This window comes from Copidosoma floridanum, unplaced genomic scaffold (assembly GCF_036245765.1).
Source record: "Copidosoma floridanum isolate Cflo_tuat_1 unplaced genomic scaffold, Cflo_Japanese_pri ptg000025l, whole genome shotgun sequence".
Classification (NCBI taxonomy): domain Eukaryota; kingdom Metazoa; phylum Arthropoda; class Insecta; order Hymenoptera; family Encyrtidae; genus Copidosoma; species Copidosoma floridanum.
The window spans coordinates 594,337-738,515 of NW_028321902.1; the positions used below are offsets into that span (position 1 = coordinate 594,337).

General features: G+C 36.5%; 6 protein-coding genes and 2 pseudogenes across 7 annotated transcripts; 4 read left to right on the forward strand and 4 right to left on the reverse strand.

Moving 5' to 3' along the window:
• The first annotated feature begins 8,773 nt into the window (after positions 1–8,773).
• On the forward strand, positions 8,774–13,262 carry LOC149373877 (uncharacterized; annotated as a pseudogene).
• Positions 13,263–14,358: 1,096 nt separating this feature from the next.
• LOC149373878 (uncharacterized) lies at positions 14,359–18,764 on the reverse strand. Its single transcript, XM_089595407.1, has 7 exons — positions 18,590–18,764; positions 18,318–18,490; positions 18,077–18,218; positions 16,193–16,244; positions 16,068–16,132; positions 14,709–15,992; positions 14,359–14,623 (listed from the first exon to the last, which is right to left on the reverse strand). Exons 1-7 carry the CDS (start codon positions 18,666–18,668, stop codon positions 14,568–14,570), a joined length of 1,851 nt encoding a protein of 616 aa, XP_089451533.1. The 5' UTR covers positions 18,669–18,764; the 3' UTR covers positions 14,359–14,567.
• LOC149373879 (protein ELYS-like) lies at positions 18,671–31,430 on the reverse strand. Its single transcript, XM_089595435.1, has 7 exons — positions 31,080–31,430; positions 22,069–22,446; positions 21,637–21,979; positions 21,300–21,565; positions 19,539–21,225; positions 18,731–19,456; positions 18,671–18,684 (listed from the first exon to the last, which is right to left on the reverse strand). The coding sequence occupies exons 1-7, from the start codon at positions 31,107–31,109 to the stop codon at positions 18,671–18,673; spliced, it is 3,444 nt and encodes a 1,147-aa protein (XP_089451561.1). The 5' UTR covers positions 31,110–31,430.
• Positions 31,431–34,864: 3,434 nt separating this feature from the next.
• LOC106641625 (tyrosine-protein kinase Wsck) lies at positions 34,865–39,215 on the forward strand. The gene is made up of 9 exons (XM_089595166.1): positions 34,865–34,928; positions 35,015–35,509; positions 35,631–35,785; positions 35,841–36,466; positions 36,549–36,761; positions 36,828–37,120; positions 37,187–37,494; positions 37,573–37,880; positions 37,961–39,215. Exons 2-9 carry the CDS (start codon positions 35,334–35,336, stop codon positions 38,033–38,035), a joined length of 2,154 nt encoding a protein of 717 aa, XP_089451292.1. The 5' UTR covers positions 34,865–34,928; positions 35,015–35,333; the 3' UTR covers positions 38,036–39,215.
• Tre1 (Trapped in endoderm 1) lies at positions 38,901–49,432 on the reverse strand. 2 transcript variants are annotated; one of them, XM_089595167.1, is made up of 5 exons: positions 49,164–49,432; positions 45,852–46,031; positions 40,982–41,228; positions 39,965–40,696; positions 38,901–39,863 (listed from the first exon to the last, which is right to left on the reverse strand). In XM_089595167.1, the coding sequence occupies exons 2-4, from the start codon at positions 45,937–45,939 to the stop codon at positions 40,036–40,038; spliced, it is 996 nt and encodes a 331-aa protein (XP_089451293.1). In that variant the 5' UTR covers positions 45,940–46,031; positions 49,164–49,432; the 3' UTR covers positions 38,901–39,863; positions 39,965–40,035. The 2 variants fall into 2 exon arrangements, with proteins under 2 accessions (XP_089451293.1, XP_089451294.1); XM_089595168.1 differs by having other exon boundaries at positions 39,961–40,696.
• A 10,482-nt stretch (positions 49,433–59,914) lies between these two features.
• On the reverse strand, positions 59,915–70,049 carry LanB1 (laminin subunit beta-1). The gene is made up of 16 exons (XM_089595436.1): positions 69,945–70,049; positions 69,384–69,753; positions 68,926–68,982; positions 67,379–67,604; positions 67,010–67,318; positions 66,236–66,798; positions 65,980–66,159; positions 65,595–65,920; positions 65,105–65,515; positions 64,804–65,014; positions 64,281–64,727; positions 63,690–64,197; positions 63,212–63,614; positions 62,454–63,134; positions 61,817–62,378; positions 59,915–61,751 (listed from the first exon to the last, which is right to left on the reverse strand). The coding sequence occupies exons 1-16, from the start codon at positions 70,047–70,049 to the stop codon at positions 61,345–61,347; spliced, it is 5,766 nt and encodes a 1,921-aa protein (XP_089451562.1). The 3' UTR covers positions 59,915–61,344.
• Positions 70,050–102,976: 32,927 nt separating this feature from the next.
• On the forward strand, positions 102,977–111,395 carry Sf3b3 (splicing factor 3B subunit 3). The gene is made up of 14 exons (XM_014356115.2): positions 102,977–103,163; positions 103,848–104,321; positions 104,513–104,805; positions 104,880–105,256; positions 105,339–105,504; positions 105,749–105,917; positions 106,573–106,724; positions 106,983–107,138; positions 107,392–107,686; positions 107,891–108,176; positions 108,253–108,633; positions 108,845–108,961; positions 109,145–109,523; positions 109,758–111,395. Exons 2-14 carry the CDS (start codon positions 103,925–103,927, stop codon positions 110,244–110,246), a joined length of 3,657 nt encoding a protein of 1,218 aa, XP_014211601.2. The 5' UTR covers positions 102,977–103,163; positions 103,848–103,924; the 3' UTR covers positions 110,247–111,395.
• Positions 111,396–123,063: 11,668 nt separating this feature from the next.
• On the forward strand, positions 123,064–123,244 carry LOC111643486 (U2 spliceosomal RNA; annotated as a pseudogene).
• Positions 123,245–144,179: the final 20,935 nt, after the last annotated feature.

The following is a 144,179-nucleotide window of genomic DNA, read 5'->3' on the forward strand; positions in this document are numbered from 1 at the left end:
ATGACTCAATGCGCAAGAGAAAAATGTTTCGGTGCCGATTGACGTAAAAGGCTGTGAGTTAATCACATTTTAATTACTGTATAGTTTCTGAGGGCTGTACATGCACACTTGAAAACTTTCTCGTTGGCAATTGTAAAAGATAACAATGATGAGTCGATCAAGTTTCTCTACTATACAAGAAATTTCAGAAACGAAAATGGAAAATACCTTTTACGTTTAAATAACTTTAATTTCAAAAACAAAAGTATTGTATATTCAATGTTGGGCGCGTACTTGCAGATTATGCAAAAAATTTTTAAAAATTGACTAGCGTAACAGATTGTCAGAGATTTAAAAAAATCGTAAATCAACGCAATCTCTAAGTGCACCCATATTTCTCAGTTGCCGTGATGTAGGTTAGCACTGTTAATTTAAACTCGTAAGAAGAATCAGTTATCAAAAGTAGACAGGAAATTACTAAAGTTGTAAAAATAACTCTATTTGGGAGAATAGGCAGGGATTCCAACTGCAAAAGAAAAATATTGACCAATAAAATAATTAAAGAAATGCAAAGGTACATTTTATGTTCTATATTATCAATCTGTTGTTCACGATTTTTGTTTCCTTTTCGTGTATACGTAATTGAATATGACGTAAAAACAAATTATTTTGGAATTGTGTATAGATGAAAGAAAGATTAATATTATATGTTCTAAAATGACGCTAATTATGCGACTTTCCTTTTAAAATAACTAAAAAATTATACATGTTTACATAGTAAAAAAATGGAGGTTGGCGCGCAAAGCAAGTAGAGGAAAAAACCTTCTAAGTATAGTAATCATAAACAAAACATGGTTGATCTGAATAAAAACTGTTTGTAGTTTATGCGTTTCTAACATCTGATCTCTATTTGAAAATGTTTTGCTACCGGTAAGTACAATTTTAAGGACAAAATAATTAGTAATAAAATGCAGGAAAACTTGACATTTTTTGGGTCCGCAGTTTGATGTAAAAAACCTCTTATGGTTAAATAATTTGATCATCTCATAAATGACATATTTCCTTTTCCTAAAACTCAACAAAAATCACAAGTCTTGAAGTCTTTGAATGTTGTAAGCAAAGATTTTTCAGCATTTCATTTCAAAAACCGACCAAGCCAAAGTGAACCTAATCAACAGAGATCTCGAAAACGCACACAGATTACACATAATTCATCTGGAATAGCTTACCTGTTTCTTTAACTTTTAAGATGTACAAAGTTTTTTTTTTCTCCCAAATAAAAACCAGTACTTAACGGTGCTGAAAAAGAAATGAAAAAAATGATTTTAAAAACTAATTTGGTCCATAAATATTTCAAAAAATAATGGAAAGTTCAGGTAACGCGGTTATATTTATCATTTAGATATACATAATAATTTAAACAATGTTAACCCATGCATACATCATTTTCTTAAATTTATCAAGCTGGAGTTGTGCAATAAAAAATTATTGCTTATTTAATACTTGTCAACAAAAACTTTGTCCAAATTTTATAATGTTTTACAATCAGCCGCACATATTTGTAGACTAGGAAACAGAAGCTTTAAATGTATTTTTTTATTTTTTTTTATTTTACTGTTAGATGACAAAAAACAGACTTCACTTATACATTGTAATATGTGCTTTCACATCTTGGAAATTTCCCACCGGATGGTAAATCTGCATCTCAAGAGTATGTAATACTGCCCGAAAATAAAATAGTTTTATTCAGTTTCTTCGTATTACCCTTGTATACAAGGCAGTAAGAAACTTGATGGAATTTTCTCATTAATTATTAATAAAACATTTTCTTTGGCGAGCAAGCGGATGCTAAATAAATTGAAAAATCTATTTGAAAATTAAATGTTATATTGTAGTATTACAATTCTTAATGAAAATTAATACTCATCTTTAATTTAGATTTTAAATGTATATGTTATTTTTTTTTAAGTTTTGATTTTTAAGATTGTTTCTCATTTTTTATAGTAAATGCTTTTAAATTAGTCATAAGTAGACGTATTAAAAATACTTGCATAAAAATTTTAAGTCAAATTCAAAATATGTTTAAATTTTCAAAAATATTTTGAATTTCAAGTAACATTTCGGATATTCAAACATGTTTACATTAATTGTGTATTAAATGTAGATATTAAAAAAATCAACACATATTATTAATTTTAATTCAAAATACATCTTAAATGTGCTTGAAATTTACAAACTTTTTTAACAGTGATAATTATCAAATAAACACTTTTGTATATGACTTCATGAGCACAGATACTCTTCCAAATACTTTGCATTAAAATTATATTTCATTTTTGGGCTGGAAGTTTTTTTTATTACCATTCGCAAATAAAATTTCATCCAGCACAAATAATGCACGCATTTTATATTGCACACATTAAATACCTTACAATAATATTTTCATTCTTCAAAAATATAACCATTCCAAACAAAAATAATTGTATTAAAATAATTATTTTTTATTATTCATCAAAAAAGGTAACTCGTAAGAACTAGTATTGTCTATTAATGAAATCCGGGTTTGAGATTACGGTAATGCACATCATTAATCTATTAAATTAGTAAATCTTTCCAATAGTTGTAATCAGTTATTCATTTGTTTAAATACGAAACTTGAATTGGATAATGAAAATAATTTTTTATAAAAAGTTATTTAAAATTTACAAAAATTCGCATTTGTTGCTTAAAAAGAAAATTATAGTAGTTAATAAATAAAAATATTTACAATTTTCATACAACTCGTAGCAGTTACTTTCAGTTTTTATTGATTTGTTTTTTTTTTTTTTTTTCTAAAATCTCACTCGGGACGTAAATAAAAAAAAAAAATTAAAAACTGTTACATAAACTAATAACAACAGTTATCAAATTATATTCTCAGTTTTAAGTCACTCAGTCCGCAGCTAGACCAAGATGACTTTCACTTCCCACGATGTTTTTTTTTTCTTTCATAAAATTACTTAGCATCAACAAAGAGTCATCAGAAAAAAATCCGAGTTACATTTTTCTTCCTACCCCACCTTTCGCTGCATTCGTTCATTGTTTATCTTACATTGGATGGTACCTACTTATTAAAAAAATGTGCAACGAGTCATTCAGGCTTTGCAGTGCAGCAGCAACAGAAAAATCAGTTTGAAAGAGAGTACGGTAAAAGGGTGGAGTGGGAACGGGGGGGGGCACAATACACATTCTGTCACCACTGCAGCAGGCACAGTGCTCTCAAATGTGACTGGCAAACTTGCGGGAAATTCAAATTGGCTATATGGAGCAAGACGCAAAACCCCAGATAACTCGACAACATTTCCTACACCATAACTTGATAAATTAATCCTAAGCTATTTAACCCAATAACCCAACGCGCCTAAAAGCAGTATCACAAGCTTTATTAATTAATAAAATACATTAAACAATAACGCAAGCGCCAATCCCCGCACAACCCGGGGCGCTTACTAGCCGCTTTGTTTATTAATTGAATAAATAAAATAACACAACCGCCAATCCCCACACAACCCGGAGCACTTACTGGCCGCTTTGATAATTAAAATGATAAATAAAATAACACAAGCGCTAATCCCCACACAACTCGGAGCACTTACTGGCCGCTTTGTATTTAATTGAATAAATAAAATAACACAAGCGCCAATCCCCACACAACCCGGGGCGCTTACTGGCCGCTTTGTTTATTAATTGAATAAATAAAATAACACAAGCGCCAATCACCACATAACCCGGGGCGCTTACTGGCCGCTTTGTTTATTGATTGAATAAATAAAATAACACAAGCGCCAATCCCCACACAACCCGGAGCACTTACTGGCCGCTTTGATAATTAAAATGATAAATAAAATAACACAAGCGCTAATCCCCACACAACCCGGGGCGCTTACTGGCCGCTTTGTTTATTAATTGAATAAATAAAATAACACAAGCGCCAATCACCACATAACCCGGGGCGCTTACTGGCCGCTTTGTTTATTAATTGAATAAATAAAATAACACAAGCGCCAATCCCCACACAACCCGGAGCACTTACTGGCCGCTTTGATAATTAAAATGATAAATAAAATAACACAAGCGCTAATCCCCACACAACTCGGAGCACTTACTGGCCGCTTTGTTTTTTAATTGAATAAATAAAATAACACAAGCGCTAATCACCACACAACCCGGGGCGCTTACTGGCCGCTTTGTTTATTAATTGAATAAATAAAATAACACAAGCGCCAATCACCACACAACCCGCAGCACTTACTGGCCGCTTTGATAATTAAAATGATAAATAAAATAACACAAGCGCTAATCCCCACACAACTCGGAGCACTTACTGGCCGCTTTGTTTTTTAATTGAATAAATAAAATAACACAAGCGCTAATCACCACACAACCCGGGGCGCTTACTGGCCGCTTTGTTTATTAATTGAATAAATAAAATAACACAAGCGCCAATCCCCACACAACCCGGGGCGCTTACTGGCCGCTTTGTTTATTAATTGAATAAATAAAATAACACAACCGCCAATCCCCACACAACCCGGAGCACTTACTGGCCGCTTTGATAATTAAAATGATAAATAAAATAACACAAGCGCTAATCCCCACACAACTCGGAGCACTTACTGGCCGCTTTGTATTTAATTGAATAAATAAAATAACACAAGCGCCAATCCCCACACAACCCGGGGCGCTTACTGGCCGCTTTGTTTATTAATTGAATAAATAAAATAACACAAGCGCCAATCACCACATAACCCGGGGCGCTTACTGGCCGCTTTGTTTATTAATTGAATAAATAAAATAACACAAGCGCCAATCCCCACACAACCCGGAGCACTTACTGGCCGCTTTGATAATTAAAATGATAAATAAAATAACACAAGCGCTAATCCCCACACAACCCGGGGCGCTTACTGGCCGCTTTGTTTATTAATTGAATAAATAAAATAACACAAGCGCCAATCACCACATAACCCGGGGCGCTTACTGGCCGCTTTGTTTATTAATTGAATAAATAAAATAACACAAGCGCCAATTCCCACACAACCCGGAGCACTTACTGGCCGCTTTGATAATTAAAATGATAAATAAAATAACACAAGCGCTAATCCCCACACAACCCGGGGCGCTTACTGGCCGCTTTGTTTATTAATTGAATAAATAAAATAACACAAGCGCTAATCACCACACAACCCGGGGCGCTTACTGGCCGCTTTGTTTATTAATTGAATAAATAAAATAACACAAGCGCCAATCACCACACAACCCGCAGCACTTACTGGCCGCTTTGATAATTAAAATGATAAATAAAATAACACAAGCGCTAATCCCCACACAACTCGGAGCACTTACTGGCCGCTTTGTTTTTTAATTGAATAAATAAAATAACACAAGCGCTAATCACCACACAACCCGGGGCGCTTACTGGCCGCTTTGTTTATTAATTGAATAAATAAAATAACACAAGCGCCAATCCCCACACAACCCGGGGCGCTTACTGGCCGCTTTGTTTATTAATTGAATAAATAAAATAACACAACCGCCAATCCCCACACAACCCGGAGCACTTACTGGCCGCTTTGATAATTAAAATGATAAATAAAATAACACAAGCGCTAATCCCCACACAACTCGGAGCACTTACTGGCCGCTTTGTATTTAATTGAATAAATAAAATAACACAAGCGCCAATCCCCACACAACCCGGGGCGCTTACTGGCCGCTTTGTTTATTAATTGAATAAATAAAATAACACAAGCGCCAATCACCACATAACCCGGGGCGCTTACTGGCCGCTTTGTTTATTAATTGAATAAATAAAATAACACAAGCGCCAATCCCCACACAACCCGGAGCACTTACTGGCCGCTTTGATAATTAAAATGATAAATAAAATAACACAAGCGCTAATCCCCACACAACCCGGGGCGCTTACTGGCCGCTTTGTTTATTAATTGAATAAATAAAATAACACAAGCGCCAATCACCACATAACCCGGGGCGCTTACTGGCCGCTTTGTTTATTAATTGAATAAATAAAATAACACAAGCGCCAATCCCCACACAACCCGGAGCACTTACTGGCCGCTTTGATAATTAAAATGATAAATAAAATAACACAAGCGCTAATCCCCACACAACCCGGGGCGCTTACTGGCCGCTTTGTTTATTAATTGAATAAATAAAATAACACAAGCGCCAATCCCCACACAACCCGGGGCGCTTACTGGCCGCTTTGTTTATTAATTGAATAAATAAAATAACACAAGCGCTAATCACCACACAACCCGGGGCGCTTACTGGCCGCTTTGTTTATTAATTGAATAAATAAAATAACACAACCGCCAATCCCCACACAACCCGGAGCACTTACTGGCCGCTTTGATAATTAAAATGATAAATAAAATAACACAAGCGCTAATCCCCACACAACTCGGAGCACTTACTGGCCGCTTTGTATTTAATTGAATAAATAAAATAACACAAGCGCCAATCCCCACACAACCCGGGGCGCTTACTGGCCGCTTTGTTTATTAATTGAATAAATAAAATAACACAAGCGCCAATCACCACATAACCCGGGGCGCTTACTGGCCGCTTTGTTTATTGATTGAATAAATAAAATAACACAAGCGCCAATCCCCACACAACCCGGAGCACTTACTGGCCGCTTTGATAATTAAAATGATAAATAAAATAACACAAGCGCTAATCCCCACACAACCCGGGGCGCTTACTGGCCGCTTTGTTTATTAATTGAATAAATAAAATAACACAAGCGCCAATCACCACATAACCCGGGGCGCTTACTGGCCGCTTTGTTTATTAATTGAATAAATAAAATAACACAAGCGCCAATCCCCACACAACCCGGAGCACTTACTGGCCGCTTTGATAATTAAAATGATAAATAAAATAACACAAGCGCTAATCCCCACACAACTCGGAGCACTTACTGGCCGCTTTGTTTTTTAATTGAATAAATAAAATAACACAAGCGCTAATCACCACACAACCCGGGGCGCTTACTGGCCGCTTTGTTTATTAATTGAATAAATAAAATAACACAAGCGCCAATCACCACACAACCCGCAGCACTTACTGGCCGCTTTGATAATTAAAATGATAAATAAAATAACACAAGCGCTAATCCCCACACAACTCGGAGCACTTACTGGCCGCTTTGTTTTTTAATTGAATAAATAAAATAACACAAGCGCTAATCACCACACAACCCGGGGCGCTTACTGGCCGCTTTGTTTATTAATTGAATAAATAAAATAACACAAGCGCCAATCCCCACACAACCCGGGGCGCTTACTGGCCGCTTTGTTTATTAATTGAATAAATAAAATAACACAACCGCCAATCCCCACACAACCCGGAGCACTTACTGGCCGCTTTGATAATTAAAATGATAAATAAAATAACACAAGCGCTAATCCCCACACAACTCGGAGCACTTACTGGCCGCTTTGTATTTAATTGAATAAATAAAATAACACAAGCGCCAATCCCCACACAACCCGGGGCGCTTACTGGCCGCTTTGTTTATTAATTGAATAAATAAAATAACACAAGCGCCAATCACCACATAACCCGGGGCGCTTACTGGCCGCTTTGTTTATTAATTGAATAAATAAAATAACACAAGCGCCAATCCCCACACAACCCGGAGCACTTACTGGCCGCTTTGATAATTAAAATGATAAATAAAATAACACAAGCGCTAATCCCCACACAACCCGGGGCGCTTACTGGCCGCTTTGTTTATTAATTGAATAAATAAAATAACACAAGCGCCAATCACCACATAACCCGGGGCGCTTACTGGCCGCTTTGTTTATTAATTGAATAAATAAAATAACACAAGCGCCAATCCCCACACAACCCGGAGCACTTACTGGCCGCTTTGATAATTAAAATGATAAATAAAATAACACAAGCGCTAATCCCCACACAACCCGGGGCGCTTACTGGCCGCTTTGTTTATTAATTGAATAAATAAAATAACACAAGCGCCAATCCCCACACAACCCGGGGCGCTTACTGGCCGCTTTGTTTATTAATTGAATAAATAAAATAACACAAGCGCTAATCACCACACAACCCGGGGCGCTTACTGGCCGCTTTGTTTATTAATTGAATAAATAAAATAACACAAGCGCCAATCCCCACACAACCCGGGGCGCTTACTGGCCGCTTTGTTTATTAATTAAATAAATAAAATAACACAAGCGCCAATCCCCGCAAAACCCGGGGCGCTTACTGGCCATGGATTCCATCGGTGTACTCACATGTGCATATATATATATATATATATATATACACACATCGCTTTTAACTTAAACGTTGTAGCCATGGGATTATATAGTGACTTGCTTTTGACGATTTCAGAGTCAGTTCGCCTCGCGGTCCAGCCAAGCGCGGATCGTTTAACCGTCGCGTATAAGTACTCTTTTATACGTACTCTCCGCTCTTCGATCGTTACATCTGTGTATACACTTACCTTGCCGATTTTTCATTCAAATCAGTCGTCGGCTTCAAGTGAGCTTCCGAACCTTTTTTTTCCTGGGTACATACTTGATCAATCTTGTTTGCCTCGCGGAAAACGATAATTCGCTTTTTCCATTGCGAGCCTTCAAAATATAAATTATTGATCTCTCAATTTTCAAAACCGATATTTTAAACCGATATTTCAAACCGATAAACGATACAACTTTCTTTTCTCCGCTTTTTGAAAAGGTCTACAGCTAGCAAAATGAAGCTAATGCAGACTACAGTTCTGCTGGTCGCGCTGTGTGCCACTTCGGCGGTGGCGATGCTGCCCATGGGCAAGCAACGTATTTTACGGCTCGAAGGTACTCAGTGGAGGTAAGTGCCCTTGTTGTTGTTTTTATTTTCCCCAACACTATACATTCAACTATTGAGTAAATAAGGAAATTAATTTTTTTTCACGAAAATTCAGCTATTGAAACTCGTGCGATTGAAATCTTCGCTCAAACGATAATTGATATAGATCGGTTAAATAATTACTTATTTTTCGCGGTTATTATTTTTGATGTTCTGTTGATGCGCAAAAGACCCAACCAATCGGGTGCTCAAGGTAATTGTCCATCATTTTAATTATTACGCAATAATAGGTGTGCACTGTATATATAAGCAAGTGGAGCGAAGAATTTTTATGATACCCCTTATTCAATCGCGTATGTTGACGATGGAACGAGCCGGAAGCAGGAATCACCAGGAGAAAAAATTAAAAACACACAAATTGATTTACAAAGGAAATATATTCATTTGTTTAGTACAAAGCCTTGCAGGCGCCATACGCACCTTATTCGCTCGCAGCCCGAGAACATCTGCCGCTCGCCACAGCGAGCGAGCGTCGCGCCCCTTGCGCCGCCGCGCTCGTTCCTCCCCTCCGTTCTACCGCAGTTCCATACCCCGCATTTCGCCTGTTTCACGCGAGCTTCGACGTTAGGGCACTGTACGTCGATAGTGAAGGAGCAAACCGCCAAATTCAAAAACTGTACCAATTGATATCAAAGGAAACATCACGGCTTAATTCTTCGTGTCATCGAGACTACTTTTCAGCCTGAACGGCCCCAGACCTGCATCTGTGCACGCTAGTTTCGACCTTCAGTACAACCGGAACTTCTCGCTCCTATCGAGGTCTGTGATAACAAACGGTGGCTTGACGGCCGCGAGCTTCTCGCGCCTAAACAAGTCGCCTCGATGACTCCACAAAGAAGGCAAATCGACACCCCCGTCGTATATTCACTGTTTGCTCCTCCCCACCCGACCGCATTCAATCATTGCATCATACGTTAGCCAAATTACATGTGTTTTATCTCTGAGGTACACAGTAACGTTGCCCCTTCAAACTCGCAACCTTTAAATGCCTATTTTCGTCTGTTACAGCGTACTTTGCAGAGTAAGTCTCAAAGTTACAGGAAACGATTATTCGCCGCGTATGCGAACAAAGACTGGAGGTTTTTCTTACACGTAGCAATTCAGAAATACTAGTGGGATAAGCTTTAAATCGATTTTATCATTATACCTTGTGTTTTTCCGGCAACTCTGAATTTTATTTTATTTTATTTTTTACATCTGTTCATTGGAACAGTCGTTAAAAAATTTTCTTTGATGTATACTATAGCATTAACTGATAAAATAAAAACAATCTTACGAGTAAAGTGTATCCCTATACGCGTAGAAGAGCGAAGATAATATTTAAAGATCGAAAATAAAATAAAAAAACCCGCAAGCCGATTCGTTTTTGAGATATTTCAACGACGAAGTAATATTATTTGTATAAATATATGGGCCTCTGACGTATTATCATTCTATGGCGAAGGTCAACTGGTTTCAAACTATACTTGTGTACACCCATACAAGGTTCATTTTTTGCACGTGGAGGTATACATTTGATACAGGTTTTTACTCGATGACTTAAATTTATTTATGAAGTGCACCTTTGTTATACCTCCGATTTATTTATCAACCTTGAATCAATGAGAAACAATTTTCCAAGACTTGGGACACACTAAGTATTTCGTTGCGCTAATCCCGGAAAAAGGGGAATTTTTTTTCGAGGATCATAGAAATGGTTTGAAATCTCTTGGCCGGTTATAAGGAAAAAATATTTTTCTCTTAAAATAAATTTAAAAAATTGTTGCTATTTTAAAATTAGAAAATGCGGTAATTACGCAGAAGTGGTGCTCCACCCCAATTTGAATCTTTAAATTTTTTTATGGTTTCGAGCCATTTTCTAATAATTATAAGGTGGGGAAAGACGTTTTTTACCATTTTTACGAAAGTGAAATTTTTTTCTGTAATTGAAGCGAAATATGTCGTGGGTTGGGAACAAAAATTGCAAAGAAAAAAAAATGAACATACATGGTTTTCAACAAACACACAGCAACCAGTTGTGATAGCCACACATGCGGCCAGCACGCCAGGTGTACGATGAGCGAGGGCCGGCCGGTTTGTTCGTGTTTGAATCTGTACGATGGCGATCCTCTTACGAGGTGCGAGCGTGTCGAATGCATCAGTAAGTATTTATTATTATTATAATCATCATCATCATCATCAGCCACAATGTCAGTTTTTACGTTTCGTATACCTGCAACATACTTAATTGGCAATGCCTAATCTATCATCGAGCACTTACGTCACCATAAAAAGGTGTGCGCGTGTATATATATTTACGGAAATATAGTACATACAAGTGGAGTATCAAGCTCACTTGTATATACCATAATTGCATGGCAAACGATTATATTATTACGCACGGCGAACGCGCAAGGTCACGTAGCCCCTTTTTTTGGTTCCTCATCGAGCCTTATTTCGTAATCTTTTCATCACACATTTCTGGATCGCGTTATTGACTAGTTCTCACAATTTATTTTATTTTTTTTATCTTCTTCTATTACGATTCGAACAACTACTATACCGATTAACTCGTTTCTTTTCTGAAAATAAAATAAATGCGAGTTAAAAAGAAAAATAGTGCAATTCAATAAAGGGTGTGCATGGTCACTTTGATCAACAATCATTAACCGAGCGCGTATATGTTTTTTAAATTACCAATACTAAAATATAATTTAAAAATTTTTAACGGGAATCAATGGGGATTAAAAATCCTGCAAATAAAAGAAATAATATATCTGTTTTGTCCCCGAATTGCAGTAAACGAGGATTGCATTGGAAGCCGCACCTGCAGTGGGAACCGATGCATCGATCCGTGTACCTACGCCTGCGGCACAAACGCGCTCTGCCAGACGGTCAACCACATACCGGTGTGCAACTGTCCTCCAGGTCACACGGGCAATCCTCTGCACAATTGCGTCTACGACCCTGGCAAGTACATTTTTTCTTTTTTTTTTCTTTTTTTCTCAATGTTATGAACAACTACATACATTTACTCCCTGGCGTAAAAGTAAATTTCATGATGATATCCCAAACAGAGGCGCCGTGCAAGAGCCCAAATCCTTGTGGGGCCAACACCAAGTGCGAAGTCAAGAACGGCGTGGCGGTGTGCTCTTGTTTGTCGGGATACCAAGGGCGTCCTCTCGAAGGCTGCCGTCACGAGTGCGAGTCCGACTTTGACTGTCCCCAGCACCAGCACTGCTCGAAGGACTTTCGCTGCGAGAGCCCGTGCGCCTCCGTATGCGCCGAGAGCGCCGAGTGCAACGTCATCAACCACCGAGCCAACTGCGCCTGTCCCAAGGTCATCATCATCATACACATCTTTTAAACCACATATACATTACATACGTAAAATACATAACCATTGAAATTTTTTTTCTCATTCTTGCAGAATTGGCTGGGTAACCCGCTCATATCCTGCCAGCCCGAGTGCACCCAGCACTCCGACTGTCCTGCCGGCAAGCCTGCCTGCCTCTATCAGAAATGCGTCGATCCTTGCGAGGGCACCTGCGGCACCAACGCCAATTGCGAGCTCCGCGACGTAACGCCCGTCTGCAGTTGTCCCAAGGACAAAACTGGCGACCCCTTCGTTTTCTGTCGGCCCTTCACCGATTGTATAATATATACATACATACGTGTATTAAATTAATATTAGCGCGTACATTATGCAAAATTCCCCCGATAACAACAATAACTCTTTGGGGCTACAATGTTCATTGACTTGCAGAGGACCTGTGCAGCGGGAATCCGTGCGGTGCCAACGCCGAGTGCCGACCGGGCCATGACAACACGGGTAAGAAGCGCCCGGTGTGCAGGTGTCCCCACGGCTATGTTGGAAACGCGCTAATCAGGTACACGTGTGTATATATATTGCATTGTATGCAATTTGATCTGATTTAAGTGATGTATGACATATTATGTTATCAGTTGTAAGAGGGGCGAGTGCTTGTCCAACAACGAGTGCCCGGACAATCAGGCGTGCATCAACTTTGCCTGTCAGAACCCGTGCACGGGCCATGAGTGCGGTTTAAATGCCAATTGTACACCTAGAAGACACATTGCAGTGTGCCAGTAAGTATTATTAATCATACTAAAAGAAATACACGCCAAGTATCAAGGAGGTATAAAAAAAATACATTAAGAGTGATAAAATTTATGTAAATTATTCAATACGTGGGTATCGATGAATTGATAAAACAAAAAATTATCACTTACTTTTCAGGTGCGCCGAGGGTTACCGAGGGGACGCACTCTTCTCCTGCAATCCCATCGAGGGTGGCCGTGCAGCCAACTACTACGGTCGCTACGCGCGCTACTGATTCTTATTTCCGACTGATATTTATTGACTGATACTGATATTTATTCCGAGCAACTGTTTTTTTTTTTTTTTTTTTTTTTTTTTTTTTTTTTTTTTTTTTTTTTTTTTTTTTTTTTTTTTTTTTTTTTTTAATTTGGATATTAGGGTAGTTCCCACTATCTACTTATGTTGTACATAAATAACGTGTTCGATCCCTCCCTGTTTTCCACCTGTTGCAGTATTTTTAAGTTATTTCTCTCAGCTTATGGAGGTAATTGACCTTGTTTTTGTATACAACCGCTTTTATAACTATTCTCATTGTTTGATATATACATATACACACGTATATATTGAGCGTTTTACATTTGTGCCATTCTAGTCAAAATGTCGAATCGACGATTAAACGTTATTTATTTTGCACGCCAACTGATATGTATAACGAATTTGCCTAATTTATCACATGAATTGTAGATGAAAAATAAAACGATAAGTACGAGAAATTTTAATACAATAGCTATTGTTTTATTTTCTTGTGACTGTCTATTTATATTACATGGGATGACTATTTCGGATTTCATAGACTTCATGTTCAAAAAAACAACGAAAGAGACAAAAGAATCTGTAGCATATGCCTTTTTTGATAAAATTGTATGGTAAATTTCTACATGAACTAATTGATAAGATCTGAAATGCTGACGTTATTTTTATTTTCTTATACCGAATTTGAAAAGTAGCGTTCAAGGGATGCTTAATTCCAATAATACTAAATATCGTATTTTGTGGCCTGAAAAAAGTAAAGTACTGGTATTATCAGTGGCTTTGAATGTTGAGTGTCAAAAAAATTTATTTAACATGTGACGACAATTGATTGATATGTATTAAATTCCATGATCTTAACATGTTTTTTTTGCTTGATATGATCTATGAGGTATGTATGAAAGGGAATTTAGGACTTGCTTAAAAATTACTAGACTCAAACCTTTATAAAACTATGATGATGTATTAATCAATTATTTACAAAAGTATATTACAATCTGCTTTCTCGTTTGGAAAAAAATAAAAAAAAACGAAAAACGACAAAAAATCAACAGATTAAATGAAAAACATTTAATTGACACATCATTGTTCTTTGTTTTTCGCTTTTTTAGGCATTATAAAACAGCTTCGCGGTTGAATTTTGGCCCAAAGTTTTTTTACATTGCCAGTATCAACTACCTCCAAGATACTCGTTGTTTCAACCCCATCGATGCGAATGGGCGTTAGAAATCTGTAAAATTCATATGAATTTTACACATCGAACATTCTTTTTTTTTTTACTTGAAGGAACTTAATTCTGTAATCCAGTCGGATGTGCAAATTTGAAAGTGGTCGTTTGACAAACATCTGAAAATAAAAGTTTCATTTTCTCAAAATTTGATTCTTATTCACTTTGAATGTTGCGGTAAATATATCTTTTTTGATCACAAACCTTCAGAGATAACCGGAACATCTTCAACTGTTTCGGGTAACGAAAATCCATAGTCTTTACTTTCAGTATGCTCGAGTTGATCACGTACTTTCTTAGCTTCATTACCAGTAACAGAAAAAGCATATTTTCTCTTTCTTGTTTGTTTCATGGATATTGGCTCTTCGGGGATGACTTCCTTGATGATCGTTTTAGTGAGTAAACTGCGTATTACACGCCTACCTTCAGGCACACTCACGATTGAATCGACGCTAGTCGCTCTGCGACCTCGACCTGTCGTATTCCTTTTTTCCGCTTTACTCTTTGACTTTACAGTTCTTGTGTCAATTAAAATTTTTTCGATGTCTCCCGGTTCTGACTGGACAGAGCACTTACGCCTGCGAATTGTGGGCTCTGAACTGGAAGGTCTCGTAGTCTGGATTGCTCGTATAATTTCTGCCCTGGCTGGTGGGTTACTCAAGTTGATGATATTGTTACTGGTTTCCTTTGCCAGTGACGAGGCTCGCGTCTTCCTCAAACATCGTTTATTATCTTCTTTCGCTGTGGGTGTAGCCTGATCATTTTTCTGGACTACCGCACCTGCTCTTTTTTTTCTAGTGGTGGTTGATTGTTGTTCATTTTTCGATACGGTCCTGGCTCTGGTTGGTCTTATTTTTGACAATCCTTTTTTATCATTGTCTACGGACTCAGCTATTCTACTTTGAGTGTGAGACATTGGCAGATCATCGTTGGCAGGTACCGATTCAGTAGATGTGATTTGTTCGTCATCCTTGGATATCCATCCGGCCTTTGAGCGTTTGTCAGCAACTATCGAAGTATTTTTTTTAAATTTAGATGCTCTCGACGACCGCACTGTAAATACTTGTTGTTCTTCAGCCATTTCGTCAGTTTTCAAATCAACATTTTCTTTAGCAACAGATGCAGCTCTAGTTTTCCTAGTGGGTTTCACTGTAGGGGCTACATCCTTGGTAGAAGATCCAGCTCTCCTCGTGCGTATTGTTGTAGTTGATTTTGATGACTCTGATAATTCAATTACTTTTTTGGGTCGTCCTCGAGTTCGTTTTGTAAGAGTGGATTTGCTAAAATACTCTTCCTTACAATCATCCGTCGGCTCCATAAGTGGGTTGTTTGGTAAAGTCAACATGTTGCTATCTTCCTCAGGTTCTTCAACATCAGACGATGATGAGACTTTTTCGATGAATATGTTTGGAACATCGGATGTTTTTTTTACATGTTCCGATATTTTTTCCATTTCCTCTGGCAATGACGTACTTTGGTTTATTCGGTCTGTAAATATTGAAGGCATTATAAAATAGGTTTGAGGTTGCCGTGAAGTTGTTCCCACGGGGTTTTCTACATTACCAGTATGATCTAGTTCCAAGACACTCATTATCTCATCCCCATCGAAGCGAATTGGCGTTAGAAATCTGAAAAATTCATACAAATTTAATACATTGAAATTTTTTTTTTTACTTGAAGGAACTTACTTCTGTAATCCAGTTGGATGTGCAAATTTGAAAGTGGTCGTTTGACAAACATCTGAAAATAAAATTTGCGTTCATTCTCTCAAAATTCGATTTTTAGTTACTTAAGCTAGTTGTTTCCTAAATCAAAAGTATTTAAAAAGGTACGAAATTTTCAGCAAAACTAATCTAAGCGTCGAGAAATATGTTTAAAAAATTTGAGACCGATTAACCACGTCGTTATTATAATATCCTCGTCAAAAAATCACTCTTTTAATATTAGAGCAATGGTACAAACACTACATAGTCTCATTATTTAAAAAATTGTAACTTACCGCCTATTTATAAATAATTGAAAAACTACTGAAAACTATCTTAGGCAGTAAAGAAACACATACATTTTTTTGAGATTTTTTTACAACATAGTTTTAAAGTAATAGTAATCAAAATAGTGCTCTTCGTTTGATTTTGGAAGATACACTGTAAAAAAAGTCTTGTGTATATGTACCACATTGTTCATAAAATTACAGTCGTAATAGTCAAAATACCAACTAAAGAGTAGTAGATACCAACCATTGCAATTGTACTACGTTGTACGTAGGTCTTTTTATTCCCAACGCCCGTCATAGTAACTTTACTAAGTTCATCATAATAAATTTACTACTTGTATTGTTCAGTTTTATAAATCTCGTAGTAACATTACCATGTTGACTGTAAAGTTTATGTAGGATTTTATATTTACGAAACGATTATTTACAACTTCAATACAGAAAATAAACATGCATAAATTGTTTCTTTATATTCGTCTTAAACTTCATTAATAGAAATAACAGTCGTGTTCACACTATTTGTTGTTTGAGTATTAAGTATCTTGCAAAAGTAAAATACTCCATCATGGCAGGCATTATAATTACTGTAGTAAATTTACTATTCTTATTGTAAATATATCAAGTCCAGAGTAGGTCTTTTTATTTTCAATGTCCGTCGCAGTATTTATAATATTGATAGTTTTTACAGTAAAACCAAGAGTATCACGTAAGGAGCAACACCACATTGTCACATGAGCACAAGTTACAAATAGGTAGATGCATATGTTTATGTACCTACGTACGGAGAGGTATTCACATTTCTCTCTGATATTTTAAATTCGTCATGTTAACCCATAAGTGCCGCATTTAGCATATCTTAGTAAAACTAAAACCTGACACTATTTTGAAGTTTAGAATTAAGTGGTGCCAGGGAAATCGTAATCACAATCGTGCCAAGCAGACGACATGCAGAAAATAAACAATCAGTAAATTTACACCGAAGAAGCAATATTTTTATTGCAGTGTACCGAATACCGAATTGCTCGTATACATGTTTCACATTATGTTTAGCTTTTTCCCCCCATTTTGGTGCTATGTCAGTGGAAATTGCATTATCAATCGATAACTTCTCGTGCCTATATTGGTAAAGATGTCATAAGAAATTTTTCTTATTGTTTGCTTTCATTTTAATAACCTCTAAATGTACTTTGTTGAATATACAAGTTCACCTATTACATATACTTACACTTGCTAAGCCTTACAACTACATGTACAATCCAATCGTTTATCATTTTTCCTCTGAGTTATGGCGATATCAAGTTCATAGGGGGTAACGAACAAGCCTCCCATATCAATAAAACCAATTAAATAAGTCATGTGTATTATTTTACCGAGCTACATTTAAACTGATACCTGTCATGTTTTAGATCTACCAAAAATGCGCTAGATGCGTCATTTGTGGGTTAACATAACGCAAACAAATACGGGATGATAGTTGAACATAACCTTATTATTGTATATTTATACATACGATTAACCTATACATTGGGAAACAACTACCTTAAATGTTACGGTAAATATGTCTTTTTTGATCACAAACCTTCAGAGATAACCGGAACATCTTCAACTGTTTCGGGTAACGAAAACTTATAGTCTTCACTTTCAGTATGCTCGAGTTGATCATGTACTTTCTTAGCTACCAAATGTTTTTTTGGGGTATCTGCTTCATCGTTCACATTATCCTTTAATTAATTTATAAGTTAATTTATTAAATCATTTTATATACATATGCGGCCTTATAAATCCTATTACATATTTTTGACCTTATACATTTAGCTCACCTCAGTAAAATCGTAACTAGGCGCACGAGACTTGCACTGAATTCTGAGGATTGATTGCGGCGTTTGAGTATCCAAGTTGTTTATTTTTTCATTCTCTTTCCGTTGCACAAGTGGTGTGCTACATATTTTAGTCATGCTAAGCCTACAGTCAGATGATCCCGATTGATCCAAATCTAAAACAAGCAATTGAACGAATACATTAAAATTATAATAAAACGAGGTTCACAAATATATATATATATATATATATATATGTAGATAAAGTATACAACCATTCCATGTTGAGTCCCTGGATTGGTTGTTAAGTTTTCGCCGTTTTTTGACTATTTCATCATCAGGCTCAATTACCATTTTTAAAGCCGTCTTTCTCGTGAAAATCTTCCGTTTTGGGTATACAACATAATGTGTATCACTCTTGTTATTTATTTGAGTAAAAAATTTTGGTTGAGCATTTATTGTTGCGCATGGCGCAGTTAGAAAAGGCGTATAATTTAATGGTCCAAGCCCATCTCGATCGGGCTTGCGACACGTCTCAAGTGTCTTTTCTACTGCCAAGTTGTAAACATCACCATCAATGTCCCAAGATTGAGACATTGGTTTATGGTGAAATCTACGTGACTCATTGTTGTTACTTATAATGGGATATGGTGAAAATCGTCGTCCCTTGGCCGATTTCGAGGTATTTTTTCTCCAGCTGTTTGCAAAACGTTTTGAGATTTCGGGTACGTTTTTGTGAACCAAATTTAGTAAATTCCAAGCGGTTGAGTTAAAGTTTATTTCCTCATCAATTGATTGATGTGGGTTAAAGTTTTTTTTTACAGAAAAAATGTGGCTGGCTTCTACGTGGCGGTTCGTCAGCAAGTAGTGGATCAATCTAGTTTTGTCATTATAATTTTCTTTGAGATAATTGTCAAAGGCTTTCTCTTCTTCCGGGTTTAAGGAAAGTTGCAAAATTTTTCTGAGCTTTCCATGTTTTTCACATGAGCGGAAGAAACTCGTGAGTAACGGTCCGCAATCCGATGGCGGTCGTGCATGGAATGCTAACAGTAGATGACCCTGTTCCACCGCCAGATCGATCATTATGCGCCGATGATCGGACGATATCACTGGTGGTTTAATAATGAGCAGATAATTTAGAGCTGTTAAAAAAGAAATGATGAAAAAAAATTAATTGACAGCTTGCGAATGTATGTTACATATTTTTAAAATTTGAAAACGTACCTAATTTGTGTTGATTGTTTTTTAAAAGTGAATTTATAGCGAGTTCATGCTGCCAGTCTTCGATGTCATTGCTGGAAACAATTTGGCTTGTCATGATGTTGAAAAAGCCATCGTAATCCTCGTGATCGAGAAGCCAAAAAGCTCGGATGAGTTTAATAATACTAGGACTCAACTTAAAAGCTGCGGGATACTTCATAAGTTGATCGACTGCTGAATTTGAGTCTTTGAGAATCATGCACAGGTCCATGAGCAAGTAGAAGATGATGCAGTGTTTAGTGTACGTTTCAGGTAATTGACCATCTTTATCCTCCTCTTCGTCACTTTTTTCTTCGCAATAGCAGTCAGTTAAAAAACTCCTAAGCAAAGATTGCAGCGATGGAGGAGGATAAAGACCATCTTGACTAGGACACTCACTGTCTGACTCTTCTTTCCATTGCACTTTGAGTGGTGAACAATTTCTGGCAATCAATTGATCAATGAATAAAACATCATTTTCCTTATTGTCCTTCGTACAAGCGTCTCGTCTTTTTTTCTTGTAAGACTCTACAAGCTTATTTCTTGGATACTGAATTTTCGTAAGCGCTGAAATTTGCACGTCATCGCTTTCGTCGATGTTTTGCATTTCCGGCAACAGACCGACATCATAAAACCACAACACAACTTGAAAATAGGCTGCTATTTTTTTAAGGGCCCTTTTATGTTTAGTTAAATCGATTTCAGTATTGGGTAATTTTGATATAACGGTCTTTAAACATTCGAGTTGCTGAACACAGTTATGTAACGTTTTCAACTCAGACTCGTCCATATTGACACCCGACTGATCAAACAACGGCTTGCACAAACGATCGGCCATCAACTTGATTTCAGATCCACGTTGGATACTCCACCTCAGAAACTTTAAGTATAGATACTCTGTACTGCCATCTGACCACTCTATGGCACAGCGCAGTAAGAAATTGGCACACCGTTGATCTAGGCATAACGACAGCAGCATTTCTCGAGCTACTTTTTGTTCTACTTTTACACTATAATCTGGGATGACATAATCAAAAGGTATAAGGCCTGCAAGGAGACACCTGCGGTAGATTTCATTAGGCATGATTAGTACAATGGGTCCAGCTGTGGTGATCTCTCGTAGTAGCTCTGACTGCACCCCTCGGGTGAGCCAGAATACTAAATTTTTCTCCGATAAATCGATCCACTCCAAACTCAAAGAATTGGGGCAAAAAAGTTCCTCTGGGGAGTGTGGAACTTTTTTTGCAAACTCTTGCAACGTCTTTGGCTTGAACGAACAACAAAGTATTTCGTCTCGTGAATGGTTCTCTAGTCGTGCTTTGTAACAAGCCAAAATATTGTTAGGGTTTCGGCATCCAGCAACTGTAGATGGCATTTGTTCTTCGAACCATCGATCCAAATCAAAAAGTAGGGATCTCTTTCGAGTCCCGATGAGTAATAGAGACTCCTCGCCTCGGCGGGACCGTAAATCCGACGCGTCGCGATTGACTCGTTCAATTATAACGAGACTGTGGACTTTTTCATTTTTTTCTAATTCGATCTCAAATCTAAGACTTGGGTCTGGCTTCAAATTAAAATATAAAGTCGGGTTTTCACCAAATTCATCGTTTCTCTTGTTTTTAAACATTAACATATACATGCGTAGCACTGTTACTGAATCTGGTGTACTACCCTAAAAACAAGTATTTTAAAATTGATTTGTGAATATCGAGTTACATAATTGAAGGAGAAAAAAAAGATGTTTACCTGATAAGCGGCCCATAAGAAACAACAGGGCTTGGGGTCGTCGGTGGGTTCAAGAAGTACTGCATGAGTGATAAATGCGTACTTATCCAAAATTGGACTCACCCATGTGAGAAATCCATTAAACTCCCAGATCATAATACGACCTAAGCAACAACTGATCAAACAGCCAATTTTGGAAGAGCACTGCAAGACAGTGCATAGTTTTTCGTTGGACAGTGCAGTAGCCTCAAATTCTTTTCTATTGAACTTCATATAATGTTCAGTTTCTAAAATCACAACATTTCATTTTGTCAATCACCAATACAGTTATGTGCGAGAAAAATAGTTACAAATTTACCTTTATTTATCAAATTGTATGCTGAAAAGAATAATTCTACTTCATTACTTGTTGAAGGTTCTAGCTCATTACTTTCTGAAGGTTCTACTTCATTACTTTTTGGAGGTTGTACTGCAGGTGAAGAATTAACAAATTCTAAACAGGCTACAATAGGCTTATCACCGTAAGATGACTTAGACCATGAATCTCTATTAAGATCAACTATCAAGTGCTGAAAGTTTCTGAGTGATACAAAGATTAATCCACTATTTTCTGGTAAAACTAAGTCTCGATTTTCTTCATTAAAATTTTCCCAGTCGGCCCCACCGTACATCACACACGCCTGTTCAACACCAGCTGGTACCTTTAAAAATAATTAGTATCTCATTAAAGCTAAAACCATCTACTATGAGATAAAACTAGTACATGGCACTAAAAACAAATTATACTCACTAGAATAGTACATAAAATTTTGGAAATGCAACAATCAAAAACACACAATTGCCCAACGGAATCTTGAATTCTAATAGCATTGCTATCAAGCCCCACCAGAAGTAAGGGCAAACTTCCTGGACGAGCAGGAAAGGCTGACACAGTGGTTATCTTATATGTGAAGGTCCATGATGTTACGTACTCACCAGACGTGACATTCACTACAAATAAACTTTTGTCGCAGCTTATCCAGGCATAGCTGCAGTCGCTGTTTAAAAAGCCACCTGATCTTTGTTGGGAGCGTGGCTCATTCCAGGAGTTGTTTTGTACAGTCTCATCCGGAACTTGAAAATCCGACGACTCCCATAAAGGTAGCTTAAGGCTTATAGTTTTGCGAATCTACGAGAAAGGTTGAATGATATTAAGGACCTACTCGGGCTCAGGTTTACTATCTGGCCGTACGATTTTTAACTTTATAAAGGTTTCAAGTAAAAGAGAGAAGTTGTGTTGTATCAGCATTCCCTATAAGGCTTGAAGTGAGGAAATATTTACATAATTGCAAAATAAATAAATTAGTTAATCAATTTTCGGATGCAACGTTGTGTATTTGTAACTCCACCTATAAACACACTTATAATACATTTGGAATTCCACTTGGAATTGCTTATGGGGTTTTGGTTTGATGCGTATGGTAACAACAAAACAATAGAGAAAGTTTAAAAGAAGTCGAGGACCCTTACAGAGAAATCCATAAAAATTAATATTTAGTTAGAAAGAAAACTTCAGAAAAAAAGAAATTTTACAGTACATATAAAATATGCGAAAAATTAAATAAAGGCACTCGATTTCACTCTCGAATCAAATTGTTGGTTTAAATCAAAAGAAATTTCAGCTGACGATGAAAAAGAGGAAAAGAATAAAATTAATTTAATAAACAACTCTCAGTTAGAAGTCGAATTAAATGATGCGCAGTTCAAAAAAAACTTGTAGTTCCACCATTGATTCACATCAAATTACTTATAAACAATTTAGTAGAAGTAATCGGGATTTATGATTAAGAATCAAATGTATCCTTAATAAATTATAAATTGATAAAATTAAAAAACGAAAATGATAAACTTAAAACAGAAAAAGCTAATTTGATGGCGATTAATGGTGCAACGAAAGCGAATGGAATGATAAATATAAGAGTAAAAATTTATTATATAGAAAAGTCAATTTGATATGTTCGTAGTAGAAAGTGAGGAAATCAAGTTTGATTTCTTAATCGGATTAAATATGATGAAAGAATTTAAATTAATCCAAAATGAAAATTTACAAATATTATGAAAGAAGGAAAAAGAAAAAAATTCTGAATGTATTTATACTAAAAAAATAAATTTTAATAAAAACATAGACACAAATAAGTTTGAAATCTTACTACATGCTCTAAACTTCCATCAAAAAACTAAAATTTATGAATTCACAAGATAAATATAAATCAATTTTTGCAAAAGATAAATATGATGTTGGCTCAGTTAAAGAACACGAAGCTCGCATAGAGTTATTACTGTAGATAAATATTGCAGTAAAAGTCCTTATATAGGTGCACGATTGAAGATAAAAAGGAAATAAAAAAACAAATCTCAATGTTATTCAAATACTAGTTAATAGGAGAATCTTAATCCTTTTGCTGCCTCAGTAACTTTAGCATTTAAACAGACGATGGAAAAAAATCTAGATTATGTATGGACTTTCGAGAACTAAATAAAATAGTTATACCTCAATCGCAAGCATTCCCATTGATTCAAGATCTAATAATAAAAACAAGAGACTGCAAATGTTTCTCCATGTTAGATTCCCTCTAGAGTTTTCCCTGGCTTGCTGTTGTAGCAAAATCTTCTCTGGTAACCCCAGGGCGGTTGGAAGAGTGGCCATGAAACCCCAAATGCTAGAAGCAGATTGTGCTCTAGCTAAACACGTCTCCTGGTATGTCACCAGAGACGTTAGCATTTATTAGATCGGGATAGAGTTCAACGTAAGTCACTTGTCCATTAGAGAACAGCGTTTTCGGATAGCCGGGATATCTAGCTGCACGACCCCCAGCTCGGAAAAGTTCCTATGTAACCCCGGCTGTTTTTGGGGCGGGATTTTCTATGGAATTTTCCTTCAGAGCAGTTCCAGAGTTTTTTCCTTGCCCCACAGGTTTTCGGGCCTAAGTGAATGCAAAACAGTGATAGGAGGTAGGGATTAGCGGATCCGATGCACCAGGCAGGGATCGCCGGCCTAACCGACGAGGAGTGGTCCCTGAAACATGAGACTTCTCCGGAGATGCTAAATAACCTGGATCCGATGCTTCGGCAGAGGTCGCCGGCTTCACCGGTGAGGAGTGAACGTCCTGAAATATGGAGTCCTCCCCGGGGAAAGGCTACACAGTGGCGAGTAGACCCGATGCAACGTTGGTGCAAAGAGTGTCAGATTAACTGGCAAGGTGTCTCACCGAAGATACTCACACTGTGCCCATGGATTAGGTGTAACATCAGTAAAAGGGTTGGAAAATGGGTGCGGCAATACATCCCTACACATAGGTGGTGAGCGGGTAGCCCTGGCGACTTGGCCTAAGAACTATCGAGGTAAACTGGGTAAAAAAAAAATAAAATAAGGTGTAAGATAAATGAAAAACAAGGAAAGCAGCCATGGACAACCATAGCACATGAATGCGTAAAGAAATGCAATTAAACAGAACATACAGTTACCGGTTTTGCACCAGTGTTACTTTTCGAAGGTAAAACTATCACGATCCTACCGAAAAAACTAAGAGAAGAAAAAACACTAACAGAATTACAAGCAAGGCATACTATTAACATACGTAGTTAAAAAATCTGTTACAGTCGAAGAAGCCTGACATGATTACAATGACCTAAATAGCAGAAACAAGAGATCAAGATTCTCCGATTTCCCTGGACTAGAGGAGGGGGAGACAATATGCAAGATCTTATCAAAGCAACTGATGAACTTCACAGCAAAAGTGCTCCAACGCTTCGAATACTCCTAAAAAGATATTAACACGCCCAAAGAAAAGCAGCTCACCCACCAGGCCTCCTTTTACAACTTCTCGAAAGCTAACCCAATTAAAACAACAGCATAAAGACGCCCTTATTTGCCCAAATGGACAATCAAAATTCACGTCCACAACATTTCCCACCTAAAACCTCACTCCTAATACACAGCATCACTGCTCGACTTTAGCTCACAAAAACTCCTCTACAAATGGCAAACTTCTGCGGTATCACTGCCAATGACGTCTTACTACCCATAGAGAATAACGTCGACTTTTTATCTCCAAACACAAACCTTATCCAAGTATCCATTATCGAGGGGCACTTAAAATAAATTTAAAATAATTAAAATGAAAATAAATAAATTGTTTGTAATAACATTCTTATTATTATAAATTAAAATAATGATAAAAGTATATAGAAGAGGTTAGGGGTAATGGGCACTGCATGCATACCACCTTGCATGAGCGTATGCAACAGCCCTGGTATACACACAATCCATGCAGTCTGATAGCATGACATGCACTTTCCACACCATGCTTGCAGTGTGCGCTCAGAAATTACGACAGGTGGACATCACGGTGCTTTCACGTGTGCTCCAGGCCGTGCTCCACAGTCGCGGTCGTGCTATCACAATGCTATCGGGGTGAGTATATATACTTTATAGAATAAGTATTGGGTCATGGACAAAATTTTCACAGACAGAATTTCCGCCAATATTTCCAAGTACAAAATACCGTTATCAGTCGATAAATGTATCAAGCTAACTATACTCGAGAAGTCATAAATTTTAATGCTGAACTTTTTAGATGTTTACAAAACAAAATGAAAGCTTTTTTAATTTTTTCTTTTTAGTTCCTTAGCTAGATCGTTTGGTATAAGAATTATAAAGAAAATGGAGGTATGCATTTATTTTGTAAATCATGGTATTAAAATAAGAGCAGCAAATGAGATATCATGGTATTTGCAATACTGTATCATATCATATGATGTTTGAAAAAAACTGTCATTATCTAAAGTATTTAATTTAAATAATATTTAGTTTATTGAACATTAAAACTATATAGCATATGATATTTTACGCAAAAAGTCCCATGTACATTAGTGTACACACATGTTTATCCGTTGTTATGACAAACAACTTGAAAAAAATAATTTAAAATTCTTAATGTTTAAGTTAAAAAATCTCAACTAGGGCGTGAAAGTATCGCATCTATCAATTCGTATTTATCAATTTTTGTTTAATGACCCATATACATTTGCATAGACAGACACACAGACACATATTGATTTATTTGTTTAATTATTTATAAATCTAATACTTCATAGGCTCGATGGATTAGACAAATACTTTGCTTATGAAAATGTTCATATAACTATGCAGCGAGCCCAACATAAAGTGAAACATACATCTATTTGCAAGCGCTACGATTCAATTAAAGAATTCGGCAAGCAGATGCAGGAAAATCCATCGCTCTTAAAGTTTATTGATAAAAAAGGCAATAAAACTTCCCTCTCTGCAGAGTTGTTACACTCTTCATCTCATGGATACCACGTTATTCTCTATGACAAGGATTTTTTGAATAAGTTTAATGAAGAAAATAGTATATTTGTAGACGCTACATTTAAGACGAGTCCAAATATTAATGGAGTGCACCAAATTTTAACCATTATGAGCAAGAAATATAATTCGGTAAAGAAGCTATTTTTTATCACCATATTTTATAATGTTAATTCTTGAGGTGAATTATTACCTTTATGAAAGTTGAGCAGCTATTGCACCTAAATTAAAATTTATGGTAAAGTATTACTCAACGGATCTACTATTTGAATTTCAAAGCATGTTGCCGACCAAAGTCGAAAAAATGCATTCAAATTTTAAATTCTAGAGTTAGTCTTATAAGGCATTTTTATTATTTCACCCAAATTTTTAGCTTTTTTTGGCTAAAAGTCGAGCCATATGTTACAAAAAAACTAGGAGCAGGTTGTTTGATTAATCTTTTTTCTAAGAAAGTCCGAAACTCGGGGCTAACCTCAGTACGTAAACAAGCGGATTCGTATCTATGTAGGTATATATATTGAGCCTGCTACTCAATATTTTCAAGTGTGATAGTCTATAATGTCACACAAATGGATAGGACAAGCATGATGAGCCACCTTAAATCTATATAATTATCTATGGACGCGTTCGCAAATCGTATGTATATATTTGTATTGAAAGATTTACGTTGAAAAAAAAATTCTGTTAGAAAAGATTTATTGCTCTCACAGGGCAGAGCAATCTTCCAATCATATTTTATTTTAAAATTTCTGTTACCTCACCCAAAAATGGCTCTTCTCTCTTTACTACCGAAAATGCATTATTGTTCAATTATTCAACATAAGAATCTGTTGAAAAAATTACCGAATGGGTTTAAAGTTGTCTAGTTTCACATTATAAATAAATATTATTAATACTCTTTTTTTCATAATGTTGAATATTAAGTTAACATAGTAATTTATAATAAAAAAAAATTAAATCTTCAGCTCCAATAGAACCGGAATTATGAATTTTTGAAAATTAGTCTTCAAGTTAAAAACTCGCTTTCATCGAATTTTCGACCGCTTATATTATCTAAAATACGTAAAAAAAAAAAACCTCGAACTTTTATGTTTTTTGCTAAAAGTAGAGTCTGGAAAAAAAAAAATTCAGCCAATTCTGAGATGTGTTGGTCAAAAAGTGCTCGGTTTTTAAAAGAATGACCCATTTACGTACATCAGCGTTGGTATTCTGATACCGTCTGTCATTTATAACCATGAAGCCAATTTTTACGTCTTTCTCGGCAAATATCTTTGGAAAGTGCCCCATTACAGGCTTGCTAACATAGAGAAAGAAACTTAGTAGGTTAAAAAATATGACCATACATTTATAAAGCGCAAAAATGTAGTATATATATCGTTCGATTTTTGGAAAAATCACGCATTCTGACTAACGACATCATGAGCCTTGTGAAAAATAATTAGATTTATAATATCAAAAAACATTGAAAAATGCCAAGTTAAAAAAGAAATTAAAAAATAATTACACAATGCCTAATAGCATCCGTGTAACAACGATATCCTCACACATAAAAAAAAAAAAAAAAAAAAAAAAAATTCTAATCATCAATCATAATTAAATAATTTATATACATTATTTATGTTTTGAATGTATACCATTTCTCTTGCACTCACGCATTAACAAATGTTATAATTGGTTGGAAAAAAGCTCTAAGCCATTCGAAACTTGTTGATGCTGTTTTTAACCATTCATAACTAGATCGGTAGTAGAAGTTGTAAGCAAATAAAAAATTGACAAAACTCATAACTTATCATTTTTACAGTTTTAAGTGTTAAATTGCATAGATACATTAAATTCCTAAATCTTTTTAATATTCGTAATTTATTTTTAATTATTAATAAGTTTTTAACTCTTTAATGTTTAAACTGCCAAGTAATATATTATTATAAATAAGTTTTAACCTACCAATCATGTCCAGTGTAATAAATATTGTAAAAAAAAATCGATTACGTCTTATATAATTTTAAAATTTTTTAATTCCTGATCACTATTTTTCATGAATTTTACATATATGCAAGTTAAACTATTGAAATTTAGCATATTTTTATTTTAGGCTGTAATACGAAAAGCTAAGTCAAAAAAATATAGGATATATTTGAGACAAAATAATAAGGAGAACAATAATATTGGCTATGAAATTATGAAGAAAATTTTGTTAATACCACTTTTTCCAGCTGATAAAGCTGAAAAAGCATTTAAAATAATAAGAAAACTTATAAAAAAAAGTTTTAAAAATGATCAGAAGAAATTAGCCAAACGGAAAAGATTTTGGGATGTTTACTTTCGAAATGAATGGATGGTTAAAGTTACTCCGGAAGTATTTAGCATATTTAATATGGTAGATAGAACCAATAATAAACTTGAATCCTATCACAAGATTTTGAATTCGAAGTTGAGAACCAAACCAAGTACAGATATATTCATAGGTGAGTATGTGTCTACAAGATAGTTCTATTGATATAATTATCGTTCAGATATAAATAAAACAAACAAACAAGTAAATTTTAACTGGAAAATAATTTAGTGTATACAAGTGTTTAAGGACAGTCCGGAAAAAATTTAAGTTCTTTCCTTGTCGACTGTCTGTCAATCCTTTCGTTCCTAAAAAAATTAGTAGGATAAATTATTTATTGTAAGTGCAATAAGTTATCCATAGAACGGTATGGTTAAACGAGTAAAACTATTGTGAACTAATCGGAAATATTAAAGCGATATGTGGTGATATTTGTATAATCAACTTTTATCAATGCAATTAATTGACGAAAGAAGAAGTATCATGCATTTTTTTTTAAAAATAAATATGAGGCCTGACTTAAGTGAGATTAATCATGACTTCGAAATAAAAGACAACTATTCGTCGTTCGTTTAACATCTGATTATAAACCTTTCTCATCTAACTTTAAATCAATCTTAACAAGTCTGAGTCAGAATTAACCTCCGAGTTGCGTCGGAAACCCACCACTGTCCAGTGCAGCAGTGCTTTATACCAAATGGATCCAATATGTATCCAAAACTGAGAACACAATCATCCATTTCCTTTAACATCTTTCTATTCGATGTTACTATAAACACATATATAGATGTAACGGGTATATGCGTTTCACGTATTCATGTGATGTCATCATCCAGTACTTTATACCAAATGGACCCATTATGGATCCAAAATTGCGAACACAATCATCCATTTCCTTTAACATCTTTCTATTCGATGTCAGTGTAAGCACATGTATATATATATAAAAACACATGGTATTAGCCACGATGTAAAAATACAAGGTGCGGCCCGCGCGGCGTTGCGCATCCATTTTGATTGATCAATGCTTCCACCATGATGTAAGAATATAAGGTGTGGCGTTCCAAAGTCTCATTTTCGTGCCGTTCTGCGCCTTTCAACACGACGCCATATTGGAGGGAGATGTGACTACTACAGCGGCGAAGAGCCTGTACAATGAAACGAAGCCGCTAAAGTTGAAACTAAAACTTATCCCATGCACGCATCTCACCTCGAATTGAGATATATATATATTTATATATTTGTGTATATATACGTAAACTGATCATCGTTTACCTGTTTAATTAGTTTTTTCTGTGCAAATATTGCCAAATTGGGTGTTTGGTCACTGAAACAACTGGATTGAAAATATTGAAATAAAAAATATATATTGTTTCAGGAGTTTCTTGATGTTAATACGCTTTATATTTTAAAAGCTATTGAAATTCGCAGACAGACATGGCGGTGCGAATCAAAATGGATGTGCAACGCCACACATTATATTTCTTACATCATGGCTTCCACCGCGCCGCCATGTCTGTCTGCGGATTTCAAAAGTTTTTAAAATATAAAACATATATTAGCATCAAGAAACTCGTGAAACAATGTATATTTTTTGCTTCAATACTTTCATTCCAGTTGTTTTAGTGACCAAACACCCAATTCGGCAATATTTGCACATAAAAAACTGAACAAACAGGTAAACGATGATCAGTTTACGTATATATGTACAAATATATAAATATATATATCTCAATTCGAGGTGAGATGCATGGGATAAGTTTTAGTTTCAACTTAAGCGGCTTCGTTTCATTGTACAGGCTCTTCGCCGCTGTAGTATATAGCCACGTCTCCCTCAAATATGGCGTCGCAATGGAAGGCGCAAAACGGCACGAAAATGAGACGTCGGTACGCCGCACCGCGTATTTTTACATCATGGTATTAGCTAGTAGCTACAGCTACATAAAGTTGCGTTCGAAAATTAATCTATTTTGCAATATGTAAATATTTCTTTACCTCAAAACTGATAGAAAATGCTTCTTTCTTTTACTTCTCAAATTAAAAATCATGCGGCCGGTTTTTTCCGGAATATGCTCGAACATTTGAATGGAAGTCGACTTACCTCGCAGCTGGTTTCTATAAGTTGATTCATTTCTATACCACAAAAAAACCTTATAACTTGTCAATGTCAATATTTTTAAACAAGTTTCGAGGGTACAAACGTTGCTTCCCGCGAAAATGAAATAGGGCTAATTTGAAATAAGCGACGGAAATACAGTTACACAAACGTGTTTTGCAAATGTTATTGAAAAATTTTACGAGTGTTAATAAAAAAAAAGGCAAATTTACTAGTTGATAAAAAAACAGTTCTAAACTTTGATCACGACTCAACAATTACGATTTACTGCCACGTAGAATCACACTGCTAACGAACGTTATACTTAAGCTGATGAAAACTGAATGCTATAACTTTCTTCACAACTTCACGCGATATACTATTATATTATGTGTGCTTGTGCTTACTCTGACAATGTGTGATAATGACTTGACAACAAATAGATGGACGACAAGTGTGCAAGTTGTCGTTCATCTATTTGCTGTCACATCATTAAAGCTTATCCTGATAATGTGTTGATAATGATGTGACAACAAATAGCTGGATTTGTTACACAACGCTCGACTACCATATTAGTGGCGGTAAAGACGAAAAGTACATGTATCCAATACCTTTAGTATTTTAGTATACAACGTGATATTTGCGCACACTACTGAATAATATTTTTTTAGTAAAAAAAAATAAAATGCATTCAATCATAGCTTTTCTTCAACATTTTTCCAGTTAGGTATTTCCAATGCATTACTTTATTAAATATGTTTTATTGTTTTTAAATACTTCACCAGCGAGGGCGGCGAGAGCGGCGAGCGTTATACCAAGTGCAAAAGAGATAGCGGTATGTTGAGCTGTCCGTCTATCTATTTGTTGTCAAATCATTATCACACAGGGGAAGACAATCACACGTGGTATAATATACTACGTGCATCATGCGTGTGATGAGGTGTTTTCCGCAATCGTTACCAGAGCAAGTAATTTTCGGTAAGTTGCGCTCTACATTACCGTCAGATCGGAAAGTCAACTATATATACCTTTAATTTACTGGCGCTCTGTAGCTCTGTTGTACGAGTAGTCCGGTAGCTGAAGCAATCAATAAGGAACAAATCGGAGATAGCGTCCAAACTTTGCAGATCGCTTTGTATTATGGTCTGTAAACATGGAAAAATAGTTTTGTCCAACCAAACCACGGGCTTCAATTGTTATTAAACAATTCGTAAAAATTTACCATTTTTTTTCTTAGTTTTTCTCATATAACTTTTTTTGTGGCTGTCGGATTGCAAAAATAGCTAAAGATATTTTGTTCGTTATTTAAATATCTACCAATCTGTGTAAATTAGATCATTGGAAGACTTTTTTTCGCGAAGTTATATTGCAAAAAAGTGCAAAAATCGTCGTTATAAATTGTCATTTTGAAACATCCATAACTTTTATAATGTTTGATGAAAATGCTTCAAAATTTGGTATTCGATAGCTCTTATAGAGATCTTAAGCCATGCTCAAGGCTTTTCTTGTATTATGAAAAATAACGTAAATAAACTATAATTAATTAAAAAATTCATTTGATTGTCCTGATCGTTAAAATTGAGCTAGACTGAAACTTTAAAATGGATTTTATTCAGAATACAAAGGACTTCAATATTGTAAAGAAAAAAACTTTTTTTTTTAATTTTTACCCCGATTTTTTACAAAATTTAATTTTGCAATATTAACAAATTAACATTACTCGATCATTTTCTATTGTGGAGAAGTAGAACTAGTTCCATCTAATAGTGTATATTTTTACACAAATTTACAAAAAAAAATTTTTACGATATGATGTTTTTAACTATAGTTATTAACAGTTTAGTGTTTTTTGCAATTGTTTAATTTCTATCGGTTTTTTCAATTAAAAAAAAATATTTTAGTATCTACATAGCATCCGTTGTTGTTATATATGACTTACAGATTTTTTAACAAATAATTGACAGTTAGAAAAAATTACTTATTTATACAGTTTTACGTGCGATAACGGCCTGTGTACGGCGGATTGCATATTTCAGGCGTTTCCATACCAGTTCGAAAAATCATATTATTTGATCTTTTACTTTTATTATTGTTTTGTAATAACTAAAAATACATAAACATACATTTTTATACAAAATTTATTATGTGAATGCAAGAAAATACGATGTACATGATATTTGTTGCATAAATTTTTTATAAAATACTATTTCTTATATTTTACGTTTTTTTGTTACTGGTGTGTGATCACTATCACTCTCGGTGTCATCTTCTATTTCGGCGAACAAGATGTCATCAGAATCGTCTTCTAATACTATATAATTAGGAAAAGCATTTTACTGTGAAGGTAAAAATTGTGCTAACATGGAAGACAGAATAGTGTCTCTTAGTGAAGATGAAGATGATAACGACATATACAGTACTCAGAACGTAGAGCATGAGCAAATTCAAATTCAGATGAGTGAATTAGTATTAGAAGACGATTCTGATGACATCTTGTTCGCCGAAATAGAAGATGACACCGAGAGTGATAGTGATCACACACCAGTAACAAAAAAACGTAAAATATAAGAAATAGTATTTTATAAAAAATTTATGCAACAAATATCATGTACATCGTATTTTCTTGCATTCACATAATAAATTTTGTATAAAAATGTATGTTTATGTATTTTTAGTTATTACAAAACAATAATAAAAGTAAAAGATCAAATAATATGATTTTTCGAACTGGTATGGAAACGCCTGAAATATGCAATCCGTCGTACACAGGCCGTTATCGCACGTAAAACTGTATAAATAAAAAATTTTTTCTAACTGTCAATTATTTGTTAAAAAATCTGTAAGTCATATATAACAACAACGGATGCTATGTAGATACTAAAATATTTTTTTTTAATTGAAAAAACCGATAGAAATTAAACAATTGCAAGAAACACTAAACTGTTAATAACTATAATTAAAAACATCATATCGTAAAAATTTTTTTTTGTAAATTTGTGTAAAAATATACACTATTAGATGGAACTAGTTCTACTTCTCCACAATAGAAAATGATCGAGTAATGTTAATTTGTTAATATTGCAAAATTAAATTTTGTAAAAAATCGGGGTAAAAATTGAAAAAAAAAATTTTTTTTTTTACAATATTGAAGTCCTTTGTATTCTGAATAAAATCCATTTTAAAGTTTCAGTCTAGCTCAATTTTAACGATCAGGACAATCAAATGAATTTTTTAATTAATTATAGTTTATTTACGTTATTTTTCATAATACAAGAAAAGCCTTGAGCATGGCTTAAGATCTCTATAAGAGCTATCGAATACCAAATTTTGAAGCATTTTCATCAAACATTATAAAAGTTATGGATGTTTCAAAATGACAATTTATAACGACGATTTTTGCACTTTTTTGCAATATAACTTCGCGAAAAAAAGTCTTCCAATGATCTAATTTACACAGATTGGTAGATATTTAAATAACGAACAAAATATCTTTAGCTATTTTTGCAATCCGACAGCCACAAAAAAAGTTATATGAGAAAAACTAAGAAAAAAAATGGTAAATTTTTACGAATTGTTTAATAACAATTGAAGCCCGTGGTTTGGTTGGACAAAACTATTTTTCCATGTTTACAGACCATAATACAAAGCGATCTGCAAAGTTTGGACGCTATCTCCGATTTGTTCCTTATTGATTGCTTCAGCTACCGGAAACCGGACTATACTACCAGCGGTGTCGCAGGCACATCTATATATTCTATATGTATACAAGTAGGAGTACACACACAACACAACCGCACCTTTGCGGTCGTCGGAGCAATTGTTGTGCATATAGGATCAAGCTCAAGCCTTTTTCCCGTAAGTTTTATACAATTTTTTGTTTACTTAGGTATAAGTTCCGTTCATTCGTCGGTCCTTTGGCTAATATCATTGGTAATTTACAGTGCAAACATGAGCAGGAAAGGCAAACGGCCCCCAATGTAACCTCACCCATGGCATCAGGGGTTTGTTGTCGCAACACTCTGCAGAAAAGCTGCTTTTGCTCCGAAACTCCGAATGAAAAGTTCCCATCGCCCATTAAGTACCAGGAAACTGATTCATTGCAGCTGTATTGTAAGCTTTTAGCGTGGATACACACTGCAGTGCTGATTCATGAAAATTGCAGGCGTGCAGTGTGAACCGTTATGATGCTGCCACAGCGAGTTTCAGCTTTAAATCGTCGCTGTGACCGATGCCTTCGAGTTTAATTTACATTGTACCAGGATGACCGGCTCGATAGTACTCTGGTTGGTCGTGGGCTTGGCTGGGCCGTCCTGGGCCCAGTTGAGCATGGGTTGTTTCAAGAACTCGGCACCGGAGCCGATACTCCCTGTTCTAGTTGCCAAGAAGATCGTTTCACCTGCCGAGTGCATACAGGAGTGCAGGGCTCGTTATTACATGTGAGTCTGTTTGGGACTTTCTTTGAGTGGTGCAGTGCGTTGGACGTTACTTTTTTTTTTTTAAGCTCAAATTTTGTTGGTTGCCCATATTCAAAGAGTTGATTGCACGTTTGACTTGTAGGTTTTCGGGATTGATAAATGGTGTTCAATGTTCCTGTGGTAGTCACTACGGTAAGACTGAACCATCCAACGATTGCAAAGACGTGTGCCTGGGTGATACCAATCAATTTTGTGGATCCGACGAAGCCATCAACATATACTCGACTGGACAGAAAGGTAGGCTGTTTTGATCTTACTGAGTGACATTTTTCAAAACAATCATCATTTGTAGGTCCTAGTCCGCCAAGGAGTGTAGCCGTTACGAATTTTGGGCAGGACACGTTGGAAGTCAACTGGTTGTCGCCAGATATTCCCAATGGAAAAATAGTTTCTTACACAGTGAAGGCTGAAGCCATTGAAACCTTTTCGTCAGTTCCACTACAAGCAGTTCAGAACGAGGTGCAAGGAGAATTTTCCAACGTAACGACTCTCTATGGTTTGCACCCAGGCACCAAGTATAACATCACCATTTTTGCTACCAATACGCAAGGCTCCAGCGACGTGTCGTACACTATTGATTGGACTCGTTTGGGTCCACCTAGCAAGCCTAGCATGCCAAAAATCGTTTCGATGAGCGAAAAAACAATCACAATCGAAGTTCCAGAAGGACATAGCGAAAATGGCCCTCTGTCATTTTACCATGTCGTTGTGGTGCAAGCAGGAACGATACCTCCGATGGGACACGATGTTATGTATGAAAATTACATCAAATCGAGCAGAGAAGGCTACGGGTATTACATTACGGGAAGGTTCGACGATTCTGATTTCGGCCTGTACAAAAATTTCGTCGTTGGCGACGAGAGAATCATCGGAGGATACTATAACGCTCCATTGAACAATAAGAATGGACTGCCAGGGGTAAAAATAATTTTCATAAAAATATCCGTGCTTCATTGATACTTAAAATTCAGTTGGATATCATTTTTTTTTTTTTTTTCAGATTGGAATCGCTGTTGAGTCGCGAGATCGGGGAGAGGTACAGTACAGCTATTCCGATTTGACCATGGGCTGGCGAAAAATTGAATTCCTCGCCAATGAAAGTCCGGGTCCCAGCACAATCAGAATCGTACTCTGGGTTCTAATTGTGATATTGAGCATTTTACTCGTGGCATCGGTGCTCTTCTTTTTGATGTTGCGTCAAAGATTTCAACAGGTAGGAACAAAAAAAATCTAATGCAATTTCCATGTGGCGTAAAACACGTGTGTTTTGCACTCACAGGTGCGAATGCAAAGGCTACCCGAATCTCAGGAACTGACACTGCAAGGACCTTTGTATGAAGTAGACAACATGGCTTACATTCCCGAGGATGTGCCAGAAAGGACGAATCACTACCAGGAGCTGAAGACCAAAGTCTGGAGTATACCTCGAAATAATTTAAACTTTGATCCAAATCCAATGAAGAGGGGAATGTTTGGTACCATACATTTGGGTACGGTTCAGAGGGACGCGAGCATGGTACCGGTGTCGGTTCACAAAATTTCCGACACGGCTCTGAGAAACTCGGAAAAAAGGTAGGTACCAACAATCTACCTTCATCCGTGGTGTTGCAAAAAACATTTACATAACTTTGTTTACAGAAAAATGCTGCGCGAGCTCGACATTTGCATAAAAGCAGGTAGCTCCAAGTACCTCGCCAGCCTCGTAGGCAATTGCGAGACTCAGGACGTTGTGTTCGTGGTGATCGAAATGCCACCGCAGAATCTCAAAGCTCGATTACTGGCAGCTCGTTCGGGCGACCATTTTCCACACGAGCAAATATTGCGGATAGGCGCTTGTATAGCCAATGCTCTCAGGCACTTGGACAGTCTCAAGATCATTCACACTCGCGTGTGTGCCAGGAGCGTGGGTTTAAATGCCGATTGGTCGCCCAAACTTATGGGTCACGGTGAATATTCTTTGCTGTCGATATTAACCACTTTCTACAAAATTTTAAAATGTCTTTAATAAACATCCTTTCTGGTAGGCATATCGAAGTATGCATTGGAGGACGTCAAGTTTGCCAGATGGACGGCGCTTGAGTGTTTCAGCAACCAAGTGAAACACCAGCCGGGTGTGGTGTGGGCCTATGGCGTGTTACTTTGGGAGATGTTCAGCATGGGAGGTACACCCTACTCCAATCTTGAAATGGATAGTGACGTCGAGAATGCGGTCAACGATGGCTTGAGACTCCAGCAGCTCATGGATATGCCCGATCCGATTTATGAAGTCATGAGCTCCTGCTGGCTTACCGATCCCGAGGAGAGGCCAACTTTTGATGAGCTTGTTCGATTGGTGAGTAAGATTTGCCATATTCGTTTTAGCTGTAATTTGTTATTGTAGTTTTATAATTTTTCTATTGTTATTTCTTTTAGAACACGCTATCAATATGTCCAATAACATCAATAACAGAGGCATACAGGCCAGAGTTGGAATTGAACATGAACTGAATCGGTATGTTCAGCGTTGCAGTTTAAAAATATGCACGGTGAGCTGATTGAGTCAGGTGATAAACAATTCTTCGATTGCAATAGCATTTTTACCGCGAGGTATTTATTTTTTAAGCCTGGCAAAACAATTTTAGTTACCAAGTCACGATTGATTACGAGTGACCAAAAATAAGATTGTTTTGTCTCGTTTGTTTTTATAAATTTTGTTTATACATGTTTTATATCGTTTTTTATACTTTTTGTGGCACAAATATCTCGATTACTGAGGTACTTAGAGTTACGTCATATACAGCTATTAAATAGCAAATTTCTAGCGTAGAATCTCAGCAACGAACAAGACAAAAAACTTTTTCCGTCCATTGTGTACTTTAAGTTGATTTTTATTATATATTTTAATTTTAGCATTACTTTATACACATAAAACAAACGAGTGTTTAAAAATTTGTATAGACTGATTCAATTTTTAAAAAGTCTTACTTTAAGAAAGTAAGCTTTCTAGGAGCCAAATTTTTTGCAGATTTTTTTAAACTATGTATTTTTAAGTCGTAACTTTTATTATATATTTAAGAAAGTTGACGGTGTGATTTTTTAAAGTATTTATCCTCAATCTATAAGTTTCCTACAAAATATCAATTATATTTATCTTATATCAATCTAAATTCGAGTACTTTTATCTATATAGTGTGACTTGCTAGTTATAAGATGCAAAAAGTATTTTATAGTATTTTTGCAATAATTAAAGAGATTTAGATCTGATAAGTATATCTTTACAACTCTAAAAAGTATTTTTACACTGAAATACAAATATTTAAACAGTTTAAAGGATACTAGGGCAAATAAAGAAAACCAGTGTGCATTATGAAATATAATCTCTGTATTTTATACTAAATATTGACAATGCCTTAATCTATACAAATAAACAATTACAAAATCGCCGATACTTTAACTACATAATAGTACAATCGCACAGAGCTTTGGCGTTCAAGTTTGCATGCAAAACTACACTTTTGTACGTCTTGATGTCGCCAAAATTGTAAATATTCATCAACTAATAATATCAATTGGCGAGTAAATCGAACAATGTATTTTTAATCCGAAAAATTGTATATAATTACAATATTAATACAAAACGATGCTGATATGTAATATTTACTTTTTTCTACGAAATGTATACTTTTTGTCACAGCATTAAAATTTACAAGAGCTTTTGTATAAAAGTCATTATTGGTGTTTTTCTTCACACGGAATCTTATCCTCGGTATCCTTTGGGTAATCAAAAATAATGGCCTCTTACACACGTAATACCTTTGGGATGCTGTTTAAAACTCGTGTACACAGAGTTTTTAGCTTATTAATAATCTTAACGTAGGTCAAATTTAAAAAACAAAAAAAAAAAAAAAAAACATGTAAATGGTCGCTGAACCGATTGAAACTACTCGCGGGCTTTGACGTTTGAAAGCAAAGCATTAAAAATATGCATAAAAGTCTCCTTACAAAAAAAAAAAACTGTTTATACAGTTTACACTTTACAAGTACGATGATTATTGAATGACACCACAGTGTCTACACTACCATGACTTATTCGAATTTTCAACCTCGAAAACTACTACCAAAACACACACGCACTCACAATCGTTTGGAATGTCGATGCACGAAAGCATTAAAATGCTAAATGATTCAAACCGGCATTAACCAACTTTTCATGGAAAAACGTTCTCTCTTCAGCTGCCGCCTGGTAACGCTTAAATTTTTCTCCTTCAAAGCACCAAGCCAGTCTACCTCCCCTACATCTAAATATGGCTACAGAACACGGTTCATTCTCCTTGGACTGAAACACAAATTAAATATTCAATTAACAACCATTTACGAGGTGAGGTACAGATCGCTCATCGGGTAAAAAAAAAAAGAAAAAGTAATGAATGTACTTGCATAGTAGAGAGTCCCAATGGCAATCCAGCTGTAGAATCAATCGACGATTGCCTCGGCCTGGGCTACTGGGCTCATGTCGGCTGGGACGACACCTTGCTCGAGTGAGAGTTGAGGATCTTGGGATTGGTGACGGGCGAGCCCATCTTGGCCTTATTCCTCTTGGGACAGAGCAATTGACGGTACGCCTCCCTGTACAATTTGTTGGTGCCCGTGTAGATGAACGGATTGATGACGGCCGACGCCCAAGCGAGTACCGAGGCAAGCACGTGGACGGTGGGTACCTTCATCTTGTCCTCGAGACAATTGGCCAGCATGAGGGGCATGTAGCACAGCAAGTAGCACAGGAATATGGTAAGCATGAGCCAAGTGACCCTCGAGTCCTCGCGCTTGACGAAGCCGCTCTTCCTTTGACCGGCGCCTTGGCTCATGTGGGCCTTTATGTTGCGACGGCTCTTCCTTACCCGCCAGTAGATGCACAGGTACGAGAATATGATGACCAAGCAGGGCAGGAGGAAACCCACGACGAACAGGAGCTTTTTCGGGCTGCGGTTGTTCTTCTTCAGTATCGTGCAGGAGAAGCTTGACTCGTCCAGGCCCAACTCGCCCCAGATCCCGAGCAACGGGGGAATCAGGAGGGAGAAGCTGATCGTCCACACGGCTACGAGCATCAAGCAAATGCCCCTCGGCGTGTAGATTCTCGGGTAGATGTCCGCCCTCGAGATCAAAACGTACCTATTTGGGGAAAAACAAAATCGACAAAAATCGTCATTCCCTTGATTCCCTCTGTGGGCTTCGAACAAAGTTCATCATCATCGAAAAGCTCCAAGAGCTAACACTGGTTTTTTTCAAGAGCTACGTTGGCCATCAATTGTCAATGACTCACACGCTCAAGTGCGCGCGGCAGCATCGGAGCCGCTGAAATTTACGACGATTCTCCAGAGAAAGAGAGTGTCGGTACAAGAGCTCTTCTTATCTATCCTGAAGGGGGAGGGGAAAAAAAAAAAAAAAACAACGAACCTGTTGATGGTGATGGCGACCATGCTGAGGAGGGAGACGGCCACATTGCCGTAGAAGAAGAGCGGGAACACGCGGCAGAGAGCGTCGCCCAGTATCCAAGCCTCGTAGAAGTATCTGGTGGCGGTGAGGGGCAGGTTCACGCTCGCGAATATCAAGTCCGAGACGCTGAGGCTTATCACGAAGGCCGTCGTGGCGTTTCGCCTCAGTCGGGCCGAGCGCAACAATGCCACCACTGTTATGGAGTTGCCTGGTGCGCCGAGAAGGAGCCAAAGTGTCAAGAGAAGCAAAAAAATGAATAATAGTCAATGGATTTCTTTGTGTTTCGTTAAGTACTGCAAATTTATAATTTCATACAGGAAAGTTGAATGTTACTGGGAGAAAATCATTTACTGGAACAAAGTTTCGTTACCATGATCGTTAATTGATTTTAAAATAGTTATTTTTGCATCATTAAGCCGATGTTTTTAATTGTATGTAACAAATTTAAGAATTTCAGGATGAATATATTAACTATGATAATCGTACTTATAACAATATAATTTAAGTACGTCAAATGTATAATGACTTGTGAAATTTTATTTAAATTTTAAATAGATACTTGACATTTTTTACAATTTGTTATTGTTTTGTTTTAATTTACGAAACAATTGGAGTATAAAAGTGTTCTTCAATTTTTATATTTTCTAATCATAATTTCTTAATTTTACTCGGAATCTCAATTTCATCAACTATGTCATAATGTTATTGTATCTTACAACAAAGCTCTTTTGATAATTTGATCAAAACTTTTTTTTTGTTGGATATAGATAATTGAATTTTATTGCATTGACTTTGTTACAGATTGTAAGCTAGTATTTTTAGATAAGTACTACAAAAAGATAAGAAAACGATTGAAATGAGAGCCTTAGTGTGTCACCACGTACAGTAACATATAAATTTAGTGAATAATGATTCATACGGACACTCGATAAAATTTAACAATTTCAATGTAAACTCCATATTTTTTTTTATATCTTATCCTAATTTAAATCATAAGACCAATGTAAATTGTTTTGTAAAAAATATTGAATTTCGATTATTTTTCCAAAACAGTGTACACAGCCAAGTCCCTTCCAGTCACCAGAGCGACCTAAATATCAAAAGCAATAATCCATCAATGACTCACGTAATTTCGCTCGTCAAGTAAACGCACACCACACACGGATGGTCCGAAATAGAGAGCAACATCTTTTTTTTTTTTTTTCTCACTCCCTTTTCTAATCGTCATCATCAGCATCCACCGTGACATAAACAAGTGCTCGGTACCACTTAATTTCAACCAATTAAGCGAGGAAAGCCGCTCCTAAACCGCTTTCTTTGTGTATCTCTCTCTCTTTCTCGAGTTTTTCCCGCCGCGTTTTATCATCTCTCTCTGGGTGTCTCTCGCTATACGTATGAATTTACGAAAGACCGAAGACCGGCTGCGTTTCATGTGTGCGCATATTATGTAGTGAGTCACTTTTACCCTATGGGTATAATATTGCGAAGACGCCCGTTGGAGGCAATATTATCAGAGGCGGCGATCGTCGTTGAGATTCGTTTGGCTCAATTTCTTCTTACGAGAAGATGATGACGATGGCCGCACGTGGCGCCCGAGTTTCAGATTTTACGGGCGCTTTTTTTTCGTACAACCACTCGAGTCGTTTTTTTTTTTTATGCTTATGTGGGGGATAATTTATTGTTTTTGAGACAAATTGGAAAATTTAGATTAGATTTTTTTTTTTTTTTTCATTACTTATCAAGCAAATAAATTGGTACCTTACATCTAAAAATAAATATTTATTTTTTAATTCAGCGTTAAGTAAGAAAATTTAAGTCTGGGATAGTACATTTTTTAAATAAAAATTAAGATGTTTTGAATCAATTGTATTTATATAGGTACATCAAATTAATTAAATTATATTAAACTTGGCGATTTCAGAAAAAAAGACTACTTTTTTCAAATACCAAGACTTGTAAATTTAAGGAAGAACATTTTTAGTCACTTACCCAATTGTGCATATGCCGACAATATATAATATTTTTTTACAATTAATATCAGCACAACTGTTAACTACAAAAAAAAACCACAAGAAAAAAAAAACAATTTAAATGGACAACTAAATTTAAGAGTGATTTATTGTATGTGAAATCACAATTGATTGATCAAGTCAAAGATGTCAAATAAATTAATACAGTGTAGCTACATCATCGAATTTTCTGTCTAAAATTAAATCACATCTCGTATAAAATTAATAAAAATCAGCGGTACTTGTTCCTTTTCGTAATTAGATTGAAATACTGACAGTTTAAGTCGATAGCCATTATCGCGTTATATCTTATCTCTATAGCATTACCACGCGTTATATATCATTTGTGGTAATTGATCTATTTTCCCCTGAAACGCTGAAAAAAAACTGCGCCAATGTTTACCCAACGCGGAGGTCGAAAGAGCTTCCCAACAAATCCGACACCCCGAAACTACAGTGTGTACATTGTAATGCAAATAAGAGAGACACGCACCACCGGTGACGGCTCAATGCCCCCCACACCGCGCTCATTGACTCATCCATCTTTTTTTTTTCCTCTCTCTTTTCTCTTCCACCACATCATTTAACGCGCGGAATCTCATTAAGCCCATTAACGCTGCTGTAGTAGCTGCTACTTGCTCTCTCTCCGCCACTTTAATTGTGACCTCATCTCACAGTGTATCAATTCCCTGCTATACTCTCCCATCGGCCCCTTCGTGCTTTTTTTTTTTTTTTTTTTTTTTCTTGTCGCGATCGCCCTTTTTTCCGCAATTTTTCTTCAACTCCGTTATGCTCCAGATGTGGCAACTGATGGTCGTATGTGTACATAAATACACGCGGCGTATGTGATTTTGGTATACTTACCGTACACCCCCCCAAGATACACACTTATACACGCGTGTACGTCGTTTGAGTTTATTGTCTTAATTTTTTTTATCTTGGTTTATTGACTCTAATTCGAGACCGTGAATATTTATGGAAATTTATTCATTTTGATACTCGCGTGTAAAATATTTAATCAAATTTAATAATATAATTGTGGTATTCACAAATTAGGACGTATATTATATACTTTTCATTAATTTTTTTTTTTTTTTTTATTTCTTAACAATGCATTATTTTTATGGACGATTTTTTTGTTCTTTTTGTAATACAGTACTTTAAAAAAAAAAAAAAAAAAATGTATTCTAGTGAAAAATAAAAAAAAATTTGAAAAATCTTTAAACGTTTGAGGAAAAAGTATAGAAATATTCGTTACAACAATTTATTACTAACTTTATAGATTTTTAGAAAAAAATAAAACATTTCTGTGTATTTTTAGAAAGTACCCTAATGTTTGTTGTAATAAATGTTTGAAAAAATCTACGGAATAATTTCGACCAGATCTGGATAATTATTTATTTATTGATTCTCAAAAAAAAAAAAAAAAAAGAAAAAGCAAATCTTACAACAGCACCGTGAAGTGCTTTGTATTATTTAAAATCCATTCGCATCGATAGGTATACAAGAGAGCATAGAATAAATTTAATCACGGCGTCGCTCGAACGTAATAGATACGTACCTGATGCACAGTAAAAAAAAAAAAAAAAAAAAAAATGGGAGCCAGAGCATACTTTATGTAGCTTCAAAGCTATTCGTCGTTCCAGTGGATGGTTTGTAATTTTTATACACGCGTACCCCATTCGTAGGTGTATAGAGGCGAGCGGATATTAAAATAGAAGGTCCCGAGTGCATGTGTGTGTTTAATGTAAACGAGGTAGTATGGCCCGAGTAATACATTAGAGGCCTTTATTTTTCCAAGAGTAGCGCGTGTCCCTAAATAGGGTACACTTGTGCGTATACTATCGCTTGATGTACATACGCTACCGTCGATGTATTGTAAAGCGTCCGTCACGCAGGGATGAGAAGTAGGTTGATTTGTGTCTAAAAGGGGGATCGAAAGTGTACAGGGATACTTTTATTGATCTATTTTTAAAATAATTTTTAATTTGATTTTTCGAGGATTAAAAAATGCGATTCGTTTGTCGTTGAGTTCAAAAATATACGAGACAATACGTGTGGTGACTACATTATACATTTTTTCCGAGTCCCAAGTATGGTCTTGGATTTGTAAAACATGCATGCATGCATGGGCATACGTAATCATACTGTACGCTTATATACCTATGTAGCTTTGTATTTTAATTCCGAAGTATACATTTCATTCGTCCACTCTTTTTTACATACTTGACGGACTTAATTTTATTAAAATTTTTAACAATCAAAAATACTCAACTTTGACATTTTAAACCGTGGATAAAATATATTTGTTTTTTATTTATTTATTGGTCACGTATTTTTAATTAATTTTTATTTAACTTTATGGATAGCAAATAATTTTTTTTTTTTTTTTAAGAACGTTGACAATACACTTGTAAATGCAATAAGTAGCATTAACATGAAAATGGTAAAATTGTATCTCAATTTGTTACATTTTATTTTTTCCGCAACTTTAATTTATCCATTACAAATCACTCAATTCATCCATCAATTGTTAAATCACTAATGTATTTTGATTATTTTTTTGTTCATAACATTTTTAAACCCCAAAGTAACAAAATTATTTTTATTTTAATCATGACTTTTAAATCATAGTCACATCTTGAAACAATAAACTTATCCTGAATTATTAATATTGTACTTTTTTAAATAAGAAAATGAAAAAAAAAACCTTATAAAAATATATACTGGTGTTTTATTATTTGTTAATCCTCTTTCGATTAAACGAAAATTAAAAAAAAAAAAAAAAAAAAAAACAAAAGAAAAACGGAAAATATCCTCACCTAAAATACCAACAATACTGAAGAGTACGGCGCAGCCGGCGGCGAACAGCGTCACCCAGCGCGGGTACAGCATCACATTCTCGACCATTTTTCTATATTGAAAAACAATCTTCTTTTGCGTTTTTTTTTCTCCTTCCGGTATCCGATTCAGCCGGTCACATCACCTTATCGACATTTCGCCTGTTGTAAAAACACACGCACATTGTATTAAAAAATACTAGTAATTCGCAGTAAGGAGGGTCCATTAAAATTTGCCAAATAAAAAAAAAAAAAAAAATAGTTGGGGATGTAATGAGAAAAATTTTAGTTAAAAGAGGTAATTTTTTTAAATTTAATTAATTTGTTTCCTACAACGAAATACTTAGCTATAAATTAACAGCTTCTTATTTTGGATAAAAAGTTTTCACTGCTCAGACTGTTATTTTTTTAATTGAATAATTTACTGAAAAATAAGTGGGGAAATCTCCTTAATGTTGAACGCAATTACAATTGTAAAATTACGAAAAGTAAAAAAATTATTTAACAAGTATCGAAAATTTTTCGCGAATACGAGCACACACATATCACGGGGGGCAGCGACGCGACGACACCCGATGTACCGCACCTATTTTCGTCGCTCATTCTCTCTGATGCATGCAGATTCTAAAAGGGAATCCGATGATGGTCGACGACGCCTATTTTCGATAAGATCTGGGACCGAGATCTCGTTGGATGTTTAGCGTATGTGCGCGACTTGTCTAATTTTCTTTGGCAAAATCAATTGATTCCTTAGTGGAACAAATCATTGAGGAAATAAAAAATATTAAATAAAAATTTTTTGTACAAGACAAAATTTTTTTTTTTTTTTTAATATTTGAGAATAATTTTTTTTTTTTTGTAGAACACTTTTCTTTGCATTATAACTTTTTCCTAGAAGTGCCGTTTTTTTTCATTGCTATTTATCAGATAGTACGCAGCAAAGTTATTCGAAAAATAATGCACCCTATAAAAGAGAAAAAAATATTGCTAAGAAAAAATTGTCAAAGTATTTGCAAAGTATTTGTTTGAACGCTTCAAGTTAATTTTTATAAGGAGCTATTTTTTGCTCGAAATACATTGTGTTAATAAACTGTAAATATTTTACAGCAAAAGTATTCCATTATACTGTGAAAAAAAAAAAAACCAAAGTATTTGAATATTTGTTATAGTATTTTAATTCAACATTTATTTTCTTTTATTGTACGGCACTTTTTGTACTGAAATAAAAAGTCATGTACTTAAGTACTGTATCGTAGATAGTAATTAAAAAAAAAAAAAAATTACAAGGCAAAGCGTTGGAAAATTCATAAAACAAGGCCTATTTATATGTATTGTACCATTAAATTTACAATATTGGTGTTAATGGGCCGAGATTATAACGAATTAACGACGTGCTTTCGAAGGTAGTAATAACGCTGTTGGCGACTAATTGGTCTATTTCCGAGGCGTGAAGATCGATCTCTTTTTTTTCATTCCTCTCACATTGTCTAGAAAAATTTTATTTGCATGGCATCCTTTTTCTTTTTTTTTTTTTTTAGTAAGCAATTATAAAAGCGTGGGAATGCAAATCGCGATCGTGTAATACATAAATACACATCTGGTAAGCAGATTTTTGGCCCCCACGAGCGCGGCAATGGATGGGAAAAGAGGTGCATTTAGCGGTGAATTTCCTTTGAGGAAAAAAAAAGAACCAGAAAATTTTCATGCACTGTTTAACTGTTGAAACAAAAAAAGGGGGAAAAAAAGTTGAATCAAGCGGAAGCACGCAAAATATGAGGAGAGAGCCTCTGCAGCAGCTGACGCAGAAAGGCATGACAGTGTTCTCGAGTGCCTAGCTTTTTTTTTTTTTTTTTTTTGCGACGACGACGACTAAGTACTGCGAAAGATCGCCGTATAGCTTCGTTCTGCGGTTTTTGCAGGGGATGCGAGATAAAGAGGACAGCCTGAGCATTTATCGCCACACTTACTTGCGAGCGTATTTTTTTTTTTTGTCTTCGTATGAAGTTTCTTATTGATATGTATTACGGGATGGTAAATAAAGGGACGGATGAAAGATATGAAATTTCTGTCAAGTTGACGAAAATGCCGGTGTGGTGCGTTTAACGCGGAGTAAAAGATGAAGGAAGAGCCTGATTTATCGCGCGTTTGAGTTATTTTTTAAAACTATTATGAATATTTGAATGTAATCCATGGGGTTATTTTTGTCAAAAGTCGAAGGATTTCAAATTGCCTTATGTTTCTTGACTGATGATCCCTTTTATCATTTTAAAAATTACAATTCCAAGTTAGTCATATCAATTATATAATGATTCATAATTCTTTTACTTGTTTACTGTACATTTTCACAGCAACATGGAAACAAACAATACTGTTTACGCTTGAGATGGCACATCATGCATGGCAGTGAACAAGTTATTCTTTTCTGGGATTGGAAAAATAAAAAATGATTGACCCAAAATTTAATCGATTATACCAAACTAATTATTAAACAAAACAACACATGCAAAAACATGGTATATTGTCAAATGAACAAATTGAGTGTTCCCTTCGAGATAAAAGTGAGAGCTTTCTTCATCTTGGCATTCAAAGAAGACGTAATCAAAATGATTGTTTTTCCTTCAATCAAACACACTATTAAAGTTCTCTTTTTACAAGCCATATCAAATTAGCTCTCAAACCACGACAGCAAAAAACCTAAGAATAATCTCTTTGTTCACTCATACAGGGAAGTATTCAAGAACGAAGAACCAAACTCAAGCCACCTGTGCAACAGCAACAAATACAATTCAACGAAAAACAAATAAAACAGCATTGCCCATATAGCTTGGAGAAAAGCAATTATTGCTTTGATACGTAAAACGCCAACCGGAAGAATAGAAAACCACCATAATCACAAATGACCAGAGTACATCCTTCGATGATCAGTGATTACTCAGCAGAACAGGTGCCGGAAAAGACGTAAAGGGGGACCTTGAATATCAGCTGTCACTTAACCATAACTGTGAATTTCACTTTTTTCCAATTAACGAACGGACAAATAATATACCCGCACACACAGAATAGGTGGGCACAAAAAACGTGCTCGTCATCGTGGAAAAGTCGATGTCTGCTCTGTAATTGCATACATAAATACACTGATGATGTTACGCGGTTCTCTACATCCAAATCAAGGTACGGAATCTACGGAACGGTAAGTATAGAGAACACATAGGCGTACGACACCTATACACTCTTATTTTCTTTATTGTATCGTAAACATGAGCAAGACGTGTATTGTCAATCGATGTAACTTACCCAAGTATTTATTGTAAAATGTTTGTAGCATCAGCACCTATAGGACACCGGAATCTACAGACAAATAATTCCTTATCCGGTGGAAAGCGCAGCCGGCATTGCGTCGAAGCAACCACTTCTCGGTCACAAAAGTCAGGTAAACAAACCTCTCCTATGTGATTAATTCAAAACAAATTCACTTACACAACACAACCAAGCACATAATTAATACAAGAAAGAAAATAATCTGCGCAAATGATGAATCTAACTCTTGGATGATGTGTACTCGCGCGTGGCCGCACGTCGACTGAACTCATAACACAACAACACATCACCCGTTGAGCCGGTTGAAAGGAAAGGAGAAAGAGAGAGAGAGATCATGTCTCGCGCGTTCTGCGCGTTGCGTTGCACGCGTGTGTGTCTATACATGCATATTTAGCTGCAAAAGGCCTTAATAAAACTTCTTTTCAATCTAAAACGAATGGCATACGAATTATCAGTGACGTATATGCTGGTGGAGGCTGTTGCTGTCCCCCAGGATGACCAGGAATCCGGAAGTTCTGCGGTTACAGTGCGGTTGTAATGATAACAGACACAAACATGCAGATAACTCTTTGTTGCATAAGTACACAGGTATAAAGGTTGTACACTTGGTATTTTAATATATATCATACGTTAATTTGTTTCAATATTATAGTTAATTTTACTATTTCGTCGTTTATAAGAGTCACACATCTGCAAGTATTTCCATCTGCAAGTATCTGCAAGTATATTTATCAAGTAGTTATGATTGTGCTTATTGTAGCATGCATTTTTTGTGTTATTACTTGGTTTTATGTGACCGTAGATTCTAGAAAAAAAAAAAAAGGTATCCACATCGTGTTTTGTGAACAATTGTATTTTTAGTTTACAAATGTTAATACTCGCTATCAGGGCCCGTTAAGGGCAACCTAATGACCCAAATGCAAACCGAGATGGCGCATGTGCGTCACGGGTATGGAAATATATGTGAAAACCTATATCAAGGCTGTATGAATAAATATATAAATATAAATCTCTGCTGGAAATATATTCCAGGAAGCTATTTTATGATTATTGGCTATTTTAATTGGGATTTTAATTCAAACGTCTGCTATGTGAGCTTTGATTGTTCACCACCATGACCCGATGGCGCCACTAGTCGTTTGAACATGCAGTAGTGTTTCCGTCCCAATTTGGAATCACGTAATTTCTCTCATTAATGAATTTCGGAATTTTTAAGTTGTTAATTAAGTTCCGGTTGGTGTAGATTGGGGTGTCAGTTACTTCCCAGATTTTTTTTTTTTTCATGCCCACTGACATCTCATTATTTACCAAATCTTGAAATCCAAACCAAGAAAGATAAATCAAGAAACATGCCATGTGGATAAGAATTATTATTACCCCTTTTTTTTCACCACCTCAATATAAGGAAAGATAATTTGAAAATTTTACTATTCATACAAAATTAAGTTACTTCAAATTGGTCGTTTGGAATTTTACAAACAAAATGTCATGTGTTAAGTATGCGTTGGAGAAATCCTAGCACTGCTTTAAATCATCTCCCAGAAATGATAATTACTGTACGAAATTTAAATTAATCAAGTGGCAATTGGAGATCGTTATGGAGGTTTAAAACTATACAGAGTTGGTTAATTGCATTTCAACTTCAACTAATTTGTTTTCTGTTTAGAGGATAAATTAATTACACGTATGTAACTATAAATTATTTTACGTAATTAAAAAATTAAGTGACCAATAATATAATGCTTGCTATTAGGCATACAAACTCAAGCAAAAATTATCTCACTCATTTGAATCTATTCTAAAAACGTGTAACAAATAAAAGCTAACAATAACAAATAATTTTTAGAATTGAGATTTTAATAATATTTATGTTCCTAGTCATAATTATTATCAGTTGTTATTTTTTTTTAAAGTTAAAACTAAAACTGTGGTTTTATTCTGTCATTCTATATCGGCAGTCAATCATTTTTATGAAATATTAGTAATAATTTAAAGTAATTTTTTTGTATATTGCTCAAAAATTTCAAGTATTATTGACAATAAAAAGTACACATTATAAGCTATGGGTTTGAATTAATTATAACTTATGACAGTCAATAACAGTTTTCGTTTTTTTCTTCACCTTCCAAGATTTTATTTTTTATGAAAAAAAAAAAAAGTAAATAAATAAAAAAAAAATCAACTGATTATAACTAATAACAGTTAAATTTTATCCTCAGTCTCAACCCTGGACTTTGTTAATTCTTATTAATAGTTAGTATCAATAATCTCCAGTTATTCATTAAGATAATTTCTGCTCGGGAACACAAGAAAAAAAAATCTAAGTATAACGCAAGGATGTCCATTCAGATGCAATCACGCGTTGTTTCAATACGCCGAGGAATATAAAGGTTAATAACTACGCTAGATCAAGGGGGAGATCGGTTACGACAATATTATGTGTAACGTGGGAGTTTTCGTCCGATATCGGGAACACGATCGTGCCGTGAGTATACCGTGTTGCAAGTGAACGGAAGTGAGAATATACAAGCGAAGGGACGTCGCGTTTTTTTTTTTTTTTTTCTATTGCTGTTTGGTCGATGATCATCGCCATCAGATAATTAGTAGAAACGTTCAGAAGTGACGATCAACTGATTAAGGTACACGAGTTGGTTTTTTTTTTTTAAACCTGTCGTAATTTTTCGTATTATTTAATATTATTGATACAATTTAAATACGATCTGGATTTTATTTTTGAGAGTACAAGAGTAATCGTCAAATCGTATACATATTATCCATTGGAAATATTAAACAAATTATCAAATATTACCAACCGTTTATAGTTATTTTGTACAGTATCCACGTCCCTATTACGTAATTAATCGCATAGGCATTACGAATAAATGTTATTAAAAACGTCGTGACGTATACGCGGCATACGCAAAAGCTCATAGTCATACAGATACGAAACACGCAGATCGTATAGGTACGTGAATGCAGATACTACTCATGATTCGTGGTAAAAAAAAAAAAAAAAAAAATCCCAATCAAGCGTCTCTGGTTCTTTTCTCCAACATCCAGCTCACGCGCCTACTACACCCAAACCGATCAATATTCAATGATCGGTTGGTTGGTGTACTCTACAGTTCCTGACGAAAGACTTTTTTTTTTTTTTCATCTGTTTTCATTTTACGGAAACGTTATTTTTTCGCACGTTCTCCAATCTGTAGGTATGGGCGTTGTGCGTGGGAGTTAAGCAGTGCTTTGGCAGGTGATTGGCGGTTCCTACATACGGTGTTTGCAGGAAAAAAGGGACGAATAGAACAGCTGCTCAGCAGCGGATATGCAGCGAAACGACTGTCCCCTATGTGTATTGTAAAAGCTGTTTGACCGGTTGGGTTTTTAAGATATTGTTTTACAATGGGTGCGGTTTATCCGTTCGTGGTTTCAAAAGATTTTTATTGCCCGTGTAAAATTATCTTGTTTTTCGTCAATGTAGATTTATCATGTGAAACTATGAAATATAATCCCCAAAGTTCTAAATATACAGAAACAATTGTAGATCCAATTAACACCCATACTCTTACAGGAAACTCTAAAATTTTGTATTTTTCATGACTTTCACTATTTCAGAGCAGAATATTTGTAAATGTATGTCAAGAACTACTAAAAGAGCAATTATAACAATTACATAAAATTAATGACAAAAACCTACGATAACATTACATACATTCTACATGTACACTAGAAGTTAGGTTAGGAACCCCTTCCTTAAAGTTTACGCTAATAACAAATTTTTTGTTGTTTATTGCTGTGTATAGTTAAATATTTCTTGTTTGTGTAAATAAAGTTATACATTCACAAGTTTTTCAATGTTTTGTAAAATTAACCTTTCCTTTTGAAATTACAAATATTAAAAATGACGGGTTCAATGAGGGTTACTGTTGTAACCCAGCGGTATGTAACACCGTTAGTGTTGACTTTTTAATGTCTTAAAGTTCGATACGCAATACTAATTTATGTAGTTTTTCTCATATCTTTAACTGTAACGTAGCTATGGGAAACTTTTTTCTCAACAATAACATAAGTTCGAGGTAAACCTTATTGTACGAACTTTCTTGATATTTTTGATGTATTCTTTTTTTCTTTTATTTTTCGTCATCCCTCGATGGTTTTACTATTATTATTATATTAAAAAAAAAAATTATATTTCCTTCAAATTTTTGCTAATACCCTTCCGCTGTAATACCCCAACAAAGCAGCACAAGTTGTAAAACTTAACAAGCTAGGTAGGTTCGGATGAGTATACGTTGGAGCAGCAAATGATATATATAAAACATTACCCGTCACAAATTCGCATTTCGTTGTATCAGGACAGCGCATCGAAACTGACTAATCGATAAGTACGTGAGTCACACACTATGCGTAGGGGGAATGTAGAAAGACGCAGAGTTGATTTTCGGGATTTCTGTGACGGTACGTGCGTGTCGGGCTGTTGGGAGATAATAAATGTCGTCCGGAATTCTCTTACTTTTAAATCCTGCTTTTATTGGTATTCCTACATCCGCCTACACGAAAAAAGAGATGGATTTGAAACGAGGCAAACCTATTACTGATATTATTCGTTCAAAGCGTGATTACATAATTATGATTCAAATGAAATTCAAAGGAACGTCAAAATAAAATATAATGAGCTTCTTCGTACAAAGATGCGTCGAAAGTTGTTGTGGTGTTATTGAAATTTTAGCTTAAGGTGTTCGTTTTACGTAATCCGAAGTACATGTATTTAATGTAGTGCTCTTCTTGTGTATGTATATATTGTACTTTTTAAATTTTGTGGTTTCCTATAACGCAATATTGAATTATTGTGCTGGTAAATTTGACAATAGAGGATGAAAAAATCCAAGTCTTGGCAAAATAAATATTTAAAATTACTGAAATATGAAAAGAAAAGAAAAAGAAATTGTAACCCAAAATAATAAAAGTACCGTATACCAATAAAATTCAGCAACTCCATATGTATCCGCGTCCTGAAAACGTGAACTCCGACCCCCCTATACTGCGTCCTCTCGTATACAATACGTTTTGAAAGCCTTAATTGGTCGTAAAGTTATTGTATTTCTAATACTGTGAGCTCTATGCATCTATATATCATTACACCTTCGAGAACCAGAGCATGTGTGCTCTTTATATACCTATGTAATATTCACACACGGGCACGTATTTACACAACACATAAAATGTCCCTTTTGGTGAATCAACTCGGCCCCGTGTGTCGCAGGGTTCCTCAAATGGGAGCTTCGATACATTAGTCGTGACGAGTTTGTGCCAAACATGAAGTACATTAGTTGATCTTATACCACGGCGATGTTTTGAAGAAAAATAATCCTCTCCCCCATTCGAGTGTTATCTCGCACATGAGAGACGCGCGCTAAAGGCTCAATCGACCCTTGTTGAACCCTTTTTGTGTAATCGATGTCCATCATCCTGTAAAAATACCCATAGGCAACTTAAACATTTTATTTGGCGTGTCTGCTTTTTTCCAATTCTAAATATCTGTGTGGAATCGTTCAAAAATATTTTTGGAAGGTATGTATGTGCCAGTCAGCCGTTCTCATCACGAATGATGGATCTCTAATAGCACAAAACGTTGTTTTCCTACAATGTTGCAATATAGGGTTCCAAATATGTTTTAAAAACGTTAAAAACGTCGCTACTATATTTCTATTTCGTTAATTTTCTTGTACTTTGTGACCAAACTAGTTTTACCATCTGGATAACAGCGTCTGTGTATTATAGTGAAGAGTTGAGCTAATTTACGATAATTTTTAACGATAATTGAATTTATTCTACTTATTTAAATAACATTGAGACTGTCATAAATTAACTCCACCCCACACACATATTAGGTGCTGTCATCCAGATGATATTTATCTAGACCAAGAATGACTAGCAAATTTTTGTAGTTGGTGGACATTTTTAACGTTTTTACAACGTTTTCGAACGTTATTACAACTCAATCTTGTAACGTAACAAAATTGGGAAAATAATGATTTTCCAACGTTTTTAAAACGTTGTGCGCCACTAGGAATCATTATTCAAACGAAGGAAAAAAAGAAAAAAAAAGAAAGTTTTGTCACCCAGTTATCTTCACCATGTACACAAAGCCAGGAGGAGAAAAAATTGTATTTTCACCCTGTCTGCGATGATACTTTTAATATACAATACTTATATACTTACTGAAAGAAAGGAAGAGTCGTCTGAGACTTATGATGTTGTTTCCTTTTTTTGAGGGGAGGGGGAGAGGAAAAAATTTCCATTTGAAATAAATATCGTGAGATATACTACAGAATAATGCGTGCATACGCCCATTGTATACAAATAAACTGTCAGACGAAGGCGCAGGGGGGGGGCGAGAGTTTGGGAGGAAGACAAATTCGAAATAAATTCAAGCTTTTCGAGAAATGTATATTATTAGGAGGCTAGAAAAATAAAGCACATGCACGTCCGATGCACATATTATTTTTCTCTGCACTCATAGGTCGCTCTTCGAGATGCGTTTTCGTAATGACCTCGCGTCTTTATGCTAATTCGGACATAACACAGTTGGCTGATGGATAACCGTGGAGATGTAAATGACTAGTTTTATAAGTGGTACATGAATATAAATTTAAAAAAAAGATCCTGTCTGGATTAAAATTAAAACCCCACGAGGTTTACGTTGGGGTCACGTGGTATGAGGAAGATGGGACTCTCGAACGGTCAATTAAAAATTATAAAATATACGAGAACACTGTTAGTTTGCTTGGTTCAACTTTTGTAAGTTGAAATTGTAATTTATGCGTATGTTTATTATGTGTATTTTTAACGTTTTCTTATCTTAAAAGATTGGTTGTCTCGTGACCGAAGCCTTTTTTTTCGTCATGTGATTTGTCAAGACAGATTACATGGTTTTTAGGCGGGGCTCATAATTAATCAAATGCATCAAGTTGTAGCAATTTGATATAAAAATTATATGTAAAATGGTAATACTTGATTTGTTTATTCTTTTGAAAAAAACAAGTAGACAATCTGTATTTGAATCCATACGTCATATGGATGTATTTTGTAACTTTTTAATATCCATGGAATACCAGACACACGTTTTTTACGAAAAAAAAAATGTTTTTAAGTCATTTTATAGTTATTTACATTGTTGAATTTTCATTAAATATTAACAAAAAATTAATGTATTTAACTAGTGAAATTATAAAGGTAGTACAGATATTATATAGTGGGGTACGTTTTTTAAAATTTTATTTTATTTTTTTAAATAAAGTACCACAGTATTTATAACTAAGAAAAAAACTTGGAAGCTAAAAGGATTTCAGTTGCTGTGAATCGACGTTTTTTGGCAGCCCAACACCTTTTGATTAAATTTAAAAATGAGCGATGGAAAAAATAAATGAAACAACGTATTATTCGCGCAAAAAGCACACGAAGCCCTGATGGTATCGTTAAAAACTTCCATCGCGTGAACACGACGAAAACCAACCAACTCCTCGGCAATTCCTCTCGGCTTATCGTTTCGCTTGATTCTCAAACTCATCGGAACTCGATCCCCTTTACCCTTTTGCTCTCGTTAACCGATCCCCACAAATGTATACGAGGACCCATCAGTAACAGTACAGCGTCTGGCAGTAGGGTTGAAAAAAATTATAGGGGTGGGAGAGCGTATGTGTGTGAGAACGTCTATACATAGCAGGGCCCTTTTATCTTGCACGAATGAGGACTATTGTGCGTTGAAACACTGCACGTGCATTGTATAAGTATGTGGAATTCTCGTTCTTAATGCTTTTCTTTTTTTTTTTTTTTTTTACAGCAAGACCCCTGTGCGAGTTTCGCGAGTGTGCATGTACACACCTTTTTAAAGTTTTTTTTTTCTTTTCATCATCATTCGTGGGTGCTTTTGTCTTTCAAGGGGAATGTAGTGTTGGGGGACGCTTGGTTTAGGGTGTGTTTGATTGTACATATGTGCCTGGTGGGCGACAGATGTCGGCTTTATTGGGGCACATTCTTGTTGATGCGAGTTTTGAATGATGAAATTGGAAATATTGTTATGGAAAGTTCAATGAACCACGAGGACACGCTGAGTTTATTTATTGAATTATAATTATTGAATCCATGATTTATTGTTTATCGTTTTTTAACACAGAAGAAATAAATATTTTTAACTTGTCGAAAACAACACAAAGGTATTTCAATTGTAGTTTTTGAAATATATTTCGTGCATTGGATTAAAAGTTTCGGGCGATTTGTTTAAAACATAATTTAAAATAAAAATAATACGTTAAATTAAAAAAAAATTACAATTTAAACATTGAAATCTTACTCATTCAACTGTACTCATAGAAACTGTTTTAAGTAAATCTTTAAATGCATTTGTATTTTATCAAAGTATTGAAAATACATATTAAAGCACTTTTGCATTTCATCATATAATTTAAAATATAATTTATCAAATAAAAAATTTATTAAATAATTAATTATTTTTACTGTCATTAATTCAAATATATTCAAATTACATTAGGTTAAAAAATTTGAGGGATTTGTTTAAAATATAATTTAAAATTAAAATAATATGTAAAATAAAAAAAATGAAAATTCAAACATTAACTTCTTACTCATTTAACTGTACTCATACGAATTGTTTTAAATAAATCTGGAAATGCATCTGTACTTTACCAAAGTATTGAAAATAAATATTAATTCATCAAAAAAAAAATTCATTAAATAATTAATTTCATTTGCTGTCACTCGTGTATATTTAAACATTCATTTCAATTAATTTCGTTAATCACAGATATATTTAGCAAATTTATTTTTAATGAATATGTATTTCATTATCGTGGTTGAAACACATTATAAATATTAATGATTTAAATTTACGTTTCTCAATTACGAATACACTGATAAATATATCTCACCTAAAATAGCTGAAATAATTTAATTTGTATTTGACTAAAGTACTGTAAATATTTTCGAACATACATTCAACTATTCAATAAAATAAATTATACGTTCATAGTTCTGGTATTTAGAATCGTTTGTTTGAATTATTTTATTTGTAGTAACATTTTAAAAAAATTTCATTCCAAACTAAATATTTTTAATACTGTACTTACAATTAAATTAATTCTCATTACTTTATTCAAACTAAAAATGCGTGAAATGCATGGGTTTATTTCAGTTTTTATTTCAAGTAAAATAAAAAAATTTGATTCGGATATCATATTTGAATGAAGCGATAAAACGAATACAGAATTTTAATTAAATAAAATATCTGTTGGAATACTCTGCCTGCTAGAAAAAAAAAAAAAAATCTGAAGCAACAATTTCTTATCACAGCCGTCAAAAGAGATCCCCGCAACCTTCTCGCAAACCCCAAAAACCATATTTCACGTGCTGCAGTCGAATAACCCAAACGCATTAGCGCAGCTGCCTCTTTGTCCAAACACACATCCAAGCGCAACATAAATACACAGAGAATCATCGTATAGCTGTCAAGCGGAAAATGACGAGAAAAGCATGCATGCAGGTGCCGAGCACGTGCGCTCCTTTACTTCGTGGTCTCGAAATACCGCCTAGGCTCGCTCCTTTATACTTTTTTTTTCCTCCATTAACTCTCTCTGGTTTGGTGTGGTCTGGCTCCGGCAAAAGAGTTTTCCACTTGCCTCGCGAAATATTCATTCCGACGCTATGTACACTTGAATGCATTATTTCCAACGAGCCAATGGGATGCAAATTCGCCGTGACATCTGAAAGATAGTGCGCTCGTTTTTCTCCGAACTTGGCGATACGCGGCATTGACGTAGACTTCGTATAGGGTCGCCGATAAAACAGCGATGCTCCATCGTTCGTATAAAACATATTGCCGACGATTTATCTTTCCTGTATCTCGACGTGTTTGCAATTTCATTGTCACGTCCAAGTGGCGTATGATACGAAGGGCTCTGAAGTCTTTTAGACATTTCTAAAGTTTTTTAAAGACTAAGAATGACTTATGAAGTCTTTTTTAATGAATTTAAGCTATATGCACTCTTAAAGTCCCGGTAAAAAGTCTGAAGTCTTTGAAAGACTTAAAATAATTTATAAAGTCTTTTTTATGACTTAAAGCTATATGCACTCTTAAAGTCCCGGTAAAAAGTCTGAAGTCTTTTGGAGACTTTTGAAGTCTTTGAAAGACTTAGAATAATTTATAAAGTATTTTTTAATGACTTTAAGCTATATGCACTCTTAAAGTCCCGGTAAAAAGTCTGAAGTCTTTGAAAGACTTAAAATAATTTATAAAGTCTTTTTTTATGACTTTAAGCTATGTGCACTCTTAAAGTCCCGGTAAAAAGTCTGAAGTCTTTTGGAGACTTTTGAAGTCTTTGAGAGACTTAGAATGACTTTCGAAGTCTTTTAATGACTTCAAGAGTGCGCAGCCCGTTGGTGTGATGAAAAGAAGTTTTACGGTTTCGGTCTTTTGTAAAATAAAAATCGCATGCATTGGGAGGTCAGTGGCGCACTTGGTGCCAATTTGTTGCGTGGTCGTTGAATTGCTCGATAAAAAAAGTGGGTCGGCCAAAGATTGGAGATAATCGTTATCCACGCATCCGTCAATTAATTTTGCAACAACATATAAGTACGTTGGGATTGAGGGAAAAAAAGGACAAAAAAAATGTGAACCTCGAAAATGATGACGATCGAGTCAGCGTGTGAGATTTTAGCGTTGTTTTTATTTAACTAGTTCATAGTTTCCTATACAATAGTGTTTTTTTAATTAAGCATACAATCGTATATCAAAGTATTAAATATTTATATTAAAAATTCAAGACTTTTGGTTAGAGCATTACAATAGTATTGCGTTTTTTTTGTTCTTTGAGCTTTTTAAATTCGAGGACAAAAATATATAAAACTTTATTTTGATAAAGCTTTTTTTTTGTATCATCCCCGATGTATCAAATACTTTGCTAGTAATGTTAAAAACGAGACTTTGGTCCAATTTATAGCCAATGATGATAGTTTTTTAATCGTAAATTACAACAATAATTGTTCACTACACATGTACATTTATATATTATTATGCTTCGATTTCTAACATCGATACTTGGAAAAATTCCTTTTATTAAGCTCTTGTACAAACATCATAGACTCTACTGTGATCTAAAAACTATTGCATAAACTTACCTTTGCTTATGCGTTATACAAAAAAAAAAAAATTGTTTTTACGTTCACTGTAACTTGTACTTTAATCTAATACATTAGCACTAATGTATATGTTATATATTTTTATACGAGGAAGATGTATTATAAGAAACGCGAGATTGTGTCGTTAATCGTATATTTACAGCCTCGTATGCTAAAATGATTCTGCTCTTCTTATTACATGCTTCTTGACGCTTTGAAAGCGTTTTGTCAATCAATTTATTTTTCCCTTGTCGTTTGTAAATATGGCACTTACGCAGAAGAATTGCCGTCTTCGATACATAAATATAAATATTTTTATTAATTCATATGATCTGTAAATTCAGTAGACTTGAATGTATTTTCGCAAATGTCTGCGAAAGAATGTGCTAGTTTTTTTTCATCAAAATGCAGTACTGGTAGATGTATATTGAAAATAATGCGGAGGAATGAAAAAAAAAAAAAAAAAGGAATTTATCTACAAAAAGTATCATGTGACAAGTAACTTCGTATTGTAAATCAACACCAAACAACGGATTCACAAGTGTATTTGTTTAAATGGAAGTGAAAATTTTGCACCTGAGCTACCAAGCAAACAACACCAAGCTATATTACAGCTAAGTACCAAACAAAAAAGTACGTAAGATTTATTAAGTCGCGTAAGCATGTACCGGGTTAGAACGTACTCTTGGATGATTATTCCTCGAAATGCACCATCACGAGACAACAAAACAGATTCGATGAATCAGGGGTCCGATGATGCTTTCATACACGCAATTGTGTTCGAGATTTATCGTCACAACACCAACCTAACTTTTTGATGTTGAAAGGTATATTATGACAGTAAATCTCGAAAGCTATATTGCGTGTATTGAAAAACTCAATCAGACCCCAGCCGTATCCACCGAATTCCTACTAATTCTCTAAAGTGCCTTTCCCCCTTCTGCTCTCGATTCGTTCGTTTGCCAGTTTACGAGCACTGCCTGTACACCTGAGCTTTCGAGTTGAACTCCTCCAGCTGTCTGTCCATCTCGTCGTTGAGACTGTCCACCTCGTCCATGAGGTCGCGCAGCAACCTGTCGTTGTCCTTGTAAACGCTCTCCATGCCGTCCAGGTCCTTGAGTTTGCTCTGCGTGTCGACCGTCAGTTCGGACGCCCGTTGAAGCAAACCCTTGGCCCTCGTTATGTCGTCCTTGCTCTTGTTGACCCGTTGGCTCAGGGAATCGCCGACTTGCCGGTACTCCTGGCTCAGCCTGTCCGCGTTGGCCTGCACCTTCTTTGCCTCCTCGCTTATGTTGCTCGCCTGCTGCTGGATCTCCTGCTTTACCACAAAGTCGTTTTTCACTGACTCCGTCTGCAGGTGCATCAGCCTTTCCTCTGCAATTAACAAAACCACATCGACACGATTCTCCCCAAATGGTATGGTGGGTGGTCGTACTTACCAAGATCGTTGACGGAATTTGACGTGTCGTCGGCCTTTTGTTTCGCTGCCTTGGTGATCTGCGAGATCTCGTCCAGATCGTGCTGGGACATTTCGATGTCCGTTTCAGCTTTGCCGATGGCCTCCTGAGCCGAGTCTTGGGACGCTTGAGTCTCCTGCAGCAAATTGATTACCTTGCCGGCCAGGGCTTCCTTATCTTGGGCCATGGTCTTGGTGTAGTTGGCTCGTTCCCTGAGCTCCCTAGCCAACTGAAGGTCGCCCGACGTCTCATGGAGGATGCGTTCCGGGTCACTGAGCGAGCCCACGATTTCCGCGATTTGGTCGGCTAGGCCTTTGATCTCCTCGGGCGTGAGGGTGATATTCTTTGACAACACTTCCTTGGCCAGGTCTCTCACTTCAGCCGGCGTTGGTTGCTCGGCCTTCAACAAGTCCACGATTTTTTTGTTCACGTCCGACAAGTCTTTGATCAGTTTGTCCGACTGGTTACGCGCGCTCGAGGCCAGATCGAAAGCTTCTTGGGCGTTGACTAGAGCTCCTGAGGACGTTTCTTTCAGACGGATCATCTGAAATATGGAAAATTCAAAACCTCAATCCTTCATGCGAGTGTAATGGCGTTTGTACAAAGTATGGTTACTTACGTTACGCAGCAAGGATTCAGCTTCGTCCTTGTGGTTCTTGATTTTGGTAGATTGCTGCTTGGCTACGTCCAGCGCCTGGCTGGCCTTGGTCAAGGCGCCCGAGTCGCAGGACAATCCACCGCAGAAGCTGCAACCAGCGCCACCGCAAACGTCACTGCAGTCCGACACGTTTCTGCCGCACATGTCCTGATTCAATGCTGGAATGTGGCCTTTGAGGGTTTCCAGTTTGTCATCCAGTCTCTCGAGCGATTCTTTGGTCTTTTGTTTATTCTCGGCGACACTGGCGCTGCTTTTCACCAGTAGATTTTCCGTATTCTTCTTGTAACGCTCGGCATCTTGCAAGATGCTGTTCGTTTCCGCGGCCATTTTCTCAGCCAGTCGCGATTGATCGGCCATCTGTTGGGTAACGTTCAGGGCACCCTGAACGTTAGCTTCCTGCAAACGGTTTGCGCTCTCGCGTAAGTCGCTCGCGTCTTGGTGCAACTTGTCCGTTCGATTCTTGAATCTCTTCAGCGCGGCGTCGGCTAGGGTCACTCTCTGGGTCACGTTCTCCAATTTGCCGTCCAAATCCTGCAAAACGGCCGTGCTTGCGTCGATGTCCTTGTCTAATTCGTTGGCCAAGTGGTTTAAATCCTCGAGATCTTGGCTCTTTACCGACGAATTTTCGATGACGGCATTTATCTAAACAACGTATTTCTCCCTTAAAAACTGCTCAATAATGTTGTGATTATTCACCTGTAAAATTTGTTAACAAATACCTGAGCAATGGAATTTTCGATGTTGTCAAACTCTTCGCTGTAGATACCAGTGGTACCAACTTTTTGGATGTTGGATGCTTCGTCGATGACAAATAACGTCTTGTTCTTCAAACCATTGAGGATCGTGTCCCAATTATCGAAACACTCGCCACATGGTGAACAACTTGGTGCTGTACCGATGTAGCTACGGTCGCACTGGTCACATTTATCACCGCCGATACCTTGATGGCAGATGCAAACACCCGTTTCACGATCACACTGTTGGCTCGCCGAACCGATTTCGTCGCACTCGCATGGGTAGCACTCTTTGTTTGGATTACCCCAGTAATTGGCCTGGCACTCGTTACACTGACGGCCTCCAAAGCCGGGCTTACAATCACACGTACCATCGAATGGATTGCATCTGTAACGATAAAAAGGGATTCCGTTACTAATCAGATTCTCGAAAACCTTGAATTTAAATTTTTTAGTTACTAACTTGTCGTGAATACTGCCGACCACGTCACATTCGCAAGGATCACATCCTTCGCCACTGGCAATTCGCCAGTGATTCTCTTCGCAAGTGTCACAAACTTGTCCGATGACGTGGGGCAAACAAGGGCATTTACCAGTGCGATGGTCACAAGGTCCAACCCTGGCATCGGTACCAAGGATGTTGCATTGACATGGCTGGCAATTTTGCTGCAAGGCGTCGCCGTAGTAATCGGCTTTGCAAACCTGACAGTTGAAACCGTCGGTGTCGTAAAGACATTGAAGACATTGGCCAGTTTGGGGATCACAGTTTCCTGGACGATTCAGATCCGTGTTATTGTTGCAATCGCAAGCTTGGCACTTGCCTCCCGGTGTTTCTGGATTTCCAAAGAAATTATCCGCACAAGTGTCGCAACGTGTGCCGGCGTAACCCTGGTAGCACTCACAAATAACGTCGTGAGTGAACGGGTCGAGGGAGCAGCTATCAGCATAAGAATGACCGCTTTCCAGTGTTCCTACAAGTTGAAAAGAAAAATGTCCATGCTTTAAAAACTTGTGGTCGTACCACTCGTTAGAAAAGTATGTCTTTTACACTTGCCTGGACAAGGACAAGGTCTGCAAGGGATGTCGACTCCGATTCTGGGATCACCGTAAAAAGCTTCGACACAGCGATCACAATTGTGCCCGGTGGTCGAGTCTCTACAGTCGATGCACACTCCGGTGTTGGAGTCACAAGTGTCGGCATGACCGTTGCACTCACATCTACGACAGTGTGGAAAGTTCCAGAAACCTGGCTCGCACTGGCCGCAAGTTCTTCCGTAAGTGTTGGGCCTGCATTTGCACCGTCCGGTGTCCACATCGCAGAAGTTGTCCAAAGCGCCGACACTGTCGCAATCGCAAGGAATGCAACCCTCTGGTCCAAAACCATACGTACCAGGACCGCAACGATCACATTTGCGACCTATCACGTTGGGTTTGCACGAACACGATCCTCCGTATTTTGGGCAGAGCAAACTGTGTGAACCGGTGGGATTACACTCACAGGCTGTGAAAAATCAAGCTCGGATTGAAATTTTCGCTTTCACCACGTCTCAACTCCATTTCAAACAATTTATACTTACAATGTGCTCCATCGAAAACGTATAGTCCGATGCTATTTTGGTAGGTGGTGCATATATCTCTTATATCACTTCGGTTCTCGTAAATGGTGTAGTAATCGTACATATTGTTGAAATAGTCTTGACATCTGAATCTTTCGTATTCTTGACGGCGAATCTCACCCGGTGGTCCGGTGAAAAAGGGAATAGAGTCCAACCTTGGACTTAGCACGATCTGAAATCGCGATACAATGGTGTCCATGTTACTAGTTGGATATTGATATTAACGTTCATAATTCAAAAGTTTTGTCGTAAAGTTACTTACGGAATCAATCAGTATTGAGCCAGTCGTTGAATCGGTTGGTCCAGCAAACTTTCTCAGCTCCAACAACACGGTGTAGATTTTACCTGCCTCGAGACATATCGATGGAGTTGCCATGGAGCTTCGTTGGTTTGTGGGCAGTTGCACTGAAAGATGATCGTACTCGGGTCGCCAGTCAGCACAAGGTCCTTCCGGATTCGGAGGTCCGTCGCGTTCAACGATTATCTGTGCGTCTTCCCAAGTGCCTCCATATTTGGGTTCGTAGCGCACAATTATGTCATAATACATGGATCGTAGAACGTTGTCAATTGTGAAATTGAGGACTGAACCTTCGATCACCTGCATGAAACCTATGCCCGTCCACGTACTGTTGCGACCGTCACGGTACGGTTCACGTATCACTATTTGGCAGTTCTATGAATCATACAAGTTCCAAATGTTATTTATTTGCCATGAATCCCGGGAAATTCATCAATAGGAATTCTATACTTACATCCGTGCCTTTTGCGTATTCACCCTCGTAGGTAAGATAGTCGATGGGTCCCGTGTAATAACTCTGGTCTGGTTGGTTGCAAGTGCGGCCACTAACGTGTGGTCGACAATAACACTGTCCAGTGTAAACGTCGCAGCTGTTATTGTAGGAACCACCAAGATCGCAGTCACAAGGCTTGCAGCCTTCGTGCTCCTCCGACAATCCCCAGTACTCGGGCAAGCATTCGTTACAATCACGCCCAACCACGTAGCGCTTGCAGGTACACTCGCCGGTCACCATGTTGCAACCCTGGTTGTCAATTGTACCCAAGGTATTACACGTGCAAGCTAAAACCAAAGAAAACTCGTTAAAAATCGTTTCGTACAATGGTGGGAAAAATGGGTACCTTGACATCCTTCGGGATTGTCTTCGGTAAAGTTCCAGAATCCGTTTTTGCATCGGTCGCAACGCCGTCCTTCCACGTTGGTTTTACAATGACAACGTCCCGACTCATCCCCGCTGAGCTGATCGGTACGGGAGTCGCAAATTCCATCGTCCAGTGATCCCATGGGATCGCAATCGCATGCTGCAATGACAACACGTACGATTGTACATATGGGAATTGAAAGAAAAATCATCTTTGTGGAGCTTGACGAACTCACGTTGACAAGCTTCGGGATCGGTGATGTCTTTGGAAGGATCGTGGTAGAAGAAAGGCTTGCAGAGCTCGCAGTTCTGTCCTCTCGTGCTGTGCTGGCAGTCGTCACAAACTCCACCGGAAACTCGTCCGCTCCTCTCGTAAACAGCCTCGTCAAAGTGACAGCTGGTCGCGTGATTGTTGCAATTACACCTACGACAAGCGTTGGTCTGTTTGCCCACCGCCGGCTTCCACGGTAAGTCGTTGTAAAAGTCCTCGCATTTCTCGCAATTCCGGCCCTTGGTGTTGTGGGTGCACTCGCAGCGCCCGTGAACCATCTCATCCTCGTGGGCTACGCCCTCTAGGGGAAGGCAGCGCGAGGCGTGGCCGTAGCACGAACAGGAACCACGGACTACCATGTCCCTGATCGCGTAGTAGTACTTTTCCCGGATTTCTGGCCGGTTGTCCAGCAAATCGTCGCCGAGGGTGTGCAAGCGCGTGAAATTGATGCGCATGTTCGTCATCTTCAACAGGTTCTGGACCTCCTTCGAGTACGGATTGTCGATCGGCACGTTGTTCGGCAAGACTCTAAAAGGTTACCAAACAACTCTATTATTGTTCTACAACTAAAAGCCAAATTGGTACGAAAGAACAGTAAATAACAACTACAATAAACGATGAATATAATCACTCAAAGCTTACGTATTCTCAACCTCTCGTAGGCTGCAGTGTGGCAAAGAGAGAGAAAAAAAACATTAAATAGAACTGGCGTCCTGGTTGCACGGCAAAAGCGTTTTACCTGAATATGATTTCACCGTTGGACGAGGGCTCGACGTTGGAGTACCGCGAGTCGCAAATGACGTCGGTGAGTTTGCGGGGCTGGTGCGTGGGTATTCCAGGAAACGAGCTCGCGCAGTCGTGGGCAAAGTAACGATAAACCTGCCAGGTGCGCCCAAAATCGTACGAGCGCTCGATCAGCATGGCAGCGGGCCGAAAGGTCTGGAAGTGGATGATGATGTGGGTGAAGTGGAACTCGGCCTCGAGATCGAAGGTGATGGTAACGTTTTCCACCCCGTTCTCGGACTGCCACCAGGTTCGTTCCCGGCCTCTGTGGGATAACCAAGTTGTTAAAGGTGGATAAACCCCCGTGGGGGTCGATGAGACCTACCCTCCAACCACGTTCTCGATGTTGTGTTGTTGCCTGTAGTGGGAGGCCTCGCAGAAGAAGCACTTCTTGCGCTCCTTGAGGTGGGAGACGATGCAGTATCGCTCGGGTCCATTGAGGCCGCAGGTCGAGGACGCGTGCAATTGCTTCTTACGTCCGATCAGTAGGTTGCCGGTGGCCGGGTAGCAGGAACCCCGCTCGCACGGGTGGATTCGCTTCGCCTGGGAGCCTGTTTCAGGGGGTGATAGTTCGACGTAAGTGGTGGGAAAATTTTAACTGGAAACGAGAGCCTTGAGAAGCAAGGATTTTTGGGTTTATGTGGGATACTCTACTGGAATCAACCTACGCCATTATGACCTTTCAAGTGCCACACGGGTTAGGAGAACTGATACGTATATTAGTGAACCCAATCAACTGAAAGTTAGTTGGTGCGATTGATGTTGATTGTTGATATGTCTAATTTGGTACGATAATTGGTGCAACTGTTAATCGGTTTAACTTTTTTTTAAACAATTTTGAGGTACCACCGACTACGGGAGTGTGTTGTGTTTTTACCAGAGCACAAATTATCGGTTGTTCAGTCTATGTGAAATCGATTTTGATCCTAAAATAAGTTTGGCAAGGTTTCACAAAAGTGCAGATAAAATTTATCTCCCTAAAACTAGATTCAAAAATAAATGAAACAGTTTATTTCATGTTATTTTAATAGTTGCACAAAAAAATACAAGTAGGTACTATGAACGAGACTTTCTATGTATAATTTTACTGTGAAAAAAATCATTTTAAAGTAAAATAAACCTTGTGCATTGTATAACACATTTGGTATCAAAACACGTTTGAAAACAAAATAATCAGCGTCACGTATGTGATAATTAATTCCATGCTTTTCGCTCTGGTAAAAACATCGTGCCTTAAAATATGCCAAAAATGATGTTTCGAGGATAAACTTTATGTAACCACTTTTTATTCGTGGTTATCGAGAGTTATACATTGTGCATTTCGTTTCCAACCTTTCCCAGTGCAAACATTACTCGGGTAATTGTTACGAAAAATTGAATAAACGATTAATACCTAGTACACCCTATTTCGTGAATTCATTTTTTAGTTTTCTCTATTACAACTACCTCTGGGTTGTAGAACGCTCGACCACGACCAGTTGTGGTATACGTTCGTGCCTTCGGTATTGGCCGTAATGTCGCCTCGTTGGACTGTGCCTACAACATCCCATCTCGGCGTCACTCATCGCGTTTTATCTCGTGCGGGTATTTCGTAAAAATTTTACGTTATTCGAGGGCCATTGCGTGATTCTAATCGTGCTCTTTATTTTTTTTTTAATTGAAACATGCGGGCTCGTAAATACACGTACCATCAAGGGTACAACTTCAGACTTGGGTACAAATACTTTAAACTAAATTGTTTATTGTTTTTTCTGTATCTTTTTGAAAAAATTGGCGCAACGTATCCTTAGAGACATTAAAATTAATAGTGTACTATTTGAAAAAGCGTCAATCGATAACTCTTTTGAAAAAAAAACAAGTAAAGAATCTTACCTCGCCCTCTCGTGACGTGCCTGTCGTAATCTTGAGCACGGGCGGCATAAAAAATCACTGCAAATAAATGAAAATGAGATGATTAAAAATCAATCGTTTCGATTGAAAGCTCGAAGAAAAAAAAAAAGGACCCAATCAACAGCTCAATTTTTCTCAGCGGCCGCATAACGCAACTATCAATTGCCCAATAAACATATTTATGTAACTGAATGAGCCTCAGTTGAATCTTCGCTCCAATATTGACTCTCGCGAGCGAATCGCCGCTGATCAAAGGGCCCGCAGTAACCCGCTCGTATACGCTTGGAAAAAAAAAGGAAAAAAAAATGCTGCTTCACTGGCTCTTTTTCGGAGAAGCGCGTTATCGAGAGCGGTGAGATTATCAGCAAGGGACAGTAGGCGGATGTTTACTAGAAATCGCTCTTTCTGTGCTAATGGATACGTATATGTCGCTCGGAGACTCCGTGTATAATCGAGATTCATTAATGAAACTGTATATGGAAGCTCGGTTAGATCGGTATTTTTAGAGCACCGATGGTCCATTTTTCCGTTTCCGCGTTCGAGGGAATCGTCGTTCATCAGCCACAGAATCAATGGGTGGTGCGACGGTTTTCTGTGAAATCGTATAATCACGCGTCTTGTGTACATGTTCAACAGATCTAAAACGCACGGGTACGAGTTTCGAGGGTTTATCCGGCGCCGATTAGATACCGTCTCGACTCGGCCTATGACCTCGGTGACCCCGTGCCTTTTGAAAAATCTACTAAAATCGTGAGACACGACCAACCGGGCAATTATTTTTTCGTTTTTATACAAGTGCAATAATCCATCCTGCCATCAAAAGCAAGAAAAAATAAATGTAGTAAAAAAAAGATCGGCTATGGCTTGTCCGATCGGGAATTTCGTCGGTGCTGATTTAGCAAATCCGCAATATTTTCCCAGGCCATCACCCACGTAAAACGATACTTTGCCGATTCGGCGAAAGAAAAAAAAAGCTCAACGTACAGCATATAATTTCTCACCACTAAAGTCGTGCAGTGGGTTTTATCATATATAGAAGCTCTAGGTTGAGCTGTATAAGCGTCTACTTTGCTTTCGAACGACTGTTCCCTTCGATGTGGTGTCATGTTACGCGGCGCGTTGCTGACGATATATTTTCCCTTATGTTTCTTTTTTTTTTTTTTTTTTTTTTGTTGGAAAACCGATTTTCTCATATAGATGTTGGATGAGGGGAAAAAAAAGACTTGCCTGTCAAAAAATACAGCAGCACGCCGATCCGGGCCGATTTTCCGATCATTGTGTCGAGCTCCGCCACCCGGAGGGAGGGTATCCTCCGTCCTATTCGGTGCCTGAATCGTCTGCAGGGATGCACAGGCCGCTCAGTCCCTCGGCTCCATCATCTGTCGCACACGAAAAGTTCAACTTACATTTTTTAATTTTTGTTTTAGCTAAAAAAAAAAAAAACATTGTCCCCCCGCACGTGTTGTTCTTCCACACACACACACCGCCCTTCGGAAATCAAAGCCAACTCCCTCGAGACTGGAAAGGAAGGGAAGAAAAAAAAAAAAAGTCTTCTCGAGAGAGAGAAAAAGAGAGAGAGAGAGAGCGTCCCTCACACCCGTGCTTGGTTCCTCTGACGATCGGTAAGAGCAGCAAAAACCATACGCACGTATATATATTTATTTATAGCAACGCGAGCTGCCTTGGACTCTGTACGGCTACACACTTTGGCGATGGGAATGAAAAAAAGTACCCAATGGAAAAGAGGAGTTGTCTCCATAATCACTATGCACCATCCCTCCAACAAAAAGAAAATAAAAAAAAAAATCAAAGTATAAAGTAGTCGAGGGAGCATACACAGGCACTCTCGTGTGTGGACAACAATAACATCGGCTGCGCCGTGTAGCCGTCGGCACTTAACTGTTGTAGAGCACAGTGACCCAACCAACGACCCTTGCAACACTCTCGGATGGGCCAAAAGATGAATAATTTAATTTTTTTGGTTTCTTTTTCTTTTTTTTCTTTTTCTTTTTTTTTTTTTTAGAAACAAAAACAAAATAGAATAGAGAAATTAAATCGAGGGAACGAGGAGGCAAGACGGGCGCAGCATCCGGCGGTGCGCGGGCTGATCGTAGCACTGAACTGTCTGTTGGCGCACGCACACCAGCGTCTGCACTGTGGACTCTCTTTCTCTCCTCCTCTTGGGAGAGAAAGACGTGCCCGTTCTCTTTCTCGTCCCTGTGTATGTGTGTGTGTGTCGAGGGGAAAGCCTAGAGCGGAGCGAAAGAGAGGAAGAGGGAAAAGGAGTCCGAGGATGTGTGGGTACATGGCTCGGAAATCTCAGCGGAGATGCTGCGGAAGCCCCTTGGCAGAGGGGCACGAACGACCGGTCGATTAGCGATTTTTCGCCGATCCGCGCGATTGCTCGTTTTTTTCGAGGGGACGTATCGATGGAAAAAAAAAAAAAAAAAAAAAAAAAAAAAAAAAAAAAAACGATTAGGATTTTCCATTGTTCGCGTTTCGTGGCGTATACGTACGCGAGCGTGTATAGGCGAATAAGCGGGGCTTGTTATCGCTCGGCTCCCGCGCCCGAAGATAATACAACCACACGACGGCCTCCTCCTCGTCTCCGTTTCCGTCCTCCTCCTCCCCTTGCACGTATTCTTCACCCACGTCAACGTCGTCTCCGTCTCTCTTATTTTCCTATTTCTGTCTCTGCGCCTCTATCCACACTTGTACATGGGTCTTTTTACGAAAATCGGCGCGTTTCAATGGATGAAAGACTCAAACGTCCCCGCTGTGGATGGGCTACAAAAACAGTGGTATAAAATGTGGCGTCATGGCATTTAAAAAGAAGCACCAAGTGAAAATTAAACTCCACCCTTGTGCTCGTATCTCATACGTATAAGCTAAAGTTTTACTCACCGCCATCCTAGTCGATAACTGAACACTTCGTGTAGATACACTGTACTTAAAATCGTTATGGGTTCTGGGGGCCAATGGTGATGAGAAATTTTTTTTAAATATCTGCAGTACGTACACTTATCTTCCGCAAAATTAGTCTTGGGCACGAATACTTTGGAAATTTTATTTAAATATAATTTTTTGGTGAAGGTGTAGATTTTTTTTGTTCAATACTACTTACAAGACAATGCCTAACAAAATGTTTTTCAAGAAAATTGGAGATTAATTAAACATTTTTTCAACAGTAAGAATGCGCTTTATTTGTGATAAAAAATGTGTTCCAAGGCGTTTATTGACAAAATAATTGTGCTCAAGTCTGCGTCAAATACAAAACGTTTGAATTGGAGCTTCCAAAATACAACTGTGTACCTGTGTTGTGATATTTTCCAGAGAAACATTTAACTAAACAGATTTTTTTTCATCCACAACAAAAGCATCAATTTTTGTGAAACTGTACAACAATTTCAAGAGAAAAACTCTCTTTGACGTTTAAAAAAGTTTTTAAAACCAAATCTCCATGAATGACGTTTTAATGGATCAGGATCCCAAAAATTCCGTTTTCCGTGAAACAACCCATGTACAACACTTAGCCGCAACCGAGAAACATGCTCTCGAGCTCTATGCCATACACTTCGTATGGTGTACGAGTTCCACCCGTACATACTCACACATTCATATGTCTCGGCAAGCGGTGCTTCTGTGGGGGAGGAGGGGGGGTTTCTGTGAACTATGCCTACTCACGCGGAGGTATAGGGTTCATAACGCGAATGAAGCTATTTTCGACCGAGAGCTTTTCTACTTGTGTAGCTTGTATGGAAACATGAATTTTAATGCGCCCTGCGATTGGCAGCTTTCGACCTCGCAGAGCTTTTTAACGATTTGTGTGTGCTTTCGTTGAGCTTGCCTGTAATAGATCTGCGGGGCTTTTTAATCAAAATAAATGCAAGTGATAAAATCTACCATTCGTTTAATTTTTTCCCAGATTCGTTTTTCTGTTTTTGTTGTCAAAGAAGGAAAGAAAGGAAAGATAGTCCAGTCGACGAAATGGTTTGTAAAGCACGAGTCATAGTAAATAATAGAATATGAATGCTCGATCTATGTGCAATACATGCGGAATTTCCGTGAAATCATATCATAAAATTGCGATTCTGCAAAACGAGGGCGCGAAAAATAATGTATGTCCGTAAAAGGACACGAAACATTTAGAGAAGACTCAAGTGTTATGCTTAACTATACTTATAAAATGCATTCAATTAGATGCATCGGAGCTGCTTTCATCAGATACCATAAATCTCTGCGCTATATTAGAATATTTGCACGTGTATAGTACAAAAGCAAATCAAAAATAATTGCATTGACATGTACAAAAAAAAATCAACATCATGCTTTATAGTTTTATAACACTAGAGATGATTTGAAGCAACATACACTAGTTACAGTGAAGCACTTACTATTTCAGAAAAATGATCCACGACTTACTGATTTTGCACAAGCTTTATTTATTTTATGTAGATTTTTTCACGCTACTTACATCTGAAGTCTGTAAACAAATGTCTAAATTTTGATACCATTTGTAAGATATTAGATTCATTCCTTTTTCTAAGAATCAATAACAAAACTAGAATGTATTAATCAACAGCGAATAATATTTTTATTTAACAAAATCCACTAAAGATACAATTTTTTTTTTTAGTTAAAGATAATTTTATAGTGTCAACAGTCGAACGACATATTATGTACGAATTACCGCTCTTAAGGCCATGATGTAGGAAAAAAGTCCGTAAAGAAGCTAAAAGCAAAGCCATATTTATACAACGATTCATTTTATAATGTAAGATCTGATACTTACACTACTTAAATATCTTATGTCCCATGACTCTAGGATACCAGGGATTGATACACCCAGTGGTTTTTGACTTCTTAATATTACAATGGACTTAGCTAATGCAATTTTACGACTCTGCTGGTGCCAATTTGATGAATACACTGCCAATACTATGTCATGTCCCTAAGGATATACAATTATTATTTTAAATAAAATAAATTCCTGAAAAAAAAAATAATATAAATTATTCTTACCGACTGCTTTATGTTTTCAGTACAAAGAGAAAATATGTAAAATCTCATGATAACATTAATTATAGAAAATATTGGTATTATTCGCATTGACATTGATAATTCAGCCTGTACATAATGGAAAAACATTTAATATTATGAGTAAATATTATTTAAAATCTTTAGTTAAAAAAAGTTCACATACGGTAAACGAAACCAAACCATTCATAATAACGTAAATGGATAAAATAATCATTGATTTTACAATGTAGAGACGTGCCAGGTAGTTCGTTTTATGAAGATACCTAATAATTATTTTTTTTTTTTATAATATTGTGTATTGTTTATTTTCAGCAAAAAATAGCATCTTACGCTCACCGCATTATCGATTGATGTTTGAAAATACACCGACTTAAACCCTCGTAACAGTTTGTATTTTTAAATTCTCTTTTCAGCTGTTTTAATTCAACTATTGCGAGGAAGAAAAACACTAACATAAAAGAATCAAGATAAGGGAGAGACAAAATGGCTATTAATGCAAGAATTTGATGAGCACATAGTAAACTCCAAGTGGTCGATGAATTTATGGAAAATGGATAATCATTTAGTATCGGCAGTTCTGCAGGTACACCAGAAAGTGGCTTGTATATAAATAAACTGGTCACAAGTGCTATATTACCAAACGAGAAAGTGCAAAGATTAATGTAACACGAACCGTGTTTGCGTATTAATAACTTCTTCTGATCATCTGCATTTAAAATTAAATCCTCTAAAACTATTGACAGATCCTGCCAAAAAATAATCCTCGTTTTAAAAGAATTTATTTTTTGATTGTTTGTAATTTTTAAAAATTAAAAATGTCATCTCACCCTTATCTGCGCACGTAGAATTTTGGAATACCAAAATATTAACAAAATTTCAAGATGAACAATCAATTTGAAGCTTAACGCATAAAAAGTAAATAAATCTGATCTAGCGTAAAAGAGGGACCGAAAAATCGCTGCCACAATGAGAGTTTGGTTGGAAAAAAAAAGATACCAAATACACTGGTTAGTAAGTTTTGCAAACTTAGAAGACTTATTATTATCCATCGGATAAATCGTCAACAATCTTCCTACCGATCTGTACAATTGAAAATTAAAGAACAGAGACAGTAGCGACACATAATTTTTAATCAACTCTTTTATTTTATCAAATAAACTTCCTTTATTGATTACACGCATTTTAACCCGAATTTAATTTCTTACACAATTTATGTCTTTAAGGTTAATTGAGAATTTTTTTTTACTGTTTATTACGATATCACATCATGATGTTAATATAAAGGTTTAACAAAAAAAAATAATAAGGTACGACTGAAGTTATCAAGTCCCTCGTACTTCGCATTTTCTCGTTTTCAACCGAATGAGGACTATTTATATACTCTTGTAGTAATGTCTTCATGGACTTTAATAATTAACTGATCCTCGCTTTTTCGATAATAATACATCGTAAAAATTCCAACGATGACATTAAATATAAATACGTCAATTACATACCTTAATCAAGTATATTCGCAGGATAGGAGTATACATTAGTTGATACATCGGCAATCGATGAATTTATAAAGAAACTCATTTACTAAAAGGATAATGCATCTGAAAAAAATATGTTTACGCTTCACAACAACTTAAAATATATTGGATATTTTCTAGAACTATTTACAGTTTAAGTAATTACAAGAAATGTACTAAAGCTATGCAAGTGCTGTGTCAATTTAATTTATCTCTTAAATGTGTGTGCCCCCGAACGCAAAAACCGTTTAAACATTAAATAATTTATCGTAAGTACCACTAAGCAACCCAATTCTTTAATTCAAAAAAAATTTCTTTGTCCTCATTCTGTTAAACATTTTCTTCTGAAAAAAAAACTATAGGTTAATTGAAAAAAACATTTTGTTAAATTAAATTTTTTTTTTAATCACGAATTTTTCTTCCAATTGTATTAAATGCTTTTTTTGATCGACTAAATGTTTTTTAATTAAAAGAAAATATTTAACTGAATAAGGACATAAAACTTTCTTTGAATCAAAGGAAATTTATTTACTCTCATTTCGTTAAACATTTTCTTATAAAAAAACAAAATATAATTTTATATAAAAAATATTTAGTTCAATTAAATTATTTTTTTTAATACGAATTTTTTATTTAATTGTATGAAATTTTTTTTTGATCGACTAAATGTTTTTTAATTAAAAATAATACATAACGAAGAGAGGACAAAGAAAATTTCTTTAAATCAAAGAAAACTTATTGACTTTTATTTCGTTTAATGTTTTCTTATAAATAAAAAAATGTAAGTTTCTTAAGAAAAATGTTTAATTAAATTAAATTTTTTGTTTTAATTACAAATTTTTTATTTAATTGTATGAAATGCTTTTTTCGTTCGACTATAATTTTTTCAACTAAAAAAAAAACTTAACGAAATGAGGATGAAGAAAATTTCTTTGAATCATTTCTTTTACTTCAAGTTATAGATACAAGGTCTTTTTCTGAGTTTGAGTTGAGCTTTTTAAGTTACTCAGCGTTTCTTCAACCGTCTTATCTCCCTGTTATTATTTCGCTACTAAGTAACTATCGTAAAATAAATGTATGTGATGTTATAATAGTGTATGTGCCTTAGGACAATAATGAATTGTAAAATAAAAAGAGCACATACGTGGGTAAAATTGTATGACTGACTCGTTGGTAGGTTCTCCTAATAACTCATCTGTACTTTATGTATAATATGTGCAAATCGTATAAAAACAAAGCAAAATTAACTGCATTAGAACATGCATATGAGAAAATCTACAAAGATTGATTACCATGAACGCCAAATTGTCATCCATTTCGGATTTAAAAATTTTTTTAGGCACCCCCTCGAGATGAGGCTTACTTTGCTCACAATCTCACGTACTATGTAAGAGAAAAGTTGTGAAGAAAAGTTTCAGTATAGAGACAACACCGGTTTTCAGCGATTTACATGTATTTATTTTATAAATCTATACCTACATATCATAGATGTAATTTTTGAAACATTAACCACAGAATTGATATTTTTAAACTTTAAATAAAAAAAACAAGAAACGTGACGTATTTATAAGCAGTACAGGATGTTTTTATTTTACATGATTTTTAAATAGACACAAATTGAAAAAAATTTTAGGAGCTATTTTTTTTTAAGTTTTAAAATCGAATGACACATCATAAATGGATTATCGCTCTTATGGCCATTATGTACGAAAAAAGTCGATAAACTAGCTGAAAATATAAACATAATTTCTACATTATTCTTTCATTATTTTATAGATTCGACACTTACATGACTTAGATATCTCAGATCCCATGATTCCAATACTCCAGGGATTGACACGCAAAGTGGTTTTTGACTTCTTAATATTACAATACACTTAGCTAATGCAATTTTACGACTTTGCTGGTGCCAATTTGATGAATACACTGCCAATCCTATGTCGTGACCCTGATGATGTGTTTATTATGCAAAATACACGTAATTCCCAAAAAATAAATGTTATAATTAATTATTCTTACCGACTGCTTTATAGTTTCAGTACAAAAGGAATATATGTAAAATCTCGTCATAACAACATTTATGGAAAATATTGGTACTATTTCTATCGCTGTAGATATTTCCGACTATACGTAACGAAGAAAAATGTTCAATACCTCCGAAATGGTTAAATTTTCATAAAAAGACATCATACTCACGTTAAACGAATTCAAACCATTCATAATAATGTACATAGATAAAATGATTATTGATTTTATAATATAAATACGTGCCAGGTGGTTTGTTTTATATAGATACCTAAAATAGCAATATATTTTTAATATTATAGTGTAATAACTTTTTTTTTTTTTTTTACAAATAATTGCACCGTATTCTTACCGTATTATTAATTGATGTTTTGAAATACAGATACATAAATCCCTGTAACTGTTTGCACTTCTAAATTCTCTATTAAGCTGTTTTAATTCGATTATTGCCAGAAAAAAGAATAGTGAAATAAGAGAATCAAGATAAGGAATGGACCAACAAGGTATCATTGCAAAAATTTGATGAACATATACTAAAGTCCATGTCGTTGATGAATTTATTGAAAATGGATAATTATTCACTAAAGGAAATTTTGCAGGTACACTAGAAAGTGACTTGTATATGAATAAACTGGCCAGAATTAGCATATTTCCAATTGAAGCTGCATGAAGTTTAAAGTAACATGAACTATATTTACGTATAACTGCGATTTTCTGATCATCTGCATTTAAAATAAAGTCTTCTACAACTTTTAATAAATCCTGTGAAAGTTTAATACTTTTTTTTTAGTAAGTATTCGGCTCCTAATTTTTTCTTATCTTTAAAAATATACTTAGGTCACTTTACCTTTATCCGTGATTGTTGAGTTTTAGAATACAATAATACCAATACGACTTCAAGCCAAGCAGTGAACTCATAGCTGTACATAAATAATGAAGATAGATCTGAGCTACTGCGATAAATCGACAGAGAAATAAACGCAGCAACAACAGTTTGGTTCACAAAAAAAATATACCATGGGCACTGATTAATTAGTTTTGCAAATTCAGAAGCATTTTCGTCCATGGGATAAATAGCACAAAATCTTCCTACAGATTTATACAGTTGAAAATTAAAGAACAGAGACAGTTGTGATACACACTTTTTCAGCAAGCCTTCGATTTTGTAGATTAAATTGTCCTTATTAATACCGTACATATTAACTTTAGTATAATTGAAAATACAACTTATTTCCTTTAAATATGTTTTGTATCCCTTGACGGAATATAAAGATTTTCGGTTATGGTTGATCACGAAATCACATAAATTGTGGAAGGCTTAACAAATAACCGGAACAAGTTCAAGACTAAGGTTTGAAAGGCTCTGGTAACTGGCATCTTCTTATTTTCGACTAAATTAAGGAAAATGTACCTATGTCTACATGGTTTCTAACAATTCATTGGTACTTACGTTTGGAGTTATTGGATATCGTGAAAAAAACCCAAAAATGACAATGAAAATAAATATATCAATTATATTCTTTAATCGAGTGTACGCACAGGATAACGGTATTAACTAATATATCTAGTAATGATCGATTCAATAAAAAAAAAACATTACTACATAATCGATAATGCTCCATTAAAAAAGATATTTATGCACAATAATTGTTATTATGTACTTAAACAATACATATACATGCATGTATAGCTTATGTAAAAAATGTAGGACATATTGTTGAACAGTGAATGGTATTGATATATAAATGAGTTCTCAACAAGATAAAACTTCTTTTCAACATTTATGGATAATTTGGTAGAGTTTAAGGTTGGACGACGTATAATAAATTGATTAATGGGCGTAACAACAGTAGTACAGCCATCAAAGTTAATTTTAGTTAAATAATTGTTTAAAATATTATCATTGATAAATTATATAATAAATATCACATAATTTAGAGTAAAAATGAAAAATAAATGGCTTGAAATCAAATTTATGTACAATGTTTTCTTTTGGTTTGCACAATAAGTATTGGAATTGAACTTTATAACCATAATATTTTTCTAACGGAGCAGTTAGACCCACTTAATTTTTGATAAGTCGTGTTATTTATTATTTTCAGTAGTATACTAGTTTTTTTAACAGTTGTGTCAAATATTTTAAAGTTATTTTTGAGTATCAACATTTTGCTATGTCTTCATAACAGCCTGTGTCAGCATATTGAAATTATTTATTTACCGTTTATCACGAAATTACATTTTTTTTTATGAATTATAAGGTTTGACAAAGAATTTTAATATGGCAACGACTAAAGTTATAAAGTATTTTGTTTTCAATCAAATCAGAAATAAATATACCCCGATGGTGTTTTTACATGGTTTCTAATAATCAGTTGATGCGCACTTCTTCAGTAATAAGAAATGGTAATAAAACACTGTCCAAGACATTAAAAATAAATACACCAATTTAATATCTAAGTGGAGTATGTTTGCACAGCAAGAGTTACATAAGTTTATACATCTAATATCCGAATAGATAATGGGTCCATGAACAACATGTTTATGCTAAAACGTGATAAAAAATGAATTTCAGAATCATTAGGTACTTTTCAATATTACTAATAGCATGAATGTACCTCTGAAATACTATATGAAAACTATACCTGAGCTATATGGATTCAAAGAGTCATGTGCCCACAAATATAAACTTTATTTTGACTTTTAATGGAATTGATATTTTTTAAGTTGAAGAAAATGGACGACTTGATAAACATCAAAGGGCTTTTTTATCTAAACAAGATGCATTTGTTTTTGTAAGATTTAACGACAATATTGAAGTGTTGCCAGTTGGATGATGCGTTATGAACGAATCATTGTTTTTAAGGCCATTACATAGGAAAATAGTCCGTAAAGAACCTAAAAAAAAAAAAAAAACAACAACATTTCCATTAAATTATCCATTTCACGTACAAGGTTAACTCTTACACGACTTAAATATCTCATGTCCCATGATTCCAATATACCAGGAATCGATACACCAAGTGGTTTTTGACATCTTAATATTACAATTGACTTAGCGAATGCAATTTTACGACTTTGCCGGTACCATTGGGATAAATATACAGCCAATATAATGGCATTACCCTGAAGACATGAATATTATGCGAAAATCAAGCAAATCCCGTACAAAAAAATACCATAAATTATTCTTACCGACTGCTTTATATTTTCGGTGCAGAGAGAAAAAATATAAAATCTCATGGTAACGTTAATTATAAAAAATATTGGTATTATCCGTATTTCTTTCGGTAGTTCAGACTGTGCATAGTAAAAAAATATCAAATACTGTAAATATATATAACAATAATTTTCTTTTATCAAAAAAACTTCACTTACGGTAAATGAAATCAAACCATTCATAATGACATACAGAGATAATATTGTTATTGATTTTAAAATATAGAGACGTGCCAGGTAATTCGTTTTCTCAAGGTACCTGATGACATTTTATTTTTAGTTTTATTGTGTAATGGTTATTTTTAATTAAAAAAAGCGTTGTACTCTTACTGTATTATTAATTGATGTTCAAAAATACAAAGGCTCAAATCCTTGTAACTGTTTGCTTTTTTGAATTCTTTTTTAAGTAGTTTCAACTTGACTATTGCTCGGAAAAAGAACATAAAAATTAAATTTTCAAGATAAAAATTAGAAATAATCAATATAACCGCAAAAACTTGATGAGCACATAGTAAACTCTATGTAGTTGATGAATTTATTAAAAATGGATAATTATTCACTATTGGCAGTTCTGCAGGTACACCAGAAAGAGATTTAAAGAGGAGTATACTGGCTATAAATATTGTATTTCCATACAAAACTTTATATAGTTTAGTGTAGCATGAACTGTGTTTACGTATTAATGAAATTTGCTGATCATCTCCATTTAAAATAAAGTCTTCCAAAATTGTTGTCAACTCCTATTAAAAGTGATCCCATTTTTCAGTCGTAATTCGTTCCCTAATTTTTTGTAATTTCTTAAAAGTATTCATGTCATCTTACCTTCAGTTGTGGTCGTAGAGTTTTTGAATACAACAATGTTAAAAGGATTTAAACATTAACTAATAACTTGAAGCTTGATAAAAAAAAATTTGATGAATCTAATCTAGCGTAAGAAAGGGACCTAAAAACAGTGACCATCACAACAAAAGTCTGATTTGTAAAAAAAAAATACGAAGTACAGTCATTAATTCGAGTTAAAAATTTATTAGCGTTTTCGTTCATCGGATAAATCACACAAAATATTCCTACAGATTTGAACAGTTGAAAATTAAATAACTGTGACAGTAGTGTTACATAGTTTTTAATTACACATTTTATTTTATAAACTAAAGATCCTTTATTAATAACAAGCGTTTTGATCTCGGTACAGTTGGCTTTACACTTTTAAGTCTTTAAAACGTGTATTACATCTTCTTTGGTATAAAGATATTTTATTTATTGTTTATTACAAAATAATAAGTTAATGTTAAGAAGAAAATTAAACACAAACTAGTAATACTGTAATAAATAAATTTACAAATTATCTAGTAATTTACATGTTCTGGTGTTCAACCGGAGGAGGACCAAATATACCTACTGGCATAGCATGTATGCATGGACATTGAAATTCAATTTATACTTACTTTTTTAATAAAAAAATATCGTGAAAAACCCCAGCAATAACATTGAAAGTAAATGTATCGATTAAATACCTTAACCGACAATATTGGTAGAAAAACAGTATTAGTTGATACATCTTATACCGATACATGTAATGGGAAACTCAATTACGAAATAGATAATGCGTCGGAGGAAAACATGTATGTACTTTATTTTAATTTTAAAAGCTATTTGGTATTTATACATCTATTGTAAATTATTATATAATTTTAATTTACGTTTTGAAGTTGTGAGCCCACAATTGTAAATAGTACACTAACATTTAATAATTTCGGGTAAGGTAAATTTTTATTATTGTAAAAATGGTAAAAGCTAAATCATATTTTACTTTTAGCATTTTTACTACAGTAAATAATGAAGGAAAAAGTAGAAATTAAACAAATAGCTAAATTTATGCCACAAATTAAATTAATTTTAAATACCAGAAATTTTCGAAAAATTAGTATTATCACGATTGTTTCTCACCAACTACTTTATAGTATTGGTACAAAAAGATGGTGTTTAAAATATCATTACAGCAATAATTAGCTTTACTATTAGTGCTACTTGTATCGTCATAGATAAATTAAACTTTACGTAAGAAACAGACGTTAAATAGCTAAGAAATAATAATGTTGAAAAAAAATGACATTTGGAAAATTAAGGGACATTGTTAAATCTCATGTTTTAGAACCCCTCGATATTTTTTAAACTTAAATAAAAACAACTAACGACATGTTAATAAAAAGCAAGGAATATCTTTTTCAACAAAATCCGTAAGAAGATACAATTTTTATTTCAAAGCTGAATGATAATTTTCTGTAGAGTTTAAAGTCAGATGACGTATTATAAATGTATGACAGCTCTTAAGGCCATTGTAAACGAAAAAAGTCCGTACAGAAGCTAAAAAAAACATACATATATTTATTACACGATCTATTTTACGTTTGAGATGTGCAACTTACGCGACTTAAGTAACTCATATCCCATGATTCCAATACTCCAGGGATTGACACGCAAAGTGGTTTTTGACATCTTAATATTACAATTGACTTAGCCAATGCAATTTTACGACTTTGCTGGTGCCAATTTGATGAATATACAGTCAATCCTATGTCGTATCCCTTGAAGCACGCTCATTTATATTTTAAATATCAGCAATTCCCATAAGTATATTATTACGATTTATTCTTACCGACTGCTTCAAATTTTCAGTACATAGTGATAAGATGTAAAGTCGAATTATAACACTTATTAAAAAAAGTGGTAGTACAATTCGCATTTATAGTGTCAACTAAGGCTGTGCAAAACAGTACAAATTTATTTAAAATAAATTTAAATACATCAAAATAAAAAGTTATTGTAAAAAATACGTTACTTACAGTAAAGGAGTTTAAACTTATCGTAATGAAACACAGAGATAAAATTATGATTAATTTAAAAATGTAAAATCGTGCCAGATGGTTCGCTTTATGAAGATACCTATCGATAATCTGTTTGATATTATGTCATTTATATTTTGAGTAAAAAAGTTTAGATTTAGGCTTACTGGATTATAAACTGATGCTTAAAAATGCAGATACTTAAATCCTCGTAACTATTTTCACTTCTAAATTCTCTTTTAAGCTGTTTTAATTCGATTATTGACAGGAAAAAGAAAAGTGAAATAAGGGAATCAAGATAAGGAATGGACCAACAAGGTATCATTGCAAAAATTTGATGAACATATACTAAAGTCCATGTCGTTGATGAATTTATCGAAAATGGATAATTAATCAATAAAGGCATTCCTGATCGTACGCTAGAAAGAGAATCATACATGAACAAAATCGTCATTAAAGCTATTATTCCAATCGAGGTAGCATGTAATTTCATATGGCAAGAACCATATTTTCGTATCAGTGAGATTTTTTTAACATCGGAATCTAAAACGAAGTCTTCTAAAACTATTGACAATTCCTATAAAAATTTAATGGTTTGCTAGTTACTTTTGGTTTCTAATTTTTTTATGACCTTTTAAAGAATATTGTGGTTATCTCACCTGTATCTTTGATTTTTTAGTTTTAGAATATATCAATACTAATATGATTTCGAGACAAACTATGAACTCAAAGTTGAGTATGAAAACAGTAGACATATCCGATCTGGCGCTGTATATGGACCAAGATATCGACACCGCAATAATAGTTTTGTTGAAAAAAAAAAGTACCAAATGCACTGATTAACTAATTTCGCAATTTTAGAAGCATTTTCGTCCATCGGATAAATTGCGAAAAATTTTCCTACATGTTTAAACAGTTGAAAGTTAAATGACAGAGATGGTACTGCCACACAGTTTTGAATTAGGTCTTTGATTTTATCAAACTTTTTTTTACTGATGATTCCAAGCATTTTCAACTCGGTATAATGGTCTGAACACTTTTAGTTTTTTAATTTTTATTTAGCACCATCTGATTTGATAAAAAAATTTTGTATTTATTATTTATCACGAAATTTATAGTTTGAACAAAAAAGTTGAACGAAGAATAATCATTAGGTGAAGACTCGAGTTACAAAAGTGTCTAGTAATTCACATTCTCTTGTTTTTAACCAAATAAAAAATAAATATACTTTGATAGCATGTATACATGGGATGGAATAAAAAATTCATGTGGACTTTCTTAGTAATACAAAATTTTGATTAAATTCATTAACGATATCAAATATCAGTATTTAAATTAAATACCAAATAGAGTCTATTTGCAGGTAAACATTTCCACAAGTTGATACACCTATTATCTAGTATTTAGGAAAATGTGTTTATGCATTATTGTAATTTGGTGAAACCTTCAGGTTCTTACTACACTTACTGATAGTAAAACATTACCTCTGGAAAACACATACTAAAACCATCAAAACAGCCTTTTTATTCTTACGATCAATACCGTTTTGACCGAGTTCTATCGAGTTTTTTCTGTGGTACTATTTAGCCCTGTAATCGTCTGTACATAATATGCATAGTTGAGACAACACAAGTGCATCGGTAAAGAATCCAGAGATCCGAGAAGACTCAATAAGTACTCAAAAAGGATCTTAAGAGAACTGGATAAAATTAGCTTCTTGGCAGGTGCTGTTTTCGAAAGTTACTTACCTGCACCTGCAAATAACATTCTAAAATCAAACAATCAAACAAGCGTGAAGAAGAATTCCCTGAAGTAATATGATAATAGTTAAACATCATTGATAACAAAAATAAGGACCGCCTTATTTATTAATATATTTTTTTACTCTGATAAAAATTAATTTCTTAATGCAATTCACCGATATTTATTATTTATTTACAAAACAAAGCAAGTAACTGCGAGTGATTAAGCAAGAAAGGGTATCGGAGGTTCAAAAAGTGGGCCAAAATATAAACAAAAAGTAGGTCGAACCGTTTTGATAAATTTCCACGTTCCCGTTGCATTATGCGTGTAATTTGTACTAATCGGAAAAAGGCGTATGTGGAGTAAATGATCTATTTAAATATTAAAACTTGAGAATATCTCTTAAGAAATAGTCAAGGTATAATGAATAAGTGAATAAATAAAAAATAACATTAAAAAATCTACTATATCAAAAAAGAGAGTAGTTAATGTATTTGAAAGAGATTCATTCAGGACTAAAATGTAGATTAAAATTTTAATTTAGATGAAATTTAGATTATATTATTTAGATTAAGAAAAGAGGTAGAATGGGTACAAAAAAATTAAAAACTTCAATTTTTAAAATTTTTCTGTATTATCACTACGATAAATAAATACAAAAAAGGCTCTGTTATTAAAAATCTATTTTCAGTGAAGATTTTATAGTTAATTTTTGGCATATATTTGTCGTAGTAGCAACAGTGCATGCGAAAAAAATGTCGAAAAACGCAATTTTTTATTTTTTTTGAACTTACTCCACCACTTCAAAAAATCTGAAAAATTCATGATGATAAAGAAAAAAATACATGCTTTATAAGAATATTGTTTGTTGTGCCATTATTAAAACTTTTTATAATTTTCTTTTTAACTTCGAAAATCTCTGAAAATTTGAATTGAGTGCCAATAGTTTTGAAAAAATTTCTTTTAATTTTTTTTTTTTTATTTAACTGATGCTATAATAATAAATAATAGATATAATATTTTCATCGAAAGTTATGACAAACATGTTCAACAACTTTTACGATGCAAATCGATAACATCTCACACAGTTTTTATGTTGTGCTAAATTTTACTTTCTGTTCATTAAAATATTACATCCTTTATTGAATAATTTTCTAGTATATTTCATATTTTGGATACAGTAACATCAACAAAAATCGAAAATATTGTTCTTGGTTCTCAAAATACCAAAGAAGTATTAGGACAGTTAATTGATGGTTCGCGTGACTGGCAAGAAAGCCGATTGAAGAGCATAAAAAAAAATTTACCGGACAAAATAAACCTGAAGGTTGATTCATTTTTATTTATCATTCATCATTTGTTATTCGTTCATTCTTTTTAAAGATAAACAGTTTCGTAATCATACCCGATTTCGTATTGTATACACCCAATAAATTACATGCAATTAATTATTCTTATTTTTAGCTCAGTTTAACAATATAACCATTTCTTTAAATCATAATTTTGTAATTAATTAGACATACTCCCTTTCTTGTTATCAAAATATCATTTAAGACTTTCATCAGATCAGTCAACTTTGCCTTAGATGCCTGTTTGAGGGCCTGAACTGTTCCTGTCCATGAATTTAAATAAGATTTCATTTGCTTATTCTCGAACCGACTATATTTCAGTAGATGTAAAAGCTGTGCAGGACCTCAGCTGGATATCTTGATTTATATCAGCTTCTACTCATAATACATCGGTAACCATCAAGGTTACTTATTTTCCTTAAACAGGAAAATTGTTGCAAATAAATGTAAAAAATTTTATTTTAAAATTGTTTGTGGACAATATTAAAAAACTTCAATTTATACAAATTTTAATAAACAGAATTATGTTATAAATACAAAAAAGCTACAGGTTCTATAGTCTCTTTGTTACTCCAAGAAAGACTCAAGCAATTTTGGGAATAGTTGGTAATAGACAATATCATAAAGTAGATTTTTTTACTTTTTGATAGTGATAAAAATAAATTCATAAATAATGTATTTGAGAGCTCGAATACTTGAGAGGAGTACAGCATTGCTAGGCTTTCGTAACTTAATAGTTAATTTTAATAAATATGCGATTTGATAATTTTGGAAGTCAACTTTACCTTAAATTATGTGGGGTAGGGCATTTTATTAACAAAAAATAATTATAATTATTGGAACTTTACGATTGATTTATATTTTTAAGCTTAAGTAATAAAAGGACATAGTAATAAATGGTGCAGGGAATTTTTATTTATTTAAAACTTGGATAAGATACAATATATTTTTTTAATATTAAAAGATTATTTTGTAGAATTTTACGTCGTATGGCGCATCATGAATGAATTATCGCTCTCAGGGCCATTATATATGAAAAAATTCCATAAAGAACCTGTAAACAATAACATATATTTATGATAGGATCTATGATAATTGTAAGATCCAACACTTACACGACTTAAATATCTCATGTCCCATGATTCCAATACACCAGGAATCGATACACCCAGTGGTTTTTGACTCATTAATATTACAATGGACTTGGCTAATACAATTTTACGACTTTGCTCGTACCATTTGGAAGAATACACTGCCAATCCTATGTTGTATCCCTAAGAATATTTTTATCACATAAAATGCTTTGTAATTGTAATGTACTTTGTAATGTAAATAAAATGCTTTGTACTTTGTAATGTAAATTTTCAGGTCGAAAAAGTTGCTACAAGCTTTTTGTGGTTAAAAAATGTTCTAGTGCTATATTCATTTTAGTATCAAAAGGTAAACATCCCAGATGTAAACTAAAAATTGTTTTAGTTTAACGAAATGGTGTTTGCATTACGTGAACACGTGCTCAGTCAATTAAGTAGAAGTGGAGATAGGTACCAACCTAAGAGCTGACTCATACATCGTTTTTTTTATTGAACATTTGAACTAAAAAATTTACAGTTTAAATCTGAAATGTTCGTTATTTTTTTATTCCAGAATGTACACAGTACCATTTTTAACCCAAAGTCTACATAGCACTTTCTGTAACTAAGAGACAAAATTTTTCAGTAATTCTTACCGACTGTTTTAAATTTTCTGTACAGAGAGAAAATATGTAAAATCTTATAATAACGATAATAACAGAGAATATTGGTACTATACGTATTGACATCGGTAACTTCGACTGTGGGTAATAAAAAAAATTTTTTTAATACTTTGAAAATTACAACACGTTTTTTAAAACAAAAATTTTATTTACCATAGACGAATTTAAACCATCCATAATGACACACACTGATGAAATTATTATTGATTTCGAAATGTAAAGACATGCCATGTAGTTGGTTTTATGAAGATATCTGCCAAGATATGATTAATACCGTCACATTTTTTATTTTCAAGAAAAAATTGCATGGTACACTTACTGTATTATAAATTGATGCTTTGAAATGCAATTAATTAAATTCTTATAGCTATTCGCATTTTTTAATTCTTTTTCCAGCTGTTTTAACTCAATTATCGCTAGGAAAAAAAACATTGAAATAAGAGAATCAAGATACACATGAACAGCCACAGAAAGTAACATAGCCAATAATTGATGAACATATAGTAAAGCCCATGTGGTTGATGAATTTATTGAAAATGGATAATCAACTAGTAAAGGTAGTTCTGCAGGTACACTAGAAAGTGACTTGAATATGAATAAACTGGACAGAATTGCCATACATCCAAACAAGGCAGTAAAAAGTTTAATGTAGCACGAACGATGTTTACGTATAAGGGATCTTTTCTGATTGTTTGCACCTGTGATAAAATCTTCATAAACTTTTAACAAATCCTGTAAAAAATTTAATCCATTTTTTGTTAGTATTTAATTTAGTTTATATTTTTTTTTATTAATTTTAAACAATATTTATGGTATGATACCTGTATCTGGTAGCGTTGAGTTTTAGAGTACAACAATATTAATATGATTTCGAGGCAAACAATTAACTCGAAGCTAAATATAAAAATAGAGGATAAATCCAAACCAGCATAGAAAATTGACATAGAAATAGACGCCGCAGTAACAGTTTGGTTTATAAAATAAAAATACCAAATGCACTGATTTAATAGTTTTGCAAATTTAGAAGCATTTTCATCCATTGGACAAATAGCACAAAGTCTCCCGACGAATTTATACAGTTGAAAATTAAAAAACAAAGATAGTAACGAGGTACAATTTTTTTTTAAATCTTTGATTTTGTAAACAGAGTTTTTTTCATAAGTGCCCAGCATTTTTAACACATATATTTAATGAACACTTTTTAATGAATGCAATTTTTTTTTATGAAGTTGTAGGACTTTAAATGTATTGTTTATACCAGAATTAAAAATCAGTATAAATTAACAGGTTCAACAAGCAAAACAAAAAAGATGTTTGAGTTTAGAGTGTCTAGCAACTCATACCTACTGGTCATCAACTAAACGAGGAATTAATATAACTTTATAGTGTGTGTTTGCATGAACTTTAATGATCAGTCGATGTTTACTATTTCATCAAGATGTCATGAAAAAGCCATCAATGACATAAAAAATGAACACATCAATTAAATATCTCCATCGAGTCTATTTGCAGGATAACAGTTACGTAAGTTAATACATTCAATATCGATCAATTTAATAAATACTTTACTATACGGAATCGATGAGGCTGAATAAAATATGTTCATGTTTTATTAAAACATTAAAAACCTTTGAATAGTTTCCACAAAATCACTGATAGTTTATTTGGAAAAGTAAATTATATGTACTTTTGATGTAATTTTTCTCTTCAAGTTGGGTGTCCAAAAATGCAAGTATTGTTCCAATGGAATAATTTTGTTCAAAGTAAAATTTACCGAAGTGAAAGTGATACGAGTCAAACAGTAATTATATTCAAAATAATCCTCTATGTGTGGATGTAAACTAACATACGCTTGATATTGACAAAAATTCAGTTTCAGGATATTATTTGATGATCACTTACGAATGAAAACAAGACAAAAAACTAAAGATAGTTAGATGACAGAAAATTTTAGGTTTGAACACGAAGTTAGACACCTTCATCAGAGTAGTTACTTTTTAATTCTAAACTTAACGTAATCTATTATTATTGTTATCTCAATATATTATTTTTTGTGGTCTACATATCCGCCTCTATGAAAAAGAAAAAATATTAAATTAACATGATTCATAAATTTAATAGTATTGGTCGTTACCTTATGGAGATCCACATCAGGTTAATTAAGTAAATAAATGACTTTAAGTAAATAGTCAATCTTCACTTTATTCGTTACAAATGTTACAGCTGTTTCGGTATTATAGTACCTACTTCAGAAAGTCATGTACAACAAGACGTATGCAAATTCTATGAACGTTTTTACATTCAACAATTTAACTTCAAGTAATACTTCCTGAAGTAATATAGTATTGGTTAAAGATCACTTATAATTAAAAAACGCAATTATACTTATGTAGGTATCCTGTTTATTCTAATAAAACTAAACTTTGGTACTTAATGTTACGATATTTACTTACAAAACAAAACAAGAACTGCGAATAATAAAACGAGAAAGAAATTAAGTTTTTGAGCTGTAAATTCTTCCAAAGTTAACCGATTGACGTACCCTATAATTTGGCAAGTAGGTAAATTTTAATTAAAGTGCCGTAGCGCTAATTTTCAAAATCACCCCAAAAGTATAGAGGAACACATTTTAAGTAAAAACTGTTGCACAAGATTTTTTGATGCATCAATATTCCTCAAGGTTTTTGCCACGGAAAAGTTACATTTTTTCTTGAGAAGTGTTTGTTTTTTTGCAGATAGTTCAAAAACATAGCACTTCATCAAAAAAGTTGGGACAGACAAAAACCAAACTTAAAAAATTGTTTTTTTGTTTTTTTCTAAGTCTAGTGATTGTAAATGAAGAAAACTATGATTTATTCATAAAAATTATTCTTTTTATAACACTTAGTTCGAGGTATTCAACGATACATAATTTAATAGTAGTATATTTTCGAAAAAAAATTATCAAACATTTATTTTAGTTTTTGGACAGTTCTTTAAAATCAGTACTATTTCAAGATGATAACATTAAAAGTAAAGGAGCCGGGGTACAAAAACGGTGGAAACTCAATTACATATTAAAATACATATTATCATATTTTATGCATCAATTGATTTTACAACAAAGTTTTTAAGTATAGAAATTTTTACTCCTCAAAATGTGTAACTGTTCATTTTTTGTTTTAGAATAAGGGATTATCAGAGAAAGTCAATCAGGGCAGGTCAAAGTCAAGAAATATTAATTAACCTTATATTCAAAGTTTGCAAACACAAATTTTCCATTCAAAAAACAAATCTAAATTATTGTATGATATTTTTATTTCTCAAGTGATGTTAGTACGGAAAATAATAACGCCAAAGCTAAATTACCTTTCAAAATGAGATTAATTTTTACTTTTACGATCTGCTTATACAACTATCCACAATCACAAGATGTATACGTCCATGTATTAATAAATTTTTTTGCAAACATCTTCATTCAACAAAGTCCGTAACAATACACAATTTTTATTACTTCAAAGCTGAATGATAATTTTGTGTAGAGTTTAAAGTCGAATGACGCATTATAAATGTATGACAGCTCTCAAGGCCATTGTATACGAAAAAAGTCCGTACAGAAGCTAAAAAAAACATACATATATTTATTACACGATCTATTTTACGTTTGAGATGTGCAACTTACGCGACTTAAGTATCTCATGTCCCATGATTCCAATACACCAGGAATTGATACGCCAAGTGCTTTTTGACTTCTCAATATTACAATAGACTTAGCCAATGCAATTTTACGACTTTGCTGGTACCATGGAGATGAGTATACCGCCAATCCTATGTCATACCCCTAAAAACATGATTTTCATTTAAAATGTAAGAGATTCCAGAAAAAAAAATTATCATCATGAGATTTCCTTACCGACTGCTTTATATTTTCAGTACAGAGTGAGAAGATGTAAAGTCTCATGATAGCACTAATTATATTTATCATTGACCTTATCTGTATTTTTATTGGTAACTCAGACTGCGTACATGGAAAAAAAAACATTAAATACTTTAAAAATTATTGAAAATCTTTCATAGAAATTGAACAAAAAAAAATACTTACGGTAAATGAGATCAAACTGTTCATAAGAACATACATTGATAAAACCGATATTGATTTTAAAATGTAAAAACGTGCCAGGTGGTTCGCTTTATGAAGATATCTGACGACAATATACCGTTAATCCCATCATATAATTTGTTTTATTTATAATGAATAATTGTATTGTAAGCTTACCGTATTATAAACTGATGCTTTGAAACACAATGAATTAAATTCTCATAACTGTTCGCATTTTTAAATTCTTTTTTAAGCTGTTTTAATTCAACTATTGCTAGGAAAAAAAGCAATGAAATAAGAGAATCAAGATAAAGAGTTACGAAAGGAGCAAGTAGCGCCAAAATTTGATGAACATAAAATAGATTCCATGTGGTTGATGAAGTTATCGAAAATGGGTAACTGTTCAATAATGGCAGTTCTGAAGGTACGCTGGAAAGTGACTTGTATATGTATAAACTGATCAGACTTGCCATACTTCCAAACGAGGCAGCATAAAGCTTAATATAGCATGAACTGTGTTTACGTATTAATAAGATCTTCTGATCATCTGGATTTAAGATGAAATTTTCAAAAACATTTGTCAAATCCTGTAAAGAATTTCATCGTTGTTTTAAATATCACTTGAATTCTGAATCTGTATATATCATCTAATAAAAAATATCAACATCACCTTTATCTGTGTTCTTTGATTTTTAGTGTACAGCAATGTTAATAAGATATTGCAACCAACAATTAACTTGAAGCTAGATTGAAAAAAGGTGAATAAACCTGATTCAGCAGTGTAAATGGACCAAAAAATCAACGCCATAATAAAAGTTTCATTGGCAAATACCAAGTACCAGAAACACTGATACGGTAGTTTCGCTATTTTGGAAGTATTTTTATCCAACGGATAAATGGTACATAATCTTCCCACATGTTTATAAAGTCTAAAATTAAATAGTAAAGACAGTAACGACACATACTTTTTAATTATGTATTTTATTTTCTTGATCCCACGCATTTTCAACTTAGTGTATCTATTGAAACAGTTTTAAATGTGTTAATCGTATTTTGCACCACTTGACTTAAAGTTTTTTTAGTACGTTTTTTATAAAAAAAATATCGTATTAAGAATTGCAAGGTTTAGCAAAGAATATTCTTAAGGTTACGACTGACAGTTTCAAAGTGTCGAGTAACGTACATCTTATTTTCAACTGAATGGGGGAAAAGTTTACTTTGATGGTATATGTCTGCATAATCGTTAATTATAATTTGTACTCACTTTTTCAGTAATGAAGTGTCATTAAAACACACCCTCAAATAAAATTGAAAATGAAAACATCAATTTAGTACCCAAGCCGAGTATATTCGAAGGATAATAATTTATTGATTAGTACGTCTAATATCAATGGATTTATTAAGAAACATATTTGTGAAATCCATTATGCGTCAGAGAAAAAACGTGTTTTTGTTATATGGTAAGTTTAAAAACCATTGGGTGTTTCCCTCAATTACTGACAGTATTAAACTATCTTTGGAAAAATATACCAAAACCTTATAATTTAAATTAGCCCCTATTTATGTACGTATGTATATTTTCTACACTAATAAAAATTTAACTTCACTACACAATTTTCAGGTATTTACTTAAAAATCCAACGAAAAAACTCCCAAGCCGCAGAACTTAGTGGGTTAACATGTAGGATATTTTTTATTCTTTCTTTTTCGTGAGTTTTAATCAGCTTATGATAAAGATTTTAAACATTAATTGATAAAGTTATTTTTATAATTTTGTTATTAACTTAGGACTTAGACTCTAATATATATATTAGATCTTAAGAACCAAAGGTGCATTAAACTCTAAAAACTATCAAATTAACAGTTGATTCTCGAGTTTAGTATACAGTCCCTACCCTTATATGCATAATTGGTAACCATCAAAAATTTTTAGTATTTTATAATTATTGGCCCAACAAAAGTTATATCATTGCAAAGTAATATAAAAAATTAGTTTTTGAAATTTTTGGTGCTTACAAAAACGAGTAACCTTGATTTAGATGAAAAGTAATCTACATGATTACCTTTTTTATACAGATATAAAATTAAATTATTCAGGAGGATTCTAGGAAGAAATCAAATATTGGATTATGAAATTGGTCCCTATTTCGACCCAATTGTACACGTAATTTTAGTGATGATGGATTTTAAGTTAAAATATCGTAGGTAGATTTTTCGACTTTTAATCTTGAAAATTATGGAAGAGACGAATACTCAAGAAAAGTACAGTATGCTAGACTTTAGAAACTTAAACACAATTTTTAATGACTGCTCGATTTGATAGTTTCTTAGGTTAGCTGTAACTTAAATTTTATGTGATAGTGTATTCGAATTTTATAAGCAAATGATTCAATTTAAATGCTGTCCGTAATACTTTTGATGTACTGCAAAATTTTCTTGAGATTTCAGAACCTACAAAAATTTTACGAGCTGAAGAAGAAAATTAGGATGCATTCATGAATATAGTAATGGATATTTTTACTTGACAAAACACTTAACAAGATACCATTTTTTTTTTTAATATCGAATATTGGTTTTGTAGAATTCTAAGTCGGATGATGAATCATAAATGGATTATCGCTCTTATGGCCATTATGTACGAAAAAAGTCGATAAACTAGCTGAAAATATAAACATGATTTCTACATCATTCATTCATTATTATATAGATTCGACACTTACATGACTTAAATATCTCATGTCCCATGATTCCAATACACCAGGAATCGATACACCAAGTGGTTTTTGACTTCTTAATATTACAATTGACTTAGCGAATGCAATTTTACGACTTTGCTGGTGCCAATTTGATGAATACACTGCCAATCCTATTTCGTGACCCTGATGATGTGTTTATTATGCAAAATACACGTAATTCCCAAAAAATAAATATTATAATTAATTATTCTTACCGACCGCTTTAGGTTTTCAGTACAAAGAGAAAACATGTAAAATCTCATAATAACATTAATTATAGAAAATATTGGTACCATCCGTATTTCCATCGGTAATTCAGACTGTATTATAATGATATTTACTAACTCAAAAATTATTATACATCGTATAAAAAATTTTTACTCACGCTGAACGAGTTCAAACCATTCATAATAATGTACATAGATAAAATGGTTATTGATTTTATAATAAAAATACGTGCCAGGTGGTTTGTTTTATATAGATACCTAAAATAGCAATATATTTTTAATATTATAGTGTAATAACTTTTTTTTTTTTTTTACAAATAATTGCATCGTATTCTTACCGTATTATTAATTGATGTTTTGAAATACAGATACATAAATCCCTGTAACTGTTTGCACTTCTAAATTCTCTATTAAGCTGTTTTAATTTGATTATTGCCAGGAAAAAGAATAGTGAAATAAGAGAATCAAGATAAGGAATAGACAAAGAAAGTAGGATTGAAAATATTTGATGGAGATACAGTAAAGTCCATGTGGTTGATGAATTTATAGAAAATGGATAATTAACTAGTAAAAGCAGTTCTGCGGGTACACTAGAAAGTGATTTATATATGAATAAACTGACAACCAATGCTATATTTCCAAAGGAGATAGCATGTAGTGTTGTAAAGGATGAACCATATTTATTTATTAATAAGTTCTTTTGATCATCTAAATCTGAGATGAAATTTTCAAAAACTTTTAACAAATCCTAAAAAGAAAAAAAAACTTGTGCTTTCATCAATAGTATCTGGTTTCTTCTAAAAATATTTATGCCAGCTTACCTGTATCTGGTGTCGTTGAGTTTTAGAATACAACAGTATCAACACTATTTCAAGGCAGACAATTAACTGGAAGCTTAATATGAAGATAGAAGATAAATCTAAGCCAGCATAACAAATTGACATAGAAATAGACGCAACAATAATAGTTTGGTTGATAAAGTAAAAATACCAAACACACTGATTAATTAAATTCGCCAATTTAGAAGTTTTTTTATCTATTGGATAGCACAAAATCGCACAAAATCTCCCCACGGTTTTGTACAGTTGAAAATTAAATAGCCGAGTCAGTGGGGAGACACCTTTTTTTATCAAGCCATTGATATTATGAAAAAAGTTTTCTTCATCATTAATCAACATTATATTGTAAATTAAAAGGTTTTACAAAGAAAACAAGGTAGGGAAATATCAAAGGTACTAAATGTTTCGTAACACTCACATATCCTTGTTTTCAAAAGAATTAGAAGCAAACGTACCCTAATGGTGTGTCTGCATGTACTTTCATAATTAATTTTCGTTTACTTTTTCAGTAGTAAAACATAGGGAAAAAAATCCAGTAATGTAATATGTAAAAGAAACACATCAAGTACATACTTAAATCGAGTCTAGTTGCATGATAACAGTTACATTAGTTAATACAACTAATATCGATCGATTTAATAAATAATTACTTCAGAATAAACGATGCCTACGAGAGAATAACATGTTTACGATTTATTGTAGCTTCACAAACCTTTGGATATTTTCCAAAATTACTGGTAGTATAATCGACATCTGAAAAAATATACTAAAATCATGCATGTGTTGTATGAATAAAATTTTTCTCCTTATTTAATTTGCAGTTTCTCCCGTATTATCTACGAAAAGGGCTATTTTTTAAAGTTGTAAGCATTTAAAAATTTTTGGCAATTTTTTTTTTTTTTTTTTCACAGGGGAAGTACATGTTTTTGGGGGGCCGCTATCAAGTAGTAGAAAAGTCCCAATCCTGCCACAAATGGCACTTCTATACGAAAACTTTTTTTTTTTTTCTATTTATTAGACTAGGTTGCGTGCTGCTGTAATATAGTGCTTCGCCCAGATGCACTAGTGCCGCTCTTCTCATCCCTTTGAGAGAGAGTGGGCTTCCGAAATTCTCCGTTATTTTCCTTCTTCTCTTATGCCCTTTTGTTTTCTAGGGGAGTGGTTCCCACGGATCTGTCCCATGCGGGGAGGTTAGTTTTTAGTCGGTAGGCACACTGGGTGAATCCGACACTACCACCGGATCAGCTGGGGTGTCTATAAAGATTTTCTCCTCCTCGCTCCTTAAAAAAAAAAAATTATAAATAAATAAAAAAAAATAAAAAAAATGGTTTGCACCAAACTGCTAACTGCTCGTTTAATATTATAGTATAAGTCATAGTCCAAAGTAAAGATCGTAACAATATTCCGGATGTCTAATTTTTCTAATTTTTAAATAAAAGAAATACCTTTTTGTACTTTGAGGTAATAAAAAAAATTACATATATAGACATAGCTGTAAATATACTGATGGTGAATATTTTATTTTTAATGAAAGCATCATTCTTGTACGTTCTCTTAATATTAATCATGTCTACTCTCTTTCCTCACTCCTTAGAATTTTTAAAAACTATTCTAATAGCAGCCAAAAATAATGTTCCATCATACTTCGAGCCAGAGAATGTATGTACCATATGAGTGTACAAAAAAATCTAAAAAAAGTCCGAACTCATCATTTTATAGGTACTTAAATTTGGCTTTTTTTAAACCCTATACTTTTTGCTGCTTTGTTGTTTTAATAAACGATATCTTTTAACTTTTTCACTCATTTTTAAATAACTATACATGGAATGTTTGCTTATATTTCACTTTAATATAGTATACAAATGCTAGAAGTGTCTATATATAACCACACATTATGTATATAAGTACGTATGGATATACATTGAAAATTTATATACTTTTATACAGGATAAGGCTAGGTTACTTCGGTTCTTTTCGCAGCCTACCTCGGACCTACCGTTTGCCCCCTCACGCTGCTACTGGTGGCCCACCTTCGGTTGCCTACAGTGGAGTGGGCCTTCCGAACTCATTCGGTAGCCACCTTAAATTTCTGATCGGGTAACTTCTCATAAGAGTGAGATAGGGGTTAGATGTGGTCACGTAATGAACCTCTCACTCTCATGAGACCAGAGAGCTTTGACTGGCACTTGGCAGTTGCCAATAAGCAGGTCTTCCATGTACAGGCACCTTATCAAGCGAGTGTTACTTTTTCTTTTAATTTGTGCGCGCTCAGCGCCCAGCACGCGAAGTCTCAGGCTGCGTATACATGGAGTCTTGAATATCCAGGACCAGCCCATGTGCCCTTGTGAGTTCGAGAAAGAGAGTAATATGTTCTTGCTTCTCACTCGCACTCACACGGGCATATGGGCTGGTCCTGAAAGTTCATGACTCCATGTATACGCAGCCTTAGCCATGCAGACAAGAATGTCCTACTTCCTGCCTCATGATGTACTACACTACGACGTTAGACAACAGTGATGTCGGTAGCCAGGAAACCCAGCTGCATGACTCCGAGTTCTTGGCTTCATTATACACTGTCGGTATACGACTGTGCATAGAACCCGTTTCTCGGGCTTATTATAACCACACTTATTTAATTATGTTGCAGGTAGCTTCGATTTAACTTTTGCGCCACCTAGCGGATCCCGCTGAACTACAGTGAAAAAATAGCGTATTTTTGAAAAACTTTGAGCTCATTTAATGCTATTGTTATTCATTTTTCATGATAAAAACTATACTTACTCAAACCATCTATAGGAAGTATCAAGAATCAGTATGCAAAATTTCAGCAAGATCGGTTGAGTAGTTTTCGCGGTTAGCGATTACAACAGTTTTAGCGACTTTGCTTTATATATTAGTAAGATTAGTATGATAAGATAATATAAAATAAGAAGTAAGATTAGTACGATAAGATTTGAAGGATAATTGGTTTTGTATTAAAATATTGTAAGGTAGATTTTACTTGATGATGGTAGAAGTAATTTTATAATCAAAATAGCAGAGGGGAGGGATACGTAAAGAAAATATAGCAACGCAAACATATGGTAGCTTAAACTCGAATTGTAATAAATACTACACGATTAGATAATTTTCATACAAACACCTAAAGATAAAAAGAACAAAAATTTACTTCAAAGTGTTGTTGCATAATGAAACTGTGATTTCGTACATGAAGGTGTTGCACCGTGAGTATGAAATTCGGTAATTTAAATCTTTTGCTCTACATGTGTTACTTAGTCCAGAGAAAAAAAATAGTTGTGAACATACGTACGGGTTTTCCCATGAATGTCCACGGCCAATCAAGGTATATAGACACAAATTTTTTTTTATTGTATGTGTTTTTGTCTCCTAAACCCAAAAAGTAAAGGCATTTCTTAATTCATTATTATTCACAATTTTTTACAACATAACTTAAATAACTAATTGTGTCTTGAAAAAAAATTTGTTTTTGGGTTCTCTTGCTAACTTGAAAGAAAAAAGGTATCTTGTTGAATTTTTATAAGCCCCTCAATTTTGTGAACTTTCAAAACTTTTAACTCCAAAACTAGGGGGCTTACGAAAATTAAACAAAAATTTTTTTTAATGTGTATAAGAATCTTATGAAAATTTTTTTAAAACGATAAATTAGTTTTTTGGGTTTTGTCAAACAAAACTGTTAAAAAGTATCAACAACTTTTTTTTTCAAAAAGACACTTTCTTCTCATGTCCAGAGCATAAAAATACATGAAACAAAAAAAGGTTTTTCCATTGACCTGCGATTACACTTAATTCTTTTCAATAATAACCCAAAAAAACTCTACAAATAAAAATAAATACAGTATTCGATGGTCAAATACATGGGGTAACGACAACATACACACACGAGTATGAGGTACGAATGTACATTTACAAAAATAACTTTACCGTTTTGCTGGAACAAGTGAGATCAAAGATAAGTTTTGAGTTTTGAGAGAGACACCGACGCCAAAGGGCTCTTGCCAAGTGTCGACCAACACGTGCGGTACATTTGGGCGACCGTTTTCCGACTCCTTTTGTGTTATGCATGAAGGTTCAAAGTTTTTTTTTTTAACTATCATAAAAATACAAATTTCGTGGATCTAAAGTACTTTTGGTTTTTAAATCATTGATGATTTGAATCAAAGTAGTTTTTTTTTTTTTTTTTATACGCGTTGTAGTTATTACATACTTAGTTTTTTGCAGTGAATTAACATTAATGGCTTCTAGTATGAAAACTCTATTAAATAATTGTAATTTTTTATCATTTTCCTAATATTTTATAATATTTTTATCATAATCCTTAAAATCCATTACTTTAAAATGATTATTTTTAAATTTAAATATAAATATTTTTTTTTAATACTTTATCTTCGAACTTTTTTCTTATCTTATTTAAAGCATTGAGTATTTGTGACGAAAATTTTTTGTTGTTGTTATACTTACAACACCGAACTTTTTACTAAACTTTTTTTAGCAAAAATAGTATATTATATTGTACACTCTGAAAATAAAAATTATTTAAGTAAATGAATTAACTACTGTACTTGAATCTCATTGTACGATTTTTTTTTTTTAATTGTGTGTAGTACTTGAAGTGGTAATAACAACGAATTATCTAAAAAAAAGTAATGCATTGCAATATCAAAGAAAAAGATAATTGTACATCAAAGTGTTTATGAATGTATAATTGTGACGAAGTGTCATTCTTTTCATAAAAAATTTTATCATTTCCATGCGACAAAACATTGTATTGAATCTAACAATTCTTATTCCTTTTTATTACCTATTTATTAATAGATGGAAAATCAATTTTGAATTAAAAAATGTATCCATTAAAGGTCTGTAACGATCGTATTAACGATATAGACTGAGCCTGATGAGGTTGGCGTTAAGACCAACGAAACGTTGCTCAAACTAACACCTGATTTTTTTGGAGTTTTCATTCGTACTCCCAAAATTAGCTCTTACTGATCGTGATGCTTAGGCACTGATCCTCAAGTCATCATGGAAAAAACGGAGAGCACAACGACATGTTCAACAAACAACATAATGTATCCATTAAAATTGACTTACATTTCATATAAAGAAAAATCAGATGTTCCCTTGAAAGAGCAGGTGGTAGCTGTTTTTCTGGCGACAATTTCCTGAAACTGATGATAAAAATATTTTATCCGAATGAAATAGCGATGTGACGTGGTACACTTGGGTATAAGTACAGAGACGATAGTCACTTTGTGATTCTGTCATACTTTCATACATTATCTGTTTTTTTTTTTTTTTTTTTTTTTTTTTTTTTCGATGTCTGCCTTCGTGACCTCTTAACTTATTTTAGCTGTTTTATAATAAAGCACGTTTTAGTAGACGGAAGATTCTAATTTTTTCAAAGAAAATATAATTTTTTTACGAATTACATCGTTCTAATAGCTACAGGCTCTCAAGGGAATGGTTCAAATGATTTCACAAGTATATAATTAGCTATAATTAGTATAATTTCACATGTAAATAATTGAAATAATAATAATATTAATACTAATATTAATAATAATAACAACAGTAACAACAATAATAATAATAAAAAGTGTTTATTTGATGCAATTATTTTGATTGCTTTATTAATACACCAAAAAAATTCTTAGATTTATTTATGTTTTTTACCACAGTATACAATACAAGAAAAAGCAATGATATTGCAATTTTGATCCTGAAGAGGTGTATATACATACGTAAAAAATAGAAAATAAGAATTTTTTTAAATATTTGAATATATGTATTCAAACATTTTATGTATTTTTATAAAAATGTTACTACAAATGTGTGTAGGATATGAATTGTTAAAACAAATATTGTTGTTTTTCTTCATAAGTAGGTGTAATGAGAAAAAAAAAACCTTTCAAAATAAATGTATAATTTTTTAATACACACGAGTGTAATTGCCGATTTTATTTTTTAAAGCATAATAAAAGAAAGTCAATTTTCCAACTAAAGTTCAAAAGATTTCTATTCAATGAAGGTGTAGTTAAATTTTATGTTTACAAAAGATTTCAGATTGATTTCGTTAAATAGTCCCCAAATGATTTCTTACACCAAACAGCCCCTCGTGAAATTCCTTTTTAATTTTGCTCTTGACTGCCACGGCAGGATGGACAGTCGCGTACATACAAAACATATCATTCAGTCGAGCGTTTAGAGGAAGGAAGAGGATATTTCGCGTAGGCAGTTTTATCAGCGCTGAGTCCCGGTGCCGATAACACGAGTTCGTGTTCTTTTTCCAACCGTTTCGTTGAAAGTAACGGATTTTTGCTACGTTAACGCTATTGTGTTTTTTAACTTTGCCGATTTTTCTAGATGATAAAATACGAGGAAAATAAAATAAAACAAAGATTTTTAACTTTCAGTCGAACACGAGAGGTGAGTTGGATGAAATATCAAAGTTATGCAGTAAAATAGCAGAAGGTGAAGCGATAATCGAGGTAAAGATAGTGCAATGGCAACCTCTTCAATTTATTTTACAAATGGAAAATTTGTATTTTCGCGCGCTTTTTCAAGTTCCGTTTACTTTGCTCTCTCTCCAGTCGGTAACGCAAATTCAGGACATATTTGCCTCTCTTTCTCTCTCTCACACACAATGCCGAAAAACAGCAAAACCCGGTGTAATTTCCATCAAACATGAAACGTCTCCACCATTTTGGGTTTTGAGCTTCTTCTCGAACTGCAGGCTGGCTCGTCCGCTAGCCGTGCTGTCCGCGTCTGAATGGCGACGACCAGAGCGACGACGGCAATCCTCGAGCATCGCCGCTGCCTCGGAGGCTGACTTTAGGATATGAGGTAATTTAAATAGTTCGTATTAGCAACATTTATTTCGCGCCTTTATTTATCATCTTTTCTTTTCTCCCTCAATTTTTTTTTTTTTCTTTTTTTCATAAAATATTCCCAGTAGTAAATTATATACATATGTATGCGGCGTCTAATGTGTACGTATTTTACATGCAGTTGTGTATTCTTTTTTGAATCATTAATTTCCGATTAAATCGTTATCCATTACCAATACCCATTGTAAAAAAGTGAGTGCATTGGTCTACTTGGCCCAATTATACTCTAATTAACGTTGATAAACGTTACAGTGAAAGAAAGGTTATCCCAAAAGTTTTGTAGTGCTCCGTTTTTTTTTGTACATCTAATTTCTGAAATAAACATCTCTTTTTCTCTTACCTTACGTATATATTATATAATGTTGCACTTGATTGGTACCCCGGCGTTTGGTTATGTATGTACCCTCCACGCGTTGGTTGTCTACAAGTGCAATACCAAACGAGTCTTTTCGACGAGTGGGCTTGATCGTTTTTAATTCAGTTCACTCATAAAAAAGCCATACATATAGTTTCCTATCTTTCCGGTTTGAATCTCGTTTCAGCTGTACTACCATCTAGAACCTTAAACGCTTTGTACTGAATGTACATACTCGAATGTAGAGTTCAATGTACTCATGATGTGATATTCTCTTGGTTGCAGAGCTTCGTAGCATTCCACTTAGGGCAAAGGACCATACATCGTTAAAAGTCCAAGACTGTTGTATCCCAGCAGCCAAAATGTATCTGTACAACCTGACGCTACAGCGTGCGACTGGCATCACACATGCAGTCCACGGTAATTTCTCTGGCACCAAGATGCAGGAGATCCTTGTATCGAGGGGCAAGTCTTTGGAACTCCTCAGACCAGACCCCAACACTGGCAAGGTCCACACGCTTCTGGCGGTCGAGGTCTTTGGGGTCATCAGGTCTCTGATGGCCTTCAGACTGACCGGTGGTACCAAAGACTACATTGTCGTTGGCTCGGACTCGGGACGTATCGTCATTTTGGAGTACGTACCAGCCAAAAATGTCTTCGAGAAGGTCCATCAGGAGACTTTTGGCAAGAGCGGATGCAGGCGGATTGTACCTGGACAGTACCTTGCCATCGACCCCAAAGGACGTGCCGTCATGATTGGTAATTGCCATGCAATAACAATTATCACGAAACGCTTTAATTTTTACCCATGAAATGATTATAGTATCAGTCCGTGTTTCAACTGAATGCCATTGATTATACAACCTGATAATGATATTGCCTAAAAATTAATTTTTTATGCTCAGTCCATTCAATAAGCAGTGTCATTAATTCTTTGGTTTGCGTTGCAGGGGCGATTGAAAAACAAAAGCTAGTCTACATTCTCAACAGAGACCCGGAGGCACGTCTCACGATCTCGTCTCCGCTTGAAGCGCACAAAAGCAACACATTGGTTTATCACATAGTAGGTGTGGATGTGGGTTTCGAAAATCCTATGTTCGCGTGTCTGGAAATCGACTACGAGGATGCAGACACAGATCCAACTGGTGAAGCTGCGATAAAAACTCAACAGACATTGACGTTCTATGAATTGGATCTCGGTCTGAATCACGTTGTCCGCAAATACAGCGAACCCCTTGAGGAGGTGAGTTAACGATAATCGATTAAAATACTATCAATTTTATTGTGCTTAACAAATTTGTTGCTTTGTTACGATAGCACGCCAATTTCTTAGTCTCGGTGCCGGGAGGCAACGACGGCCCCAGCGGTGTGCTCATCTGCTCCGAAAATTACTTGACTTACAAGAACTTGGGCGACCAGCCGGACATTCGTTGTCCGATCCCGCGTCGACGTAACGACCTCGATGATCCCGAACGTGGGATGATCTTTGTCTGCTCTGCCACTCACAAGACCAAGAGCATGTTCTTTTTCCTCGCCCAGACGGAACAGGGTGATATTTTCAAAATCACCTTGGAAACAGATGAGGATGTCGTTACAGAAATCAAACTCAAGTATTTCGATACAGTACCCGTAGCCACCGCCATGTGTGTACTGAAGACCGGGTTTCTATTCGTAGCTTCCGAATTTGGAAATCAGTATGTAAAAAATTTTCTTAATTTTTTTTTCTATTTAAAATTTCCCTTCTGATTTTTTTCTTATTTAAATTGTCTGTTGCAGCTACCTTTACCAAATCGCTCACTTGGGTGACGACGACGACGAGCCGGAGTTCAGCTCTGCAATGCCTTTGGAAGAAGGTGACACTTTCTTCTTTGCACCAAGGCCATTGAGAAATCTAGTCCTCGTTGACGAAATGGACAGTCTTTCGCCTATTTTGGCGTGCCAGGTAAATTGAAAACTTACTTTGGAGCACCCTGTAGTAAAACCTCGCACTCACAAGTAGGGAGAGAATGACGCCACGTGGTTCTTTCTCTGTGATGAGTGCGAAATTAAAACATCCTTTGTCGCCTTTGACTTGTTATTGCATGTCGAAGTGAATCAAAGTATGACAGCCGACTCCTAAAATCCAGAAAAACTCGTCAAGATTCAACTTTTTCTCAATACTGTCAATTTAAACTTTACTTTTGTAGGTTGCTGATTTGGCCAACGAAGATACGCCACAGTTGTACATAGCCTGCGGTAGGGGTCCACGCTCGACGCTCCGAGTACTGCGACACGGTCTCGAGGTCTCGGAGATGGCCGTGAGCGAGCTGCCCGGTAACCCCAACGCCGTATGGACCGTAAAAAGACGCATTGACGGTTAGTTGCATTAAAACATAAGCGATATTTCGCTTTCACACTTTTTTTTTTATTTATTTTTTTTTTTTTTACACTCGTTTATCTGATTAAGCTATAGATAGGGAAGTTCATTGATTCATAGTAACATTTTAAAAGACTTGAGTTAATGGGCAAAAGTAAATTAAGTCCGGAAGAACTTATTTTGTTGTATCCCAAGTAAAACGGATTCATCGAACGACCCGTTGTTTTTTTTTTTTTAAGCTTAGATAATTGAAGCCTGGTGATTTGATACACTCTTATCAAACACCAGTTCTTTCCTTTCAGGCAGTTGGCAACAGATGATCGGTCGTTCAATACCTGGCTGTTGAATGGGAAAGGTAAGGCATGCTGCGCGTGTGAGAGCCGCTATCAACCGAAAGTCACCTACAACTCGAAAAAAAAGAAATTTTTTTTTTTCTTTTGACAAATCTGCTGTAATATTGTTATTTGATTATACAAGTACACAACTTTTCGCAGTAAATGTACCACTTTGAAATTGAAATTCAATCATTTTCGACATTTTATTGGTTCGCAAATTACAGTGGATTTACCAGAGTGATTACACAACGACAATAAGGTTCCTGTGATTTTCTCCGATTGAATTAAACCAGACGAGTCGTTATGCTTTTGGTTACAGAGGAATTCGATGCTTACATCATAGTGTCCTTCGTGAATGCCACCCTGGTATTGAGTATCGGTGAAACTGTCGAGGAAGTCACAGATTCCGGTTTCCTGGGTACCACGCCCACCCTCAGCTGTTCTGCTCTCGGAGACGACGCACTGGTTCAGGTAATTAATTACTAAATGTTCATACCGTTTAAAAAGAGAAAAGAAGCATTCCGGTATCTCCGGCGTCTGGATCATCCCCACACGTCGGTCGTATGTGAGTGCAAGATCAAAATGAGGCTTCGCATCGTTGGTGCGCTTGATTCTTCTTGTAGAGCTCTCCTGGTTTACAAGCCTCGACAATTACGTTACGAATACAAACTTTTGAATCAAACAATCGAAAAGGAGTTATTAGTGTTTCAACCAACGATTTCATTGCAGGTTTATCCTGACGGTATTCGTCACATTCGAGCTGACAAGCGTGTCAACGAGTGGAAAGCTCCCGGTAAAAAAATGATCAGCAAGTGCGCCGTTAATCAGCGTCAAGTCGTCATCGCATTGACCGGCGGTGAACTCGTCTACTTCGAAATGGACCCAGTAAGTTTTAACACCAAACCTTAACCGATTAATATTCGCGCCTTGTTCTCTGCAAGTGGTTTTTTATTTTGTAAACTTGTAGATGTAAATAGCGCGTAGAGCACTAGATGCATCTAAGTCATCTTTGACGTGTAGCCGTAGCTTGTTGAAGTTATCACGATGCTAACATTACATTAAGTTAACAAAAAAAAATCTATCACTATGTCGTCAATTTGAATTGAGTAAAAAAAATTTTTTGTTCATCCTCACGTAGACCGGCCAGTTAAACGAGTACACGGAGCGCAAGAAAATGCCATCGGAAGTGATGTGCATGGCTCTGGGCAATGTGGCATCGGGCGAACAGCGATCGTGGTTCTTGGCCGTCGGCTTGCAGGACAACACCGTTCGCATCATTTCGCTCGATCCGTCAGACTGTTTGGCTCCGAGAAGTATGCAGGCGTTGCCCGCGGCTGCCGAGAGTCTTTGCATCGTCGAGATGGGTATCAAAGACAGCAACACCAACAACGAGGACGGCAATCAAAACCAATCAACTCTTCATTTAAATATCGGTAATTTAATCTTTCAACTTTTTTTTTTTTTTTTTCCAGTGTCACTTTATAGTTCATACCAGATGATTATTCTATCAATGTCCGTGTTTCAACTGAAATATCTTGATTTTAAGTTTTATTGATAATGATGGTATTGGTTCATCGAAATACTTCCTTTTGGTTTACACAAGGAAACTTGATAAATCTTTTGTCTATGAATTGCAGGTTTGCAAAACGGTGTATTATTGAGAACAGTCCTCGACCCGATATCCGGCGACTTGTCAGACACGAGAACGCGTTACCTCGGTTCTCGGCCTGTGAAGCTCTTCCGCATCAAGATGCAAGGCAATCAAGCCGTACTTGCCATGAGCAGTCGCTCGTGGCTAAGTTACTACTATCAGAATCGTTTCCATCTGACGCCACTGTCGTACGAGAGTCTCGAGTTCGCCTCGGGCTTTAGTTCAGAACAGTGTCCCGAGGGTATCGTCGCTATATCTACTAACACCTTGAGGTTCGTAAAAAAGAGTTTAATATATCAATATTGCTAAGGAAAATTGAATGGAGTATAAGATGGTATGTTTCATTAGGATTTTGGCTCTTGAAAAACTGGGAGCAGTGTTCAATCAGATGAGTTTTCCGTTCGAGTACACGCCACGTAAATTCGTCATCCACAACGAGTCGTCGCACATTTTGGTCCTCGAAACCGAGCACAACGCGTATACCGAGGAAACAAAGCAACAGCGCCGATTACAGATGGCTGAGGAAATGCAAGAGGCGGCAGGTGCCGAAGAGGCTGCCGTCGCGCGTGAACTCGCCGAGGCTTTTCTTTCGGAAGAACCGAACGAGCAGGTGTTTGGTGCACCCAGAGCTGGTCCCGGGCTCTGGGCGTCTCTCATTCGCGTCATGGCGCCTACCACAGGCACTACTTTCCAGGTGCACAGGCTCGAGCAGAATTTGGCTGCTTTGTGGTGAGTTGAGGGTCTAACTAAAGAGCTGCGTTAGTTTTCTGCAAGAGTCATATCCATAACTTGCAGAGTGTACAAACGCAGAGATAAAATTACTTCTACATCCCATCTTTAACTTGTAATGGTTACATGTTAAAGTCGTTCTGAAGCAAACAAGTTTTTTTTCGTTCAAAAGTGATTATGGCACAGGTGTAATAAACGATATTCTTTTCAGCTTGGCCATAGTGAAATTCGCCAATCAAGGAGATCAGCAATTCCTGATTGTTGGTGTTGCTAAGGAATATCAACTCAATCCAAGACAAAGTCACGGAGGATACCTTTATACTTACAAGTAAGTTATCAACATAAAAATTTGACGTAGTTGAATTAAAAAAAAATTTATTCGAATGATGAGTTTCACACTAACTGCTCACTGATGAGAACCCTGCAGTGCTGACTTTTTATCAAATGATTAAAACTGGTCTGCTCGTTGCAAACAACGTTCTAAACGAAAAATCTTTATCTATATTTTTAGAATAAACGCCGAGTGCACGAACTTGGATTTGGTGCATCGTACAACCCTCGACGAGATCCCACTTTCTATCTGTGCGTACCAAGGCCGCGTGCTCGTTGGCGTCGGCAAGATGTTGCGTCTCTACGACATGGGAAGGAAAAAACTATTGCGCAAATGCGAAAACAAGCACATACCCAACGCCGTGATCTGCATTAACGCGATTGGTCAGCGCATCTACGTGAGCGACGTCCAAGAATCGGTGTACGCTGTCAGGTACAAGAGACAAGAGAATCAACTGATTGTCTTCGCTGACGATACGCATCCGAGATGGATTACCACGACTTGCGTTCTTGATTACGATACCGTTGCTACAGCTGATAAATTTGGCAATATCGCTATTGTAAGTATCCATAGGTTGTACGTTTCACGAGACTCCGCGTTTCCCTATCTGCAAAATGTATCCAATGATTTGTGGAATCCGAAATGCGGAGATCAAGCTGCTCATCATATCCCATCTTTAGTTTTACAATCATTGTACTCTAAAGTCGTAATTGAGCAAACAAATCTCTACGTTATAAACACCCTGTCAAACGAACCGTGAGAGTGCAGTTACTGATGTCGATAAATTTTCCAGATCCGTTTAGCGAGTGGAATAAACGACGACGTGGACGAGGACCCGACAGGCAACAAAGCTCTCTGGGACCGCGGTTTACTGAACGGAGCCTCGCAAAAAGCCGACACCGTGACCTGCATCCACATCGGCGAAACGGTAATGTCGCTGCAAAAAGCCACTCTAATTCCCGGAGGCAGCGAGTCTCTGGTGTACACAACTTTGAGCGGTACGGTTGGTGTGCTCGTGCCGTTCACGAGTCACGAGGACCACGACTTCTTCCAGCACCTCGAGATGCACATGCGCGCGGAGCACCCGCCTCTGTGTGGTCGTGATCACCTCAGTTTCCGTTCCTACTATTATCCGGTGAAAAATGTAATCGATGGCGATCTGTGCGAACAGTTCAACAGCATCGAGCCTGCCAAGCAAAAAAGCATTGCCAGCGATCTCGAGCGAACTCCCGCAGAGGTGTCGAAAAAACTCGAAGATATCAGAACGAGATACGCGTTTTAAAAACGTTACTCTGCTTGTATTTACCCCCCCTTTTTTTATGTTTCGGAAGTACGAGACTTTGTCAATCGTAGACGTTTAAGGCTATTTAATTATAAATTAATTTTAGATTAGTAGATATTAACTTATATCCCTACGCAATAAGAATACTTGCATGTAAAATATACCCACGAGATGCACACAATATTTTCTTGTTTTTGCTTTTTTATTTGTCACACATACCTAAGGAATGTTTCTTTTGGATGATTGTTATTTCAAATGTGGATTTTAGTTTCCTTGGCCTCGTCCGTCTTTTCCTTGTCAATATCGTAGCCTTCAAAACGCACAAGTTCTCTGTTTCAGTCTTTTTTAACATGATCTAAGAATTATCAAAAAGTTTATAAATAAACGTTTGTAATAATTGTTTAGAAATAGTATTCACTTGAAACCTGTATGTAGTTACATTATATTTCTTAAACAAAAGGATTAAAAAAAAATGAAATCCGTGTAGCAGTTGAGCAAATGTTTCAAAAGCAGTTTATTGTTCTCAATCTTCAGTGGGTGATTTTACTGATAGTTGACTTGAATAGTGTATTATTTACTTTAAGTGCTGAATGAAATTTAGTTGCACCTTGTAATGAATAGTTAGTTACACGCCTAGAGAGTAAATGTAAACCTTTATGCAGATCTCGTATAAATTATCTATCTCTAAAGGTAAAGCTAAGGGTGACAGTCATGAAATCCGAGACTATTTCGCTTGCTCCTGTGGTGTGTAAGCTGTTTTTTTGACCAACTCGACCGGAAATAATACTTTCTTCGGTCGAGGTAGGCTCTAAGATTTTTTATAATTAGTATGGTTAAAAAATAAGCATTTCATGAAAGGCAATGTTGAGTGATAATTTTATTTTTACCAATTATCGATTCACATGTAAATGAAAAAATATCTTTCAATTTCTAAATTTTTTAGGAAATTCAATCATATCATTTTGCGTCATTGTGGTAAGAAAATAGTGTAAAAAGTAAATTTATTCTTACTTCGCATTTAAATTGTACATAGCTTAGAATAAAAAGCTAATTTAAGAAAATGAATTATTATTGTACTCGTAGAAACAAAAGCGTCATTCAATCGTATCAAAAGTAGTTGTAAAGCTTTTGCAGTGAAAATAAACAATTAAATGACTAATAAATGTAGTGTTACATGCATTGAAAATACATATTATAAAAAAAGTATAAAGCTTATGCAACTTTTCTTACACCCACAATTTTTTTTATTCAACTTTTCGGCTGCTTTTTATTTTCTGGATACACGAACTAGTGACTAGTATAGTCCATCTTTGACTTGTAATTGTAACATTCAATCTTGAAGATATCAAGTGAAACTATATATTTTTAATTGATTTTTTTCTTACATTAAGCTCAAAAAAATATACATACCCATTCTTGTATACGTTCAAAGAATTATAAACTAGAAACTTGACACTAGTACGTACTCAATCTACAATTAAATTAATTTGTCATCTGTAAGGTAAATAAGTACACAGTACGACGATCACCATTTAATTATTTATTATATATTATTGGAATGATTGAAGTTATATAACACCTGTTGTACATCACACGAATCAATCCTTGATGAACAATTGGACGATTATTGTTGCAGTTGTTTGTCCACTTATTTAACTTATGAGACACCTTCCTTTGTTTTCCTTGAAAAATTCTCCCTTAATTTGTATCAAAAAAAATTGTACAAGGTAAATGAATAAGGTATTAATCCATGATAAAAAAATTTTCATTTTAATGAAAAATCGAAGAAATAAACGCTCCAGATAATTAAGCAGTCACAGGATTCAATTTCATTGATCGATGGCATGTATACAGTAACTTTTTTACGTAATTTAGTTTTTTTTAATAAACTACCTTCAGTTACGGTAAAATTAAACAAAATCAACATTACGTACCGCACATTTGAGGAACTCCTTAGGATGTTTAATATCAAAGAAATCTTAGCATTTTTCTGCTGGTTCTTTGAGACAACTAGCGGCAGCTCCAGCGAATGTCGCGCCAAGAAGTTCCAAGGCTGGCCCAAGGAGCTATACATTGAAATCGAAAGAAAAACATATTTGTTAGTTATAAATAAAAAAAATATGTAGGTGTGAAAAAAAGTGTTGAGTAAAATCGAGATTTTTTATTTATGTGCTAGTGTAGATTGAACGATGAATGTAGTATTATACTACTAACAATAGAAAATAATTTTTTAGTAAATTTCAGTAATAATGATGTGCTTACGATAGCAGGTATGAATTGTGGTTCCACTGATTCATTTGACTTGGCACTCGAAATTACGAAAATGATGATACACGAAACAAATACGTGAGAAACATACATTTTAAAAATTTCCAAGAATGAAAATTAAGTATGTCGCTGATTTTTTTTTTTTATTTAAATCCAATTGATTTTCATAGAAAAAAATTCTTAGATTTTTCTTTGAATCAGCGTTAATGCCTCTTTTGGGCTTAAAGTGACTCACCCGCTTGCAGCAACCAATTTTTGTACCCAAAATGGGCCTTGAATAATTTTTCCGCAAATAGACCAAAATATTTTTAATTGTTTCGTACGAGCTGTTAATAGCTTAAAAAAATTAGTGTTGCTTGTTTTTCCTAGTGGTACAGAGGAAATGATTCATTTAGACTAGGAATAAAATTTTTTGAAACATCGGAAACGTGTATGAATCACAATACATCAAATAATAAAATTTTTGATATTAAGGAATGAAACTCTGTTCACACTACGAGATTTTTTTTACGTTTAAAAACAAACAACTTTTTATTTTTTTTAATTCAAAAAAATTTTCTCTTTGTTGCTGAGTTTAGATTAATTATAGAATTTTAATTGGCTCAGTCATTTCTGAGGTATGGTTTTTATGTCAATAGATAGCCATAGGAATTTTTAAAAAAACATCAATAAATTTTTTCATAAAATTGATAATTGTTTGAAAAGAAAAATATTTGTTTTTTGATAAAAATTTTACTTTTACTCAAAATATTCAGTTAAAAATTAGACTTAACATGTATTAAACTATAACATCCTTATAATACCAATAAAAATGTTTAACATTATATATAGTCTAAAATGTTATTAGTTGCATACATTTTTATACGTTTTTTGATGGCTAATCTATTGTAACTACAAAAAAAATTTTTTAAATGATGAGACACAAATTATCTAATAAAAAAAATGTTATTGATGACAATTTGTTTTAGAAACAAAATGTATAATAGTCATTAAGCGATTAAAGAAGCTTTGTGCTAACTCACCATTTACCGTCGTTTTATACTTAATGTAAACTTGTACAAAACGTTATCCTGTTAAATATAAATTTTTAAATATTTCTTAGATATATATGTTTTTTTATAGTGTTCGAAGTGAATCACATATACATTTTGGATTTCTATTTAAAAACTTTTTGGATTTTTATTTTAAAAACGTGTCGTGATATATTTTACAATAAATCAGATGAATTTTTCTAAATCGTCATAAAATGATGAAACAATTTTTAAAATAAATTTTTGAGGTCCGTCGTTTTACTATGTATATTAATATAATAGATTCAATTAGTTATTTTTAATATATATAAATTTAATTTATTTTAAAAATTTAGGCTTCGGTGTATGATCAGTTCAAAACACACGAGTAATCAATTTTTAAGAATGAAAAATACGAAAAAACTTATGTTGTACAAAGTTACAAAACTATACAAGTTTTTTGGCTAATTTATTTGTTGTACGTAATAATATAATTTAAATAAAAATAACATTAATGTCCATACCAAGGCAGGAATCGCTTGAGTTTCTTCTTGTGATTCGACATTTACAGTTGCGAAAACTATGATGCACGACACAACAATACACGCAACTTAATGAAGACACTCATTTCTGCGTGACACTTAAAAAATGTTATACAGAATGTTTTTATATTTTTTTAAATGTATCAATTTAACTAGTCATAATTAGATAAATTTAAAAGTTTCTTGAATCATGTAAAAGAGCATTTAGCTGAACCGTTAGCTATAACGAGCTTATGAAAATTATTTAATATATAAATCCATAAGCGTACGTGTGTGCGAAATGCTTGTTCTACGAACATCGCTGACTAAACATTTACATTAATTGTTGTTAATTATTGTTAAAAATAGATTATAATTGTTTAAAAAAGACTAGAATATTCCTACCAAAACAGTATTGCAGAATAGTTATCACAAATGTATCAAAAAATCGAAAAAAAATTTTTCATCAAAAAAAGATTTTTTTCGCTTCGGATTCATAAAAAACTTCAAACTTATAGTAAAGTGTTAAATAACTTGGTAAAATAGAGCAAGTAATACTTGAGTCATTTAAATATAGGCGCCAGAATTGGAGAGGACCGAGCCGCTAGCCGCCGACGTCCACCGCTACGCTTCGCCCGCAGCGATTTTGCACCGCTCGCAAGTGTTATGCGAGAACTACCTTTATAAAGTTGACAAAAAACGTTCGTTTGGCATCGCTCCTCGGCCTCTGGCTAAGGTCAAAGGGTGATCATTCTTTTAACTTCATCCCTCTCTGGTTCAGAGTGGTCAGCTGCTTTGTCCAATAATTCTCTGACTATCATTATTGCATCACACCTTGTGAATCTTACTAGGTCTAAAAACGTGTCAGCTCTCTGTCTTTAGTTCAGACTTTAATGAAAATTGATGTAATTAGTTGGAAGTATGCTGTGTGGAAATGAGCGAAATACATTCCGCAGAAGCACAGGAAGTCATGCATTCCTTAGTCTCTGATCTTATTATCATGAGGTGGTAGTGCCTTATTTCTTTGCCTACCTCCGGACTGACGCAAATGACGAGGGACGCCGAAGAACTCGAAGGGTTCCACGACCAACCGCATCCCCAACTGCAATACAAAAATGAGAGAAAACCAAACAATGAGTTATATCAAACAGGATACTTACCGCCCCGTGGGTCGGGTAGATAATGGGGGCAAACGCAGTTTGCCCCTCAACCACCACGAGCTGGGCCCCGCGGACGCGCCCGACGGACGGCACCCGTCGGCAAATATACAACACCACGGACTAAAGGAGAAAAATAAGGAAGTTACATAAGGTCACGCACAAGGTACTAATTGGTACAAAAAAAAAAAAAAAAAGATGAAAAAAAAGACACTTACATGATTACACTGGAGGCACATCAACGCCTCCTCCAATGTGGCCCCATCCAGGATGGCACACATACTCCCATCGGTAACCTTAAACCCGGGCTGGCGCAAACTATCGCGATTCAAACTCGCAAAATCCCGAAGCCGGCTCATGAAACCCGTCAAATCGGAATAAAAGGATGACATTATAGATATGTATATAGATATAATTGTACAAAAAAAAGTAATAATAACAAAAAATGACTACGTAAAGAAGGAATGAGTCGAACGAAATAAGCAAAAATTGAAACCAGCGGACGACGAGGACTTTTCGGGCGAAAGATCCAGAGAGCACTGAGGAAAAGTCCGGAGGACTCAATGCAATAAGGGCGTCTTTCTGTTATAAACAACACACAGAGTCATAGAATACGACTGAGCGAACAGGGCACAATAATCGGCTCGCGTCAACTATAAATGCCAATACATACTTTCTCTCGCTCCGAACACGTGTGCAGTAATGTTGTACAGTTCTCTTTCTTTAGAAAAGGACGTCTAGGCTTGTATTTTATGAGTTTACTAAGAATCGCAGCTATTTAAAATTAAGAAAGAAGTGTTCAAAACATTTCAACGAACCAAAAAAAACAAAGCTTTTTTCCCCTTTTTTTAGCAAAAGTATTGTAAAAATGTTGGGACAAACAGCCTCGTATAACTCGAATTAACGAATACTTGTTTACCGTTCCCAACCGTATAACAATGTAATAATTACTTCGCTATGTATACATATTATAATATGTATTTTTTTTTTATTTTTTAAGCTGCGCAAACACACCACGATGTGTAAAGGTAAAGCTATACTCCCAACTTGACCCGCAATATACAACTCGTTCACGTAATAAGATTACAGCTTAGGCTTTTGTCATTGCCTGTACAAAACGTTAGGCTTCACAAGGGAAATTAGGAACCACATACGGGTGCCACTCATAACTAAACTCTTTTTAGTAATCCAAAAAAAAAGGGGGAATCACAAGAACCAAAAAAAAGAAGTACCCACCCTTTTTTGTTTTAGGGCGGAAGCCGCACAAGGGAAAAAACAAATAGGAGAAGTAGAACTAATAAAAAAAATCCAGGAATAATAGTGGAAAATCTGGGTCCAGTCCAGTCGGCCACAGCAACGTGCAAAGTTATATGGTACGTGGATTGGAGCCAGCTGATCGAGGAGGCGAGACAATTTTTACGAGCGCAGAGGCAGGCCAGCTGGAAATGCACAGTAACATTAAGAAAGAAGGACAAATGTACGGAGCAAATAAATCGGGCCACTGAGGAAGTTCTGCAAACAAGGGAAAAAGTGCAAGAAGCCTACAGAGCAGTAGTGGGCCAAGGAATATATAGTCACACCACAGATGTGCAAATAATTCAAGGACAACTAACAGGTGCGGAAAAGGAGAAAATACAAGAATTAATAATTTCAAAACCTCTTACTACAATAGACACAAACAAATATTTAACGGAACATATAACGATCTCAACGTTTGGGGATCACGAAGAAGAAATACAGAAAATGAGAAAATTCGAAGAAGAAGCAGGGAAAATAAAGGAAGAAGGACTAACAATAGTCGCAGATTTGATAACAGGAATGGACAAAGTATCAAACATGGTAAAAGAATTTGAAAAAATAGCCAAAGAACTCGCAACAAAATTTAGAAAGGCAGCTGATATAGTATATTTAGCGAGCCGTGGCGTAATACACCTACTGGAGGAAATATTAATAGCTATATCGGAGGCAAAAATTTTGGCAGGACAGTTAAGATCGGACCTCAAGTTTCCGGGGGAGGAAAGCGCTACAACAGAGGAAGAAATCGGGGAAACTGTGAAGGCAGCAACCATAGCATTTAACGGACAAATTATGTATTATATAGAGATACCCTTGGTGACAAAAGAGGATTTCGATCTCCTCAGAATATCTCCGTTACCGGTGGAACAGGAGTGGTTTAATGCAACAGACATTGTGGCATACTTACAGCCAACATACGAATATGTGGCAATCAGCACAAGCGCAAAGAGTTTCGCACCAGTGTCGACAGAAACTGTTCAAAAATGCAAAATAATAGGACGAAAACGCATTTGCACACTGTTGGAACCGGCACATGAGATAGAAGAAGACCACCCGTGCGAAATAAAATTAATCCTGGATTATCCAATAAAATATCCAGAGGAATGCCCAATAATATTGGCCAAATTAAGAGGCACTTATTGGACACGCCTACATGCGAAGAACCAGAATGCTTTTAGCACTACGGGAGAGGAGAAAATACATGTGCAATGCAAGCATACGGAGCATAAAACGTTAAAAGTTACAGACGCAGGAGCGATAAATTTATCAGAGGATTGCACGGCTCAAGCATCAGAAACAAGACTGAGTCCGGGATCAGAAGAGGGCAAGAGCCAAATAATGAAGTTTAATGACTCGAACTTAAATATAGGGAAAATAATACAGGGTACAAAAGGGATAAAAGGGGGCAAGTTACGGGAGCTAATGAGTATAATAATAAAAAGGGATGGGTTACAGGACCTTGGCAATCAAGAGCACGGGGCTGAGGAAAACTTAAAAACTGGCACAAAATTAATGGACATAGTCCAACGCGTGCGCGAACTCTTGCAGACACAAAGCGAATTATCCGATTGGAAGGAATACGCGTGGGCGGCAGCAGAAATAACTTTAGGCTTAACGGCAGGGTCATTTGGATTCCTAAAATGGGGGGGCCCCTTGATATTAAATCTGGCTAGAATGTTCGCAGGTAGACAACGCAGAGACAACGCAGAAAGGGAAGGGACTGCAGCGACGAGTCCCTCAGCGCCTCAGCCGACATCCCTCGAAATACAGAAGAGGACACCGAGACACCTAGCTAACATCCCGGTAACCATCACGGGAGCATCCTCCACGGGTCTTGGGCCCACATAAAACATACGACGTAACAAGTGATCCCTACTACCACAAAAAAAAAAAAGAGAAAATAATAAAATTAAGGGATACGGAATAACAAGTAAAATATAAAGAAAAAGCATTGTAATAATAATAATAAAAATAATAATTAAAATTATGTAATAATAATACTGTATAGTTATATAGACACTAAGGTAATAGTAATATTATAAAAAAAAAATAATAATAACAACAAATACCATTTTAACAATGAAAAAATGAGAATGAGCGCCGGGAGTCGCTCGGCTATACCGAGGGGCGCAGTCCGTAGGACAATAAATTTTTTTTTCTTTTGATGATAAGGTTGTACGGAATTTTTTTTTCTCTTCTCTCTCTTTTTTGATAAATAAGCGCAAGTGAAAGTATAAAAAAAAAAAAAAAAAAAAAAAAAAAAAACCACATTGTAAAACCACACTTAATGTAAAGTAGTCGTAAACAGAAGCCCGCTTCGCGGCAATTTCATATATAACTGTAATTAAAAATTGGACTTAATATGCATTAAACTATAACATCTTTATAATACCAATAAAAATGTTTAACATTATATATAGTCTAAAATGTTATTAGTTGCATACATTTTTATACGTTTTTTGATGGCTAATCTATTGTAACTACAAAAAAATTTTTTTAAATCATGAGACACAAATTATCTAATAAAAAAAATGTTATTGATGACAATTTGTTTTAGAAACAAAATGTATAATAGTCATTAAGCGATTAAAGAAGCTTTGTGCTAACTCACCATTTATCGCCGTTTTATACTTAATGTAAACTTGTACAAAACGTTGTCCTCGTACAATTAGTATTAAAAAACTTCAGTCATAGTAATGTATGAAAAAAAAAATTTACGACTCTTTTTTCAATCATGTCAGGTATTTTTTCCTCAAAGTTTCGTTATCAAAACACGCTTATTCTTCGAGGCATGTCGTATATATGATGCATTCATTGTTTTTCGTCAATATCTTGATTTACAAGTAAAAATGGAACCTTAAGTGATGTTTAAATTTGATGTTATGACAAAAAATAAATTTGATTCATACATCGCTAAATTACATATTTGACGAGTCATTGGCCATTCTCGAGGTAGAGCAAAAAATTAGCCAAGTTACGATACGTTCAAACGGATTTCAAAAACAAAAAGATTGCGATGAACTCAACATTTTTAGCCGATTATAAATTGATAGATTTTGTTTTAATTTTATAAATTAAAAAAAAAAGGAGTATCGAGTATTAACTATTAAAAAAAGAACAATAGATGTGATTTAGTTGCTTGTATTGTATATTTTTGATAATCGATCATTACATGAATAGTTTGCTCTCTGTATCTACTACAGCAGTTATGGTATGTGCCCTTGTTGGACTTAAATCAGGCATCTTCCTTTGTTCGCTTTCAAAAATCCACCCTAAGTAGAAAAAAAAAAAAATTAAATTTTAGACCTCAATTTTATGACAATTATTATACAGTAGATATAAATGAGATGTATCTCACCGCACATTTGATGAGCTCTTTCGGGTTTTTAATCACACCGTGGCAGTTTTCAGCTGCTTCTTTGACGCAACTAGCGGCAGCTCCAGCGAATTGTTTGCCAATGATGGAAACAGCTCCTTTGAGTAACTGTATTGAATAACAATGAAAAAATATTTTCGTTTTAGAAAATAGGGATTCCGAAGCGTCTTGTAGATATTGAAATTTTTTTTATTTACGTTTTATTTGTTTATTTTTTTGAGAAAAGCTCATGGCCAAACAATATATAATGCATACGGTTATTAAGTGCAAGAACGTACATTCTCAAAAGTTCATTTGAAAACCCATAATTTTATAATCAATTGAAATAAATATATGATTAAAATTTTTTGAAGATTACATGCTTTTTTAAATATTTCTTAGATAAGTTTTTTAGTAGTGTTCGAAGTGAATCACATATACATTTTGGATTTCTATTTAAAAACTTTTTGGATTTTTATTTTAAAAACGTGTCGTGATATATTTTACAATAAATCAGATGAATTTTTCTAAATCGTCATAAAATGATAAAACAATTTTTAAAATAAATTTTTGAGGTCCGTCGTTTTACTATGTATATTAATATAATAGATTCAATTAGTTATTTTTAATGTATTTTAAAAATTTAGGCTTCGGTGTATGATCAGCTCAAAACACACGAGTAATCAATTTTTAAGAATGAAAAATACGAAAAAACTTATGTTGTACAAAGTTACAAAACTATACAAGTTTTTTGGGTAATTTATTTGTTGTACGTAATAATATAATTTAAATAAAAATAACATTAATGTCCATACCAAGGCAGGAATCGCTTGAGTTTCTTCTTGTGATTCGATATTTACAGTTGCGAAAACTATGATGTACGACACAACAATACACGCAACTTAATAAAGACACTCATTTCTGCGTGACACTTAAAAAATGTTATACAGAATGTTTTTATATTTTTTTAAATGTATCAATTTAACTAGTCATAATTAGATAAATTTAAAAGTTTCTTGAATCATGTAAAAGAGCATTTAGCTGAACCGTTAGCTATAACGAGCTTATGAAAATTATTTAATACATAAATCCATAAGCGTACGTGTGTGCGAAATGCTTATTCTACGAACATCGCTGACTAAACATTTACATTAATTATTGTTAATTATTGTTAAAAATAGATTATAATTGTTTAAAAAAGACTAGAATATTCCTACCAAAACAGTATTGCAGAATAGTTATCACAAATGTATCAAAAAATCGAAAAAAAAATTTTTCATCAAAAAAAGATTTTTTTCGCTTCGGATTCATAAAAAACTTCAAACTTATAGTAAAGTGTTAAATAACTTGGTAAAATAGAGCAAGTAATACTTGAGTCATTTAAATATAGGCGCCAGAATTGGAGAGGATCGAGCCGCTAGCCGCCGACGTCCACCGCTACGCTTCGCCCGCAGCGATTTTGCACCGCTCGCAAGTGTTATGCGAGAACTAGCTCTATAAACTCGACAAAAAACGTTCGTTTAGCATCGCTCCTCGGCCTCTTGCTTAGGTCAAAGGGTGATCATTCTCTTAACTTCATCCCTCTCTGGTTCAGTGTGGGCAGCTGCTGAAGCTGCTCTGTCCAAGAATTATTGGACTATCACTTTTGCATCACACCCTGTGAATCTCACTAGGTCTAGAAACTTGTTAGCTTTCTGTCTCTCATCAGCGGTCAAGTTAACACTTAACATTTCTCGGATTCTGGCTAAAATCAAAGTGTAGCCCTGGCATCCAAGTTTCCTTGGACTGCCAACCCTTGAACGACGGCACGCAAGTTGAGTGCATGCACTCTGTATGCGGTGGCGTCCGCTAACCTTCTGTTGGTTAGCGCCGATGGCAGGTACGTCTGAAACGTGCTCTGCTCGTGTTCGAACCAGCCAATGCCAGATGCCAAGGATGCAATCGGCGACAAACTACGTGGATTTGCTTCCACAATAGCCGCCACGTCTGGAGCAAGGAAGACATCCTCTCGGTCGGGTATACCAAAGCAAGAACAAGTGTCATGTGACTTCTTGAGAAGCGGCAGCTTTACGCGCTTCGCAGAATGGCAATTCGTACACAGAGCCCGGCTAAATGTGCTGCCGCTCAATGCTGCAAAGAGGTGGTTGGCTGCGGCTGATAAGCGCTGCAGGAGGTGTGGGGCGGGGCTGGAGACGCTCCCCCACGTCATCCAGCACTGCGGGCCAAACTCGGCGGCAATTGCGAGGCGACATAACAACATCCTTGATCGCCTCGCAAAGGCGACGCGCGCGCCTGGGGAGGTGTCGATAAATCGCCGGGTTAGGGGTGTCGACCGGGAGCGCCAGCAGTTGAGGCCTGACCTGGTGGTCAGGGACGAGACGCAGCGCAGGATCACCATCATCGACGTTGCTGTGCCCTTTGAAAACCGTTTGGGGGCCTTCCGCGAAGCTAGAGAAGAAAAAGTGCAAAAATATCACGAGCTTGCGGAGGACCTTAGGCGACAAGGGTACGCGGTCGAGGTGGGGGCCTCTCTGGTCGGCGCCCTGGGCACGTGATGCGGGTAGAACGAGAGGGTCTTGCGCCTGTTGAAGATAAGTGGGCGATACGCCGGACTAATGCGTAAGCTGATGGTCAGCGAGACGATCAGATGGTCCCGCGACATATATGTGGAGCACGTCTCGGGTGTGCGCCAATACAGCGACCAGAGGACGGGCACCGACGAGCCCGGGCCTAGCCAGGCGAACTAGGGGTACGGGATGTACTTGTACTGCCCCTGTTTATTCTCTGTGTTTTTGTTCTGGTTTTCTAGTCGTCTTTTAAATTTTATTCTACTCTGAATAACTGTGATTCGACAACGCCAAAATTAGGCAAGAAATAATGTATTTTTAAAGAATTTTAATTACAACGTTGTAAGCATATTTCGACCTTGTACCCTAGACTATAAGTAACATATATATATACATATATACAAATAGTTACAAAAGAACGATTTAAATATAATACTGTTACACGACTAGATAAATGACTAGCATGTAATATATATGATAAAAGCAACGGGAGCGCAGAGTAAGCGGCTCTATCAAAGATATAAACAAATGTAGCAACGTGACTTGATACAATGTAATGAATGTACAAACGGCGATATTATTTATATGAGAATGTTTTTACACACTGACACAATAAACACATGTACCTGCCGCAAGGCAGGAAGTCACTTTATTTAATAAACGAGATTGATCTGTTCTTATCAGCTTGATATCTGATACGTCCCCCATTGGGGGACCAGAATATCGAACAGATTTTTGAAAACAAGCGGGACGTCTGGGGCTTGCTCCGGTCCTGCCACGGGTCGGCCATGCATTGCAGTACCGCAAGGATCGGCCCACACAATGTAATTAAACAAAAACACCTCTTTCCTTGAGTACAATGTACTCATAAACACCCTTAACAAGCAGTTGAAACTCTAACATGGAGTGCCACAAGCATACACATACAAGCGTAACCTACGAAACTCGTCAAAATACCTCAAAGGCCTACTACAGTCGGCTCGTAATTATTTGCCTACTACTGCACCATCAGAATTATCATTGTTTTGAATTGTTAGTAAATTTATCCAAAAACTCCAAGAGATAAGGTATGTAAAGTATTATTTGATTGTTCACGTTAGATGTCAATCCCACTTAGTTCTAGTACGTATAAGTACATTTTTTTTTTTTTGTTTTTTTAAGTTTGATATGATAAGGTTGAGTAATCGACAATCAAGCAGAATAAGAAATAACAGAAACCTGGAGATGTAGGGCAGAGTCCCTATCTAAATTCAAACGCCCCTTTGCTCTCACCACACGATTAATTTTCAAATTGCTGCAATGACGAATGAGTTGACGGGGAGAAAAAAAACCGAACCCCGTGTCTCAATGTAAATAAACAAATGACACTTCCGTGTACCCATCCCCTGTTACGCATCTGTCACCACCTCCTTCTTTTGAACTGGCTGGCTTTTGAGTCAGCAGACCGCACGGTGATTTTTCTTGGCTTGACTCCCGAAACGGGAACGCCTGCTAAAGACCGGGGCGTAGTGCACGAATTTCACGGGGACTCGTATGCACGCGCGCTTCCCTCGGTAAAAAATTCTAAAAAAGATCAAATTGCGATGCTAAGACTTTTCGGTCGATAAAATCACTTGGACACTCGAAAAAAAAAACAGTTTGGGATAATGAGTGAATGATTGGCATACATTTATATCTAATAAATCACTCTAAAATTAAAATTCAAGTATAAACTGGCAGTGAATAAATGATTAAGACTGTGTGAATTTTGTTTTTAAGTTCTGAAAAGTATATGTACCAACCGAATTGACAATTGTAATTTGAAAAAATCGTGCATTGTATTCAGAAGGTTTATTGTGTATTTTCTTTTTTTAATAAAACCATGCCAATTAATCACTAGAAACATTGAAATCGATAATTTTTGTCTTTTTCACGCTTATTACACAAATTTTATTAACATTTCGTAAATAGTACCTAAAATGAGCAAAATATATATATATATATATTTTTTTTAAAAATCATTTCTCTCTAAGGGAGCTAACAGAACAATGATGAAATCATTTAGAATCATTAAAAAAATCCTTGTAAAGTTTGAAATCATATGAGCTCCCCAGATGTAAGAGTGAATAGTTCCTCGAAAAAGGGCATAATGTATAAAACGCGAGGGTGCATCAGCGCTGATGGGGAAGTCGCAAGCGTTTGTTCAAGGATTACGCGGTAATGAGCACAACTTGCCATCAGGGTAGGTGGGGGGGGGGCTGACTTGATAATAAAGTAGTTCGAACTTCGAATCGTCTCGGGCGAAGAAACGAACTTCCGTCCATATAAGCGCGGCTATAGATAAGTTAGCTCGCGAGAGTAGTTGGATAAGTCGACTTATGGGTGATGAATTTCGCGACAACGATCTAATTTCGCGTGGGTATTCCGCAGACTTAAAAAATTTTAACTTTGACAAACAACTTTTGATGATTTCCTAATTAGAATGAAATGCAAACAAATGTTTCAATTTCGGTGGTGCTCCCACAAAGTGTACAGAGAGTCTCATTTTAGCTTCCTCACATGGCACCCCAACTCTCATAATTGCACCGAAAATACAAAAAACGTCAGCACATCTCACACTTCGTACAAGCAAGCTCATCCGTATGCACGAGTATAGTTCATATACAAGTACTCGAAACTGCGAGGCGAGAGCATCCCTCGACACGAGAAAATGATAGATAACGTGCGGGCGTAGCGATTTTATTGACAGAAGCTGTGCTACACCACCACCGCGATAACATTGGGAAAATTTTCAAGCATGAAACCAACATATACACATACTTACAAGTAGGGTGTATACACTGTGTAGTAGAGCAAGACGCGGGTGGGTAAACCTATATTCTCTTTTCAGTGTACCTGCACTAGAATGAACGGGAACGGCAAAGACGAGAGCATAGGAAAACAAATATCGAGATTGAAAAGTAATTTCGGAGACTATAAACTGTCTCTGTGAGTTTACGTATCGGCCTCGTTGTGGTTTATGAACGTATGCCCTACAACTCGAGACCATTTTAAATTAATGGTTGTTTGGAACGTAGACAAATTGGTTCCCAAATTTATAAAAAAAAGTCAAATTGGCTCCCACTGTTCATTGAATCATTAAGGCTTATGATCAAATTGGTTTCCGAATCATTAAAGCACATTGTCAAATTCGTTCCCATACATCTAAAATATATATTGCATTAGAATATCGAGTAGTACAGCATCTTTGTTGAAGTTACGTCAATATTAGCATAACGATGAAATTTTGAATCAACGCAACGTAAAGGAAATATGAGCACCTATAATATTTAGAAAAAGAACAGGTCATTGAATTTGAGAGCAGCCGATCACACTTAACTGTCGATCGACAAAATATCAACAAATGTTTATACGAATAATTTTTTCGCAAGTAAGCTGTCCATCTATTCAGTCGTGATGTATTGTGTGTAAAAGTCGTATTTTTATCATAGTATTTTTTTTACTCGTTCTAATATTTGACAATGGAGTGTTTGTTGAGTGAAAGGGGTAAAACTCTGCCGTATGTTTATAACTATACTTCTAGATTTAAAAAAAAGTCTAAAAAGTAATCTTTAACGTTGGACGAGCACTACTAATGATCGTAAATCCTTTCATGCACATCTAAATAAAATGTTTTATGCACCGAATCCAAACATTTTTGAATTTGTAAAAGAGTTGAAATCTGAGCAATGTTAAGCATATATCAAGATATGAAGTAAAAAACGTGAATGAAAAGAGACTGTAGACAAGGGGCCGTCCATTAATTACGTAAACACATTTTTTTTTAATTTTGACCCCCCCAACCCCCCACGTAAACTACAATAATATTTTGGAACCTTCCCCCCACCCCTTATAGTAAACATAATAAAGGTAAATGTAATCAAAACTTGAATAAAAAAGTAAGAAAAATATTTAAATTAATGAATTAATTTATTTATTCACTTCGTAAAGTGAAAAGTAAAAGAAATGATATAATTCCGAAAAATATTATTTATGCAATAAAATCAATATACTATTTATTATTAAACTCTAGTTATAGATTTAAACAGTATTCAGAAAATTCGAATGTAAATAAACAAACAAACATAGCCTCTACAATCCATGCATATTTAAATTATATTTTGTAAGACTGCTTATACAAATTAAAACCATTAAAAATATGTTCAAAATTACCTGTCCAAAATAAGTCAATAGCGATTTTTTGGACCGATTTTGTGTAGCAATTAAGTCAAGAGATTTAATGGAACTTTCAATGAAAGAATCAAAGTCTGCGGGTGTCTTGGCATCACTTTTTGCAGCGTTCCATTCTGTACACGTCTTCTTTTGGTTTTCTTCCTTTGACACATTAGGATATGCTCGCAAATAAGCTTCATAAAATCTTTGGTACAAATCACCTCGCTTACTCGACATTTTCACTTTCACAATAAATTAGGAAATGATGCACAAATCTGTTGTATCCCGCTCTGAGCAGAAGTCTCAAGTATGTACTGCGGTGAGGATTTAAATAAGTTATTGTGAACTACTACGGCAACGGTAGTGTTCTATATTATCGACTGTATGGTCATAATCGTACACAATATTGTATTAGTATACCTATACCATATATGTATATGACGGTATGGGTACTGATGATGGAAATCTTCGTTATTTATTAAGCATGACCATTATTCCAGAGTACTTCACAGTTTTACTAGGGCAAAAAACATGCAAATATACAGAGTGAGAGGATGATCACGGATTGAGACAGACAATGGAATGCGAGATGGAACGTTTATCTCTCTTGCATTGTCTCTCTATTATTTTATGATTTCAAAGAAGGTATAAGTGACAGAAAACTGAAGAATGTGACTACTTATAATGAAATGTACAGCAAAAAAACTTTAAAAAGTAATTTTTGTTTTTTAAACATGTAATCACTATTAAAAATCTAAATATTTTTTCGGAAAAAAAAAAAATAAAATTAAATAATGTCATAGAAACATGGGACTTAAGTATAATAAAATGGTATCTTTGAAATAAATTGCATTGTTTGTTTTTCAATTACATTGTAAAACTGAAGTAGTTCATTAAAGTACAATATTATATAGCTTACGCATGTTTCGAGACGTATCATGTCTTCTGAAATGCACGTAACTTAATGAAAACACTCGTTTCTGCGTGACACTTCAAAAATGTTATACAGAATGTTCTTATATTTTTTTAAATGTATCAATTTAACTAGTCATAGTTAGATAAGTTTAAAAGTTTCTTGAATCTTGTAAAAGAGCATTTAGCTGAACCGTTAGATATTATGATTTATGAAAATTATTTAATATATAAATCCATAAGCGTACGTGTATGCGAAACGCTTGTTCTACGAACATCGCTGACTAAACATTTACATTTAATATTGTTAATTATTGTTAAAAATAGATTATCATTGTTTAAAAAAGACTAGAATATTTTTACTAAAACAGTATTGCAGAATAAATTTAAAAAATGTATCAAAAAATCGAAAAAAAAATTTTTTATTAAAAAAAGGTTTTTTTCACTTCGGATTCGTAAAAAAGTTTAAACTTACAGAAAAGTGTTAAATAGCTGAGTAAAATAGAGCAAGTAATACTTGAATCATTCAAATATAGGCGCCAGGATAGAAGAGGACCGAGCCGCTAGCCACCGATGTCCACCGCTACGCCTCGCCCGCAGCGATTTTGCCCCGCACGCAAGTGTTATGCGAGAACTAGCCTTATAAAGTCGACAAAAAACGTTTGTTTGACATCGCTTCTCGGCCTTTGGCCAAGGTCGAAGGGTGATCATTCTCTTCACTTCATCCCTCTGTGGTTCAGAATCGTCAGATGTTCAGCCGTGCACCCTCTTGAGAGTAGCCGTTGGACTACTGTCGAGATTCCCCCGAAGCCGTATCCTTATTAGGTTTCGACCTCAGGGATTCGATCTCCAACTCTATCGAGCGGAAGTCAATCATTTACGCATGACTTTCATCACGCTTCAATTTTAAGGCCTATAGGGCCACGACAGCGGTTTCCGTGCGGGCTTGTAGTGCAAAGCATTCCTTGCTCTTGCTCGATTCCACCTGTTTGGTGGGATTTCGTGCTTCGTTCTTAGCCGAAGCTTTGGACCTAGTCTTCCTCCCCGCTAAAGGCTTAGCTCCGAAGATGGTCGGTGTGGATTGGATAGGTTGAACCACAATATTTTGCGGATCAATCTTGTAACTTCGTAGCGATGCTACTAGGTTAAGCGCTCTAGAGCAAACCTTATTGTATTCGCTCTTGAGCAACGCCTCAATTTTCGAGGCCTACTCGAATTCACTGCCGATAGGCGGAGTTTCTTCAGTACCACTCATCGTAAGCAGTAGCTTTCGGTGACTCAAAAATGTCGGCTTTGACACAATTGTGTCAAAAAACTATATTAAAGTTAAATGCCGGGAATGCGGCTATGTGCCCGACAAACCCGAGGCCACGGCAGTTAAGGAAATCAATAAGCACTTGCGCTTGGAGCATGGTCCCCCGGGTGCGACGGCCCCAAGGGTGCGAGCACGGCCCGCCGGTAGTACGTCCACTAACACCAGGATGATCAGCCGGGCGGGCCTGAGCCTGCCCACTCGGGAGGCTAGGAGCTTAAATGGAAGAGATAGCGTCGTGTGGGGGTCGGCGTCCGGGGCGGTGAAAGTGCGGCTTGCCCTGGCGGGCGGGGGGTGCAGCGTCTCGAGTCCTCGTCGGGCTCGAGTGCCTCGTCCTCCTCTGGCCGCGGGTCGCCGGGTGCGGGCAAAGTGTCGGATGGCGGGACCTCCGGCTCCGGGCCCGTCACTGGGTATTCGTCGTCAGCACCTGCAATAACATCCGGCGGGGGCAACGGGTCCCCGGGGCCGGGGGGCGGCCAGCCTGGGGCTGCGTCCACTCTGGTGGAGACCCAGCGGCGGGTGTTGCTTGGCGCCCAGCCCAGCCCTACGCCTCCGTTTGTCAGGATGACGAGAGCGGAGCACTTTAAAAAATTGGCCAGGCAGGGGCGGCGAGTGGCTCTCGTGCTGCGGGTGGGGCCGGACGGACGGCGGGCGGCGTCGCCGGGCGGATCTGTGGCTTTGTCTGGCGGGGGCGTGGGTCCCCCGACGAACGAGGATCCGGTGGGTGCGCCGTCTGCCCCTGGCCGCTCTGCCGGCGGTGGTGGCGGTGGGTCGGGGTGCCTTAGCGGGGAGGGCATGTTTTTCGATGTCGTCGATAACGTTTACACCTTGACCGGTGAGGGGGGGGAGGCCCCAAGCCTATACGACGGAAACACGAATTTGACCCTGGGCGCCCGGTCCCGCATGGCTGCTCCGGTGAGCGGCGCAGTGCTTGGGCGATCCCCTAGAGTGGAATCTGAAAGGGAGGCGGGCGATCGAGGATCGGCGCATGAAAGCGATCATAGTAATGTAAGCGATGGAGGAGCGGCCGAAGGGGAGATAGCAAATGTATACACTGCTGGTCTTTGCAGCCCCTCTCCCGTCGATATGTTAACCCCTGCAAGTGACGCGGCATTGTGCGGCTTGCCCTTGCACGAAGCAAGTAACGAAGAGGCCAATGAACCGTGGTATGATTGAATTGAATTAAATTGAATAGTTTATTAAGGCTAAAGACTCAGGGTCCTTAATAGCCAAAGCTTAATACATTGCCTTACATTTGGCGGAAATAGTAGGCACGCAGGCCCGCTTACATTGTTTGAGATTCAAGCTGTGTGTCTAATCTAGTGCATATTTGTAATTAAGATAAAAGAAGAAAAAAATATAAATAAATTTAACATGAAATTAGAATAAAAATAATATAAAATTCAACACGAAATATGATGGGAGAGAGTCAAGGACAGCGACAAATAGCGCCATCAATGTTGTAATAGGATCGGCTGGCGAGTCTGCCGCGGGCTCTCGCGTACTGTCCCCGCGGGGCCTCTTGCGCGCCAATGTAAACACCGACTCGGCCGTTGCTGCCTGGCTCTGCGCGCAAAGCCATACGAGCGGCTCAACATCTAGCTTGCCCTCTCCGAGTAGGGGAGAGGGAGAGGCGAACGAGCGACCGGGCGGTGGCGGCCTGAGCGCGGATAATCCTCTCTCCCAAACATTGTCAACTCGCGGGGGAATAAACGAGAAGAGCGCGAGTGAGGACTTGACGGGGGTCGGGGACCTCGTAGCAATAACACCTACAGCGGCTCGCGGGACGATCAAGAGCGATAAGAGTAGCGTTAGTAGGGACGCCAGCGCGAGCGTGCCGATCGACGCCTTGGCCGCGATGGTACGGAAAAACAGAGAAGAGCGCAAGGGGGAGTCGGGCCTGCGTGGCCGCAACGTTGTACTTGTCCCTCGCCCGGGCCGCGCTCGCGGGGGGGCGGTGGCCCGGGCCCGAGGGCTGCTTGTGGGTCCTGTGGGCGAGAGGCCTCCTCGACTGGAGAACAGAAGACTCAACCGAGGCGATAGGCCAATGACCGCCGATCAGGTAGCGCTGGTGGCCCTTGCGGCCCGGGCTATGGATGCTCGTCAACTCGAGGAGCTATCTGCTTGATGTGCCGGGTATCTGTCGCGCTTCTCGCGGACGGCGGCTGGGGGGAGGGACGGGGGTGGAAGGGATCGCCCTCGAGATGGCGGTCGGCGGCGGGGGCGGGGGAGCAGGCCTGAGCGGCCTTGGGCTGGCGGCGGGGCTGATGACGAGGACGGGGGACGAGAGAGGCAGGGATAGAAGGCGGCGGCTACGTGAATACAGAAGTTATTCCTTAAGGACGTTCGGTAGTGATTGAATTTTCCAACGAATTTTTCTGAAATTTTGACCAGACGTTTTTATTGTTGTTACAATAAACCAGTCAAAATTTAAAGAGGTTCCTCTGTTTCGTTTTCGAGATATTGAATTTCAAAGTTAAGTCATTTTAACACTGTCGCTTATGGGAGAACTGACTAAATCACAGTTTTAAGCAAATTGGGCCAGTGAATTTGGCCAATTTTTTTATATGTTACAGATAATGTTATTAATTTGATGTATACCAAGTTTTGCAAGGATCGTCTGATTCGTTTATAAATAAAGAATTAAATAAAAGCTCGACCGAAACGCAACGGCAACGTCGTAAGTGGCGGGAAATTCAAAATGTTCCAGGATGTTGATCAGTCAATATCTCAATATTATTGTAGATATTTATGCCTTCACGCATAAAATACAAGCTTACGTGTGTGCGTGAGTGTATGTACAGAACGCCCACCCCTTCCCATAAAAAACAATAAATGTTAATAACACGCTATTTATTCATTTTTTTTAATTTCAAATTTATTATTTCTTCTTAAGATACAATTTTTTTGCACATTACAAAATCACATGCTCATAGTTTGAATCACTTATCTTAGAAATCATCCTACTTTTCTGACATCCCATGCTGAATGAGACTTGTCAAGTCATTTAAAAATTCAAGTATTTTATTTACACTGGTAGCTCTTTTGATTAAAGGGCTTTGCCCATTTATTAGAAACGATCTTAAATCATCATTACCTTCCATAAATTTATCAACAATAATATTAAAATCTACTTTATTTTGACTTAGATTTTTAATCACTGTTTTGGGAATGATAGACGACATGGGGGAAAAAGTTGGCGAATACATTTTTTCATTATAAATTCTTTGAATTTTCGCAAGAACATCTTTTACGGAAAACACGTTCGTTGAAATATCATCCCATGAAAGATATGTAGCGGTTAATTACTTACAGCTTTATCACAAAAACATTGATACACGAACGCTGTCGTAACCGACGCAGCACGCAGCAGACGAGCAGACAGTGTAGAGTGTGCAGAGACACCTGATGCGTGTACATGAACACACACATTTAAGACCCGTACGACGTTGCCAAATCTTCATTCATCGCTGGTTTCCCCTCACCGCGCAAATGTTTTCCCCCGCTAACACTACCGACCTTCCTTGAAAATAGACGGCGTGCGGTGCAGGAGGTGTTGGACGGGCCTCCCGAGCGTTGCGAACTCAGCACGGAGAAGGTGCGGGAGCACTTCCGGCAGACCCACGCGCACCGAGAGCCACCTGGAGAGCTGCCGCCAGTGTTTGAGGAGACGGAGCCGAGCCCCGAAAGTAGCAACAGGCTATGCGCCCTCTTCGGCGAGGCAGAGGTGAAACGACGACTCGGGAGAATGAGTAACTCTTCGCCCGGGTTTTATGAAGTAACCTACGCAGACCTGAGGAGGGCGGACCCGGGGTGTCACGTGCTAAGGGCACCCTACAACACGTACCTGAAGCTTAAGATGACCCCGGGGGCGTGGAAGGAGTCCAAGACCGTCCTCGTCTACAAAAAAAGAGAGCGAGGCGATATCGCCAACTGGAAGCCGCTAGCCCTGGGCCTGACGACGGCCAAGCTCTTCGCGGCTCTGGGATGGATGCACCTCCCGCAAAGGGCAAGCGTGGAGGTGGTCTTTCTCCCCCCGTCAATGGGTGGAGGTGGACTGCTGCCACTGGCGGACATGGCTGACTTACTCACAATAGCTCATGCATATAGAATGCTGCAAGCAGCCGACGAGCGGGTGAGTGGATTGGCGTGGTCCGCCCTGCGGGAGGCTGTCAAAACCCGGATAAAGAGGAGAGCGAGCTAGAGTGATTTGGCCGAGTACCTGTCTGGATGGAGACCTGGCGCAGCCGTCGAGTGACCTTGTCTCTTTGTGGTCGAGGGCGCGGAACGCGGCGCGCAGGCTGAATGGGACGCTCGGTGTGAGGTGGAGTTGGTCGCCTGAGCGCCGGGAGATGGCCCTGGAGTGCCGGGGTGCGAGAGGCAGAGTGCTCGTCACGCCCCAGGCTAGGGCGCAGATCGTGCGCCGGCTCCGGGCCGCACTGGTGGAGCGCTACAGGGAGCGACTGCTTGCGAAAAAAGATCAAGGCAAGGTATATGAAGTCACGTCCCGCTCTCCAACGGCCAACTACTTCTTGAGAAGCGGCAGCTTTACGCGCTTCGCAGAGTGGCGATTCGTGCACAGAGCCCGGCTGAATGTGCTGCCGCTCAATGCTGCGAACAGGTGGTTGGCTGGGGCCGATAAGAGCTGCAGGAGGTGCGGGGCGAGGCTGGAGACGCTCCCCCATGTGATCCAGCACTGCGGACCGAGCTTGGCGGCAATTGCGAGGCGACACAACAACATCCTTGATCGCTTCGCGAAGGCGACGCGCGCGCCTGGGGAGGTGTCGATAAATCGCCGGGTTAGGGGTGTCGACCGGGAGCGCCAGCAGATGAGGCCTGACCTGGTCGTCAGAGACGAGACGCAGCGCAGGATCACCATCATCGACGTTGCTGTGCCCTTTAAAAACCGTTTGGGGGCCTTCCGCGAAGCTAGAGAAGAAAAAGTGCAAAAATATCACGAGCTTGCGGAGGACCTTAGGCGACAAGGGTACGCGGTCGAGGTGGGGGCCTCTCTGGTCGGCGCCCTGGGCACGTGATGCGGGTAGAACGAGAGGGTCTTGCGCCTGTTGAAGATAAGTGGGCGATACGCCGGACTAATGCGTAAGCTGATGGTCAGCGAGACGATCAGATGGTCCCGCGACATATATGTGGAGCACGTCTCGGGTGTGCGCCAATACAGCGACCAGAGGACGGGCACCGACGAGCCCGGGCCTAGCCAGGCGAACTAGGGGTACGGGATGTACTTGTACTGCCCTTGTTCATTATCTTTGTTTTTGTTTTGGTTTTCTGATCGTCTATTAAATTGTACTTTATATTAACTAACTGTGATTTGACAACGCCAAAATTAGGTATGAAACAATGTGTTTTATCTTTTCTTGTAAGCGTATCTGGATTTTACATCCTAGTCTATAAGCGATTTATATATACATATATCCAAAGATTTATGAAAGATTGACTTATATAAAATATCGTTAAGCGACTAATAAATGACTAGCATGCAATTAAATGTTAAAAGCAATAAGAGCACAACGTACGCGGCTCTACTAATGATGTAAATATGACAATGTTTATACACACTGACACAATCAACACATGTACCTGCCGCAAGGCAGGAAGTTGCTACAATCAATAAACATAATGCAACACTTGATTAATCCATCAAAAATCGCCATGGCGGCTGCGGCTGTCATGGAACCCGACAAGAAGGTGATTCACGAGGACAACGCGTTCGTCGTCCTCCTGCCCATCAGGGAGTTTAAAATACTACAGTGTCCGTTGTGTGTGGGGTGCGTATACAGAGGTGCGCGGAAAATAGAAAACTATATCCGCCGTGCACAACAGCACCACGAGAACGTTCCCTACGGGTACAAGTGTTGGAACTGTGATTTCGTGGCTCCGTTAGACAAACAACATCCGCGGAAAATAGTGTCCGATCACTGTGCGGAGTGTGTCACCGAGTTTGTATTTTCTCGCGCGACAACTAACCGGCCTACGCCACAAACAAAATTAATAACAAAATTCAATCAAAACCAAACTCTGTGTGTGTGCAATAGACTTTGCTGTGTGTGAATCACTACAAACTGTTGCGGTAAGTGATAATAGAAAATATAGACTTGCTGTGACAAAATCTTTTCTTGGAGTGACAAGTGCACACCCCAGAGTGACCAACGACTTAGCCGGGGCCGAGGAGCGACCATGCGAGCAAGCGTTTGCGTGCCGATCTTGCGGTAGGCCCAATTTGCGGCCACATAATAGTAAACGACTTTTATATTCTATACCCGCTGGTGGCCCAGCTCAGGTGCGATCTTTGCGCACCTGAGGCGGCGGGGCTCGCCCTATGGAGTGGGAACAAGAGAGCTTACTTCACGGGGGCGTCGCGGAAGGGGGACCTTGCGAAACACCTAAAAAACCACCATGACCTGCTGCCGGGCAATATTAAAGTTAAATGCCGGGAATGCGGCTATGTGCCCGACAAACCCGAGGCCACGGCAGTTAAGGAAATCAATAAGCACTTGCGCTTGGAGCATGGTCCCCCGGGTGCGACGGCCCCAAGGGTGCGAGCACGGCCCGCCGGCAGTACGTAACGTAAACCATAACGGAAAAAAAAAAAAAAAAAGTGATAATAATAACAAGAAAGCAAAAGACTGACAGAATATATGTGATAATATAATCAATATATACACGTACAAAGCTTACAATTACACACTGACAACATACAACATCAATTGTACCTGTCTACGACAGGATGTCTTAAATTAAGTATACTCGCGCGAGGGCTGTCAGTAAGAACGCTTGTGAAAAAGCAATATTTACCACGCGAGTGCTGGTGCCGGCTGTGCGTGTAACACTTGATTAATCCATCAAAAATCGCCATGGCGGCTGCGGCTGTCATGGAACCCGACAAGAAGGTAATTCACGAGGACAACGCGTTCGTCGTCCTCCTGCCCATCAGGGAGTTTGAAATACTACAGTGTCCGTTGTGTATGGGGTGCGTATACAGAGGTGCGCGGAAAATAGAAAACTATATCCGCCGTGCACAACAGCACCATGAGGATGTACCCTACAGATACAAGTGTTGGAACTGTGATTTCGTGGCTCCGTTGGACAAACGATATCCGCGGAAAGTAGTGTCCGATCACTGTGCGGAGTGTGTCACCGAGTTTGAGGGTGTAAGATCGGGTGCGGTGGACATGGCAAGACGAGCCGGCATAAGGCGAGCCCTGCTGCCGGCGGCCGAGCCGAGTGCGGCCGCGGAGGACGCGGGGCATCGACAGCGGCGGCGGCAACGGCGACCTGCGCAGCAGCAGCAGCAGCAGCAACAACTACAGCGGGAGATGGACCGCAGCCCCCCGCAGCGGGAGCGGAGTCCGGAGGCAGGTACCGTAAAACCACCCACACCTGAACCGGCCTCCAGTGACGGATCGCCGAACACATCGAGTGCGACGTCGTTCGCTACGCCGACAGCAATAAGTCTGGCATACACAGTCAACACCACTGCAAATAGCGACGACGATAGGCTTGCTCCGTCTCCAGCACCTGCGAATGCTGTCCCCGCGGGGCCTGAGTTGTCTTCAATCGATGCGACGGGAGACGCGGCGATGTGGCAAAGCGCAAACAATAACATCAACATCGACGCTGGCCAGGCCGCGGAAATCCCAGCGGGCCCACAGCGAGAGAGTCTCAATAACACAGAGAGGGACGCGGGAGCGCCGGAAAATCAAAGGCGAACGCGGCAGCGGTCGAAGCCCGAGCAGATGGAGGTCAAGAACGCCCTCATACAAATACGAAACAAACAGCAGCTTGTCGATATAATGCCAAGAATCAACACCTTTCTGGGCAGATTTGAGAGGCGAAACGGCTCGACGGAGAGGGGGAGGGTGAGGAGACAACCACGGGCTCCGGAGCACACGGACAGGATACAGGCGGCCACGAACCTGCAGCGTCTCTACAGAAATAATAGAAAGCGGGCCGTGCAGTTGATCCTGGCGGCCGCCGATCATCGATGTGAGATCAGCAAAGAGAGGGTAGAAGATCACTTTCGGCGGCAGGCGGTGGGCAGGGACGGCGGGGATGAGTGGCCGGATGTGCTCCAGAGAGACCCCCCGACGCAGGGCAGCAGTGACGCTTTGTGCAAGCCGTTTACGGAGGAGGAGGTGAACGGGTGCCTGAGGCGCCGCACCAACACTGCGCCAGGCCCAGATGGCATCACCTATGACAACCTGAGGAGAGCTGATCCGGCTGCACTGGTGCTCACGGAGCTGTACAACGCGGTCTGGAGAACTGAGGGGGTCCCTGCTGAGTGGGGCGTTTCGGAGACCATCCTCCTGCATAAGAAGGGCGACAGGGACGACCTCCGCAATTGGCAGCCAATTGCTCTCGGCAACACAACACCGAAGCTCTTCACAGCGCTGCTCTCCGAGAGAGTAAAGAGATGGGGCACCAACAGCGCTCGCTTCAGCGCGTCGCAGAAGGGCTTCTTAAATTTCGAGGGTTGCTTTGAGCATAATTTTGTGCTTGGGGAGCTGCTGAGGGACGTCAGGACGCGGGGTAGTGACTCTTCCATCTATCGAGCGCTCGAGGGCCATGGACTTCCGCTCAAGGTGAGGCGTGTCATAAGTTCGTTGTACTCGAGCCTTACCACCACTGTGCGGGTGGCGGGTGGCACCACGGCCCCCATCGAGGTCCAGGGATGTCCATTGAGCCCGGACGTCTTCAACCTGACCCTGGAGGTCCTTCTTCGAACTATAGCGACATCATAAGAGAGCTACACGCTAAGTGGCAGAAGATACAACAACCTCTTTTATGCCGACGATGGGGCCTTGGTTGCCAACTCACTGGAGGGGATGGCGTCGCTGCTGGAGGCTGCTGAGAGGGCGGCGGCGGCAATAGGCATAGCTTTCAACCCGACTAAGTGCGCGACCCTCCACGTCATCGGAGGGCGCAACGGGGGCGTGCGGCTGACCGTTTTCGAGCTGCAGGGGGCGCGCATGCCCGCGCTGGAACGTGAGGAGGCCTACGAACACCTGGGCATACCAACCGGTTACCAGGTGCGTCAAACACCGGTCTCGGGCATCAGGGACCTCGTGGCCGACGCTGGCAAGATCAACGAGTCTCTGCTGGCACCGTGGCAGAAGCTGGATGCGGTGGGGACCTTCCTGCTGCCAAGACTGGACTTCATTATGCAGGGTGCCAGCATCGAGAAGGAGTACCTCGTGACGGCGGACAAGGAGATCAGGAGGATGGCCAAGGCATGGATGGGTCTACCCCAGCGAGCGAGCACCGAGATCGTGCACATCGCCCCGAGACAGGGTGGCGGCGGACTGTTGCCCTTGGCGGATCTATACGATCTACTTACAGTGACACATAGCTACAGGCTTCTATATGCCAAAGACCCTAATGTAAGTGGACTGGCCATGGAGCTCCTACAGAAAGCCGCCTCGAAATGACTCCGTAAGCGTGCGACCGAGAGCGACATCGCGCGCTACCTGTCAGGAGATATGGAGATGCCATTGTCCGGCGCAGGCTCGTCGTACTAGTCTAGGGTGAGAGCGTCCACCGAAAGGTTGAGTACAAGGCTGGGTTTGTCCTGGCAGTGGTATCCGGAGAGAGGATCGCTGGGGCTGACCGTGGGCGGACAGGCTGGGCCGCTGCTGCCGGAAAATAAAAACGGCGTCATCCATGCTCTGCGTGCGAGCCTTGGGATGCATTATGCTGGCGTCCTGGAGGCCAAAAGGGACCAGGGCAAGGTGTTTGAGGTGACGAGGAGGAGTGCAGCGTCCAATCACTTCCTCAGGACTGGCAGGAACACCCGCTTCTGCAAGTGGCGCTTCAATCACCGAGCCCGCCTCAACGTGCTGCCTGTCACGGCTGCAATTCTAGGGATCCAGGGGCTGGATAAGAGATGCCGGTGGTGCGGGGCGGGGCTCGAGTCGCTCCCGCACGTTCTGTGCCACTGTGGGCCGCATTCGACGGCAAGGTGGCGGTGCCACGACAACCTGCAGAGTCGCCTCGTCAGGGCCGCGCGCTGTGCGGGGGTCATTGCCGTGAATAAGACCGTCATGGGGACGCGCGGGCGAGCGGCTGCGCTTAGACCGGACATCGTTGTGCGCGACGAGACTGCCCACCGAGTAACCATCGTGGAAGTGTGCGTGCCATATGAGAATCGGAGGGAGGCGCTTACCCGGGCGAGACAGGAGAAGATCTCCAAGTACCAACCGATTGCTGATAAGCTGACAGCGAGAGGATACCACGTCGAGGTAGAGGCCTTCGTCGTTGGTGCGCTCGGAGCCTGGGACGGGCGCAACGAGAGGGTCCTTAAACTGCTCCGGATAGGCAGATGGTACGCCGGGATGATGCGGCACTTTATGGTAAGTGACACCGTCCGATGGTCCAGAGACATATATGTGGAGCATGTGTCCGGAGTGCAGCGGATGTTTATGTTTAATTAGATTGAGTGGGCCGATCCCTGCGGTACTGCAACCTTATGGAATCTGCCAGAAGTGACAGAGCGAGCTAATCATGATGACTAACAGTATCAATGGTGCCGCATGCGCGACAGTTGCCAACGATCAGGGGCATTTGATTTGACACACTTTTTAACTACAAGGCAGAGGAGCGAGCCCTCAACCAGGGATGTTAATTAGACCTGGTCTGCATACATGAGGTCTATACAGACCTTTAGATAGGTCCGCATGAGGTCTGGTTGACCGTCGCAATTAGACCTGGCCTGCATGCTTCATGTCTATACAGACCTACTGGTGGGTCTGCACAGCTGTGTCCAGACAATTTAAGTTTTTTAGGCCAAAAGCAAGTGTTCAAAAGTTAATAAATAAAATTCAAGAGTGCATCAGTTTTTGAATTGTCGTGTTGTGTTAGCAGGTTGGTCGATATTTTGTGCTTGTGTTTTTGTATGTATAGGTATTTTAAGCTCGTTTCTAGCTTTAGTTGTGACATATGATGACAAACTGCATATTTTTACATTTTATTAAACAAAATTAATTAGTCAGCATCTGAGAGCAAGTTATTTTTGTACTTAGTAAGTTTTCTCATGCACAGAGACTTTTCTCTTCGCTTATGTATGGTAGATCGTTGAAAAAAAATCACGTTAAAAATAAAATAAAGATTCAAGGTTAAGTGGATAAGTGTTTTAAACAAAATTTTGATTTTTATTTACATCATTACTTACAGTTGATTTTTCTTTAATCCATTTGTTACTTAAAGTGTCTGCAGTATCAATTACACACGCAATCCAAGTACGTTAAAGACTGTGCACTGTGTTACAGTTCTATGAAATAGCAATTAATAATGTGTTTCTTCGCACACGATGTATGTTGCAAAGTATTGATTAATTTTTTATTACAGCATGACTCCTAAACTACACGATGAATGGCATGGGTTCACTCGCACTATCCATGATCATAAAGCAAAAGCCAAGTGTAATAATTGTGGGCAGCTGTTTGCCAAAACTGCATCAACTTTCCTAAAAAATCACAGGTACGCAGTACTTTCATCATTTTCAATTGTAACCAATTGATTGAAATTAAGGTATTTGATATGTTTTGTGCAGGGAGAATTGTCTTAAAAATTCTACAAATGCTGACAGTGACTCTTCCATGGCCAGTGACGGCAGCAATGTACGTACTCCCAAGAGGCTTAGAAAGAGTAGCCATTCACCAACCATGTCACCTAACTCTTCGGAAGCCTGTGTGTCAACTAACTCTCAAGTTAGTACACATAACGTATGTTATTGTTTTATAATAATTGTGTGGGAACTATTCTACTGCATCAATTGATATACTTGTGCAGTTATTTTTATGCTCTTAATTTATACAATTAGTATGTATCTAAGAAACTTGTTTCATCATAATTTAACTTTTCAACCTTAATTGCTAATCGTTTTCCATTCACAGTATGTTACAATATTCTTTTTTTTCACATTCTTACTTGATTTTCTTTACTTTTTAAGTTTTTTGAAAAATTTTTAATGTACATAAGTTGACTTTTGCATTTTGTGTCCCAGAGTTTTGCTCTCACACTTCAAGCAGAATTTTTCTTTCACACATTTTACAAATCTGTAAAATTATTCTAAATGATACTTAGAATTTAGATAATAACATTTAGAAATGGTTAATATGTTTATTTAAAAATTTATTTGGATTTCAAACAATGTTTGTAGTCTTTTTCATGTGTGTAGGCGTTTTAAAGATCACTACAGTACAGGATGTGGATGTGATACATCCTGGTTTTAAAATGTTTCTCTAGCACTAAATATCGTATTTAAAACACGACACTTGTATAACAGTGCCTTCTCAGTCAAAAATGTATAGCTATGGTTATATTAAAAAGCTATAATCACCCTAGATTATATTATCTATAATCACCCTAGATTATAGCTATATTCAACTAGTAGGTATATATAAACAGCTGCTAATGGCTATTTAAAGTAGGTGTTTACAAAGTGAATAATGGAGCTGAAACTAGTCCCACGCCAGATAGCCTCACCTGGGACGAACTGGGCCTAAGGGGCCCCGGGGCTTGAAATTTTTTTTTTTTGGCTTAAATATGCCAAAAACTGATACATATCATTGCCATTCACCCACGTACGACTTTTATGGGTCTTTGAAGCCGTGAAAGGCCACTTGGCTGGACAAATACTAAGTTTTCCGTTGATATGTATACACATGTAAACGAAAAAATTAAGAAAAAATTTTTTAATTTTTTTAAAACCCATTTTGCCACTTTAAAAGTAAATAAAACAAATGTATATTAGTCCTGCACGCAGTATATTTAAGTTCTCGTAGCCATCAAAGGCCGCCAGGCTTGGAAAACACTGAGTTTTCCTTCGATACGTATACACATGTACACGAAACACCTAGAAAAAAATTCAGAATTATTTAAAAATCTATTGTGCCACTATGAAACCAAATAGAATACGTTCTTATTCGTCTTACACAAAATATCTACAAGTTTTCAAAGCCTTGAAAGGCCGCCAGGCTTGGAAAACACTGAGTTTACCAATAATACGCATACACATGCACACCAAAACATGAGAAAAAAATTCACAATTTTCTTAAAACCTACTGTGCTACTTCGAAAATAAATAGAATAGATTAATACTAGTCCTACACACAGCATTTATAAGTTTTTGAAGCCTTGAAAGGCCGCCAGACTTAAGAAAACAAGAGTTTTCCATAGATACGCTTATGTGCGTGTCCTAAAAAAAATAGGAAAAAAATTTCTAATTTTTTTATAACTTTTGTGCCGGGATAAAAATGAATGAAATATGTATCTACCGAGTACCTAAGTACCTACCTCGGTATCTGCCATACCTACGCACAATTTCGATATCAATGAAGTTGTATCTCAGCACAAAAGTTTTTTAAAAATTTAGGAATTTTCCGCCCACTTTTTTGCATACACGTATACGTGTATCTACGGAAACCTCTTGTTTTCCAAAGCCTGGCAGCCTTTTAAGGCTTGCAAAATGCATTAGAATTATAGGTGGGTATTGTTAAAACATATTTGATTGATTTTTATCTTTGGTCGAAAGTTTACAAAAAGAGAAATTTTTTCTCTAATTTTTTAGAATACGCATACGTATGCGTGTATCTATGGAAAACTCGTGATTTCCGAAGCCTGGTGGCCTTTCACGGCTTACAAAACATCAAAATTGTGGGTACATATAGTAGAAACATATGACATATACTTAACATACTCAAGCCAATAAAAAAAAAGTTTATGCCGCAGGGCCCCTCAGGCCCAATTCGTCCCTGGTAAGGCTACTCCGACGGAGGCTAGTTTCAGCTCCATTACTGTAGGGTCTTCGAACTTAAAGAGATATCTATATTGATGAGATCAGTATTGTATGAAAAATTTTGAGGGCATTTATTTTATTACCGGGAATTCCTACGTTACTGATAGTTGTTACTCACTTTTACCTTACGTTTTTATAAATGAATAATTTTACAGCTAATTTAATGCAAAATGATGAAGGATTCCTTAAAACTTTTGCTCTGAGAAACCGTTTAAGTCTAAATTTATTATAATTCTTTGAGAATTGAAGCTGCACAGTTTCAGCGCGTGATTGTTACAGTTACGTTTTAGGCTATAATCACCTCGGCATTCTTATACGACCATCATTTTGCATAACATTAGCTATGAAATTAATAATTGATAAAAATGTATTGAGATGCCGATGTTACTAAAGTAGACACTTCCACTGATTTACTGAATGTCCTTAAGTATGATGTGATTGTCCCTTTTATTCCTCGGTCTGTAAAAGATGCAAAAAAACGACTGAAAATTTGTGATAGGGTTTGTATATTGACTAAGCACTCTCCATTCGTATGTCTTGATACTTCATTCCTTTTTCAGAAATGCTTTAAAATTATTTAACAGCATCTTCCATCTCCCCTCCGATTTTCCTTTGAGATACGACGTTTTTAGTACTTTTTTACTACTCTAAATATGATACTATTTTCGAAAAGCGAATATTAGATTTTTTTATAAAAGTATATACCTATGTTGCCAGAAACTCAGATTTCTTCGAGTCTGATAGCTAATGCAAAAAAAATTTATCGAAATAAGAGTTCCAACCGATGATATTATAAGGTAAAGGAGGGTATCTCTGGACACTTCAAAACTGGAGAGTACAATCGGGGAGGCTACAATAAACCATAAATGTAATCACTTAGATACTGAAAACCATCAAAACTGGCTGTCCGAGGTTTTTATTAATCTGTTTCAATGGGAAATCTTGACTCGTGTGAGAGCAAACTCACGACTTACTGAAAGCTTACAATTACGTGAAATGATATTAAAAAAGTATTTGTTTCGCTCGCAAACTGTTTTCTATCCATCATTTAGTAATGCAGTATAAATTTTATTTATTATACTCGAAAAATGGTTACTTATTTATAAATTATTGTGTGTCCACGTGTACCCTCCAACTTTTTACGTAGCCGGTAGTAGTCGGACGTTAGTTATCAGTGTCCGAGTACTGCTTCCTGTACTTCAGAGTGTTGTGATTACTCGAACAGCCGCAATATCAAAATATCTTTTAACTTATTAACAATCTTTAGTCACATTTTGTATCTAATTAAAGTAATTACAAGTGTGCTAGGACTATAAGCTGTACGAAAAGGTGTCAAGTACAGTGTTTTCGTCTCCAAGTGTGATCTAAAGCAAGTTGTCTGAAGGTAAATCAAACTTAACCTGGAAATTTTTTTTGAGGCTTGTTCAGACCGATTGTTTATGAGACAAGGTTTTATGCATAATTAATTAAAATGTGTTTTATATGGTAATTTAAGATTTTAAATGCTGACATTATGGCGAAAAATAAAGAA

Excerpts from the sequence above, each read along its gene's own strand:
- Tre1 (XM_089595167.1), bottom strand. The coding sequence starts at position 45,939 with ATGGTCGAGAATGTGATGCTGTACCCGCGCTGGGTGACGCTGTTCGCC. Across the intron at positions 41,229-45,851 it reads CAGTATTGTTGGTATTTTAG|GCAACTCCATAACAGTGGTG; the intron begins GTGAGGATATTT and ends TCGGCGCACCAG. Across the intron at positions 40,697-40,981 it reads GTCGCCATCACCATCAACAG|GTACGTTTTGATCTCGAGGG; the intron begins GTTCGTTGTTTT and ends TTCCCCAAATAG.
- LOC106641625 (XM_089595166.1), top strand. The coding sequence starts at position 35,334 with ATGACCGGCTCGATAGTACTCTGGTTGGTCGTGGGCTTGGCTGGGCCG. Across the intron at positions 36,762-36,827 it reads TGCGTCAAAGATTTCAACAG|GTGCGAATGCAAAGGCTACC; the intron begins GTAGGAACAAAA and ends TTGCACTCACAG. Across the intron at positions 37,121-37,186 it reads CTGAGAAACTCGGAAAAAAG|AAAAATGCTGCGCGAGCTCG; the intron begins GTAGGTACCAAC and ends CTTTGTTTACAG.
- Sf3b3 (XM_014356115.2), top strand. The coding sequence starts at position 103,925 with ATGTATCTGTACAACCTGACGCTACAGCGTGCGACTGGCATCACACAT. Across the intron at positions 105,257-105,338 it reads GCTTCCGAATTTGGAAATCA|CTACCTTTACCAAATCGCTC; the intron begins GTATGTAAAAAA and ends TGTCTGTTGCAG. Across the intron at positions 105,505-105,748 it reads CGCCTATTTTGGCGTGCCAG|GTTGCTGATTTGGCCAACGA; the intron begins GTAAATTGAAAA and ends TTACTTTTGTAG.
- LOC149373878 (XM_089595407.1), bottom strand. The coding sequence starts at position 18,668 with ATGGTAATTGAGCCTGATGATGAAATAGTCAAAAAACGGCGAAAACTT. Across the intron at positions 18,491-18,589 it reads CAGGGACTCAACATGGAATG|ATTTGGATCAATCGGGATCA; the intron begins GTTGTATACTTT and ends TGCTTGTTTTAG. Across the intron at positions 18,219-18,317 it reads CTAGTTACGATTTTACTGAG|GATAATGTGAACGATGAAGC; the intron begins GTGAGCTAAATG and ends AATTAATTAAAG.
- LOC149373879 (XM_089595435.1), bottom strand. The coding sequence starts at position 31,109 with ATGAATCAACTTATAGAAACCAGCTGCGAG. Across the intron at positions 21,980-22,068 it reads AAATTTTATGTACTATTCTA|GTACCAGCTGGTGTTGAACA; the intron begins GTGAGTATAATT and ends TTATTTTTAAAG. Across the intron at positions 21,226-21,299 it reads TCTTATGGGCCGCTTATCAG|GGTAGTACACCAGATTCAGT; the intron begins GTAAACATCTTT and ends ACTTGTTTTTAG.
- LanB1 (XM_089595436.1), bottom strand. The coding sequence starts at position 70,049 with ATGACACCACATCGAAGGGAACAGTCGTTCGAAAGCAAAGTAGACGCT. Across the intron at positions 67,319-67,378 it reads ATCGAGAACGTGGTTGGAGG|AGGCCGGGAACGAACCTGGT; the intron begins GTAGGTCTCATC and ends GTTATCCCACAG. Across the intron at positions 63,135-63,211 it reads TCGAAAATTCCATTGCTCAG|ATAAATGCCGTCATCGAAAA; the intron begins GTATTTGTTAAC and ends TACGTTGTTTAG.